Below are 144179 nucleotides of genomic sequence, written 5' to 3' on the forward strand. Positions count from 1 at the left end.
AGGGTTAACTTCTCAGAAATCTCAATAAGTCATGTCGAAATTATACAGAATATACAATAATATATTTTGGGTCGAAATGAACTCTTTTCCGCTTTGTATTATATAATATATCTGGTTTCATTTCTTAAGCCACTGTCAGCATATTAGTCAACATATTTGTAACATGATGACGGAACACAATTGCATTATTGAAATTACGTTATTAAATTCATGTAATCCTTTTTATCTGTTTTAAAAAACAGGTATCTAGTTTTCTAAAACAAAATGGTAAAAGTTGTGTAAGGCTATATCGCAACTGAATAGCTAAATCGTGAATAGCACCACAGTGAATTGAAAAGTAAAACAGAAATATAAAAGTAACAAATAGTGACAGTAAAAGATTACTTTTTCAATATCGTAGAAAATATTGTTCGATATAAATTGTTAAAGTTTTTTGCTTGTTTAGACATTGAATTAATTTTTATTTAATGTTAACGGAAATATTTCAAACAAAAACCTTATATTTTAAAACTTTATCGTTAATAGAAGTCAAAAAGAGCCGTTTCACGATGTTTCCAAGCTAAGCAGCTACCAAATTTAGTTTAAATTTTCACCCATCAAAACAATAATATAACTTAATAACAATATTTCACTCCAATGTTATTGACACGAATATATCTCACCCATTGATAGTGATAAATATAATAAAAGCGTCTTGTGATAAACTAATATTCTTTTAAGCGCTTATAAGTAGAAAAATGATAGTTAATTATTGCAAATAAATTATTGCATTAAAATTAAATTTCAAGGATGTCAAAACAGTGGTTGTTATTTAAATAACCTAGGGATAACTCTTTGGTCGAAACTGTTTACTGAGCGTGGCTTTAAACTTTTTATCCAGCAAACGGCCATTTTCTTAGCGTTCAGGTTGAAAGCAAAGTTAAAAGTTAAAACATAGTATTAAAAATGCACGTATCGATTGATGTCGCGCAATTTAAAACTAAGCTCTTCTTGATACTTACCAGTTTAAATTATAAGATTTTCTATTACTCACAGTAAAGGGTATGGGAGTACTCAGTTTGTTAAGAAACGGAATCGATTAATAATTATTTATCTACATCAAAGATATGAAAATTACGTTAAGGCTTTATGACTATGGGGTTATTTATTTATAATTAATTCGATTTTAATTCAATATTCTAAAAAATATTTTAACTTAAATATTTAAATTTTATGATATCGTCTATAGAACTTTGTTTTATTTTAATAAGCATAAGATGATGTCACGGAGCGTGCTTTGCAAACAAATAGCCAAAGTGACTTCTCATTTAAGATGGTTCCCATTCATCTCAGTCAGTCACAATGTGGGCCTTTATGTATGAGTTATTTTCCCTATCTGTCAAATTGATACGTAATAACATGTATTTTAACATGTCTACACATTATCTCTGAATATAATTTTATACAGAAGACGAGCACTGATATTTTGATTTCTTAATGTATTATTAAATGTGACATCCATCGAGGATATTTAAAGTATGGCAAATATTCCATTATAAACCTTAATAAATATATATTTAATTTAAATACACCGAACCGTTTATTTAAATGAAACTAGTATTTTTCGGATGAACTACGCGTGATTTATTTTTGTAAAAAACTACATACTCCCTACGTTTCGGTTGCTTTACAGCACGGGCACGGTTGCTGTAAAGTAACCAGAAAACAGCAATCTAAGTCAGTGTGAGTAATGTTTCTAAAATAATTTTTGCTTTTGTTAAAAGATAATAGAAGTACTTACTGTAAACTTGTTGATAAAAACAGTAATCTATTGGCAGTACATGAAGTTTTAGTTATTGAACAACTCAGGGTTATAAAAATATAGCAGAGAAAGGAACGTAAATGTGACCAGAGATTAAGTAATTTTGATTTATCAAAGTAAACGTAGCGTAAACACTTCTTTAATTTACTTAAATCATATTTGTACACATGCCCGGTTTTAAATGAGCAGGGAGATCTTAAATAAACAAATGGCGACAACGTCCACAATGTAGCTGTAGTTTGGAGTAAAAAGCGGATTAAAAGATTCAAAATAATGGCTTGGTTATATTGTCAGCTCAGTGGAACCACCAGAAATAGAATATAGTATATGCAATAACAATAAAAACTTTTGGAATTAGACAGCAGTAAATTAACAATGAAACACACGCTATATGAAAATGTAAACTGTCCTTGGCCAGCTCAGTATCATTTCTGGTTAGTTTTTATGCTTTTTGGTATAGGAACAATTAAAATGTTAAATATATGAAACAATTTTAGCCTCGGGTATTTTGTATAATTTCGTAATATGCCACATAACTTCTGTCCTTCAAAACATTACATTGACATCTTGATTGCATCCACTTTTTTTTTTACAAAGTTTTCACAGTCATTGTTAAATTTATAACCTTTAATAATCTGTTTTTATTGTAGATAATGTACAAATAACGAACGATGAAAGAATTTCTTGATGCTTTGTATCAGTTCGATATTTTAATATAATTGTACAAATAATCAAACTTAAATTATTTTATTAAATCTTCTTTACCTTTCTTACTTCAAATCAATCCATCATTTCAGTAAAAATGTTCAAAGAACGTGAAAATATATTTATTCGAGGCATACACGTGTGTGTTTATCTTGCCATTGATGTTTCTTTTGAGGTATTTGATTAATTCCGTAAGGGAGGAAACAAATTCAATACATCATAATATTCGCTCTGTCAACATATAAATTAGTGATTTATAATATTTGATTCAGGTGAAACAAAATATACTTTTTTGGTTTCTATACAATATTAAGGTTATACAATAGAATAGATACAAAAAGGAATATAGAAGTGAGGTTAGGAATAAGGGTTTTGTTGATTATTTTAGTTTTCTCAGTATTTAAAAAAAATAATGTAATATGCAAAAATAATTTCGACTTTATGCATAAAAGTAGTAAATTAAGGGGATTAATTTACTTGCTATCATCACTTACGAAATTTTGAACTAATATTGGAGAAAGTAAATTTTGTCGAATATTTTGTTGTTTATGTAAATATTACTAAAAGATAAAATTTTATCTCTATCGTTGAAATTGCATTTTCACGCACAGCTCTGACAGGAAATTAAAGTTCGAAACACAGACCGCATCTCGCCTAATAAAAGTTGAGAGGAATCCACTTTTATTTCGTTTAAGATATCAATATATGCATGTTCATTAGGTTTATATTTTTAAGTTTTAATAATCATATCACTCACCTCGTAGCCTAAATTTCATTTTAATCATATTTTATTTTTCTTAGATCTAAAAATATAAGGGCGGCTGTTTCATTTCTATGTTTATTTTAATCTCAGAAGTAAATAGCCTTATGCGGCGACGTCTTATGTATATACATTCAAAAGAGTCTAAAAATACATTGTGATATCCTTCGAGACAAGGCCCTTCTTTTGTCTGTAAGCGCAACCATTTTCTTGAAAAAGGTAGACAGGATTTGATGACGGTCTTTAAAGTGGTTTTCATTCAGCATCAAGAAACAGCGCAATAAATAGATTTGAACTTTCATATAATAAGAGTATATAAGTATCATGTTTAGTAATGTGATACAGTACTGGATGTAGAGAAATTTATTATGTCAAAAGTTTATTTAAAATTTACTTACCGAACAGCTAGCCAAGTTCTCATAAAGGAACGCCTGGCTTTGACATATTTAACGACGAGCGGTTTCTCGACACTAAAAAGATATTTTTAATTGTGTAAAATCTTGTGTATATTTCTCGTGAAACAGAACATTATTATCAAAAACGTTTGCACATAATGTGACTCTGCATTTAATAAATATGGGACATAAATTGACATCTCATATTACCTGTCTTATTTAATATATATTAAATTCTGCTTTGTATCTTTATGTTTTTTGCGTTAGTAATTCTACATATGTATTTGATACAAACAACAGTAACACGTCAGATCACGTACCTATTCCTTATGAAATATATTATAAATATCTAGATTATTAGAAATGAACTAGACAATATTACTTGTCATCCAATAAATTTAACGTCTAATTACTTGCAGAAATTTGAGTAGTGGTCCCTAATATTCCCTTGTTGTTTTGTTATCTCTCAGGTCTAATTACTTTATAATGGAGACAGAGAGTATATATAGTTATAGTTACTTGTTATTAATTGATGTCATGGTTTATGAGTAAAGATTGATTTCTCCTTAAAAAAAATTCATGATAAAGTTTTTTAATCTTTTTGATTTAAATTCATATAATAATAACAATACTTTACTTTCATATGTAAATTATTTCATTAATTCCATATAAGAACCAATATTATATAAACTTATATATTTTAATATAATGGCTGTTCATATATTACCCAAAATAAAACATAATATATATCTCTATAAATAGTTTAAATAAACATATTTATATAAAACCATCGGTTAATAACCGCTAATATTATATATTTCTCCAGACAACGAAATTAAGTTGTCAGTGGTAAACAAAAACAACAAGAAGAAAACATTTTTCATTTCTCATTGCTTAAGACTATCAAATTATCTAAGTGAAGTGTATTTCTTGGCACAACGTTAAAATTATATAATAAATATCTTTTAAAGCTATTTTCTATTCCACTGACACAACTATTGTTTAGCTTTAAGAGACTTGTTAACATAAATATAATAATATACGTATTGTCTAAAATCCCAGCATTTAATTATGTTCAAAATACAATATTATCATTTATTATTAAATTTAATTTATCGTAACGAAATCAACAGTAACAAGACATTTATATCACAATTCATAAGCTCGAATATCATTTATTCGTTTATTTAATTAAGGAAAAACTCATTTCATCATCCACAACTGATGTCAGTTTTGTATTATAGCCCTTATCAGAAAAGGAATAAGGTTTAATTCTAAAATATTCGTCCTAATTTGCTATTTAGTTCTTTGTAAAATTTTCTTCGCTAAAGACTGTATGAGATACTACTTATTGTAATTTTTTTATTGTTAACTACTATTGATTATATAAATATCGATTGTGTGAGTTATAAATACAAAATATATTATCATAATTAGTTCCCAACCTTAACTTTGTAAATACTTTTACTAAAGTACAAAATACCACAAAAAAAACGTTTTCAAAACATCGACATGACCGACTGTAGGACATTTTATATCAAAAGAAAATAATCAATACCAACATTTTACATGTCGAATATAAATGAATCCGACGCCGGAAATAAGAATTACGAATAAAAAAAGACCCTCGCACCAAATCTTAATATACTTAACGATTATTAATGCTATAAAAATGTTATTAAATATTATTTACGAGTATTCGTACCATTTTTTTAAATGAACTCATAATCTGTCATATTTATCTAATACGTACTTGTGATATCAGAAAATGTAGTTCTTAAAAGTTCGAACAAAGATTGTATTATTAACATTTATCATGAACTAATATGTACATTTATCATGAACTAATATGTACATTTATCATGAACTAATAAAATGATTATAATAAAAGTTGAAGGTACCACAACGTGTAAAGTTTCTAGATTTCGATTCAAGTTTTCTAGCGACACGAGTTTTGATATCTTGTCTTATCGCTCTAAAACTTCGCGTACATCGGACGATAGGACAGTCAATGTTGACATCTTGTAATATATTTAAGAAAATTTCAAACTTGCCTAGTGATAAAATTTAATATATTTCTATGAACGTTTATATGGATTCGTATTAATATATGCGACTAGCATAAAATTAGAGATTTACAAAAATATTATTTTGGATATTTTGTTTAGATTAATTTACTGATGATCATAATTTAAGTGTATTAATTTTAATAATTTAATTATTAAGCTAAAAATATATGAAACAAACATTATTTACCTTTCATATGCAAAGATCATGTAAATAAGACCAAATTAACGCCGTACATTTGTAGAACATAACTGCAATCTGCATGAGATTGAATCGTAACGGCAGATTGTGTTTACATTTGCGGTAACGCCGTCGGGAAATTGCAGACAGCGCATTACTAATGATATGATTTACGAATGTTCCCTTGCTCTAACCACTGCATCATGTTTATATCCGGTAGTAGACTATTTGCTCTTGACTTTCATTGTATTCTGAAATAAGGACGGTCATAGAAACAGATAAAATTGCAATTTGTGCATTATTTAAAAGAATATAACATCTCAAGTGTTAAACAACGGTTAAAAATCCAAACCTATAAATAGTTTCGAGGCATATATCCATCCTTTGAGACTTTCTTATTTCCTTAAATCACTTTACCGACACAATACTCGGGTAATTATAAGTATCTTTCACTGTACGAGCACTGATCACTTCTCCAAACGATTGGATGTGAATGTCGAATGCCAGTGCGACCACCTTTTTATCATCGCCTGGTGGCACCAACGCAAGGCCGGCTGACCGGGAATATTTTCAAAACTACCGCCTGCAATACGTCATCTTTAAATTCTCTCATTAGTAGTATCTCTAAGGTTACCCACATTATACCCATAATTCATAAAATAACGGTAACACAAGCTTATGTTCCAAAAATGAATTTAAAAATAAAACAATGAAAATATATACGTACAAGTATATTACCTTTGTAACTTACGATTACAAAAACATTGATTTTATATAACAAGCTTAAGGAATAATACCAACGTTTTTTGGTGAGTAAAATTTTTAAGTGTTCGAAAAATGTGAACCGCTTAACCCAAACGGCAGAAAAAGCTGAGGCAGACTCGGCTTAATGACAGGAAGAAGATCTTATTTTCTCTTTAAAACTGCTTATTCGCACCTAACGAGTGAAGTGGGTATCCGAGGTTAACATTAATAAAGTCTTAAATTTTTGTCAGGAATATTAATGGTTTTGAAGTCTTCTTATTCGTGAACATGTTTTTATATATATTTACTAATATATTTAATATTAAAACTTACTATACTTTTTACAAAAAAATACGCCGTACTTTAAATAGTATTCAACATTACTACACGTTTGTAACTTTACTTCGTTTGTGTTAAAATAGAATTTATTTGTTTTTAATTAAAATACTCTCTTCAATAATATACACACAGATATATATATGACTGCGCGCTCATTTTTAATTAGTTTAATAATAAACGTAATAAGTAATTCAGTCAATTTGTATCATAAAAATTATGAGCGTATTGTACTGAGTAGGGTAGCTATTGTAACTGAGAGTGAGGACGGCCATTATACTATGGACAGCCGTCAAACGAAGTGCACAAGTCTAACCAATTGGCTCATAACCCATTTTATCTAATTATTTGATTGTGATTTTAAATACAATTGTAAAGAAATGGAGTAAATAACATATACTACATTTTATACAAGTCATATGTCGTAAAGTTTCAGACATTCATTCAATTACAGTTTATTTTTAATTTTAATAAATTTGAAATACACTTCTATTTATGATTACATGAAAAAAAAAAATTACCCTTGTTCTAGTTGAAGATAAACACAACATATCATTAACACTGTAGCACTGAATCAGACACGTGCAAATCCTATCTTAGCTTTATTGCTGAGTAAAGAAGTAGCTGTCTATTGTTTTTCTTTTTCCAGTTTTATAATAATTAAATAAAAAGAATACTTAATTATGGTTGATGAGTCAAAAGGCGAAGTCGAATACTTTTTTGCCATTGTTTATTTGTTAAATAGACGCAGTCGTTTGACGGGATGTAAGCTTTTTAATTTTAAATAATTTCATTATTATCTTAAAAGTCTAATAATTTTTTTTTACATCCACTGTGACATAAACTAACGCTTTTCAAATATTTTCACATATAATGTATATAAATGTTATTCTAACCTTACAGTTTTTCTGCATCTTAAGTTTAACAGTATTTATAAAAAACACGATTTTATCAATCGAAAATTAATTTTAATTATCACAAAGAAACCAAATATTTAGGCATGTTAATACCAGTAAAGATTTTTTAGGAGCGCTGTAAAATTAAGATTTTTATGTTAATGTAACAAAATGCAAATAAGGGTAATTCTACAACAGCAATGTTTTCTTTTAGGAGGTACTTCAGGACCTAAAACATTAATGCCAGGTTTAGTTACACCACGAATATGTCAAAGATTGCACGTATTAAAAAATTTTTTTTTCGTTAATCTTAGAGTTTAATAACTTTGTTGGCACAGTTTGTTTGGATCTAAAAAATTCCAGGTTTTTAAAAGAACATTGTGGAAATAAAAAAAAAGCATATTATTCTTTAAATTTAATATTTATTTATGTAAAAATTATATTTAATGAATTCTGATTATATTGTGAAATCTCTACATAGCTCTTTTCTTACTTATTCTGAAAGGTTATATTTTGTAGCGTAGTTTTTTTTAACCCAGTCTTGTTAACCACGCTTAAATGTTACTCTTTTATGAAATTCTAACGACCGCTATCGTTATAGAGCTCTTGAGTAATGCGTATTCGCCAGACTTATTTTGTGAGATGTTAACTTAAGTGTGGAGTAAAAAAAAAAACGTTTTTACGTTTTAATTATATTTGCTTTAAAAACAAAATTGTCCATGAATGCATTTTTATCAATACCGGTGTAGTACAAACAGTGATGTAGCCTTGAATGACCTTGGCCGCTGGTTATAACGTACTTAAACAGTACGACAATTTCCATTACCCTTATTTCGACTATTATTTATGACCTATCATATATTTGAAGTAAAATTCAAATATATTGAACAATTTTAATACCGTAATTTAATTCAAATTCGTGATTTGAGCAGGTTCAAAACATGATTAGGGCAACTTCATGTCAGTGACGGTAGCTTCTTGATGTTTCTTTCAAAATGCAAAGATAAAAAAATATTAATAAGAATTTTGCAAAAAAACTTTATTAGATGAACCATCATTTCTAATATAACCGTCAAATTTATAAATTATCTCCAAGAATATTACGAAAAACTAACTTCTGTAAAGCATATTACAAATGTTCTGTCAAAAGTAGTGTATAAATCTGCAAAATACGTCATTATGCTCATTAAATTTCTTACTGTTTTTAATCCTCTTTGCAATTAATATATTAAGAAACATTTGCATTGTTAGTACCTATATATTAAAATAAACAAAGTGTTTCTTTATTAAAAATAATAATTTTCTATTTGAAACTAACAAACTAAAACTTCAGTTTTCTTTTCACAGTAGGCATATCCATACTTTTTTTAATCTACTATTAGTCTTTGTTGTCTTTTATTTAATTAGAAAATAATGTTATACATATGCATATGTATTTATATATTATATTTGACGTAAATTAATGATAAAGTTCCATAAATATTGGAAGATAAATAACCTCTGCATACTAATTAAAATTTACGATTGTAGTTAGTTTATTTGTTATGATAACAGATAAACTCTTAAAATATGATGTGGTGAGATATAATATAATGTTAGCCAAGCACTGATCCCATTGGATTGTGTTAAGCTTACTGTTTGTGAAGAATCCCTACATGAAATGACCCGCTATATACCCTTTTCATTTGTATTATAATAAAAGTGGACCTGAAATAGAATTAAAAATGTTTATTGCCTAGAATACTTCAGTATGTGATTTGTGTATAACTTTCGTGAAATAAAATCCTTTAGTTTTTAAATTTAACTTACTAACATTATTCAATATAATTTAACTTGATGCCATTACGTTTAGTTCTATAATATATATTTTTTTTTATAAAGAAACACTTTCTTCTTCCAGAATTAAGAGCATAGACAAAAGACAAAAGTAATGTTTCCATAAAGATAAATTAATTTGTTTTCGTCGCGATTCAATATTTATATTCTTACACGAATACGTAAAAGTATTACTATAATAAATATCTTTCGATGCACATAAATTTCCCCGCTCCGCTGGTTATGGCGTTCAGTATTACACGAGATATTTACATTAAACTCAATAACAATAGCGTTTTCCTCAGTTTGTAAAGACAACATTGTCATAAATATGAAGCCACATATTTTCTTACTTATTATATATATTTATATTTATATTATATATATATATATTATAACTTGTAAATCCATATAAGTCATCGTCACGACATAAACCTAATACATGTCATATCAGTTTGATATATTGTTTCATTACTGTGTCTCATATTAATGTATCATTTCACATAATAAGTTATTGCTAATTAAGATATCATAGCATCATTATATAAGGTCTATACCATAATGTCTATAAAATCATAAGTATAGGTGCTTCACATTTATTTAGGAATTTAGAACAAAGTGGTGTTCTAACTTAAACATTTTAAGATTTTAAATAATATCGGCAGCCAAAAGATAAGGTACATATGCTATAAGCATCTGTGTGTAAGTTTCAATTTATGTCCTATCTGGATACATATATCATGGGGTGGGGTAATGTTAAAATAATATGAGAACAGGCCACATAGTTTAGTACTTTGTATTTAAATTCCTTTAAATAATATAAATTACAAGTTGTGATATTCTTTTTCTTATAATTCGTAAGCTTATAACGTATAGATAAAATGTTTAAATTGCTATAGAAAATGGTTATAGACCATGTTAAACCAAACAACTTCCTAATTAGGCATTTTATCGGTATATTAAGAACTCAGACGAATAAATTTCATTAATATCACAGATAAAGAATAACGTTATAAAGAATTCTGTTAACACTCATTTCAATTAAACGCACTAATACCATCAGATTAAACCACATTTGCATATATTCATATATTTATACGATTAAGCTGATTAAATGATGAAGCTTACCGAATAGAGAATAATTAACGTATATTACAATCATAATTACAATAATATCACAGAGTTATTAAAATTAAATGAGTCAAGTAACATTTTAATGAAATATTTAACGTAATTACTCCGCCGTGTACATTTATACGTACATATATATTCTAATTTTCTTTTAAATATTAAATTAAATTATGCTTAGTTTCTCGTAGTAAAATAGATTTAAAGATAAAAACAAAAAGTTTAGTTTTACGATATAATGGAAATTTCAGGCTCTTCCTTTTTTGCTATTTACTTTAGTTTTAATACTCCATATACATGTATGATGTACATTTTAATTTTAAAATCGCAGCGAAAGTAATGAAAATTTTATTTCAATAGTAAAAGCTCTCAACGTTCTTGTATTAATTAAATTAAGAGTAAAACGAAGTCTGAGACAAATAATCACTTCCAGCGACACCATTATCCACTGCATTATTTTAATGCTCGTTTAAAAAAAATACTTTCTTACTTTTAATCGTCAGGCTGTATTCTTAATACGAAATGAATACTTTTATAACCTGCTTCTATAATGGTTGCTTACTTCATACTTGTGCAGTTGTTTTATAAGGCTTTTTAAAATCTTAATATGTTAGTTACAAACAAAAATGAGCATATAATAACATTGGATTATAATATTTTGGATTTTGATATATTAATATATTGGTAAGGAGACGAGCTGCTGAACACCATAAACATCATATTATGTAACTTATAAGTGTCTCATAATGAAGAGCAATAGTTAAGATGAATTATTGTTTATGATCTGCATCATACATTTGTTAGTAATTTCAAGAGAGTTGCAAAATAAAATACACACTAACACATATGGTATGGTATTTTACTATGCTATCAATCCCGCCGTAAGTCGTAAGCTTACCGTCCAGAGGCTCTAAGTTCAACTATTTATATATTCTCATATTGTGGGTAGTAATGTTCCTGCATTCTTTGTACTGGAACGGCCGCTACGCGGCTGTTTAGTCTGGACTTTCAGTGCATTTTATTAAATCACAGATGGTGAAAAAAAAAGTAGTGGGTACAAACAAGGCTTAAAAGTTTAGAAAAACATAACTTACATTAAAAGTGATAAGGGTATCTGTACATATCCAGAACAACTAAAAGACAGACTATTGTAAAACATGCCATTATTTGTAAGCCATGAATGATCTAAGATTAACTGGTAGTAGTAGTGATATCTGCATACCATTTAGGCAAAGAGAGATATTTTGAAGAAACTTTGACTTAAAATGGCTATGATATTGACACCGCTATTTCGTTTGAGCTAACTATTTGATATACCCTTGCAACAGGCAAGGGCCTTTAAAACTGTGAAGTAGTATGACTTGATTTTTAATTTAATTGTTTCTTATATTAAATAAAATTGGTTTGGAATTGAATAAAACAAAACTAATCTGTAAACAAGTAAAAAGGTATACAGTATATCATAAAGTACATAGTATTTGTCAACGCCGTTATAGCTACATGTTTGGGCTTTGTTACAAACGTCGAAATATTTATTTGACAAACGTAACGTAAATAAAGGATTTATATGCATCAAAAACCTACTCGGAATTTACTACTAACGTGGTTTTGGAAAATGTTTCTAATTACATATAAAATATAAAATTACACCAAAATCTAACAAAATAATAATGTCATTTTTGCTTTTCAATATTAATTTAACAATTGAGAACAAATTTTAAATCGCTATGGACATATTTTCGTATAAAAAAAAAAGAATGCATTGCATTTATGTCGCTTTTCCACTTTTGTATGATCTGTTGAGAAAAGAATATTGTACTTTAATTTTGCCTTTTGAAATTTCGTTGTGTGTAAAAATACATAAAGGACAGAATATAAATATAAATATGTGTAAGTTATGTAAAAGTAATCAGATAAAATGTAGAATTACGAGGATCTAATTATTGATTACATATATTTTTTAAGGTGTTTTAAATACCTAAATAAATATTTTAAAAAAATATTTTCTATTTTCATTTTAAAAAGTTCGTAATAATTCTTCTTACTTTTATATTTTTGTGAACGAAGTTTTTTTTTAGTTTCTATTGAATTATTTTATAATATAAACATACTTTAGGTTCTTAAATAGTAAGCTTTTAAACTTAACAGGCCGTCTATCACGAGGGTTTTTTTATTGAAAATCCTCATACACTTTTTTCCTGGGATTTGGTTTGGATCGTATTTTCAATTTATTACTAGAGAGGCTGTTTGATCGTCAATGCTATAAAAAATCAGATAATTTTATGGTCACAACCATATCTCATACATTACTTTCTAAAAATTTTTTTTAGATTGTCTATTTCAATGGGCTAATAGATAATAAAAAAACAGTAAGAAATATATTTTTTATATTACACATAACAGACACAAAATTATTGATATTTAAAAAGTAATAGTAAAAAATTCAGATGAACTGACGTTCGAAAAAATAATAGCTCTCAATATCCTTTCTTTACGTCTTAGGAAAATTACTTACGGAAGTATTTTGTCGGAATTCGTGAAGTTTGCTCAGATAATTCATATTGCAAACTAGGTTTATTTCGACCCTTGTCACTTGATCCTTCATATGAAGACAATGTCACATGAGTGAACGTCCCACATCAAAATTATTAGAATATTGTTGCGAATTTTCTTAAGTTTTTTCTAGCAATTTTTCTTGATCTATTATCTTTTTATATAAGCGGTGAAAATATTCAAAAGGTTATACTTGAGTCTAAGTAAAAAACGTTGTAGTTTATATTTATATCACGGGGTAAACTTGAACATCTACGAATATTTTTAAAATATATTAAAAATACAAAAAATAACGTGAAATCTGCCATGAAGTCTGCACTGAACACTTAAAATCTAATTTGTTATTTTTTTAATAAATATATTATATTTATAACAAATGGCCTTTATTTAGTCATAAATATGAATTCAAAAGATATCTCAAATTTTTATCCAAATGGTGACAGCACAGAATGTAGTTTTAACAGGTTTTTTTTTAGAAAATAGTGGTAATATATTTTACAGGTAAATTTAAAAAATACATTTTGCAATAAATTGTGTATACACACAAGTAATTTACAGTAAAAACCTCAAAATTTATCCGCTTCCATAAAAATAATTTTATATTTTTATTGCTAATGTAATTATAAAAAGTAGATTTAAGGTATTTTCCTTTACTAAAATAAAGTTAAAAATTAATAACATATTTTAACTAAATAGTCTCTAAATAATTTAAACTTAGTTTTCAAAGTATGTAATTATTTGAAATTACATGGCATTGATTAACATTTCAGCTTGTGTTTTATTTCAAACAATGTACTAGAAGCTCAACGTCTCAATTTTTAACTTACTTTATTGGCTATGATATTTATAATCTGCAGTGATGTTATTGAGGAACTATAAATTATTATTAAAATCTACAAAGCATAAATGTTTAAGTGCGTGCGAAGATAAATACAGCCTTGTGAACTAGTGAAATAAACATTGTAAAATTTAAAATGCATGTAATTTTTAAATGATATAATATTTATTTTTGTATAAATTACTACATACATGTACGTGTTTTCGTAAAAAATATTTTTGAAGTATATTTACTAGAAAAATTTTATGTATACCAAAAATTTATTCATTTAATAGAATTATTAATTTTAAAGAAATGACCTATTAATCATAAAATGCTTAAGTGGATAAAATATTTTAAATTTCAGCCTCAATGTCCATAAATTTCATTGAGTTAATATTTTATATATAAAATCTTCTAAAAAAACTCTCTCAAGTCAATTGCGTTAGAAGTGTTTATCATAAATTATTTTTTGTGAACAACAACAACCACATATAAAAATCTTTAAAAACATTTATTTAACATCAAACACATTTAATTTCATGTAAATTAAAATTTAACGTTCTAGAATTTTTATCAACGTTAAACATTTTCATATCATATTTTAAAACATTTACGAATTTTATAAATCAAAATCCTGAAAGCCGAGTGGATGTTGACTGGTACGCACTAGCCTTGCGGGAAGTTGTGTTCGCGGCATAATAGAAGCCCGGCGATTTCCTGCCGGAGCCGCGTCATCAGCACGAGCACCCGGCATTATGGAAAATCGTCTGTACACAAAGACATACAATGTAGTTACGCTTTGAATAAGGTAAAAAGAGCCATTTATATCGTTTGTTACCAATAGAAGAACAAAGTTAGAAAGTTATAATGTCCTACATTTTTTTTTTTTCACAAATAAAAAAAATTACTAAAATTCAAAAAAAATATTAGGTATTTCTAATGTAGCTTAAAATTGTCTAAAATTAAAACATCCCTCGGAATTCTATACACACACATTTTTATGACTCTCTCTGTATATATATATATATATATATATATATATATAAAGATTGTGCATTCAGCTGTGCTTGCAATAAATTTCAATCAGTCCAAACATAAATAAAGTTATAACATCCCTTCACTCGCATTGAATCTTGGGCCTTTGTGTTAATTAATGCGATATCATTGTTTATTAAAATGAGTAATTTTTTGATTCAATTTTCGATTTGGTCTTTCATAAGAGTAGTTGAGTAAATTTTTTTAAAATCCGAAATGTTTGGCACCAATAAACAATTTTTTCCGCGTTACTTCTTAATAATTCATATTAAATCTATGAGAGGAGAGATATGTATTTATATAAGACACTAATAGGATTAAAATACCTCGATGCAGGTATGGCAGACATTCTTCGGAATAAATGTTGAGCTGCCTGTCGCATGTCTTCGTCTTGCATTAAGTTGACCACAGCTTTTTCACGCTTTTCCAATATTGAATCATTTGAACCAATTTCACCCTCAAGAGATACATCTACACACTTAAGAAAAATCGTTTGAATAAAATGTTTAAAATTATTACAGCAGGCGATACTTTTTATATTATTAAAAGCTAATTTAGTTTTGCACATGCTACTCTTGTGTTTTAAAGCATTTATAATAATGTTTTTAACGTAATAATAAATAAAGTTGTTGTAAATTATAATCAGATATCTTGTTTTTTTTTTAAATGGCATTTAAATGGTTGAAGTAAGAACAATAACAGTATTTTGTTACATGTTACGTACGCGCAACATATTAAAAAATAAATTACCATCGACGGGGCAACATCGTTGTATGGGTAAAATATTATATTACGAGTGACGCCGCTGACTCCGCGGAACGAACATCAAGCCGTGTGAACCAGAAGATTCCTGATACTACACAACAATGGAATGGGATTGCTATCCTAACATCGAGGCAAGCATGTAGTCTTAGGTATAGGTTATAAGTTTTAAAATGTAATTTTAGTTTTCCTGGAACCTCTGGTTGCTACCCTATATAATTTACATCTTCATAACGAACAGTTCACATACAAAACGATAACATTGTTTAATAGTTGTAAAATATATTAAATTTTTTAATTGTTACTTATAACAAATAAATCATATTAAGAGAATTGAAAGCCAAAAAATACCGTATCGAAGAAGGAGGCAACATCTGGATATCCAAAAGCTTTTGCAAGTCCTGCCCCTTCTAATAATGTGGCACGACTCTCAGGGCGATTGTTCTGTAAGATATGACAACGTGCCAATAGGAATGTAGCATTGAGCAGCCACAGTCGTTGGTTTGCAGATCTGGATTCTGTTTAAAGTAAATTTAATACATTTTGTATGTTTAGATACCATTGTTTTGATTTTCTATGTACATAATATTTTATTCAAATATTTTTACCTGATTGGCACTTAGAAGCATAAAATCGGGCTTTATGCGCTTGTTTAATGTCAATTTGAAGACGAGCTAACTCATGCAGGACGTAACATCTTTCAGAAGCATGACTACTTAGAGTCAAACAGCGTTCTAGAGTGCGTAGTCTTCGTCTAGTTTAGATGATTTTGATATAGAATTTTTTATAGCATAAATTTAGCACATAGAATAAGCAAGAACCTTTTGTTGTAACAAAAGTATTAATGTATAAAATACAATTATACAATCAAAAAAATTACCAAAGACTGAATTTACATTCTACGTTAAAGTTAGGTAAATGTTTTTCGCTTACTTAGCATCCCGACAAGGTGCTGGTGGACGAGTACGTAGGATTGAATCTCTACTCGGTTCTCTAGATATCGGTATTCCTAAGAGTATAAAAGCTCTTTTCTCACGATCTCCTTCACTCATTTCTTTCTTAATACGTTTCTGTGACAACAGAACAACAATAAACGTCTTCATATCATGACAATTTGTGTTAAAAAGAAAACATTTTTTTGTTTTATTGAGTTAAATCATAAACAACCTGGTCCAGAAAAGCTTCCGCAACGATTTCATGTAATTCCTGTAAAAGCTTCTCTTTCCCGGGTAGTAACCTTGCTGGTATTCTTGCTATCTGTTCCATTCCAAATTCAGCAGCTTCCAGACATTTTAAAGTATCATGTTTTTCGTACATTTCTTGTGTTGTATTTATTAAACGGCGAGCATCTGTTATATGCTGGCGTTGAGCATTAAAGATTCTCTGTTTTCGAGCTTTCGATAATCTTGCCCGAGCCTCTGATTCTGGAGCTCGTGCTGCATATAGTGGTCTACGTTCCCTAAGGACTTCCTGTATTAAAAAAATATTGCTTACATAACATGTATGTAAATGGTAAACTAGTGCGGTAACAATTTTTATTTTGGTTTACTTGTCGTTTTTCAATGTCAGCAAGCGCACTTCTAGCTAGTTCTCTCAATTCTTTAGATCCTTTCTTGTTGGCGGAAATAATTCTTTCATCCTTATATAGCGCTGTTAAGAAATATTTGTCGTGAGCCATTTGTTCCAAATATTTGGATGCCATTAGACGACTGATGTTTTCATTTCTTTTCCTCTCCACTCGAGATATTTCTTGAACCTTTGAAAAGAAAAATCATTAACAAATCGAAAATTATTATTATATAATATAATTTTAGTACTAATAATAATAACTCGTAATAAGAATCTACGCCTAACTGTATTTACTTTAAACGTTAGACAAAGAAAATAACCGATCCGCAAGGGATTCAGCTTAATTTAATTTTATCACACCACTCAACTTATTTAACGACATTTTATGGATAATTCTTGAGTAGAAACTAGATTCTAATAATGTTAAAAGGAAAATAACAGGTTTTATTGATATTATGATAATATTTAATATACTAACTACACGATTAAACAGTTCACTATATAAATGTAATTGAGAATTAATTATATTTTATACTTCCTGTATTTTATGCATGTATTTTTATTATTATTTTTAATTATGAGAAGATATAACCGAATCATTAGCTTTACCTGTGGAGTCGACTTTGATTGCATCCGACTTTTTCGGATTGTAGTTCTTGTTATACCATTTTGTGAATCTTGGAGCAAATTGATTGGCGGAGATAATTTTGCAGCAGCTAACATAATTTTAGAAGAACTCAGACCGGTGCATTCTCGTATCTGTGATACGTAACTTACATAATAATAAGATAATGTTACATACGTCTAGGACATAAATATTAATTTATACTTCAATTTTAAATTACAAAGATAAACAGAAAAATAGTTATTTTATGATGAAATATAACTAATGATAATACATTTGACAGGAATATTATTAGTTAAGGAGACAATACTTTTAAAGGTTTGATAATGAAAATGTTTGGATACTTTTCATGTAACAAAATAGATGCAATATAAGTAGATACATACAATTAAGATTTACATATATTATATACATTAATTGTGTCTTATTTTGAGCATTAAATAATTTTGCTTGTATATTTCAGAATTATTTATTAGTGCGTTCACTTCATTTTTTGCCATATAAATATTAATATGATAAATATCTATTAAAAAAATAACTGAAATTTATTTATATTTTTTTTTTCATTCACGCTTCAAGTAATTAAGAAATAACATTTATTTATTTATTTATTTATATTTTTGTTATCGATATGAAATATCAGTAGAAATGGATGTTGAGTGTTTTTTTTAAATATATTTCGTTATTTTAATTATTATGGTATAAAACAAATGATTTAGTTGAAAAAGAAAAAAATCTAATGTCCCACAACTGTTTAATAATTCGTAGATATTACACCGTTTCCTGTATTATGATCTACAAAACCCTTATTTGGTGAATAAATACCTTTATATACGTATAAATATGTCATATACAAAATAATGAATTTAGTAGTTTATTTTAAATTTTAACACATTTAAGTTCAGATAAATAGATCGGACAGATATATTTTATACCGTTTCTTCTGCACATCTAGCGCAGTCCTCAAAATTTGGTGGCAGTTTACGGAGTCGTTGTCCTCCATATGAAAGCAGAAGCGATCGTTCAAAAGCACACTTTTCATATTCCGTTTGAGCTTTTATCTGTAAAGCCGTAAGATTTTCTGGCTCCAATTCTGTAAATCGTTCTCTGAATTGAAGGAAAATAGATAAAATAGTAACAGCGATGAAAATGGGGAATCTATCTTCATAAAATTATAATGTTTAAGTTACTCCTCCTCGCAGCCTGATTTATGTATTTTGATCAAGACATAGTTCAATGTGAATTTTAGTGATTCTTATGTAATAATCAAAGTTACCAGCTGCTCGAGCGGCATCTCTTAAAGCACCAGTGTAATAAGTTGCTTTAGCGCGAGCCAAACTCCTACCCAGCAGAGAACGCACGTCTGTTTTCTGTTGATTATTTAAAAATAATAATAATTTTAATAAATTCTCATATATTTGTGTTTTCTTTAATTATATATTTTATGTTTTTGACACATACATTCCATCGCAGTGCTTCGTTGTAGGCCAAAATTGCTTTCTCGAATTGCTCTAAGCGTTGCAAGTAATTTCTGTGAAATGTAAATGTTAGTCCTCCGGAATTTATCTTTTAATTATGTTTTTTAATATAATGAGTTTTAGATCGATAAGATCTTAGTAGCAAAAATAAATAATATTTTTTGCTTTTAATAATTTGTTTAATTAATAACTATTACGTATTTACCCTCTTTCTCTATATACTGAAACAACATTGCAAATAGGTTTCTCTTCAAGTTCTAACTTCTTTCTCATAGCTCAAAACGCTTTTTGCATGAATTATTACATAAAATACAATTATAATAAAATGATTAAAGTGATCTAGATGGCTATGACAACAATTTTAATACTCAAAGAAATTAAGTTTTTATGGCAACAAAAGAAAAGGGTTTTTATACTTTAGTATAGGGTATATTTATTCGTTTAAATTGTTATAAAACATTGAAAATACTTATATTAAGTAACAATAAAAATAAATATTTTTATATACCAGATCTAGGTTAAAAAAAATCCACAATTGAATGAAATTTTTAAGTGTCGTCTTCATTGTTCTTTTTCTTAAATTTCGTTACATCCTATTATTTAACATTAAAAAGATATTACGGATATAATGCGTTTAATGTTTTTGAAAAGATTTGTTCATTTGTTATAGTAAAATTTAGTTTATCGTGCTTCTATGAGTTTCTTAAGTGTGTATTGTATCGTCAAACAGAAGATATCAAAATGTCAAGTTGTATATTCATATTTCAATCACGCTGTGCTCTGTAACAGATCACATAAAGCCCGTTTATAGTGAATGAAATGGAGATCAAATACACCGACATGTTCAATAGCGATCTTTTTTAAAACATTTATGAAGTATTTATCTTTAAAATTTCTTGTCACTGTATATGTTTACCGATTGTTATGTTTTTATTTATATATAAAAAAAATAATATAATTCGAAATTATCTTAATATAGAATGTGTGACTTTGATCTTGATTTTAAATATAGTATAAGTTATTTTCATACTATGTCTACGAACGTAGGAGAACCCCTCTACTATTGTATCGTCTGAACATTGAACTTCAAAGAGGTTTTAATGGATTTCAAGCATTTGTGGTCCTTATTGAGATATGTAAATTTGTCGTTGACCAATAAAGACAAATAATATTGGATTTTGAACTCCGAATAGAAAATTAACGTCGTATAAGTTGTTATTCAAAATATATTCTGTGCAGTGAAATATTTTCGTAATACCAGTTTTATTTGGTATTTGATATTAAATAGAAATTTCGATTATATTATTATTTGAAATATAATTCTCACAAAATTATTAAAACTGTATAAAACTGAGATACATCGACGATAGGCCGGAATAAAACATTTAATTTCACGATCTGCTGCTCCCTATTATGTTAAGTGACGCTCTCCCCAAATACTTTTTCTCCTTTTACGTAGGGAGAGCATTTATAATATACACAAATAATATTACTATCATTATTATCGTCATGGAATCCAAAATTTGAAGTTATTCTCGTAATCTCTCGTTGTGTATTAATGTATTAGTAGAAATTTTATAGTATGTCTTATAATAAACATCCATATAATAATTAAATATTATTGTCTATCCAAATGAAGTTATAAAAGTAGAGGTAAAATAATTTTTATATTTTGTAATTAATCAAAGCATTTTGTTATTTATACGTGATAAATTTCAAATTTATGGTACCTATTTGTCTTCCCAACATACAAGTACATTGGTCTCAGGGTTTATATATAGAAAATTTATCTTAGAAATGGTTTAATGTCATGTAGCAATGTTCTGTAGTCGGTAACAATAACAGCCAGAAATATTGTTTTATTTTTATTTCTCTCAATTAGAAAATAGATGCCCTAAAATAGATTTGCGAGATATGTTTCGTACGTTTGAGTAAATTGAATGTCTAATAACATTTTACATAAACAAAAATATATATAATATTTTCAAGTAATCCATCAATACCGAATGCCTCTTCTCTATTTTGTTAAAGTGATATAACCGTTTACCTCTCCATATCAATCTAGATCGTTTTAGTTTTAATGCTGCCTACTTAAATATAGTATTTTGAATAAAAATTTGATCATTTATCATCAGATAAGAATGTCTTTAAGCACTATTCTAGTTCTAAACTAGGTATACAGGTTGGCACCTCCGAATATTGATATTATAACCAACCTATCATATTCTATTGCACTAATATTATCTTATTAATATAAAATGCTTAATAGATTTTCAACTGGAATCTTATAGAGAATATTGATTTTTGGTATATAAATAACGTAAAATGGGAAAGCGTATCAGATAAATACAAATATTTACAAAAATATTATCAGCAATAAAAAAAAAGTTATGTTTTTAAATGTCGTTTAAAAGATGAGAGTCATATTAAAATACAATAATAAAAGATTATATTTAACAATCTACCAAAAACATAATAATAACGTTGATGTTGCAGTAAGCAGTTGAAGGCTTTTGTAACATATACTAAGCAGATGTTATTGTAAGCACATATAGCTATCGCCCCAACAGATATAAATAAGCGTAGAATAACTGTTTAAATTTCATAATGCTTACTTTAAAACAAAGGTTTTAAATGACAGATTACTTTGGCTGTAACTAATGAAATAGACGTTAGGTTATAAGTATACAAGTAAAGGCGCAGAAAAACGGAAGTTATATATTTTATGATAACATAGACATTACAATCTTTTATGTTGAACTGCAAACTGTGATTACATTCTCTTTATTTATTTTACGAATGAATTTAATATGTATTTTTTTTATTTTTCTATTTTTTAGTATAGTTCCTTTTCTATTTCGGAGCCAACGGTAACCGGCGCACATGTCAACTGATTCTATTTAACCCATATTTTTTAATTTATTTATTAATATCTAAAGTACTATTTCATCAACTATGTAATTTTTCACTGTTTTTATATTAAATCGCTGCAAAATAGTTAGAATTCTCAGAGTTAACAATTTAGAGTTCCAAATTATTAACTCTGGGAATTTTAAAGGCAGTTGTTACGCTAAAAAATAGAGCAAAAGATCTGTTATTTAAGAAAACAATCAGTATAGGCCTTTTTTAAAAAGTCCATTATCATCATCAGTATAGAATACTCTAAATTACTCTATAGAATCATTTCTGTTGAGCGTTGTTCGTTAACTAACATCAGAAAATTTATTACCGTAAGGATCTTTTTTTTAATTACTGCCGTTACATTAGTAAAACATATTTATAAATGTAGAAACTATTACATATCGCCTCTTTTTTATATAACATATACATTGTTTTCATTTTCTCTAGTGAGCATTAACATTCTTTTTTTGTGTATTTATTTTATTTTTTTGTAACTAGATAACAATAAAAAAGTTTTTTATTACTTAAAGGTAAATAAATTTTTGGGCATAAAAAGAACCGAACAAGAAAAAAATTCCACCGTTGATTTATCCCTTTGGACCCCTATCACAATACAGATAGCTTTTGACACAATTGCGCGGCCTCTCGATTCCGTTTATTGTATCCCATTTTGCTTTGAGATTAAATCAAATATTTTTTGTAAACAAAGTAATGGAATATTATTTTCCGCTTTCATTTAAAATTCATATCTACGATACATATTTCATAATTACAGAATATAAATTAAATCTTACATATGTTACGTGGAAAGTGTGCGCAAAAAGTGTTTTTTTTTTTTTGTTTTATTATAGAAATTATTATATTTATTATTATTTTATTAATACTGATATCATTTGAACGTACAAAATATAATTTAAAAATTATTTCTTACTATGTTTTACTGATCTTCCTCCTATATTTGTAGCATCGTCTTTGTCAATAAATTCCTCGTCAATTAATAAATCGAAATTGCCGAGAGACTCAGAATTTGGAACCTTGTTCCATCTCACATCAGGTATTCCATCTGGGGGCAAAACAACTGATAACATATTGTCTATTAATTTATATTTCATAATACGGTCATTAACAGTTGTAGACGTTAGTGAGGGCGAAGCATTGACTTCAACTAACCAGGGCTTCAACTGGTTGTCTATTATGATGTCGTAGCCATAGCATTCATAGCAATGTCTATCATTTGCCATTACCGATGACACAGCTTTCAGTGAATGTACTATAAGCCATTGTATAGAGGCAAATAAAGTTTCTGTAACAGCCCTGCCTCTAGTGCCTTCCAAGAATAGTCGAAGATTCTGAACACTCATTTTCCCGCCATGTATGCTATTATAATCACCACCATGTTTTTGTACACTAACGTTTGTCAAGTGAACATACATATTATCTAATTCGGTTACACTGGTATCGTATTTAACTGTGCAAAATCTACAAAATCCAAGTTGAAAAAGATAAGCTTTTAATGGTCTAAAGGATGTCACCAAAACATATAATCTTAAATCGAATTTTTTTCCACCTATTAATAAAGGGTTATCAATGTAGCGGGAAATTACATAACTTTCTTTACTTAATTGTGGATGGAATGGCGCCTTAGCCTCTCGAGACCATTTTTTCAATTTAGATAATTTGTTTATTAGAAATATACCCGTCCCTTGTGATTTTCCACACGGTTTCATAATCCATGTACTCTGTGGCGACTTTCGATATTCCTCGACAAACATGTTGTAATCCGCTGGGAGAACGAATGTTACTGGGATGAAATCGAGATGAACGTATCGAGTTACAACTTGTCCTCCATGTAAAACAACTTCAGCCTTTTCCGCTAAGGGACTCCCTTCACGTTCCAAATCTTTTCTGTATCTTTTGATGTTTTTTACGAGTAAGTCTTTTCTTGACAACTCGTAATGATTAGGAAAATGATTAATCATCTGATTATCGTTCATTCGATAACCGCTTTCTACGCTAAATAAATTTCTACAAGTTTGTGTCGACGCCCAATAAAAATTCCACTCGTCATCTTGACTGACCTGATGCCACCCACGACGTTCAAAATTACTCATTAATACCGACTTTTCCATATCGGTACAAAAATTAACTCTACATTTTTCTTGCGGAATATTTACACGTCCGTAAAGTGTCACTGCGGTTTTCTTTGAATCTTGGTTCATTATTAGTTAAAACTCACAGCAATACAGTATTTGACTTCTGTGCTCTCTATTATCGTCTGAGCTGTGTCATTTCCAATGAAGTATCGATCAAACAACAAAGAACGAAGTAGGGGCTGTACAACCGATTACGTGCCCACCCACATCTGTTGATATTTTATATGAAAACTAAGTTTTTATAAATTGCAATATGCAGCTCAGGAAAATAATTAATAAGTTTTACTTGTAATTATTCCCCTATTTAAAAAAAACGGTTGTTACTACAACCTCACGATTATTATATATAAACATACATATATATCTTTAAAAACATGGATAAAAAAAATCCATACATCTATATTTATTGAACCGATGTTTTGCCATAAACAATCTTAACCTGAAACTGTTCCGTTAAACTCGTCAGATCCTCAAAAGCTATTGAGTAGACATGTTTGAGTATTAAAGAAAGTAAAAATAATTTGAAATGTTTTGAGATGTCAAACACAAGTTTTATGAAGATTATTGTAATAAAATTTCTCATCACTTTTTGTATACAATGTTATAACTAGTCAGTTTAGTAGTTTTTAAACATGAAGTAGAAATAGTCTGTAACGAAAGACACCGGTCATATGATTTGAGGTCACTGCGGCATTAATACCTATCTTTGTTATGTTGGTAGCATTGCTTCGTCTTTATATAATAGTTTAATAGTAGGTACAAACATCTTGATACATAATATGAAAAATTAAATGTACAAATAAGAATTACAATGTTGCGTATTAATAAAATGTATTATTTAGGGAAAAAAAATGCTTTTTGTCCGAAATGGAAACAAAAGTAAATATTTTAAAATTAAAATAACTTTTATATTTCGTTATTATCAATGTTCGAAATAAGCTCAAGAAGATCAAATATTAAGGATATTCAAAAATATTAAGTATCGAAATGCTTATACGTGGTATAAGAAAATATTATTATTAATTGTCTGAATCGGATTGCCATATTTATAAACAATATCATTACTTAGCATTTATGGTTTTCACTCCGTACAGACTCTACAACTATCAATATTATTTTGCATTAAAACTTTTTTCAACTAAACTAAAATTTGACATATACTCTTTTTGACACTGAAACTACCAACATTTTTATTTTATTTTTCTTTATATTTTGTAGTTTTATTTTTAGTTATTTTCTTTTGGGATATCTATAAATAAAATGGATAAAGGCCGTGTTACATATTGTACGGATTTAGAAAAATCTGTAATAATAACAAACTTTGAACGTAGAGGTTGGATTCAAGTGGGATCGGAGGAGGAGTGGAATTTTTACTGGTCATTCACACAAAACTGTCGCAATATTTTCAGTATTGAAAGTGGGTATAGAATGAACGATAACCAAATTATAAATCACTTTCCCAATCACTACGAGCTATCTCGTAAGGACTTACTGGTAAAAAACATAAAAAGGTACCGTAAGGAACTCGAACGAGAAGGTAATCCGTTAGCGGAGAAAAAGGAAGTGACGTTAGCGAATGGGCAAACTGTAACACGCTATATACACTTGGATTTTATCCCCGTCACTTACGTGCTGCCGGCCGATTACAATATGTTTGTTGAAGAATATCGCAAATCCCCGCAAAGCACTTGGATCATGAAACCATGCGGAAAATCTCAAGGAGCTGGGATTTTCCTAATAAATAAACTTTCCAAGTTAAAGAAATGGTCTCGAGAAGCGAAAACACCCTTACACCCTCAACTGGGTAGTAAAGAAAGTTATGTAATATCACGCTATATTGACAACCCTTTGTTGATCGGTGGGAAGAAGTTTGATCTCAGATTATATGTCTTAATAACTTCGTTTAGACCTTTAAAAGCATATTTATTCCAACATGGATTTTGCAGATTCTGTACGGTGAAGTATGACACTAGTGTAACGGAGTTGGACAATATGTACGTTCACTTGACAAATGTAAGTGTCCAAAAACACGGAGGTGACTACAATAGTTTGCATGGTGGTAAAATGAGTATTCAAAATTTCCGTCTTTATTTAGAAGGCACTCGAGGACGTTCAGTCACCGATAAACTGTTCGCTGATATGCAGTGGCTAATAGTCCATTCACTGAAAGCGGTTGCACCAGTAATGGCGAATGATCGTCATTGCTTTGAGTGTTACGGTTATGACATTATCATAGATAATGCACTCAAGCCCTGGCTAGTAGAGGTAAATGCATCACCCTCCCTACAATCAACAACTCATAGCGATAGAATATTGAAATACAAATTGATAGATAACATTGTATCCGTCGTGGTACCCCCGGGAGGAATTCCCGACGCCAGGTGGAATAAAATTCCAACCCCAGAAGCTTTAGGTGATTTCGATGTTTTGATTGATGAGGAGCTCATGGAAAAAGAGGATTCTGCTCCTCGAAATAGTAAAAGTAACCGATCCAAGCCTTAATATAAAAAGACTTAAAATGTGGCCAAAAGATTATTACAAGTTTTACAATAAGGATGTCTCTTGTCTCCCTGAAGTTATCATTGTTTTTAGATTTTTTCCTTTTTTAAATTTTAACTTCTATTTCTTTATATTCTCAAAAACCTGAAAAAAAAACAGTTTGTTTTATTTTATAAAATCATTCATGTTTCATATGACACTAATTGTAAAAACATTTTTATTTTTATTTTTAATGAAGCTTTTATAGAAATTGGTAGTAAATTTAACTTTTTATCTTTCAAAACAGCAAATTTTTATATCTTAGGAATGGCGTATTTTGATGTTATAGGTAAAAAATTTAGTTAATAGCTAACTGATTATTGCAATGACTTAAATAAATTACCTTTCAAGATGTAGTTCTAGAAATGTGGCTACCACAAAAACTAACAATATAAAAGAAATAAAAGAAAACAATAATTGGCCAAAAATTTATTTGTCGAATACAATGACGCCACATAAATATTGTGGTCTAGCCATCCCAAATACAAATTATCTATTAAATTTGTTGACTACAGATATGCCAAAATGAGATAAGGATTCCTTTTGCTACTATAATTTACACAACTCCGTGTAACCGTAGAGGCTGCACAAAATTACTTTACAGAATATTTTATGTGCTAAGGAACTATTGTATCATAAAATAGCATTCATTCCTATTTGTGTTTTTGTGAATACAGATTAATAAACGAGAAAGATCTGTAGATAAGGTTTTTTTCAAGATGATCCGATGCACTGCAAATTCTATTTTAAATCTAATGGAAATATTGTTTACTTTCTGTTTGGATTTTAACTATTGTATGTTATAATATAACCTTTTATAAACAGCACGTAGCATATAAATCATATATACTTCAAATTTTACATTATTATGAATAGTTGTTCAACCCAACTTAAATATCAAGTTTAAGTGAAAGTCGTTTTAGACATTAAATTTAGTACCACCATGATTTATGAACCGTTTCTTAGTAAAACTTAATGTAATAGTAGGTTTAAACTTAAATCACACTTTGCTACAAATGTTTCGAACATAAACGAAGAGGTTTCTAATTTCTGCTTATTATGAAAAGCGGATAAATATTTTTAGGACCTCATTTAATTTCTATTCTCTAAAATATTGAGTACTTACTTTGCTTGGAAATTTTATCTTATTGGACATATGACTCCGAGCCAATTAAGAGTCATGGCGTAACAACAAAGTCAATAAAGCATTTGTAAACTTTTAGTTGCAAATTATTATTTTTTTTCAAACCCTTTCAGAATTTTCTCAAAAATTACTCTTACTATTATAGTATATTATCTAAATGTATTTTTTTAAGTTTATTTATATTACGTTTATCAGTTTTTAAAAATTAAACTGAAATCGTCAATCAATCAATCTTTGAATTCTATGAAATGTAAATGATACGGGTCAATAATCTATGACACCTATAACGTAGATTAAAACTTTATAAAATTTTATTCACTAATAACTTAATTTGAAATACATAGAAAAAAATAAAAAAAGAGTTTGCTCTTCCGTAAATAATAGTTTCTCAGGATTTAGCTTATACTTCCATATTGTATCGCTTTTATAATACTTAAACGAAAATGTTTTATCGCCACTTCGAAGTTAAAGCGGAAATTCAGAAGTTGAAAAATCCAGTGTTATATCGTCTTATTTTAAGTAGAATCAAGTAAAACGCTCTGAGAATGAAACATAAAATATTTTCTCGATAATATCGTAAATATTCGACTTAACAGAAAATATGGTTTTTCATGTAGTAAGGAATAAGAAATTTTTTAATATTTCCTGTTGATTAAACTATTTTTTTTTTTTTCGTATTTTTCATTATTGAAGTCCTAGATAAATTGGTGAAATATCATAAATATTTATGAATATATACAAAGATATATAAAAGATAAGACAATAGTTATTTAGTATAGTTGCACGGTTAAAAACGTCAACGAAATTATATAAGGAACCAATCCTTAAAATAATTTTCACACAAATATCTTAAGTCAAGATATATAAGCTTTTATGTATATTCTATTTAATACTTTTACCCGAGAGCAAATTTTAACTAAGTATACGGATTTTTGGAACTGGTAAAATAAAAATTGTTAATGATTGTTTTCTATTATTAATTTTAACAGCAATTATGAAAATTGCACTTTGTAGACACAGATTGACATACTGATGCGATTCCAGACCAAACTTTCACTCCATTCCGTCAGAGGCTCGGTGCTAATTAACTGAAGTATCCTTGCAGTCACTGAATTTCCATGCGAAATACGTGTATTATTAGAATTAATACCATGACCTACCTACAAAACATTTCTGGAAACTTGTTAATAATCTTCAACTACCTTCATGATGTCATTCCTGACTTTATTTAATCAAAAATCGTACAAACATAATGCATATTTTAATGGAAATTCTTAAATTTATTTATAGTATGTTAATATAACTGTCATTCTGCTTACTTCAAAAATAATTCGTTCCATTAACATAGGAGAAATGACACAATACAATTTTCCATTTTAAACTCTATAAAAAGAAAATAGCTATGAAAATGACTTTAATCATTATAAATGTTTTAACTGCTAATAAAATTTTGTTTATCACAATAAATACATTAATGCTTAATCCTTTGAACTTGTACATATCACGAAATTGACACAAATCACAACTAATAAACAGGTTAAGTGTTTAGCATCCACCACCTTATTTTAAAATATAGCCTTTGACTGTTTTTATTTCAAAGTCCACTGCCACTAAATTATACATACAATATTCTTATTACATTTCAGATAAACTCATATAACAGATGGCTGCTTGGTAAAAGGATTTTTCTGTAACATAATCAAGGAATATTTTAAACCCTTTCGAATATAGTTTTATTTTTATTTCTCATTAAGATATTATTATTTTTTTGTTTAAAGTCAAGCTTACATTTTTTCAGCTAATTCTTCTATAGTTAATAAGCTCTTGATATGTTCTTGTAAATGATGTTTATATTTATAACAGTAAACACAAGAACAATTTTTATATGAATTTGAGATATTAAACATTTAACATGTATAATAATTTCAAATTGAAGTCTCTAGTATAGACTGATTTTATATTTTTGTGAACATCGTATTTTGTACAGCTTTCAAGACATTGTAATACCTTATATAAAAGATTGTTGAATTTGCATTTCCAATATTGAAATAGTATAAGGTTTTAGAAACAATATCGTATCATTTTGAAATATGTAAGATGATATTGTGAAACATTACATTTTATGTTAGTTTTGTTGACGGAGCAGTGATAAAATACATAAAATACCTTCTTGCTATAGAAATTTTATAAAAATTTGAAAGGAATAAATTTTTATAATACATGTCCAGCGAGATTACATGAGAAGAAATTTAGTGCTTCAATCTGCCAATAGTTTATGACTAACTGAATTTAGAATATGTTCTATTAAATCTTTAAAAAAGTTTAGGCAAGAGCGGCAATAAATTAATATTATTCCGAACTATTCATTAAGGACATTACACATACGTATGTACATATGTGTGTGGCCACAAAAGATTTGAAATTATGTATCGAAATTTTATTCACTTAAATTATTGTTGAATTAAATATTTCTTAATATTTAAGTTTATTTCTTATATTAAATCTTAAATTAAACAAATAAACAGTTTATTTAGTAGGTGTTTCTTATTCATATGCAAATTAGAGAGATACTTTTTTCTACATTCCATAGCTTTTATTTTATTTTAAAATAAATATCCCTAACGTCCTTAATCTAACAACGGCATCGGGGTCATCACACCCGGGTGAGTGGCTAGGCTCATGGAAGTTGAGAGCTGGCGACAGTGGCCAGCACTAAGGAAAAGATGATTGACGACATTATTACCGGGGCAGCAGTGCTATTCCTCGGCTGCAAGTCATTGCCGCAAAGCCACAGAGGAGATCAGTGAAACTGACTATTTCGCTTATCAACCTTGTCAAAGGAAACCGCAAAGACAAAGGTGGAACAATACCCGCGGCCTTCCTACCTACCTAAGATTATTCTACCTATCTAAGGGTGCTCAAGCCATTTGAAGCACCTTTACGGGGATTGGAAAATTCTAGCGTTGCTATTGAAAGGTTTTTGAATACTAATAATTAACATTTCATTTCAATAGTCTATCAGTGAGAATAAACAAAAATCTAGAACAATTTCCCAATTATATTTAGTCCAACTTTGCAATCCTCTGTCGATTAAGCAAATTGTGTATTGTACCTACCCTATTATCCTTCAATCGCACTCGATCGAAACAAGCTTTGATAAAAAACAATTTTCTTTTATTGAGCCATGAAAACGATTACTTTGTCCACAATGGAATTTCGTTTTATAAAATAGATATAAATTATTAAAAAAGACTTATCGCCTTAAAAGAAAAATTACGAGTTCTTTATTTACAATTCAACGACAATTAGACTTTAAAAGTAGAGCTGGTTTGAACTACACTTTATTATTTTTTACTTAAACATGCTTTCACTAAGTTTATTAATAATTTCGTTTATTTTTATTCCAATCTTTAAAATATATGCAATAGTGTGGATCACTGAGTGAATTGAAACTGCTTCTTCTTAAGGGACATTATCCTGAAGCAGTAATAGATAATTGAAAAAATCTTATAAAGATAATAAGTATATCAAAATAATTATACAGCCAACGTGACTTAAAATGCAAATAAAACACCTTAACAGTAATATTAGCACGTCTATAGAAGAAACTGCTTAAAATAAAAATCCCTTGCCTTTTCTCTGAATAAAAATCTGTTATTTTTAATAATATGTTTCATTAAGGTTTAATAAAATTGTTCATCAGCCTCGCTTGTGATTATATCATCAGCAATTTGTGCAAAAAAGACGTAACAAAGACTAAAAAAGAAAGTTGCGACTAAACTTGATTGGTTTGGTTTTGTTATTTTGATTGGAAAATTTATTTAACTTATACTTTACTATATATTATAAACTTAACTACTTAATAATTTAATACTTTTACTTAATAATTATTTAATTTTATTCTTGACTTTATTATATTCAATCAAACTACGTATTATTTCTGTTAACCGTAACATTAGATCGACTTTTTTTAGCGAAACATTGAAAGTTATAATGCTAAGTCCAACTGATAAATATTAATCTATCTACATTGAAATAAATCAATGAAACAATCTCTCGTCCATTTGCACGTTATAAAGTGTTGAATATTGCAAAACTAAAATAAAATATATAAAATAGTATGCATTTTAAAATGGTCGTAATATGTATGTAAATTGCATTTAAATCTTCTCATTCCCTACAGTCTTAAGCCAATATTATAATAGAAAAGATATCTAAATTTTCATTTTCAATATCGAATTGTTATTCTGATTCAAATTTGAAGCAATATTGGATCATTTTGAAATTGGAACTTTGAAATTCTATTAGAAATATTAAGCAATGCGTCATCGAGTGGTTGTAAAACAGATATGAAACCGTTTCTTCCAATATAATTCTACTTTTATTTCCTTTAATTTCGAGAAACATATTTGTATGTACTATAGTCTATATGAATTAATTTTATATTCATTATTAAATCATGTCAAATTTCGTTCAGTAATATTTACAAAGGTTTTGGCACTTTCATGAACGACTATTTAAAATCCAATAGCCTATTTACATTTTAAATACATCGGGGAAAATATTAAAATTATCAATTGTACTTATTACAGAAAATATTATACAAAATATTAAAATTCAATAAACAAAACTTTATCATGATATCTCTTTTTCCACATTTTTTATTCTTTTTTTAGTATATACCTATAATTACTAACAGTTGTTAGTATACCAGTTTAGCAAATCGTTTTACTATCGATAATTTTTACTACAATTACTTCAGTAACCGAACATTTTGGAAGACTGTTAAGTAAAATCTGTTAAGATTGTAGCTTGAGGCAACTTTCATGGTACATCTATCATTTTGGTTGGTCAGAGAACAAAGCTTCAAACAAGATTCCTAGCACGTTACAGTTCCACTTGCAATGCTTTGTTTAACTTTCTCAAACAGATCACTAATTCCCACCTGGTGTTTGTTTTCAACTAGATTTCAAACTAAAACTTCTCTCTCTGATTGAATACAAAGGCAATGTTATTCGGAACTATTGTTTTAAATAGGTTCTAAAGAAGCAAAGTTTTAAGTAACAGAATCAAAAAAAACTGTTTTTGATTGTGTTTTATGAATATTTTTTCTAGCTTCTTTGGAAATAGCAAAATTTCTTTGTTAATTGGAAATATTGGAACAATATTCGAGAACTATTATGGTTGAATATTTTTATGTGTCATGTAAAAGCTCGTTAAAGCAATAACCTATTTCTTTAAATAATTGAAATATGATAAAATATAATCCATTTTTTTAACATATAATATTAAATATCCAATTATTTAAAATTACAACTTTGTCCAATTGTTTAAAGATCAAAAATTCTGAAAAACCATGTAATAAATGAAAATAAAAAAGATCCTTTTATATCCGAGTGTTTTCTTTGAGAAAGTTCTTTATTTAAGATTCAAAGACGCACTGTGCTAACTTTGATAAGTTTTGATAAAACTCTCGAAATGAAATTCAGTTTCTTTGCATATAGTTTTGTCTATAGTTATGCCATACTGTATCATGTCAAAGTAGAAAAGTTTAAGTTTGTTTTTACCATTGAGCATGGACAAGAATTTTCTTTTGAATTCAAGTCTTTTATACCCAGTATATGAAATATCCTACTTCATCATCTTGAAAAAAGTATATTACGATTTATATAAAACAAACAGAAGTAAATAATTAAAAAGGATTCATAAAGCCGAACCAATTAACGAAATTTCGAATCTTTCGTTTGGTTTCATTCCACTATTGAAAAGGGTTAATGCTAAATTCTTAATTACGTAAAGTAACTCGTTTCAAATGAATGAAGTTGGTAGAATTGTATTTAAGTTAAAATAAACTTTTCGTTTATTTAAATAATTGTGAATCACGAGATTTATATATTCAAGTAACAATAACAAATACATACTTCTCTTAAATGATACCTAAAATAATTTATTCATTATATACTAATAATAATAATAACGATTATTTAATGACTTAATTTGTGTTTGTTTGTAATGTTATGGTATTATTTTAAGTAGAAAGGGCTTGTCCTAGAATCCCTTTCAGGCCTGAATAATTTTTTTGTGTCGAATGAATCTAAAAATGTAGCTAGAGGAAGGTTAAGGAAAACATTATGAAAAAAATCCTGGCTATCGGGTTTTTAAGAAAAATTGTCTTTCTTTTTGTGTAAAAATGTGCACATCCTCCGTGACCTCAGGAATATAACACATCAATTGATCTTTTTGCAGGGCGTATATTTAGCTATTTCCTACTTTTAAGAAATAAAAATGATGAATTTACCTACATACTCCTCCAACTTCGGTAAGCCACTCATCGAACCATCCCGGAAAAGTCACAAAGGATGCTAAGAGGTGGCTTTAATAGTATACATTTTTGAAGTTTATAATGTGGACATGTGAACACTAGCGTTCTCAATTGCACTTGTAGCGAAATAAATACCAAAACATTTTTATATATTTTATACGTATTTTTGTGTACTCCAGATCTGAAAGGTATACATATTACCAAGAAACAGTAAATATAATCTAATCTATATCGATTATAAATATACAATTCGTTCTCACTGTTAGTTTATTTCTATGAACACTAATCTAATTTACGAAAATACATCTAAACAATATATGTTTGAGATATATACGGTCTTATAACATAGTTAGTAACTAATTTTTCTTTTCATTGTCACGAAAATTATAATTAATGGTGTTAAATAAACAAAATTGATTTTTCTACATTGCTGTCGCCAATGCTCATCTGGTTTGTAAATGAGTGTCTTGCGTTAACAACTTTATCTCTAAAATTATGTGCTTTATGTTCTTCGATTACAAAGTAATTGTCAATTATACTGAAGGGGTGACAGTTTGTCAGCGCGACGAATATTACTAAGTCGGACATCTTGTCGAAATTGATATCATTTTACTAAAAATATCAACAGTAAATAATTTTTAATTACTTAATATTAAATAAGTTTTTCAGATTTCTACATTTAAATAAATAGCAAAAGACACATCTAACAGAGATCAAATTGTCTGAGAATAGATACCTTTTATTAAAAATATAGATATCACAACGACCGCCCAAAGTAGCTATTTTTAACATGTTCGCTAATATTTAAGGGTTCATGCAAACAACATGTAACCGTGACAAACTTCATCGAAGGCGAAGTTGTATCAGAGAATAGAATGAGACACATACTCCTATATAATAATTTTATATTCTCACTTGACAGTTGACCATATACGGCGTCTGCTAGAATCTAAATGACGAGAAGTCCTTGTATACGCTGTCGCTGTGGAGAGCCTCTTACGTTTATAAATTACATTAGACTATTTTATTGCTATTTATATATCGCTCCTTACATTATCTTATATAACTTCTGTAGTTATAACTTTTATATTTCTTATAATATAATTTATACAAATTTATTGGGAACCATATCAATAAATGGCATTGATTCGTACAACTACATGATACAATATGTTTCAGGCCTGATTTTTTCTACAATATATCTTGAATTGTCTTTTTCAGAGTACACGCAGATCCAGCTGACGAGCTGACAACCTATCCTTAAAAATTATATTGTCAAAGCAAAAACACACTTCTTTGAATATTACAGAATTAAAATAAATTAATTTTAGTTAGGTATTCTATCTTCATCTATGATGAGACTGTCAGTTATTTTGCTCGGGCCTTTAACCAAATTTATTAAATTTCAAGTTTTAACGCCATCGAAAAAACAAATAGTTGTATTGAAATCGGATTAAATAAATCTCTTTCCGAATTTAAATAATAGAACTATTAAGTAAAGTATAGTTTTTCTTGCGTTTATTATATTCTTAACATTAATAAATGAAATATTGGTGAAATTCTCGATTCGTATCTTAATTATTACAAGATGCTGTTTCACCGCATTTCGAAACTTTACTCTTCGAATATCGGTCTAATACTCTCTCGTAATATACGAGTGCATGATCACCGTTCTATAATAACCACTTTATTATATAGAACGCAAAGCTTCTTTGTACAAAATCTGTATGCATAATGTATCTGGATAACGTGTTCAGGGATGCATGGATTTTTTTACTAAGTACCTAGTTAAGTATATAATATACTGACATACATTTTTGCTTTAGTTATAAGTATAACTGTATCTATACTGAATATACCGACATTCGTTGTTTTGTATTTATTATATAGTAGAAAACACGGCAATGACGTTATTTCTTTTAAAGCCCAATCTTAGTGTAAACGTAAGCGTTCAAATCGCAATACAAATTGCTTTGCTTTGTTCAGTAGGGTTTAACTCATTCTGTTAAGAAAAAAACTGTTTAGAGGATAAGGTTTCTAAATAAATTTACACTTTTATCAACGCTATTCACCGAATTATTGATGTATGTGTTTAAATATAAAATAGTTACACATTCTTAATGCTAATGCAATTAAAAAGAATACTGACAATAAAAATAAATAAATGCAAAGCAGACGTCGTTGTTCAATTCTTGACGGCGAATCGTTGTACCCAATGGACACTATCTCGTTGTTAGCTTATGAAGGTATTTTTAAACGGTGAATTTATTGTAAATTATAGTCATTATTATTCTGAACTATAAATCGCATACCTAATACATGAAATCAAAAAAACATAGTCACCATTTTATACGGTACTCCTTTGAACAAGGCAGTAAGAATACCTACAGGTTTTCTATTCTGCCGTTTCAATCAAGAAAATGAATATCGCTTACAACTCTGTGGTTGATAGATGGAACCATTTCATTTATTTGATCCAATTTGACCTTTATGTTTGAAATCTCTCGGGAAAACCGATGCGTGAAATAAAATACTCGCTTCCCCATGATACCAAAAAACAAGATAACTCAAAAGAGAATTATGTCTGTACCAAAAAGGTTTTAATTAAATAAGTAACCTATAAATATGTTTATGTTTAATAAAAAGAAATTGAACTCCTTTGTCAGACGTTATTTAAATTGAATTCAATTGTAAATGTATTGAAAAAAGACTACAATTTTTAAAATGCCTTATTTTAAAATAAACAGTAGCAATAGCTTACAAAAGTTTTATTTAAGTTAACCCAAAATCTATGATTAATATTTTAAGGTGGCCACATTTACTTTTGTAAGTTACTTTCGTAATTTATCTTCTATCAATATTTTTCCTAGAAGTTATGAATAGATTTACCTGTAGTATAACGTATGAGTTACACTATGCTTCGCCTTAAGGACCTATACTTATCGAACCTACTGTTATTAATAAGTTGAAGTAATAAAAACTCTATAAATAAGCATCAATAAGAAATATTTGAAATTTCTTAAAATAAATTTGGTTAGTTAACGTCGCAAAGAATTTTGAGTACAAAAAAACTCTTCCTAAAATTATTGCGACAATAATGTAGGTACTTTAAATTATACTAAAAAATTATTTAATCCTTAATCGAAATATAACTATAAACGTTGAACCTATAACAAATAAAAAAAAGACAAAAAAAACACACTTTTTATAAATTTTTACACATAATCTATCAATGACTTATTGTTGTAGAAGTAAAAAAAAACCTTTCTACTAACACATATTATGATAAATATTAAGTACAATCTGTATTACTCTGTTATTTTGAGAAAACAACAAGAAAGTAATTATTAAATAAAAAAAATATTACATTATTTTAAAACAAAATAAATAACTAATGAACCAACCAATTATTTGATACTTCTGTGCAGTAAATCATCAAAGCCGCCATGCCATGCCACCAAGCAACTACTAACGCCATTGTTAAGTTTTACACATTGCAACAACAAAAAGAAGACAATAGACGACACAATATTGATGATAAAAGTTAAAAAAAATTACATTTAAAAATAAATAATAATTAAAATAAAATAATAATACAAAATAAAATAAAAGTAGTGAGTTAGAATAGTCATAACGGTGAATGACTTCAAATATGGAATTGGAGACTTAGCTTATCCAAAATTATGGTTGAAAAATGAAAATTGTGTGGATAAATTAAAAAATAAATTTAATTCAGTAAAACTAAACAATTTTATCTTACGTAATATATTTTATCATCATCATCAGCCTATCAGAGCCCACTGCTGAGCACAGGCCTCTTCTCGCATGGAGAAGGTTAGAGCATTAATCACCACGCTTGCTCAAGACGGGTTGGTGACTTCAATCTTATAATTTGAAATTATTTATACATTTTATGTTACTTGAGAATCATATTGTTCCAACACTAACGATTTTAATTCCTTGAAATTGGATTATTCATGCATAATTTAGTCTAAAACAAGTAGAAGGTTTACATCCTTACGCGTGGTTAAAATAATGCAATGAACAAATATAATTACAGAAATTAGATATTAACCAATTATTAAAATCCGTTAAGTGGCTAGTAAGAAAGTACTTGTGATTAAAAACTTATAATATTAAAAGCAGACTATGTTTGAATGGCTGATTATTGGCATATATTTAAAAAGCGATAAAATTTAAAGAAAAAAAAACGCTGTGAATGGCATTGGAATGTTTGTTTAGTTTTATTTAAGTTTTAAAAACATAAGGATCCATAAATTTATAAAAAGAAAGGTTGTATGTAACAAAGATTTGTAGCTTGTTCTCTTTGGTAAACAGACGTGATGTATACATGTCTATGAAGCACTACATTTGTGATGTTTACGTTATATTTAATTTTATTGTGCTTATTAGGAAATATTTAATTTTAATTAAATATTAAAAGTAGTACTCTCGAAATTCAGTCACGGACAAATTATAAGTTAAACATTACAAATCGGATCTTTTAAATAGGAAAGTAATTATTGTGTGTATAAACTAGTACAAATTTAATTCATTTGAATGTTTTTTTTTTATTTCTGACGTGGAGTATCCTAGCAGTGATCAATGAATTATAGCTTGTATATGTACCTTTTTACAGAAGATCAGCGTAAGTAGGCATAATCTGCGTTTCAAGCGATGAGTGCCAGTGCTTGACTAACCCTTCTCTGCTAAATGCTAAACTCATTTAATATTTTATATTCCTAAAGACAACAGTTCTAAAATACATTGTTTGAAACACTTTAGATTGTCCTTTTGAGACTGTATTACCTACGACTAATATCCAATAGACAGCCGGTATAAAGAAAACAAAATTTTATAACATGAAAGTGAAAACCCACCCGAAGTAACATGATTAAAAAGTAGCGATGATTGTGGTATTTCTTTAATAAAAAAGTAAAACAATAAGCTATTATTAATAATAATAACACTGATGCTTGTTACAAACATATATGTATATACATATGTGGATATGAAAGTACTGTTAGGCGCATTGCTGTCCCTTGCCTTACAGCTTTAATATAAATTAATTTGCTAGATGAATATGAATTAGTTGAGTTGCAGCTCACATTAAGATAAATAAGGTAGACATTTTTTTTTCACAGTAATACTCTCAATCTTTTTTCGGCTTCATTCAATTGTGATGATACATTTACCGAACTCCTCAATTTAACTTCATTAAATTTTCTTATTTTCTAAAATCTCAATTGTAATTCGAACACGGGATATATGTACATATACTGTTTTCCATTGGTCAAAATAGCTAGCTATAATAATGCCACCATATAATAGACCTGCTCGTTAAATAAAATAAATGCTTTCATTTTATCTAACTACCACCTTTTTGAATGAACGGTGAGAGTTAATTTGTAAGAGGACAAAAATATAAAACATTTTAGCTTGGGATGCAGTACGTGACATATTACAGAAAAAAGAAAAAACTGGGTCTCCAATATTGACGACGATATTACAAGGACGCGTTGTAATCGATTTTCTTCCTATGATCAAAAGCTTTTCATAGATAAAACGCTATATAGCCTACGTGCTTTAACTTAAAAATTGCTTTCAAATGTGTTTTTAGTGACAATTTTATCAAAAAATCATTTTTTTTTTCACGGTTTAGGGATAATAATAACATTACTTTAACAACAGTTATTCTTTCGGTAGTTTGAGGAAGTAATGTCTCAATTGTGATAACACGTAGAGCGTTGTTACTTTTTGTTAGCTCTTCTTTGTTGTTTGTTTTCATATAATATCACCAAAAAGTACCTACGTTTAATATAAAATTTATATCCAAAACACATAATTCCAAGAATAATCAAATTTATTGAAAAAATATTTGAATCCATACGAATACAAAGATCAATTATTTGTTTTGCTGAATTTATTAGAAGCAAACCAATATTTAATATTTTACACGATTTTATTTATTTAACACATACAAAGTCATAATCATATGTGTTAAATAAACAAAAACATACATACAAACTAACTAAATAAAATAGTACTCCATCCCTTATTTTTGTCTTGGAAGTTTTGAGATAAAAAGTTCTTTGAAACCGACTAATTGCAAAACTAAACATGTGGTTAAGATGATGCAACAATATATAGATCAAAAACTACAAAGTTACAAATAAAAAGCTACTTTATTATTTATATTCGCATTTCAACGACCTCTCTATAATTAATGCAAATTATTGTTGACCGTAATTTATTTATTTTTAAACATAATTGAGAAAACAATGTTAGAAGTTCATTATTTTTATTATAAATTAAAATTCTCTCTGAAACCCCAATAATCGCAATTATGCGAATCCTCGAAATTCGTTCCCAAATCCTAAATTTCGTTAAGCTTCTAAAACTCATTTAGATTCGTTTTGGAAAGTCCTTTATAATACAGGTATAAAAAAATTTGTGGCGACACGCTCTGCAGCTGTTATACAATTCCATTATATTGCTTTATTATAACTTAAAATTTTATTATAAAACTTGTAATTGTTATTGGATCTTATGTAACAGTTACAAAGTAGTCTTTATGAGCTTAATAAAGAGCACTTTTAATGAACATCATCAGTAAGAAGCGCTTAACGTACATAACTAGTGATAATTGTATGACTATTTGTAACGCAAATAATTGTAGTTAATTGTTACAAGTCGGAATCTAAGCTCGGTTTATGTAAACAATAGTGAATACTCAGGTCATTTTGAAATATAGCTATAACATAATTCATATTCAACATATAAGTGTACAGATTTTATTTAATATAAGTAAATTTTATTAAATAATAGTGACACGCGTGAAGCACCTAATTGAAGAATCGTACGTCGATAATGCTTTTTTATAAATTTTCGTAAAGTTGATACTCTCGTAGTTTTGGACCTAAATAAACCAAAAATACCCAACAACCGTCTTTAGAAAACTGGAAATTTTCATTTACAGATATAATACGAAAACACGAATTAAAGCGATATTCTATTGCTCATTATTTTGGCAAGGTTATACAGGCCGTGGCACAGGTTGGAGTCAGTTACAGTTAGCTACCATTATATTTGTAATCATGCCAGTGAGCCTCAAAATTAGAATTGTTATTTCATTTTACTCTTAATATCTAAAGCAATAAACTGTTTATATTAATATTAAATATTTTTTAAGGGCATTAAGAGTATAGCAATAAATAGACAGTTAAAAACTTAAACACATCTACTTATAAATGACATGATTTATAAAAAACTTAATATGTTAGTGATTAGTCTTTTTTAAAAACAATAATAACAATAATAATAAAATAAACGCATTTATTCAACTCGACAAACTTCTTCGTGTTTTCTTCTCACAATACCCGAGATAATAATTCGTCCAACAAATAAAAACTTTGACATTGGCAAGATATCACACAATTCCAGTGCGAATGAAGACAGCTTAATAAAAATAAGTGAGTGCTAAATTGATAAAATGAAACAAAATGTTATTAATATATTATGTTTAATGAGATCGAAGACTTTCTCGAGTTTTATTCATTTAAACGAAACTAATATATTTTCGGATATACTACGCGGATTTTATTATTTTAAAACTACATAAACCCGACTTTGACGTGATAACGGGCAGACGAGATGTGAATGTCTGTCGATCGGTACCTTGTTATTTACCATCTACCGCCATCGATTTCTGAATTTTCTGGCGTTCCGCTCTGGATGCCGGCAGAATGCGCTTACGGTGTCACGGACATGGGATTTTATATTTTTAAGGAGGGGGTCCCAGGTGTTGGATAGATTTCAGACATCTTCTCTATTGAAATTGGGATAGTTTTTAATTTCAATAGCCTCGCGAATTAACCTCGGTATATACTTGTCTTCCCGAGCGAGAATTTGTAGTTTATCAAACCGAATGTAGTGGCCTGGTTTGTCCATTGTGTGTTCACACACTGACTTCGACGCGCGCCTATTTTTGATATCTGAGATATGTTCTTTAACTCTTGTACCGATGCTCCTCTTTGTTTGTCCAATGTATGACAAGCCACAGTCACAATCGAGTTTGTATACACCCGCTTGTTCTAAAGGAATAGAACTCTTGATAGGTCTCAAAAATTGGCTCACTTTCTTATTTGCTTTGTAAATAGTCTTGATCGAAACCTTCTTCAAGATGTTGCCTATTCTGTCAGTAACTCCCTTCACATATGGTAATATTGCAGGTTGTCTTATATATTATGTCTATATAAATAAAAATTTGTTTCGTTTAATTAAATTCAAAAACATTATTAAGTTTGCGAATGGTTTAACCATTTTAAAATCAGATTAGTTTTTAAGCTAGTTAGGTAGGGCTGAATGTTGATTAAGAATTAATTGGGTTTTTAATTTAAGCGTATTTCTGTCTTGGCTAAATTATAATTATTATTTATTATTTGAGACGAAACCTCTCAGCATTCTATGGATTCACCGTGCGGGTGCTGGGTCCATCGCATTTATTTATCATTATTTATCACTTACTATTAATATAATAAAACTTCATTTATAGGGTTGCAACATGTAAAACCAATGTTGCCACTTAAATATATAAGGATGTATCCTTAAATAAAAAAGTTCCAAGATAATTTTAAAAAATATCAAAAATAAATAAACCAATAATTATAATAAAATGAATAAACAAGCTTTATATTATTCCAGATATTTTCAAAATTTGGAAGTTTAAAAAGACTGCAAAAATATCGTCTAATATCGATTATGAGATACATCATCGATATTAAACGATGTGTCATAAAATCGATTCAGAAATTTGTTATATAAATAAAACATAATCTTCCATAATAAATTCATTTATTTAGCTTATGTAACAAACATTATTATTCTTACATTTTAATCTATGTAAATAAAAAAAATATATATCTAAAACCAAAGTCCATCTTCTGCTTCTTCTTCGCTGTCCGTTACTCTTAGGTCATCCTGAATTACAGGGTCCGGCTGGAAATTTAATATTATTAAATATAAATTTTTTTAACATATATCTAAATAAAATACAATACAGTAATTTTCTTATAATACCTTTTCAATATAAAACCATATAAAGGTAAATAGTCCTTAAGATTTGATAGTTAAATTCAACCAACCTGCCAGTTCTCAAGCGGCTCTTCTTTAAACTGTGTGTGTTCAGGGAGCGCGTCCATCATTGGCGGATCCATGTTCATGTCCGGCTCGATTGGTTCCTCCTAATACAAAATAATATGAATTAAGTCTTATGCTCAAATATAGAAACATCCGAGAACTGATGCTATTCACTTCTTTTATGCGAGTGGTGAGAATGGTTGACAAGACGCACACGAGATAATTGAGGACAAATAAATCATTTTAAAATCTGTTCACTTGAAAGAATTCGTTGATTAATTTTGTATAAATTTAAAACAAAGCGTAGATTTAACTAGCAATATTAATAAGTGTATTAACGTCCATTTTTTTATCATAAATGTACCAAAACTCGTGTTTTCTTTTTACCCAAGAAAAACGGTGAAATAACATTTTTCTATTATCTTTTTATTGGCGGGCCCATCACAGGATATAATAACTCTGCGTGTGTTTGTGTGTGCTTTAGGAAGAAACTAGCGTTAAAAAATATTATGTAATCTTCTCGATACTTGATGGAAGTATGGATTAGATTTACATTTGTTCCCCCTCCCCCGTTTTACCATTTACATAATAAGAGGTGCCTTGCATTAGTTTGAGGATTATAGGTAGTGGAATATCCGCAAATATTTAATATATATGGTCATTGTTACTAATGTATTATTTAGTTTTAAGGTCTACAGACGTTTTACCTTATTTATTTAAACATCGGATCAAGTGCCTGTACTGTTTCTTATTACCATGGCATCGACTACGCCAGGGCAAAATTGTACTAATATTATAAATACGAAGGTTTTTTAATGAGGGAGGTGACAAACGAGCAGACGGCCTACTTTATGGGCAGTAGTCACTGTCGCCCATAGACATCCACAACAAGTCTTATATTGTGGATGCGTTGCCAACCTTGGTTATTGAGGGAGAGGGAGGGGTGGGAATAAGGAAGTGGCAGGAAAGGTTGGAACAGGGAAAGGGCAACCGGCTTTCACTCATCGCACGAAACGCAGTCATTAAAGGCTACTTCACCCCGATCTTCTTTGAGATGGTGGTACTTCCCCGGTCGAGCCAGTCCACGTTTGGTTGGTCCATATATGGTTATTAATTTCTCTTTAGCTCAAAAACTGCTAAACGGATTTTATAAATACTTTACAGTGCAAAAACGTAGATAGCAGAAGAATACAAATTATATAAGGATACAAATTATCCTGGAATTCCGTGACCACACGATCGAGGAATAACTTTGCTTTGTGGGAGTGAAGTCAGGCATCGCGACCTAAAGATGTCGCTACCGGTTCGTTGCGTTTCTTTTGTTTCAACACACTGTATACATTTCTATACGACATTAATTCCGAAGTCCACGCGAACGAAGTCACAGGCAACAAGTGTATGTAATGTATTCAATACTGTGGTAGTGTATATTATAATTACCTTTACAACGGCGGGGTAAGTATAGTCAGTGCTGTGACTGTCCAGGTCGACCAGCTCGTGCGGCTCGTCTGGAACCTCGCGCTTGATGAGGAACTCAGAAGTATCGAAGCTCGAATCAGGAATGTCGTCATCTGTCGAATTTTAATCACAGAACTGTATTTATATGACTTGCTATCACAATTAATTTGTTGGATACATAAAAAATAAGTTGTTTAGTAAATTCATTAGGTTTTAGCTTACAGAAATGATAATAAAAAAATATTTTATTATAAACTGACCAGGTCGAACTGATAATTGTACCATAGCTTCAGCTGCATCTTTTTGTTCGACTTCCTCTAGACCTGAACTTCCACTGTCAGAATATTGTAAATCTGTAATAAAAATATACATACATTTGTATTAGTCAAAAACTAGATGGAAGTTTTGCTATATCCATATATTGGTACATGCCATGTGTTGTCTAGTTAAGATTAAGATATGTTCTTTTATGAGCAAAGAAAATTATTACTATAATTTCTACGTTATCATATACATATAACATAATTATATACAAAAAAAAAAAAAATTACCATCAACCAGACTATTTTGGTCCTTCTTGACACGACTACGTTTCCTCTGTGTGGCATCTATAAGAAATTACAAATCACGTCAAAAACATAATTAGTTTACGATAACCAACCACCAAAATACAATAAAAAGACGAATTTCGACATAAGTAAAACTAAATTACAATTTCGATAGACTTATTTTGATAGTAAAGTTAATTTTGTTACATGTAACGTTATACATATAACATATTAAGTCATTTGCTTGGAACTGAGAAGTATTTTTTTTTGCATGTATTATATGGAATGTCTCATACCATCTGCCATCGATGTTGATGTGCTTGGTTTGTGTTTCTTCGGTCTTCCGCGGCCTCTTTTCTCGTCGCTGGGCGGCGGCGGGTCATCTTCTAACTCAGACTGCTCAGCATCCTCTAACATCTTTTGCTGAACGCGTGCTATATTCGCCTCCAGCTGACTCACGTGCTCATCGAACTGGAAAAGACAAATAGTATAAGTTAAGATGTTTGTAAATAAGTCATTGCAAACTAAGTTTTAAAAACCTTAACATAATTAACATCTCAATATACGCGAGATAAATCATAATAATAGAAAAAGTAGCGATAACAAAAACAAAACTACTAATAATGTCTCCATTTTTGAATATCTAGGAAGATTTCCTAATGATATCAAAAACACTTTGTACAGAAAGAAAATAATTATAAGATTACCTATAAAATGATACATAGTTATCTGAATCTAATTCATTATAATTTAATAAAGATAACCTATATATTCGCGAATTTCAAAGCGCGTATGATGATAGAGCTTACGGTTTCTTGGGACACCAACATCCCCAAAGACCATGCCATCAACAAATATTACGAGCACACAAACGAACTCACTCGAAATAGGTTCGTCGTGAATTTATACGCGGTAGAAGTGGGAGCGAGAGGTACAACGGCTAAATCTCTCTACAAGCTATTAAAAGACTTGGAACTGTTTAGAACTCACTACTATTCATTCTTTGAACGTACTTCAAAGGCAGTCCTAGTAGGTTCTTTTCAAATTTTGTTAGGTAGGGAGAGGAGCTTGGACAGTGGAGGTGAGCGTTTAACGCGCGTTAGTTAGGGGCCCCTTAAACCTACATTTGGGCGCAAGTCCCAGGCACTGTTGAAGATCCTCTCCCTGCAACGCAATGGACCCGGCACTAGCACGGTGAATCCATTGAATGCTAAGAGGTTTTCTTCTCTGTCTGTAATATAAAAGTGTTACCTGTTCTAGGGCTTCTTGGGTTACTTTGAGTACGGCCTCGGCCTGTCTCGTGAACTGTGAGTTAAGTCCGTTGTAAGCACGACAGTTATCCACCAACAACTGTATATCCCGAAGAAATTCCTCCCGACTGTGGTACTTATGAGCTAAAAAAAGGGTAATTGTTAGTTTAAAAACCACTCTAGCACAATAGCATTAAAGTCGAATTTAAGAAACCATGTGAGGCTATCAAACCAACCTTGTATTTTCTTTCCTATCGTCTCCATGTCGATTGGTTTTTTAATAACATTATAGTAATCTTTGACCTGTTTCTTGTTAACTGGTTTCAGGAATGGCCAAGCTTCCGGCATAACTTTAAGTTTCGTTGTTAAGAGATTCTCAAAAATAAACGATAAAGCCACCTGAGGAACAAAATTTTTTAATGGTTTTTAAATGATTAGTTGACTTTTGACATGCCCGGGGTGGGACAGAAAAATATTTATTGTATTTCGAAATAACATACTAATAGTATTTAAATTTAGATTTCTTTTAACTATTATAAGTGCAACTGATATTGTAAAAAAATATATTTTTAAGTCTATTATAGTCTTTTTTTCAGACCTGGTCGTTATCATCTAGCAGCGGGTTGATTTGTTTCTCCAGTTTCATAAACTGTTCCTCTTTCTCTGCCAGTTTTTCGAAACAGCGTTGCATCATACGCTGCGCTGCTACCGTCAAGCTGCTCGTAGGACCTGTATTAGCATAAAAAAATATATAATGAAAATGTAATATAATTATAAATATTATAAGCGATAATTTTAATATTTCAACTCACCATTGTAAAGAGTAGAATTTTCTACGATCTGGTTGACATCAGCCAAGAATTCTTCGCGGCTTTGATAGTGTTTTTGCCTCAAATTGTCCCTTATAGTCTGTAGATCCATCGGCCGCGATACGATACGATAGTAATCCGCTACCAGCTAGTGAAAAGAAAATCGAACGAAGTCAAGTAATTCTATCCTCTTGTGCTGTGCACTAGTGCCTTAATTTCAATATATTATATAAAAACACAAAGGCTAATTAAATTTCTAAATGTGAAACATAAAAACTATACTTAAAGATCCGATTTTGTGTAAGGAGATTAGTTACGTTGTAAATTAAAGTTGGATTATTTCTTTGCGCACAAAATATATCACACTATCTACAAAAACTTATTGATATCCAAGTCATATCTATAGCAACGTACCTTCAGATTGACTGGGAACAGGAAGGGTTGTACATCGGGGAGGTGTCTCATAGTGTTCAATACGTCTTCTAATAGGGACGAGAGGGTCACTAGTGGATCAGTTCTGCGTCTTTCCGCTGGTCTTTTGACGAGATAATCACAAGAATCACTGGCAGTGCCGCGTCTCTTGGTTCGCCCAGCAGCTCGGACCTCGCGACGACTGCCGCTACGACGACGAAGCTCCTCCGAAGATTGCTGTTGATTGTGAAATTTATTTAAATGAAAATAGTCTTTAAAATAACATACTTTTAAAATCAATTTTGTAATATATGTTTGCGGTACATAAATTACCGATCTTTATTCATTATATTTGATTGAACCCAGAAATATTAGGAAAAATTTTAAGTTGGATTTAGAATTCTTATAAGTGTTTATCGGTAGGTGTTTGTGCTTATAGCATAGCTAGTTTTGTAAGTACTTATAATGTAACCACCAAAAATGTAGAAATTGTAATTAGAATTTTTTTCCAAAATCTACAAATAAAAGATTGGAACTAGAAACTTAAAATTGCCTGAAATCGATAATTTTTAACTTTTATATAACCATTTATGATTTAGAAAACTATAAATGACTCAATAAGTTTTAAGGATATCAGGTTTCGTTCAGGCGTACATTTAATTACATACACATTATCGACTAGTATATTTATTACCTTAACAAATTTAGAAGGTAGTGTGAGCTTGGTTCCATCCACATATCCAAGGTCAAGGTCGTCAGGTTCGGGGGCTGGTTCATCATGTTCGGGGGTCACCGCCCCGCCCCCTGTGTATAACGGACACGCCTTGTTTGTACGCATGTGACCAACTTGACCGCACGCTCCGCACTAGGAATAATATAGAACCAGTTAAGAAATAGCCTATTTAGTATATACCATTAGAAGGCTTAGACTAGTACTGACTAGATTAGACTAGACTAGATTATTGAAATTATTCAACCTAAGTGTCATCTAGTAAATAACTGATTGGTTTTTTATCAAGTTAATTAGACTCGAATTCAGCCTGCGCGCTTGCTCGTGACCATTTCATGTCTAGTCTTTGCTGAATTGTAAGTTATGTATTTGACACAAATATTTTACAAGAAATTGTGTCATGTTAGGAGAAGGAGTAATAAGAAGGTGTGACAAACATCACCAACTACATAAATAAATTTAGTTCACAGGTCGTATAAATTAATATAGAAGTAGATTTATTGTGAAAATAAAATCTCTACAACAATACATATTTTCATAATTGTTTTCTATAGAAAATTTAATCAAAAACCATATCTTTTGTCGTCCTAATTTTTATATACCAATATGAATAGAAAAATTATGATACTATCTTTCTACCTTTAATTTCAAATCGGGCTTCAATTTGGCCCGTCGTCTAGATGGTGTGTGAAGATCCGGTTCCTGTTTGATCTGACCCAATGGGATCAGGCCAGGTGATTTGGACCCTAGGTCAGACATGGTCGACATGTTCATACCTGAAGATAGAAAGCAATTGTTGGCATTTGAAAACATAAATAATGGTATAAAATTCAAATTTAGAACGATAGATGAACTTACTATCACTGATAGATGAACCAGGTACTGATACATTTCCAGCCAGTCTCTCCCTTTCTTGGTTCCTCTTGATACGTCTCAATTGTTCCTGAATAATAAAAATACATTGATGACTATATGAATTTTGAGATAAAAAGTTCTTTGAAACCGACTAAATGCAAAACTAAACATGTGGTTAAGATGATGCAACAATATATAGATCAAAAACTACAAAGTTACAAATAAAAAGCTACTTTATTATTTATATTCGCATTTCAACGACCTCTCTATAATTAATGCAAATTATTGTTGACCGTAATTTATTTGTTTTTAAACATAATTGAGAAAACAATGTTAGAAGTTCATTATTTTTATTATAAACTAGCAAACCCGGCGAACTCCGTTTCGCCACCAGATGGCTTCGTTTTATGTAACGTTTCGTTTGGTGATTAAAAGATGAAGAAAAAAATTTTTTTTTTGTTTTATATTTGAAATGAAAATTTTTATTTCATTTCACAACAGTAATGAATTCATTTCGATTAAAAAAATTAAGTGTTATTTAGTTGAACTTCTCTAAGTAAATGAAAGTGAATCCAAAGTAAATACTGAATCGAAGCGTTATACGTGTCCGCAAATTAACCGTTTCATTGAAGTGCTCTTTGGTAAACCACATTTTTTGTTTTTTGGTCTGACGTTAATACAAACAAAGCGGATGGTTTCCCAACGCGTGAACACGCAACGTATAACTGCCCATGTGAAAAACAATGATTTTCTAAATTTATCCCGCAAACACTAAGCGATTGGCCTTGCGACTTGTTAATTGTCATTGCGAACGCAAGGCGAACTGGAAATTGCAATCGTTTGAAGTCAAACGGAAGATCAGTCGGAATCATTGGTATTCGAGGAATACATACATTTTCACCTGCGTACTTTCCGTTAATAATGGTTGCCTCAATCAAATTCGGCATAAGTCTTTTTACCGCAAGTCGAGTACCGTTGCAAAGTCGCGGTGGATTCAAATTACGCAATATCATAATAACTGTACCAACTTTGAGTTGCAAGTTATGTGGTGGAAATCCTGGTAACTCCAGAGAGTTCAAAAACTCCGTTGGATAATGTACTACATCATCGGGATTTGTTATGGAATCAACGGATTTGTATGTCACCAAATCGCCATCGATTTTTGATTGAATGGTGAAATTCAGTGCGTGTACATCATTATTCTTTGCGGCAAGAATTGCTCGTTGACTTAACCAAGCATAATTCTGATAATTCTCACTAATGTTTGGAAAAACATTTTCAATAAGAGCTAGTTGAGAGTCTACAAATCGGCAAAAGTCGTTGGTAAGAGTAATTAATCCAGATGTCGCATCAACTGGGACTTTTCCATTTCCAACAGCTAACAATTGTTTTGAAAATTGTGCAGCACTTTGATCATTTTGAAGTTGAACTCTCATATTAGTGGTTAGCGATAATGTTTTTACGTTATTCCATAAAGGTGATGCCTTCAGGCAAGCATTCAATTCATCTGCAGGCGTTCCACGGGGAATTACTGGCAACGTCTGCCTGAAATCGCCTGCCAACAATATCATCAAGCCGCCAAAAATGTTGTTATTTCGCCGAAGATCCTTCAGTGTGAAGTTGAGTGCTTCAAGTGATTTCTTATGTGCCATTGTGCACTCATCCCAAACAATGAGCTTGCATTGCGTCAACAATTTTCCCATTGCACTGGATCGGGAAATATTGCATGTTGGAGTCTCAATTGTGTTTAAATTGAGTGGCAACTTAAGCGCAGAATGTGCAGTACGACCGCCATCTAGAAGAGTCGCCGCAATTCCAGATGATGCTAACGCCAAAGCTATGTCACCTGTTGATCGAATAGTGGCCAAAATCAATGAAATGACAAATGTTTTCCCTGTTCCTCCAGATGCGTCCAGGAAGAATAGACCACCAGTATTATTGTCCACCGCTTGCATTAATGTTTCGTATACTGGTTTTTGCTGTTCATTCAGCAACGGCACATTATTTTGAACGAATTCCTGCAATGTATCAACATTGTATTGCAGCTCTCGATTTAATTCTTGGTTGAATGCATCGTGTATTGATCGATTTGGTGCAATCATTCCTACTTCAATCAGTAGCTTGTTTGCAATAGTCAAGCATTGATCCTCAATCAGAATCAATCCTTCATTGTAGATTTCATCGGTTATTTGCATGTCAGGATTATTCGTTTGAATGCGCAAGCGATGCAAGATATCTTCACATATGTCGTCTTTGTATTTGTTCCATAACTGAATTGGTTGTGAAGGAGAACATGTGGTGATGATAATTGCGAACAGCGTTCGTATTTGGTACGCATTTGATGAAACAACTGAATCCGCAAGTGTTAAATCCCAATGAGAATCGTTCTCTAGCAAACCCAATAGTTGACATGCTTCTCGATATGTTTGGCATTGGTGGCCATTCACAGTTTTCAAATGCGCAAATGATTTTGGTCCACGTACATTTACCAACAGCAGTCGCAAATAAAAACATTCATCATTTCTAGGATGAACAGTATACATGCGACCTAGTGCATCAGTGGAAAACACCTGTGGCCAATCTGGAACTGGGGTTCCTTGTTTGCGACGTTGGAATTTCTTTGTTGATTGATTCCAAGTGTAATACTTAGGCATTTCAACGTACATCAGCGTCGCTGCGAATGGATCTGCTTCACACATTGCAAAGAAGCTAGTCAATGTTGTCGATGGTGGTCTCTCAGCTCGTTGTGCTGCATTAGCTTCAGTGAAGTAAACTCTTTGGCCATTTTCCAAATGCACTGCTAAATGTACAACTGTGGGATATCTTTCATGAATTAGAAATGAAAATAATCGCCACAGTGCTTCATTAGTACTGACGTATCTGCCCATTTGGAAGTTGCTGATTTCGTCATTCGCATTTTCCGACGCAATACCAAACACAGCCATGTCGCTGCCTTTTGTGACGTACTTGCACAAATATTTGATTGATTTGGCCGAATGACAACTCTCAACGTTTACATGTGTTTCAAAAATTCGTGATAGTAGCGGGCAATATGGTACAATGAATTCATTTCCGATCTCAATCTCTTGATTTTGAACTTTAACTTTGATAGTTCGACCATTATCTTCTTTTGAACGCCGACGATATACTGGATATCCGTCGTTCCCTGTAACTGTTTCAGCAACTAACGGTCGCGGATATCGTTTTGTGCACTTTCCATCAGTCATGCAAAGCGATAATGGATTTAATGCACCGCACGGTCCATGCACCATCTGTGTCGTCACAATGTCGTGTAGATGGGGATCAGTGACTGGATCAGGAATTTCAGCTGATATGATGTCATCCACTTCATTTGAATGTAATTTGTTCAGCAACCAAGTTAGGATATGAGCATGCGGTAGTCCACGCTTCTGCCATTCCACCGAGTACATATAACAACGTGTGTCACCAAAAACTCGATACTTAGTAAGCACATCCATCATGACCTTGAGTTTTTGCTGAAATACTCTGGCTATTATGTCATGGCGATCTTGCGGTTTTTGGCCCGGTTCCAACTCACGTTCAATTTCCGTCCACTTCGGATTGCAAGTGAACGTAATAAATAAATCGGGAGTTCCATAATTTCGCACGTACGTCATAGCGTCTTGAGCGTATTCGTGCATGTGGCGTGGGCTTCCGATATAAGATGATGGGAGAATCGTCAGACGTCCAATACTCTGAACATCACCATCTGAATGAATAGCATCACGCAAGTGTATATAGTCCTCAGATCGTAGCTTTGCCTGATTGAATCGGATGAACGCTAAACGTTCTGTCTCGACTTTGACATACATGTCGACAGCGAATTGCTGGAATAGCCGACGGCACTTCAGAATGACATTCTCCTCATGTGTACGAATCATCATACGATACGCATAGTAATTCATTGCGCTTAGATTTTTATTCGTTGATACGCCTGAAAATGCAAAATTAAATGAATTGTTAATGGAAACCAATAATAGCAATAATTAGTGTGTGAATATTTTACTTGTAATTGGATCGACCATCTTCAACGTGATGTCGTATCCGTCTTGCCCTTGCCAATAAATGATTGGATATTGTAACGCATCGTACAAACGATGTGTCTCGTTTACACGATGCATGATATTGCTTCTTCGCTGAACGACAATGTCTCGCGATTTAGTTGGATCGCCAACAATAATTGCAGCAACATCATTAACGGTGGGTGCATTGAATCTTCGCACATGTTCACCTGTTGGGGTACAATCCGCTCTTATGACAAATTTGTGCGTATCCGATGGCATTCGTTCCAATGCTGTTTTGAACATATTAACCACAGCGTTATTAGCGTGAAAAAATGCTTGCAACTGTTCAATAATCCGTCTCTTTAACTGTTGTGTTCCCTGAATATTACACCGCACATTCAGCTGATCCACCATCGACGAAATGAAATATATTTGCAGAAATTGATGCGGTTCATCTGGTGTTGGCACCATTGAACCATGCAAATGATATATTTGTCCTTGTATCTGTAATTGCAAACAATCATTTGTTAAAGAATTTGTTAAAGAATATGGTGTAACTTTTGATCGTGTGTGTTGTATCTTTTACCTTGCAAGTCGGCATGAAGCCGCCTTCTCGAATGATATTAGCTCCAAAGGAAGTCATGCGAAAGCAGTTATTGTATTCAAGGATGTGTTGAAGAAAATGGCTGGAATCGGGATCACTTCCATCGAACAATGGTTTCAGTGGCTGTGGTGGTGTAAGTAATGGATCCAGTTTGACTTTTCCACTTGCGCAGCACAATCCAGCCGTTTCTCTTTTGAACTTTAACGCATTGCAATATCGGCATACAGTCGTCATTGGTCCAATATTTAAATTTTCAACGTCACTGTAGTTCGCAGTGGGATCATTTTGGAATGCCAAGCGATTGTATGATGCCAATGATCTTCGTGTACTCACGCGTTGTCTCAATCGGGCATTTTCTCTTATTATATTTTGTCTTTCTTCGCTTAAGTTCTGTGAATACACTTGTTGCTGACTTGCATGTCTTGTGCGGCGGCCGATGTTCGCACGTCGTCCTCTAGGCATTTTTAACTATGGGCAGAATGGTGAATTTAACCTCAAATGCACGATCCACATAATTTACACAGTTCAACTTACCACCTTAAAGACAAATACCTGCTGTTGAAATTGAATAAAAATGTACACAATACACGTGATTGATTTGATGGTTTCCAATTAAAATTTTAAGAAACGAATAACTTATTTTTTTTCACAATTTCACACCGGTTTGTCACATGAAATTAACTGAGAAGAAAACAATAAGTAGCTGTCAAACAATGTGTCACGCACCGGCGCCATCTACTTAAAATATTGGTTTGTAGTACATGCTATGTATCAGAGATGGCGCTGTATTAAAAAATTATTTCCCTATTTTCCCGCTTTTCTATTGAAATTTTTCCTGAATTTTCTTTACTATAAACCTCACGGAGCCCGAGACCTTTTCAACAAATGCAAAACTGTGGAAATCTGTTTGTGCGTTCTGGAGTTATAGCGTCAGGAAGGAAAACTCGACTTATTTTTATATTATAGATTAAAATTCTCTCTGAAACCCCAATAATCGCAATTATGCGAATCCTCGAAATTCGTTCCCAAATCCTAAATTTCGTTAAGCTTCTAAAACTCATTTAGATTCGTTTTGGAAAGTCCTTTATAATACAGGTATAAAAAATTTTGTGGCGACACGCTCTGCAGCTGTTATACAATTCCATTATATTGCTTTATTACAACTTAAAATTTTATTATAAAACTTGTAATTGTTATTGGATATTATGTAACAGTTACAAAGTAGTCTTTATGAGCTTAATAAAGAGCACTTTTAATGAACATCATCAGTAAGAAGCGCTTAACGTACATAACTAGTGATAATTGTATGACTATTTGTAACGCAAATAATTGTAGTTAATTGTTACAAGTCAGAATCTAAGCTCGGTTTATGTAAACAATAGAGAATACTTAGGTCATTTTGAATTATAACCATAACATAATTCATATTCAACATATAAGTGTACAGATTTTATATAATATAAGTAAATTTTATTAAATAATAGTGACACGCGTGAAGCACCTAATTGAAGAATCGTACGTCGATAATGCTTTTTTATAAATTTTCGTAAAGTTGATACTCTCGTAGTTTTGGACCTAAATAAACCAAAACTACCCAACAACCGTCTTCAGAAAACTGGAAATTTTCATTTACAGATATAATACGAAAACACGAATTAAAGCGATATTCTATTGCTCATTATTTTGGCAAGGTTATACAGGCCGTGGCACGGGTTGGAGTCAGTTACAGTTAGCTACCATTATATTTGTAATCATGCCAGTGAGCCTCAAAATTAGAATTGTTATTTCATTTTACTCTTAATATCTAAAGCAATAAACTGTTTATATTAATATTAAATATTTTTAGGGCATTAAGAGTATAGCAATAAATAGACAGTTAAAAACTTAAACACATGTACTTATAAATGACATGATTTATAAATAACTTTAATATGTCAGTGATTAGTCTTTTTTAAAAACAATAATAATAATAAATAAATAAACGCATTTATTCAACTCGACAAACTTCTTCGTGTTTTCTTCTCACAATACCCGAGATAATAATTCGTCCAACAAATAAAAACTTTGACATTGGCAAGATATTACACAATTCCAGTGCGAATGAAGACAGCTTAAAAAAATAAGTTAGTGCTACATTGATATAATGAAATAAAATTTTATTAATATATTATGTTTAATGAGATCTAAGACTTTCTGGAGTTTTATTCATTTAAATAAAACCAATATATTTTCGGATATACTACCCGGATTTTATTATTTTAAAACTACATAATCCCGACGTTTCGGTTACTTTTCAGCAACCGTGATCAGGGGCAGACGAGATGTGAATGTCTGTCTGTCGGTACCTTGTATTGTATTTGTATTTATCATCTACCGCCATCGATTTCTTAATTTTCTGGCGTACCGCTTTGGATGCCGGCAGAATGCGCTTACGGTAACACGAGGTCCTGCGGTGTGATCACGAACATAGGATTTTATATTTTTAAGGAGGGGGTCTCAGGTGTTGGATAGATTCCAGCCATCTTCTCTATTGAAATTTGGATGTTTTTTAATTTCAATAGCCTCGCGGATTATCCTCGGTATGTACCTGTCTTGACGAGCGAGGATTTGTAGTTTATCAAACCGAATGTAGTGGCCTGGTTTGTCCATTGTGTGTTCACACACTACTGACTTCGACGCGCGCCTATTTTTGATATCTGAGATGTGTTCTTTAACCCTTGTACCGATGCTCATCTTTGTTTGTCCAATGTATGACAAGCCACAGTCACAATCGAGTTTGTATACACCCGCTTGTTGCAAAGGAATGGTACTCTTGATAGGTCTCAAAAATTGGCTCACTTTCTTATGTGGTTTGTAAATAGTCTTGATCGAAACCTTCTTCAAGATGTTGCCTATTCTGTCAGTAACTCCCTTCACATATGGCAAAATTGCAGATTGTCTTATATATTATGTCTATATAAATAAAAATTTGTTTCGTATAATTAAATTCAAAAACATTACTAAGTTTGCGAATGGTTTAACCATTTTAAAATCAGATTAGTTTTTAAGCTAGTTAGGTAGGGCTGAACGTTGATTAAGAATTAATTGGGTTTTTAATTTAAGCGTATTTTTGTCTTGGCTAAATTATAATAATTATTTATTACTTGAGACGAAACCTCTCAGCATTCTATGGATTCACCGTGCGGGTGCTGGGTCCATCGCATTTATTTATCATTATTTATCACTTAATATTAATATAATAAAACTTCATTCATAGGGCTGCCACATGTAAAACCAATGTTGCCACTTAAATATGTACATGCAAATCTAGGTGTGTACAATTACGTCTGTTTAGTTTTTTTGTACTTATACTTCATAAAAAAATACACACTAACATTAACATATTTTTGAATTAAATAAAAAAGTGCCGAGATAGTTTTAAAAAATATCATAAATAAATAAACCAATAATAATAATAAAATGAATAAACAAGCTTTATATTATCCCAGATATTCTCAAATTTTGGAAGTTTAAAAAGACTGCAAAAATATTGTCTAATATCGATTATGAGATACACATAATCGATATTAAACGATGTGTCATAAAATCGATTCAGAAATTTGTTATATAAATAAAACATAATCTTCCATAATAAATTCATTTATTTAGCTTATGTAACAAACATTATTATTCTTACATTTTAATCTATGTAAATAAAAAAATATAAATCTAAAACCAAAGTCCATCTTCTGCTTCTTCTTCGCTGTCCGTTACTCTTAGGTCATCCTGAATTACAGGGTCCGGCTGAAAATTTAATATTATTAAATATACAATTTTTTAACATATATCTAAATAAAATACAATACAGTAATTTTCTTATAATACCTTTTAAATTTAAAAACATATAAAGGTAAATAGTCCTTAAGATTTGATAGTTAAATTCAACCAACCTGCCAGTTCTCAAGCGGCTCTTCTTTAAACTGCGTGTGTTCAGGGAGCGCGTCCATCATTGGCGGATCCATGTTCATGTCCGGCTCGATTGGTTCCTCCTAATACAAAATAATAAGAATTAAGTCTTATGCTCAAATATAGAATCATCCGAGAACTGATGCTATTCACTTCTTTTATGCGAGCGGTGAGAATGGTTGACAAGATGCACACGAGATAATTGAGGACAAATAAATCACCGGATAATAATTTTAAAATCTGTTCATTTAAAAGAATTCGTTGATTAATTTTGTATAAATTTAAAACAAAGCGTAGATTTAACTAGCAATATTAATAAGTGTATTAACGTCCATTTTTTTATCATAAATGTACCAAAACTCGTGTTTTCTTTTTACCCAAGAAAAACGGTGAAATAACATTTTTCTATTATCTTTTTATTGGCGGGCCCATCACAGGATATAATAACTCTGCGTGTGTTTGTGTGTGCTTTAAGAAGAAACTAGCGTAAAAAAATATTATGTAATCTTCTCGATAATTGATGGCAGAATGGATTAGATTTACATTTGTTCCCCCTCCTCCGTTTTACCATTTACATAATAAGAGGTGCCTTGTATTAGTGTGAGGATTATAGGTAGTGGAATATCCGCAAATATTTAATATATATGGTCATTGTTACTAATGTATTATTTAGTTTTAAGGTCTACAGACGTTTTACATTATTTATTTAAACATCGGATCAAGTGCCTGTACTGTTTCTTATTACCATGGCATCGACTACGCCAGGGCAAAATACTAATATTATAAATACGAAGGTTTTTTAATGAGGGAGGTGGCAAACGAGCAGAGGGCCTACTTTATGGGCAGTAGTCACTGTCGCCCATAGACATCCACAACAAGTCTTATATTGTGGATGCGTTGCCAACCTTGGTTATTGAGGAAGAGGGAGGGGTGGGAATAAGGAAGTGGCAGGAAAGGTTGGGACCAGGGAAAGGGCAACCGGATTTCACTCATCGCACGAAACGCAGTCATTAAAGGCTACTTCACCCTGATCTTCTGTGAGATGTTGGTACTTCCTCGGTCGAGCCAGTCCACGTTTAATAGGATATATGGTACTCAAAAACTGCTAAACGGATTTTATAAATACTTTACAGTGCAAAAACGTAGATAACAGAAGAATACAAATTATATAAAGATAAAAATGATCCTGGAATACTGTGACCACACGATCGAGGAATAACTTTGCTTTGTGGGAGTGAAGTCAGGCATCGCGACCTAAAGATGTCGGTACCGATTCGTTGCGTTTCTTTTGTTTCAACACACTGTATACATTTCTATACGACATTAATTCTCAAGTCCACGCGGACGAAGTCACAGGCAACAAGTGTATGTAATGTATTCAATACTGTGGTAGTGTATATTATAATTACCTTTACAACGGCAGGGTAAGTATAGTCAGTGCTGTGACTGTCCAGGTCGACCAGCTCGTGCGGCTCGTCTGGAACCTCGCGCTTGATGAGGAACTCAGAAGTATCGAAGCTCGAATCAGGAATGTCGTCATCTGTCGAATTTTAATCACAGAACTTTATGTGACTTGCTATCACAATTAATTTATTTGAGACATAAAAAACGTGTTGTTTAGTAAATTCATTAGGTTTTAGGTTACAGCAATAATAATAATAAAATATTTTATTATAAACTGACCAGGTCGAACAGATAATTGTACCATAGCTTCAGCTGCATCTTTTTGTTCGACTTCCTCTAGACCTGAACTTCCACTGTCAGAATATTGTAAATCTGTAATAAAAATATACATACATTTGTATTAGTCAAAAACTAGATGGAAGTTTTGCTATATCCATATTTTGGTACATGCCATGTGTTGTCTAGTTAAGATTAAGATATGTTCTTTTATGAGCAAAGAAAATTATTACTATAATTTCTGCGTTATCATATACATATAACATAATTATATACAAACAAATAATTTACCATCAACCAGACTATTTTGGTCCTTCTTGACACGACTACGTTTCCTCTGTGTGGCATCTATAAGAAATTACAAATCACGTCAAAAACATAATTAGTTTACGATAACCAACCACCAAAATACAATAAAAAGACGAATTTCGACATAAGTAAAACTAAATTACAATTTCGATAGACTTATTTTGATAGTAAAGTTAATTTTGTTACATGTAACGTTATACATATAACATATTAAGTCATTTGCTTGGAACTGAGAAGTATTTTTTTTTGCATGTATTATATGGAATGTCTCATACCATCTGCCATCGATGTTGATGTGCTTGGTTTGTGTTTCTTCGGTCTTCCGCGGCCTCTTTTCTCGTCGCTGGGCGGCGGCGGGTCATCTTCTAACTCAGACTGCTCAGCATCCTCTAACATCTTTTGCTGAACGCGTGCTATATTCGCCTCCAGCTGACTCACGTGCTCATCGAACTGGAAAAGACAAATAGTATAAGTTAAGATGTTTGTAAATAAGTCATTGCAAACTAAGTTTTAAAAACCTTAACATAATTAACATCTCAATATACGCGAGATAAATCATAATAATAGAAAAAGTAGCGATAACAAAAACAAAACTACTAATAATGTCTCCATTTTTGAATATCTAGGAAGATTTCCTAATGATATCAAAAACACTTTGTACAGAAAGAAAATAATTATAAGATTACCTATAAAATGATACATAGTTATCTGAATCTAATTCATTATAATTTAATAAAGATAACCTATATATTCGCGAATTTCAAAGCGCGTATGATGATAGAGCTTACGGTTTCTTGGGACACCAACATCCCCAAAGACCATGCCATCAACAAATATTACGAGCACACAAACGAACTCACTCGAAATAGGTTCGTCGTGAATTTATACGCGGTAGAAGTGGGAGCGAGAGGTACAACGGCTAAATCTCTCTACAAGCTATTAAAAGACTTGGAACTGTTTAGAACTCACTACTATTCATTCTTTGAACGTACTTCAAAGGCAGTCCTAGTAGGTTCTTTTCAAATTTTGTTAGGTAGGGAGAGGAGCTTGGACAGTGGAGGTGAGCGTTTAACGCGCGTTAGTTAGGGGCCCCTTAAACCTACATTTGGGCGCAAGTCCCAGGCACTGTTGAAGATCCTCTCCCTGCAACGCAATGGACCCGGCACTAGCACGGTGAATCCATTGAATGCTAAGAGGTTTTCTTCTCTGTCTGTAATATAAAAGTGTTACCTGTTCTAGGGCTTCTTGGGTTACTTTGAGTACGGCCTCGGCCTGTCTCGTGAACTGTGAGTTAAGTCCGTTGTAAGCACGACAGTTATCCACCAACAACTGTATATCCCGAAGAAATTCCTCCCGACTGTGGTACTTATGAGCTAAAAAAAGGGTAATTGTTAGTTTAAAAACCACTCTAGCACAATAGCATTAAAGTCGAATTTAAGAAACCATGTGAGGCTATCAAACCAACCTTGTATTTTCTTTCCTATCGTCTCCATGTCGATTGGTTTTTTAATAACATTATAGTAATCTTTGACCTGTTTCTTGTTAACTGGTTTCAGGAATGGCCAAGCTTCCGGCATAACTTTAAGTTTCGTTGTTAAGAGATTCTCAAAAATAAACGATAAAGCCACCTGAGGAACAAAATTTTTTAATGGTTTTTAAATGATTAGTTGACTTTTGACATGCCCGGGGTGGGACAGAAAAATATTTATTGTATTTCGAAATAACATACTAATAGTATTTAAATTTAGATTTCTTTTAACTATTATAAGTGCAACTGATATTGTAAAAAAATATATTTTTAAGTCTATTATAGTCTTTTTTTCAGACCTGGTCGTTATCATCTAGCAGCGGGTTGATTTGTTTCTCCAGTTTCATAAACTGTTCCTCTTTCTCTGCCAGTTTTTCGAAACAGCGTTGCATCATACGCTGCGCTGCTACCGTCAAGCTGCTCGTAGGACCTGTATTAGCATAAAAAAATATATAATGAAAATGTAATATAATTATAAATATTATAAGCGATAATTTTAATATTTCAACTCACCATTGTAAAGAGTAGAATTTTCTACGATCTGGTTGACATCAGCCAAGAATTCTTCGCGGCTTTGATAGTGTTTTTGCCTCAAATTGTCCCTTATAGTCTGTAGATCCATCGGCCGCGATACGATACGATAGTAATCCGCTACCAGCTAGTGAAAAGAAAATCGAACGAAGTCAAGTAATTCTATCCTCTTGTGCTGTGCACTAGTGCCTTAATTTCAATATATTATATAAAAACACAAAGGCTAATTAAATTTCTAAATGTGAAACATAAAAACTATACTTAAAGATCCGATTTTGTGTAAGGAGATTAGTTACGTTGTAAATTAAAGTTGGATTATTTCTTTGCGCACAAAATATATCACACTATCTACAAAAACTTATTGATATCCAAGTCATATCTATAGCAACGTACCTTCGGATTGACTGGGAACAGGAAGGGTTGTACATCGGGGAGGTGTCTCATAGTGTTCAATACGTCTTCTAATAGGGACGAGAGAGTCACTAGTGGATCAGTTCTGCGTCTTTCCGCTGGTCTTTTGACGAGATAATCACAAGAATCACTGGCAGTGCCGCGTCTCTTGGTTCGCCCAGCAGCTCGGACCTCGCGACGACTGCCGCTACGACGACGAAGCTCCTCCGAAGATTGCTGTTGATTGTGAAATTTATTTAAATGAAAATAGTCTTTAAAATAACATACTTTTAAAAACAATTTTGTAATATATGTTTGCGGTACATAAATTACCGATCTTTATTCATTATATTTGATTGAACCCAGAAATATTAGGAAAAATTTTAAGTTGGATTTAGAATTCTTATAAGTGTTTATCGGTAGGTGTTTGTGCTTATAGCATAGCTAGTTTTGTAAGTACTTATAATGTAACCACCAAAAATGTAGAAATTGTAATTAGAATTTTTTTCCAAAATCTACAAATAAAAGATTGGAACTAGAAACTTAAAATTGCCTGAAATCGATAATTTTTAACTTTTATATAACCATTTATGATTTAGAAAACTATAAATGACTCAATAAGTTTTAAGGATATCAGGTTTCGTTCAGGCGTACATTTAATTACATACACATTATCGACTAGTATATTTATTACCTTAACAAATTTAGAAGGTAGTGTGAGCTTGGTTCCATCCACATATCCAAGGTCAAGGTCGTCAGGTTCGGGGGCTGGTTCATCATGTTCGGGGGTCACCGCCCCGCCCCCTGTGTATAACGGACACGCCTTGTTTGTACGCATGTGACCAACTTGACCGCACGCTCCGCACTAGGAATAATATAGAACCAGTTAAGAAATAGCCTATTTAGTATATACCATTAGAAGGCTTAGACTAGTACTGACTAGATTAGACTAGACTAGATTATTGAAATTATTCAACCTAAGTGTCATCTAGTAAATAACTGATTGGTTTTTTATCAAGTTAATTAGACTCGAATTCAGCCTGCGCGCTTGCTCGTGACCAATTCATGTCTAGTCTTTGCTGAATTGTAAGTTATGTATTTGACACAAATATTTTACAAGAAATTGTGTCATGTTAGGAGAAGGAGTAATAAGAAGGTGTGACAAACATCACCAACTACATAAATAAATTTAGTTCACAGGTCGTATAAATTAATATAGAAGTAGATTTATTGTGAAAATAAAATCTCTACAACAATACATATTTTCATAATTGTTTTCTATAGAAAATTTAATCAAAAACCATATCTTTTGTCGTCCTAATTTTTATATACCAATATGAATAGAAAAATTATGATACTATCTTTCTACCTTTAATTTCAAATCGGGCTTCAATTTGGCCCGTCGTCTAGATGGTGTGTGAAGATCCGGTTCCTGTTTGATCTGACCCAATGGGATCAGGCCAGGTGATTTGGACCCTAGGTCAGACATGGTCGACATGTTCATACCTGAAGATAGAAAGCAATTGTTGGCATTTGAAAACATAAATAATGGTATAAAATTCAAATTTAGAACGATAGATGAACTTACTATCACTGATAGATGAACCAGGTACTGATACATTTCCAGCCAGTCTCTCCCTTTCTTGGTTCCTCTTGATACGTCTCAATTGTTCCTGAATAATAAAAATACATTGATGACTATATGAATTTTGAGATAAAAAGTTCTTTGAAACCGACTAAATGCAAAACTAAACATGTGGTTAAGATGATGCAACAATATATAGATCAAAAACTACAAAGTTACAAATAAAAAGCTACTTTATTATTTATATTCGCATTTCAACGACCTCTCTATAATTAATGCAAATTATTGTTGACCGTAATTTATTTGTTTTTAAACATAATTGAGAAAACAATGTTAGAAGTTCATTATTTTTATTATAAACTAGCAAACCCGGCGAACTCCGTTTCGCCACCAGATGGCTTCGTTTTATGTAACGTTTCGTTTGGTGATTAAAAGATGAAGAAAAAAATTTTTTTTTGTTTTATATTTGAAATGAAAATTTTTATTTCATTTCACAACAGTAATGAATTCATTTCGATTAAAAAAATTAAGTGTTATTTAGTTGAACTTCTCTAAGTAAATGAAAGTGAATCCAAAGTAAATACTGAATCGAAGCGTTATACGTGTCCGCAAATTAACCGTTTCATTGAAGTGCTCTTTGGTAAACCACATTTTTTGTTTTTTGGTCTGACGTTAATACAAACAAAGCGGATGGTTTCCCAACGCGTGAACACGCAACGTATAACTGCCCATGTGAAACACAATGATTTTCTAAATTTATCCCGCAAACACTAAGCGATTGGCCTTGCGACTTGTTAATTGTCATTGCGAACGCAAGGCGAACTGGAAATTGCAATCGTTTGAAGTCAAACGGAAGATCAGTCGGAATCATTGGTATTCGAGGAATACATACATTTTCACCTGCGTACTTTCCGTTAATAATGGTTGCCTCAATCAAATTCGGCATAAGTCTTTTTACCGCAAGTCGAGTACCGTTGCAAAGTCGCGGTGGATTCAAATTACGCAATATCATAATAACTGTACCAACTTTGAGTTGCAAGTTATGTGGTGGAAATCCTGGTAACTCCAGAGAGTTCAAAAACTCCGTTGGATAATGTACTACATCATCGGGATTTGTTATGGAATCAACGGATTTGTATGTCACCAAATCGCCATCGATTTTTGATTGAATGGTGAAATTCAGTGCGTGTACATCATTATTCTTTGCGGCAAGAATTGCTCGTTGACTTAACCAAGCATAATTCTGATAATTCTCACTAATGTTTGGAAAAACATTTTCAATAAGAGCTAGTTGAGAGTCTACAAATCGGCAAAAGTCGTTGGTAAGAGTAATTAATCCAGATGTCGCATCAACTGGGACTTTTCCATTTCCAACAGCTAACAATTGTTTTGAAAATTGTGCAGCACTTTGATCATTTTGAAGTTGAACTCTCATATTAGTGGTTAGCGATAATGTTTTTACGTTATTCCATAAAGGTGATGCCTTCAGGCAAGCATTCAATTCATCTGCAGGCGTTCCACGGGGAATTACTGGCAACGTCTGCCTGAAATCGCCTGCCAACAATATCATCAAGCCGCCAAAAATGTTGTTATTTCGCCGAAGATCCTTCAGTGTGAAGTTGAGTGCTTCAAGTGATTTCTTATGTGCCATTGTGCACTCATCCCAAACAATGAGCTTGCATTGCGTCAACAATTTTCCCATTGCACTGGATCGGGAAATATTGCATGTTGGAGTCTCAATTGTGTTTAAATTGAGTGGCAACTTAAGCGCAGAATGTGCAGTACGACCGCCATCTAGAAGAGTCGCCGCAATTCCAGATGATGCTAACGCCAAAGCTATGTCACCTGTTGATCGAATAGTGGCCAAAATCAATGAAATAACAAATGTTTTCCCTGTTCCTCCAGATGCGTCCAGGAAGAATAGACCACCAGTATTATTGTCCACCGCTTGCATTAATGTTTCGTATACTGGTTTTTGCTGTTCATTCAGCAACGGCACATTATTTTGAACGAATTCCTGCAATGTATCAACATTGTATTGCAGCTCTCGATTTAATTCTTGGTTGAATGCATCGTGTATTGATCGATTTGGTGCAATCATTCCTACTTCAATCAGTAGCTTGTTTGCAATAGTCAAGCATTGATCCTCAATCAGAATCAATCCTTCATTGTAGATTTCATCGGTTATTTGCATGTCAGGATTATTCGTTTGAATGCGCAAGCGATGCAAGATATCTTCACATATGTCGTCTTTGTATTTGTTCCATAACTGAATTGGTTGTGAAGGAGAACATTGCGAACAGCGTTCGTATTTGGTACGCATTTGATGAAACAACTGAATCCGCAAGTGTTAAATCCCAATGAGAATCGTTCTCTAGCAAACCCAATAGTTGACATGCTTCTCGATATGTTTGGCATTGGTGGCCATTCACAGTTTTCAAATGCGCAAATGATTTTGGTCCACGTACATTTACCAACAGCAGTCGCAAATAAAAACATTCATCATTTCTAGGATGAACAGTATACATGCGACCTAGTGCATCAGTGGAAAACACCTGTGGCCAATCTGGAACTGGGGTTCCTTGTTTGCGACGTTGGAATTTCTTTGTTGATTGATTCCAAGTGTAATACTTAGGCATTTCAACGTACATCAGCGTCGCTGCGAATGGATCTGCTTCACACATTGCAAAGAAGCTAGTCAATGTTGTCGATGGTGGTCTCTCAGCTCGTTGTGCTGCATTAGCTTCAGTGAAGTAAACTCTTTGGCCATTTTCCAAATGCACTGCTAAATGTACAACTGTGGGATATCTTTCATGAATTAGAAATGAAAATAATCGCCACAGTGCTTCATTAGTACTGACGTATCTGCCCATTTGGAAGTTGCTGATTTCGTCATTCGCATTTTCCGACGCAATACCAAACACAGCCATGTCGCTGCCTTTTGTGACGTACTTGCACAAATATTTGATTGATTTGGCCGAATGACAACTCTCAACGTTTACATGTGTTTCAAAAATTCGTGATAGTAGCGGGCAATATGGTACAATGAATTCATTTCCGATCTCAATCTCTTGATTTTGAACTTTAACTTTGATAGTTCGACCATTATCTTCTTTTGAACGCCGACGATATACTGGATATCCGTCGTTCCCTGTAACTGTTTCAGCAACTAACGGTCGCGGATATCGTTTTGTGCACTTTCCATCAGTCATGCAAAGCGATAATGGATTTAATGCACCGCACGGTCCATGCACCATCTGTGTCGTCACAATGTCGTGTAGATGGGGATCAGTGACTGGATCAGGAATTTCAGCTGATATGATGTCATCCACTTCATTTGAATGTAATTTGTTCAGCAACCAAGTTAGGATATGAGCATGCGGTAGTCCACGCTTCTGCCATTCCACCGAGTACATATAACAACGTGTGTCACCAAAAACTCGATACTTAGTAAGCACATCCATCATGACCTTGAGTTTTTGCTGAAATACTCTGGCTATTATGTCATGGCGATCTTGCGGTTTTTGGCCCGGTTCCAACTCACGTTCAATTTCCGTCCACTTCGGATTGCAAGTGAACGTAATAAATAAATCGGGAGTTCCATAATTTCGCACGTACGTCATAGCGTCTTGAGCGTATTCGTGCATGTGGCGTGGGCTTCCGATATAAGATGATGGGAGAATCGTCAGACGTCCAATACTCTGAACATCACCATCTGAATGAATAGCATCACGCAAGTGTATATAGTCCTCAGATCGTAGCTTTGCCTGATTGAATCGGATGAACGCTAAACGTTCTGTCTCGACTTTGACATACATGTCGACAGCGAATTGCTGGAATAGCCGACGGCACTTCAGAATGACATTCTCCTCATGTGTACGAATCATCATACGATACGCATAGTAATTCATTGCGCTTAGATTTTTATTCGTTGATACGCCTGAAAATGCAAAATTAAATGAATTGTTAATGGAAACCAATAATAGCAATAATTAGTGTGTGAATATTTTACTTGTAATTGGATCGACCATCTTCAACGTGATGTCGTATCCGTCTTGCCCTTGCCAATAAATGATTGGATATTGTAACGCATCGTACAAACGATGTGTCTCGTTTACACGATGCATGATATTGCTTCTTCGCTGAACGACAATGTCTCGCGATTTAGTTGGATCGCCAACAATAATTGCAGCAACATCATTAACGGTGGGTGCATTGAATCTTCGCACATGTTCACCTGTTGGGGTACAATCCGCTCTTATGACAAATTTGTGCGTATCCGATGGCATTCGTTCCAATGCTGTTTTGAACATATTAACCACAGCGTTATTAGCGTGAAAAAATGCTTGCAACTGTTCAATAATCCGTCTCTTTAACTGTTGTGTTCCCTGAATATTACACCGCACATTCAGCTGATCCACCATCGACGAAATGAAATATATTTGCAGAAATTGATGCGGTTCATCTGGTGTTGGCACCATTGAACCATGCAAATGATATATTTGTCCTTGTATCTGTAATTGCAAACAATCATTTGTTAAAGAATTTGTTAAAGAATATGGTGTAACTTTTGATCGTGTGTGTTGTATCTTTTACCTTGCAAGTCGGCATGAAGCCGCCTTCTCGAATGATATTAGCTCCAAAGGAAGTCATGCGAAAGCAGTTATTGTATTCAAGGATGTGTTGAAGAAAATGGCTGGAATCGGGATCACTTCCATCGAACAATGGTTTCAGTGGCTGTGGTGGTGTAAGTAATGGATCCAGTTTGACTTTTCCACTTGCGCAGCACAATCCAGCCGTTTCTCTTTTGAACTTTAACGCATTGCAATATCGGCATACAGTCGTCATTGGTCCAATATTTAAATTTTCAACGTCACTGTAGTTCGCAGTGGGATCATTTTGGAATGCCAAGCGATTGTATGATGCCAATGATCTTCGTGTACTCACGCGTTGTCTCAATCGGGCATTTTCTCTTATTATATTTTGTCTTTCTTCGCTTAAGTTCTGTGAATACACTTGTTGCTGACTTGCATGTCTTGTGCGGCGGCCGATGTTCGCACGTCGTCCTCTAGGCATTTTTAACTATGGGCAGAATGGTGAATTTAACCTCAAATGCACGATCCACATAATTTACACAGTTCAACTTACCACCTTAAAGACAAATACCTGCTGTTGAAATTGAATAAAAATGTACACAATACACGTGATTGATTTGATGGTTTCCAATTAAAATTTTAAGAAACGAATAACTTATTTTTTTTCACAATTTCACACCGGTTTGTCACATGAAATTAACTGAGAAGAAAACAATAAGTAGCTGTCAAACAATGTGTCACGCACCGGCGCCATCTACTTAAAATATTGGTTTGTAGTACATGCTATGTATCAGAGATGGCGCTGTATTAAAAAATTATTTCCCTATTTTCCCGCTTTTCTATTGAAATTTTTCCTGAATTTTCTTTACTATAAACCTCACGGAGCCCGAGACCTTTTCAACAAATGCAAAACTGTGGAAATCTGTTTGTGCGTTCTGGAGTTATAGCGTCAGGAAGGAAAACTCGACTTATTTTTATATTATAGATTAAAATTCTCTCTGAAACCCCAATAATCGCAATTATGCGAATCCTCGAAATTCGTTCCCAAATCCTAAATTTCGTTAAGCTTCTAAAACTCATTTAGATTCGTTTTGGAAAGTCCTTTATAATACAGGTATAAAAAATTTTGTGGCGACACGCTCTGCAGCTGTTATACAATTCCATTATATTGCTTTATTACAACTTAAAATTTTATTATAAAACTTGTAATTGTTATTGGATCTTATGTAACAGTTACAAAGTAGTCTTTATGAGCTTAATAAAGAGCACTTTTAATGAACATCATCAGTAAGAAGCGCTTAACGTACATAACTAGTGATAATTGTATGACTATTTGTAACGCAAATAATTGTAGTTAATTGTTACAAGTCAGAATCTAAGCTCGGTTTATGTAAACAATAGAGAATACTTAGGTCATTTTGAATTATAACCATAACATAATTCATATTCAACATATAAGTGTACAGATTTTATATAAGTAAATTTTATTAAATAATAGTGACACGCGTGAAGCACCTAATTTAATAATCGTAATTCGATAATGCTTTTTTATAAATTTTCGTAAAGTTGATACTCTCGTAGTTTTGGACCTAAATAAACCAAAAATACCCAACAACCGTCTTCAGAAAACTGGAAATTTTCATTTACAGATATAATACGAAAACACGAATTAAAGCGATATTCTATTGCTCATTATTTTGGCAAGGTTATACAGGCCGTGGCACAGGTTGGAGTCAGTTACAGTTAGCTACCATTATATTTGTAATCATGCTAGCGAGCCTCAAAATTAGAATTGTTATTTCATTTTACTCTTAATATCTAAAGCAATAAACTGTCTATATTAATAATATATATTTTTTAAGGGCATTAAGAGTATAGCAATAATTAGACAGTTAAAAACTTAAACACATCTACTTATAAATGACATGATTTATAAAAAACTTAATATGTTAGTGATTAGTCTTTTTTAAAAACAATAATAATAATAATAATAAAATAAACGCATTTATTCAACTCGGCAAACTTCTTCGTGTTTTCTTCACACAATACCCGAGATAATAATTCGTCCAACAAATAAAAACTTTGACATTGGCAAGATATTACACAATTCCAGTGCGAATGAAGACAGCTTAATAAAAATAAGTTAGTGCTACATTGATATAATGAAATAAAATGTTATTAATATATTATGTTTAATGAGATCTAAGACTTTCTCGAGTTTTATTCATTTAAATGAAACTAATATATTTTCGGATATACTACGCGGATTTTATTATTTTAAAACTACATAATCCCGACGTTTCGGTTACTTTTCAGCAACCGTGATCAGGGGCAGACGAGATGTGAATGTCTGTCTGTCGGTACCTTGTATTGTATTTTTATTTATCATCTACCGCCATCGATTTCTTAATTTTCTGGCGTACCGCTCTGGATGCCGGCAGAATGCGCTTACGGTATCACGAGGTCCTGCGGTGTGATCACGGACATAGGATTTTATATTTTTAAGGAGGGGGTCCCAGGTGTTGAATAGATTCCAGCCATCTTCTCTATTGAAATTTGGATGTTTTTTAATTTCAATAGCCTCGCGGATTATCCTCGGTATGTATGTACCTGTCTTGACGAGCGAGGATTTGTAGTTTATCAAACCGAATGTAGTGGCCTGGTTTGTCCATTGTGTGTTCACACACTACTGACTTCGACGCGCGGCTATTTTTGATATCTGAGATGTGTTCTTTAACCCTTGTACCGATGCTCCTCTTTATATGTCCAATGTATGACAAGCCACAGTCACAATCGAGTTTGTATACACCCGCTTGTTGCAAAGGAATGGTACTCTTGATAGGTCTCAAGAATTGGCTCACTTTCTTATGTGGTTTGTAAATAGTTTTGATCGAAACATTCTTCAAGATGTTGCCTATTCTGTCAGTAACTCCCTTCACATATGGTAATATTGCAGGTTGTCTTATATATTATGTCTATGTAAATAAAAATTTGTGTCGTCTAATTAAATTCAAAAACATTATTAAGTTTGCGAATGGTTTAACCATTTTAAAATCAGATTAGTTATTAAGCTAGTTAGGAAGAGCTGAATGTTGATTAAGAATTAATTGGGTTTTAATTTAAGCGTATTTTTGTCTTGGCTAAATTATAATTATTATTTATTACTTGAGAGAAAACCTCTCAGCATTCTATGGATTCACCGTGCGGGTGCTGGGTCCATCGCATTTATTTATCATTATTTATCACTTAATGTCAATATAATAAAACTTCATTTATAGGGTTGCCACATGTAAAACCAATGTTGCCACTTAAATATGTACATGCAAATCTAGGTGTGTACAATTACGTCTGTTTAGTTTTTTGTACTTATACTTCATAAAAAAATACACACTAACATTAACATATTTTTGAATTAAATAAAAAAGTGCCGAGATAATTTTAAAAAATATCATAAATAAATAAACCAATAATAATAATAAAATGAATAAACAAGCTTTATATTATCCCAGATATTCTCAAATTTTGGAAGTTTAAAAAGACTGCAAAAATATCGTCTAATATCGATTATGAGATACACATAATATATATTAAACGATGTGTCATAAAATCGATTCAGAAATTTGTTATATAAATAAAACATAATCTTCCATAATAAATTTATTTATTTAGCTTATGTAACAAACATTATTATTCTTACATTTTAATCTATGTAAATAAAAAAAATATATATCTAAAACCAAAGTCCATCTTCTGCTTCTTCTTCGCTGTCCGTTACTCTTAGGTCATCCTGAATTACAGGGTCCGGCTGGAAATTTAATATTATTAAATATACAATTTTTTAACATATATTTAAATAAAATACAATACAGTAATATTCTTATAATACCTTTTAAATTTAAAACCATATAAAGGTAAATACTCCTTAAGATTTGATAGTTAAATTCAACCAACCTGCCAGTTCTCAAGCGGCTCTTCTTTAAACTGCGTGTGTTCAGGGAGCGCGTCCATCATTGGCGGATCCATGTTCATGTCCGGCTCGATTGGTTCCTCCTAATACAAAATAATATGAATTAAGTCTTATGCTCAAACATAGAAACATCCGAGAACTGATGCTATTCACTTCTTTTATGCGAGCGGTGAGAATGGTTGACAAGACGCACACGAGATAATTGAGGACAAATAAATCATTTTAAAATCTGTTCACTTGAAAGAATTCGTTGATTAATTTTGTATAAATTTAAAACAAAGCGTAGATTTAACTAGCAATATTAATAAGTGTATTAACGTCCATTTTTTTATCATAAATGTACCAAAACTCGTGTTTTTTTTTTACCCAAGAAAAACGGTGAAATAACATTTTTCTATTATCTTTTTATTGGCGGGCCCATCACAGGATATAATAACTCTGCGTGTGTTTGTGTGTGCTTTAGGAAGAAACTAGCGTAAAAAAAATATTATGTAATCTACTCGATACTTGATGGAAGAATGGATTAGATTTACATTTGTTCCCCCGCCCCCGTCTTGTCATTTAGATTTAGTGTGAGGATTATAGTTAGAGGAATATCCGCAAATATTTAATATATATGGTCATTGTTACTAATGTATTATTTAGTTTTAAGGTCTACAGACGTTTTACATTATTTATTTAAACATCGGATCAAGTGCTTGTACTGTTTCTTATTACCATGGCATCGACTACGCCAGGGCAAAATACTAATATTATAAATACGAAGGTTTTTTAATGAGGGAGGTGGCAAACGAGCAGAGGGCCTACTTTATGGGCAGTAGTCACTGTCGCCCATAGACATCCACAACAAGTCTTATATTGTGGATGCGTTGCCAACCTTGGTTATTGAGGAAGAGGGAGGGGTGGGAATAAGGAAGTGGCAGGAAAGGTTGGGACCAGGGAAAGGGCAACCGGATTTCACTCATCGCACGAAACGCAGTCATTAAAGGCTACTTCACCCCGATCTTCTTTGAGATGGTGGTACTTCCCCGGTCGAGCCAGTCCACGTTTGATAGGATATATGGTACTCAAAAACTGCTAAACGGATTTTATAAATACTTTACAGTGCAAAAACGTAGATAACAGAAGAATACAAATTATATAAAGATAAAAATGATCCTGGAATACTGTGACCACACGATCGAGGAATAACTTTGCTTTGTGGGAGTGAAGTCAGGCATCGCGACCTAAAGATGTCGGTACCGGTTCGTTGCGTTTCTTTTGTTTCAACACACTGTATACATTTCTATACGACATTAATTCTCAAGTCCACGCGGACGAAGTCACAGGCAACAAGTGTATGTAATGTATTCAAGACTGTGGTAGTGTATATAATAATTACCTTTACAACGGCAGGGTAAGTATAGTCAGTGCTGTGACTGTCCAGGTCGACCAGCTCGTGCGGCTCGTCTGGAACCTCGCGCTTGATGAGGAACTCAGAAGTATCGAAGCTCGAATCAGGAATGTCGTCATCTGTCGAATTTTAATCACAGAACTTTATGGGACTTGCTATCACAATAATTTATTTGAGACATAAAAAATGTGTTGTTTAGTAAATTCATTAGGTTTTAGGTTACAGCAATAATAATAATTAAATATTTTGTTATAAACTGACCAGGTCGAACTGATAATTGTACCATAGCTTCAGCTGCATCTTTTTGTTCGACTTCCTCTAGACCTGAACTTCCACTGTCAGAATATTGTAAATCTGTAATAAAAATATACATACATTTGTATTAGTCAAAAACTAGATGGAAGTTTTGCTATATCCATATATTGGTACATGCCATGTGTTGTCTAGTTAAGATTAAGATATGTCCTTTTATGAGCAAAAAAAATTATTACTATAATTTCTGCGTTATCATATACATATAACATAATTATATACAAACAAATAATTTACCATCAACCAGACTATTTTGGTCCTTCTTGACACGACTACGTTTCCTCTGTGTGGCATCTATAAGAAATTACAAATCACGTCAAAAACATAATTAGTTTACGATAACCAACCACCAAAATACAATAAAAAGACGAATTTCGACATAAGTAAAACTAAATTACAATTTCGATAGACTTATTTTGATAGTAAAGTTAATTTTGTTACATGTAACGTTATACATATAACATATTAAGTCATTTGCTTGGAACTGAGAAGTATTTTTTTTTGCATGTATTATATGGAATGTCTCATACCATCTGCCATCGATGTTGATGTGCTTGGTTTGTGTTTCTTCGGTCTTCCGCGGCCTCTTTTCTCGTCGCTGGGCGGCGGCGGGTCATCTTCTAACTCAGACTGCTCAGCATCCTCTAACATCTTTTGCTGAACGCGTGCTATATTCGCCTCCAGCTGACTCACGTGCTCATCGAACTGGAAAAGACAAATAGTATAAGTTAAGATGTTTGTAAATAAGTCATTGCAAACTAAGTTTTAAAAACCTTAACATAATTAACATCTCAATATACGCGAGATAAATCATAATAATAGAAAAAGTAGCGATAACAAAAACAAAACTACTAATAATGTCTCCATTTTTGAATATCTAGGAAGATTTCCTAATGATATCAAAAACACTTTGTACAGAAAGAAAATAATTATAAGATTACCTATAAAATGATACATAGTTATCTGAATCTAATTCATTATAATTTAATAAAGATAACCTATATATTCGCGAATTTCAAAGCGCGTATGATGATAGAGCTTACGGTTTCTTGGGACACCAACATCCCCAAAGACCATGCCATCAACAAATATTACGAGCACACAAACGAACTCACTCGAAATAGGTTCGTCGTGAATTTATACGCGGTAGAAGTGGGAGCGAGAGGTACAACGGCTAAATCTCTCTACAAGCTATTAAAAGACTTGGAACTGTTTAGAACTCACTACTATTCATTCTTTGAACGTACTTCAAAGGCAGTCCTAGTAGGTTCTTTTCAAATTTTGTTAGGTAGGGAGAGGAGCTTGGACAGTGGAGGTGAGCGTTTAACGCGCGTTAGTTAGGGGCCCCTTAAACCTACATTTGGGCGCAAGTCCCAGGCACTGTTGAAGATCCTCTCCCTGCAACGCAATGGACCCGGCACTAGCACGGTGAATCCATTGAATGCTAAGAGGTTTTCTTCTCTGTCTGTAATATAAAAGTGTTACCTGTTCTAGGGCTTCTTGGGTTACTTTGAGTACGGCCTCGGCCTGTCTCGTGAACTGTGAGTTAAGTCCGTTGTAAGCACGACAGTTATCCACCAACAACTGTATATCCCGAAGAAATTCCTCCCGACTGTGGTACTTATGAGCTAAAAAAAGGGTAATTGTTAGTTTAAAAACCACTCTAGCACAATAGCATTAAAGTCGAATTTAAGAAACCATGTGAGGCTATCAAACCAACCTTGTATTTTCTTTCCTATCGTCTCCATGTCGATTGGTTTTTTAATAACATTATAGTAATCTTTGACCTGTTTCTTGTTAACTGGTTTCAGGAATGGCCAAGCTTCCGGCATAACTTTAAGTTTCGTTGTTAAGAGATTCTCAAAAATAAACGATAAAGCCACCTGAGGAACAAAATTTTTTAATGGTTTTTAAATGATTAGTTGACTTTTGACATGCCCGGGGTGGGACAGAAAAATATTTATTGTATTTCGAAATAACATACTAATAGTATTTAAATTTAGATTTCTTTTAACTATTATAAGTGCAACTGATATTGTAAAAAAATATATTTTTAAGTCTATTATAGTCTTTTTTTCAGACCTGGTCGTTATCATCTAGCAGCGGGTTGATTTGTTTCTCCAGTTTCATAAACTGTTCCTCTTTCTCTGCCAGTTTTTCGAAACAGCGTTGCATCATACGCTGCGCTGCTACCGTCAAGCTGCTCGTAGGACCTGTATTAGCATAAAAAAATATATAATGAAAATGTAATATAATTATAAATATTATAAGCGATAATTTTAATATTTCAACTCACCATTGTAAAGAGTAGAATTTTCTACGATCTGGTTGACATCAGCCAAGAATTCTTCGCGGCTTTGATAGTGTTTTTGCCTCAAATTGTCCCTTATAGTCTGTAGATCCATCGGCCGCGATACGATACGATAGTAATCCGCTACCAGCTAGTGAAAAGAAAATCGAACGAAGTCAAGTAATTCTATCCTCTTGTGCTGTGCACTAGTGCCTTAATTTCAATATATTATATAAAAACACAAAGGCTAATTAAATTTCTAAATATAAAACATAAAAAACAAGATCCGATTTTGTGTAAGTTACTTTGGAAATTAAAGTTGGATTATTTCTTTGCGCACAAAATATATCACACTATCTACAAAAACTTATTGATATCCAAGTCATATCTATAGCAACGTACCTTCGGATTGACTGGGAACAGGAAGGGTTGTACATCGGGGAGGTGTCTCATAGTGTTCAATACGTCTTCTAATAGGGACGAGAGAGTCACTAGTGGATCAGTTCTGCGTCTTTCCGCTGGTCTTTTGACGAGATAATCACAAGAATCACTGGCAGTGCCGCGTCTCTTGGTTCGCCCAGCAGCTCGGACCTCGCGACGACTGCCGCTACGACGACGAAGCTCCTCCGAAGATTGCTGTTGATTGTGAAATTTATTTAAATGAAAATAGTCTTTAAAATAACATACTTTTAAAAACAATTTTGTAATATATGTTTGCGGTACATAAATTACCGATCTTTATTCATTATATTTGATTGAACCCAGAAATATTAGGAAAAATTTTAAGTTGGATTTAGAATTCTTATAAGTGTTTATCGGTAGGTGTTTGTGCTTATAGCATAGCTAGTTTTGTAAGTACTTATAATGTAACCACCAAAAATGTAGAAATTGTAATTAGAATTTTTTTCCAAAATCTACAAATAAAAGATTGGAACTAGAAACTTAAAATTGCCTGAAATCGATAATTTTTAACTTTTATATAACCATTTATGATTTAGAAAACTATAAATGACTCAATAAGTTTTAAGGATATCAGGTTTCGTTCAGGCGTACATTTAATTACATACACATTATCGACTAGTATATTTATTACCTTAACAAATTTAGAAGGTAGTGTGAGCTTGGTTCCATCCACATATCCAAGGTCAAGGTCGTCAGGTTCGGGGGCTGGTTCATCATGTTCGGGGGTCACCGCCCCGCCCCCTGTGTATAACGGACACGCCTTGTTTGTACGCATGTGACCAACTTGACCGCACGCTCCGCACTAGGAATAATATAGAACCAGTTAAGAAATAGCCTATTTAGTATATACCATTAGAAGGCTTAGACTAGTACTGACTAGATTAGACTAGACTAGATTATTGAAATTATTCAACCTAAGTGTCATCTAGTAAATAACTGATTGGTTTTTTATCAAGTTAATTAGACTCGAATTCAGCCTGCGCGCTTGCTCGTGACCATTTCATGTCTAGTCTTTGCTGAATTGTAAGTTATGTATTTGACACAAATATTTTACAAGAAATTGTGTCATGTTAGGAGAAGGAGTAATAAGAAGGTGTGACAAACATCACCAACTACATAAATAAATTTAGTTCACAGGTCGTATAAATTAATATAGAAGTAGATTTATTGTGAAAATAAAATCTCTACAACAATACATATTTTCATAATTGTTTTCTATAGAAAATTTAATCAAAAACCATATCTTTTGTCGTCCTAATTTTTATATACCAATATGAATAGAAAAATTATGATACTATCTTTCTACCTTTAATTTCAAATCGGGCTTCAATTTGGCCCGTCGTCTAGATGGTGTGTGAAGATCCGGTTCCTGTTTGATCTGACCCAATGGGATCAGGCCAGGTGATTTGGACCCTAGGTCAGACATGGTCGACATGTTCATACCTGAAGATAGAAAGCAATTGTTGGCATTTGAAAACATAAATAATGGTATAAAATTCAAATTTAGAACGATAGATGAACTTACTATCACTGATAGATGAACCAGGTACTGATACATTTCCAGCCAGTCTCTCCCTTTCTTGGTTCCTCTTGATACGTCTCAATTGTTCCTGAATAATAAAAATACATTGATGACTATATGAATTTTGAGATAAAAAGTTCTTTGAAACCGACTAAATGCAAAACTAAACATGTGGTTAAGATGATGCAACAATATATAGATCAAAAACTACAACGTTACAAATAAAAAGCTACTTTATTATTTATATTCGCATTTCAACGACCTCTCTATAATTAATGCAAATTATTGTTGACCGTAATTTATTTGTTTTTAAACATAATTGAGAAAACAATGTTAGAAGTTCATTATTTTTATTATAAACTAGCAAACCCGGCGAACTCCGTTTCGCCACCAGATGGCTTCGTTTTATGTAACGTTTCGTTTGGTGATTAAAAGATGAAGAAAAAATTTTTTTTTTGTTTTATATTTGAAATGAAAATTTTTATTTCATTTCACAACAGTAATGAATTCATTTCGATTAAAAAAATTAAGTGTTATTTAGTTGAACTTCTCTAAGTAAATGAAAGTGAATCCAAAGTAAATACTGAATCGAAGCGTTATACGTGTCCGCAAATTAACCGTTTCATTGAAGTGCTCTTTGGTAAACCACATTTTTTGTTTTTTGGTCTGACGTTAATACAAACAAAGCGGATGGTTTCCCAACGCGTGAACACGCAACGTATAACTGCCCATGTGAAAAACAATGATTTTCTAAATTTATCCCGCAAACACTAAGCGATTGGCCTTGCGACTTGTTAATTGTCATTGCGAACGCAAGGCGAACTGGAAATTGCAATCGTTTGAAGTCAAACGGAAGATCAGTCGGAATCATTGGTATTCGAGGAATACATACATTTTCACCTGCGTACTTTCCGTTAATAATGGTTGCCTCAATCAAATTCGGCATAAGTCTTTTTACCGCAAGTCGAGTACCGTTGCAAAGTCGCGGTGGATTCAAATTACGCAATATCATAATAACTGTACCAACTTTGAGTTGCAAGTTATGTGGTGGAAATCCTGGTAACTCCAGAGAGTTCAAAAACTCCGTTGGATAATGTACTACATCATCGGGATTTGTTATGGAATCAACGGATTTGTATGTCACCAAATCGCCATCGATTTTTGATTGAATGGTGAAATTCAGTGCGTGTACATCATTATTCTTTGCGGCAAGAATTGCTCGTTGACTTAACCAAGCATAATTCTGATAATTCTCACTAATGTTTGGAAAAACATTTTCAATAAGAGCTAGTTGAGAGTCTACAAATCGGCAAAAGTCGTTGGTAAGAGTAATTAATCCAGATGTCGCATCAACTGGGACTTTTCCATTTCCAACAGCTAACAATTGTTTTGAAAATTGTGCAGCACTTTGATCATTTTGAAGTTGAACTCTCATATTAGTGGTTAGCGATAATGTTTTTACGTTATTCCATAAAGGTGATGCCTTCAGGCAAGCATTCAATTCATCTGCAGGCGTTCCACGGGGAATTACTGGCAACGTCTGCCTGAAATCGCCTGCCAACAATATCATCAAGCCGCCAAAAATGTTGTTATTTCGCCGAAGATCCTTCAGTGTGAAGTTGAGTGCTTCAAGTGATTTCTTATGTGCCATTGTGCACTCATCCCAAACAATGAGCTTGCATTGCGTCAACAATTTTCCCATTGCACTGGATCGGGAAATATTGCATGTTGGAGTCTCAATTGTGTTTAAATTGAGTGGCAACTTAAGCGCAGAATGTGCAGTACGACCGCCATCTAGAAGAGTCGCCGCAATTCCAGATGATGCTAACGCCAAAGCTATGTCACCTGTTGATCGAATAGTGGCCAAAATCAATGAAATGACAAATGTTTTCCCTGTTCCTCCAGATGCGTCCAGGAAGAATAGACCACCAGTATTATTGTCCACCGCTTGCATTAATGTTTCGTATACTGGTTTTTGCTGTTCATTCAGCAACGGCACATTATTTTGAACGAATTCCTGCAATGTATCAACATTGTATTGCAGCTCTCGATTTAATTCTTGGTTGAATGCATCGTGTATTGATCGATTTGGTGCAATCATTCCTACTTCAATCAGTAGCTTGTTTGCAATAGTCAAGCATTGATCCTCAATCAGAATCAATCCTTCATTGTAGATTTCATCGGTTATTTGCATGTCAGGATTATTCGTTTGAATGCGCAAGCGATGCAAGATATCTTCACATATGTCGTCTTTGTATTTGTTCCATAACTGAATTGGTTGTGAAGGAGAACATGTGGTGATGATAATTGCGAACAGCGTTCGTATTTGGTACGCATTTGATGAAACAACTGAATCCGCAAGTGTTAAATCCCAATGAGAATCGTTCTCTAGCAAACCCAATAGTTGACATGCTTCTCGATATGTTTGGCATTGGTGGCCATTCACAGTTTTCAAATGCGCAAATGATTTTGGTCCACGTACATTTACCAACAGCAGTCGCAAATAAAAACATTCATCATTTCTAGGATGAACAGTATACATGCGACCTAGTGCATCAGTGGAAAACACCTGTGGCCAATCTGGAACTGGGGTTCCTTGTTTGCGACGTTGGAATTTCTTTGTTGATTGATTCCAAGTGTAATACTTAGGCATTTCAACGTACATCAGCGTCGCTGCGAATGGATCTGCTTCACACATTGCAAAGAAGCTAGTCAATGTTGTCGATGGTGGTCTCTCAGCTCGTTGTGCTGCATTAGCTTCAGTGAAGTAAACTCTTTGGCCATTTTCCAAATGCACTGCTAAATGTACAACTGTGGGATATCTTTCATGAATTAGAAATGAAAATAATCGCCACAGTGCTTCATTAGTACTGACGTATCTGCCCATTTGGAAGTTGCTGATTTCGTCATTCGCATTTTCCGACGCAATACCAAACACAGCCATGTCGCTGCCTTTTGTGACGTACTTGCACAAATATTTGATTGATTTGGCCGAATGACAACTCTCAACGTTTACATGTGTTTCAAAAATTCGTGATAGTAGCGGGCAATATGGTACAATGAATTCATTTCCGATCTCAATCTCTTGATTTTGAACTTTAACTTTGATAGTTCGACCATTATCTTCTTTTGAACGCCGACGATATACTGGATATCCGTCGTTCCCTGTAACTGTTTCAGCAACTAACGGTCGCGGATATCGTTTTGTGCACTTTCCATCAGTCATGCAAAGCGATAATGGATTTAATGCACCGCACGGTCCATGCACCATCTGTGTCGTCACAATGTCGTGTAGATGGGGATCAGTGACTGGATCAGGAATTTCAGCTGATATGATGTCATCCACTTCATTTGAATGTAATTTGTTCAGCAACCAAGTTAGGATATGAGCATGCGGTAGTCCACGCTTCTGCCATTCCACCGAGTACATATAACAACGTGTGTCACCAAAAACTCGATACTTAGTAAGCACATCCATCATGACCTTGAGTTTTTGCTGAAATACTCTGGCTATTATGTCATGGCGATCTTGCGGTTTTTGGCCCGGTTCCAACTCACGTTCAATTTCCGTCCACTTCGGATTGCAAGTGAACGTAATAAATAAATCGGGAGTTCCATAATTTCGCACGTACGTCATAGCGTCTTGAGCGTATTCGTGCATGTGGCGTGGGCTTCCGATATAAGATGATGGGAGAATCGTCAGACGTCCAATACTCTGAACATCACCATCTGAATGAATAGCATCACGCAAGTGTATATAGTCCTCAGATCGTAGCTTTGCCTGATTGAATCGGATGAACGCTAAACGTTCTGTCTCGACTTTGACATACATGTCGACAGCGAATTGCTGGAATAGCCGACGGCACTTCAGAATGACATTCTCCTCATGTGTACGAATCATCATACGATACGCATAGTAATTCATTGCGCTTAGATTTTTATTCGTTGATACGCCTGAAAATGCAAAATTAAATGAATTGTTAATGGAAACCAATAATAGCAATAATTAGTGTGTGAATATTTTACTTGTAATTGGATCGACCATCTTCAACGTGATGTCGTATCCGTCTTGCCCTTGCCAATAAATGATTGGATATTGTAACGCATCGTACAAACGATGTGTCTCGTTTACACGATGCATGATATTGCTTCTTCGCTGAACGACAATGTCTCGCGATTTAGTTGGATCGCCAACAATAATTGCAGCAACATCATTAACGGTGGGTGCATTGAATCTTCGCACATGTTCACCTGTTGGGGTACAATCCGCTCTTATGACAAATTTGTGCGTATCCGATGGCATTCGTTCCAATGCTGTTTTGAACATATTAACCACAGCGTTATTAGCGTGAAAAAATGCTTGCAACTGTTCAATAATCCGTCTCTTTAACTGTTGTGTTCCCTGAATATTACACCGCACATTCAGCTGATCCACCATCGACGAAATGAAATATATTTGCAGAAATTGATGCGGTTCATCTGGTGTTGGCACCATTGAACCATGCAAATGATATATTTGTCCTTGTATCTGTAATTGCAAACAATCATTTGTTAAAGAATTTGTTAAAGAATATGGTGTAACTTTTGATCGTGTGTGTTGTATCTTTTACCTTGCAAGTCGGCATGAAGCCGCCTTCTCGAATGATATTAGCTCCAAAGGAAGTCATGCGAAAGCAGTTATTGTATTCAAGGATGTGTTGAAGAAAATGGCTGGAATCGGGATCACTTCCATCGAACAATGGTTTCAGTGGCTGTGGTGGTGTAAGTAATGGATCCAGTTTGACTTTTCCACTTGCGCAGCACAATCCAGCCGTTTCTCTTTTGAACTTTAACGCATTGCAATATCGGCATACAGTCGTCATTGGTCCAATATTTAAATTTTCAACGTCACTGTAGTTCGCAGTGGGATCATTTTGGAATGCCAAGCGATTGTATGATGCCAATGATCTTCGTGTACTCACGCGTTGTCTCAATCGGGCATTTTCTCTTATTATATTTTGTCTTTCTTCGCTTAAGTTCTGTGAATACACTTGTTGCTGACTTGCATGTCTTGTGCGGCGGCCGATGTTCGCACGTCGTCCTCTAGGCATTTTTAACTATGGGCAGAATGGTGAATTTAACCTCAAATGCACGATCCACATAATTTACACAGTTCAACTTACCACCTTAAAGACAAATACCTGCTGTTGAAATTGAATAAAAATGTACACAATACACGTGATTGATTTGATGGTTTCCAATTAAAATTTTAAGAAACGAATAACTTATTTTTTTTCACAATTTCACACCGGTTTGTCACATGAAATTAACTGAGAAGAAAACAATAAGTAGCTGTCAAACAATGTGTCACGCACCGGCGCCATCTACTTAAAATATTGGTTTGTAGTACATGCTATGTATCAGAGATGGCGCTGTATTAAAAAATTATTTCCCTATTTTCCCGCTTTTCTATTGAAATTTTTCCTGAATTTTCTTTACTATAAACCTCACGGAGCCCGAGACCTTTTCAACAAATGCAAAACTGTGGAAATCTGTTTGTGCGTTCTGGAGTTATAGCGTCAGGAAGGAAAACTCGACTTATTTTTATATTATAGATTAAAATTCTCTCTGAAACCCCAATAATCGCAATTATGCGAATCCTCGAAATTCGTTCCCAAATCCTAAATTTCGTTAAGCTTCTAAAACTCATTTAGATTCGTTTTGGAAAGTCCTTTATAATACAGGTATAAAAAATTTTGTGGCGACACGCTCTGCAGCTGTTATACAATTCCATTATATTGCTTTATTACAACTTAAAATTTTATTATAAAACTTGTAATTGTTATTGGATCTTATGTAACAGTTACAAAGTAGTCTTTATGAGCTTAATAAAGAGCACTTTTAATGAACATCATCAATAAGAAGCGCTTAACGTACATAACTAGAGTGATAATTGTATGACTATTTGTAACGCAAATAATTGTAGTTAATTGTTACAAGTCGGAATCTAAGCTCGGTTTATGTAAACAATAGTGAATACTCAGGTCATTTTGAAATATAGCTATAACATAATTCATATTCAACATATAAGTGTACAGATTTTATTTAATATAAGTAAACTTTATTAAATAATAATGACACGCGTGAAGCACCTAATTGAAGAATCGTACGTCGATAATGCTTTTTTATAAATTTTCGTAAAGTTGATACTCTCGTAGTTTTGGACCTAAATAAACCAAAACTACCCAACAACCGTCTTCAGAAAACTGGAAATTTTCATTTACCGATATAATACGAAAACACGAATTAAAGCGATATTCTATTGCTCATTATTTTGGCAAGGTTATACAGGCCGTGGCACAGGTTGGAGTCAGTTACAGTTAGCTACCATTATATTTGTAATCATGCCAGTGAGCCTCAAAATTAGAATTGTTATTTCATTTTACTCTTAATGTCTAAAGCAATAAACTGTTTATAATATTAAATATTTTTAGGGCATTAAGAGTATAGCAATAAATAGACAGTTAAAAACTTAAACACATGTACTTATAAATGGCATGATTTATAAATAACTTTAGTATGTTAGTGATTAGTCTTTTTTAAAAACAATAATAATAATAATTAAATAAACGCATTTATTCAACTCGACAAACTTCTTCGTGTTTTCTTCTCACAATACCCGAGATAATAATTCGTCCAACAAATAAAAACTTTGACATTGGCAAGATATTACACAATTCCAGTGCGAATGAAGACAGCTTAATAAAAATAAGTGAGTGCTAAATTGATAAAATGAAACAAAATGTTATTAATATATAATGTTTAATGAGATCTAAGACTTTCTCGAGTTTTATTCATTTAAATGAAACTAATATATTCTCGGATATATTACGCGGATTTTATTATTTTAAAACTACATAATCCCGACGTTTCGGTTACTTTCAGCAACCGTGATGACGGGCAGACGAGATGTGAATGTCTGTCGGTCGGTACCTTGTTATTTACCATCTACCGCCATCGATTTCTCAATTTTCTGGCGTTCCGCTCTGGATGCCGGCAGAATGCGCTTACAGTGTCACGGACATGGGATTTTATATTTTTAAGGAGGGGGTCCCAGGTGTTGGATAGATTCCAGACATCTTCTCTATTGAAATTGGGATGGTTTTTAATTTCAATAGCCTCGCGAATTAACCTCGGTATATACTTGTCTTCCCGAGCGAGAATTTGTAGTTTATCAAACCGAATGTAGTGGCCTGGTTTGTCCATTGTGTGTTCACACACTGACTTCGACGCGCGTCTATTTTTGATATCTGAGATATGTTCTTTAACCCTTGTACCGATGCTCCTCTTTGTTTGTCCAATGTATGACAAGCCACAGTCACAATCGAGTTTGTATACACCCGCTTGTTCCAAAGGAATGGTACTCTTGATAGGTCTCAAAAATTGGCTCACTTTCCTATGTGCTTTGTAAATAGTCTTGATCGAAACCTTCTTCAAGATGTTGCCTATTCTGTCAGTAACTCCATTCACATATGGTAATATTGCAGGTTGTCTTATATATTATGTCTATATAAATAAAAATTTGTTTCGTATAATTAAATTCAAAAACATTATTAAGTTTGCGAATGGTTTAACCATTTTAAAATCAGATTAGTTTTTAAGCTAGTTAGGTAGGGCTGAATGTTGATTAAGAATTAATTGGGTTTTTAATTTAAGCGTATTTTTGTCTTGGCTAAATTATAATTATTATTTATTACTTGAGACGAAACCTCTCAGCATTCTATGAATTCACCGTGCGGGTGCTGGGTCCATCGCATTTATTTATCATTATTTATCACTTACTATTAATATAATAAAACTTCATTTATAGGGTTGCCACATGTAAAACCAATGTTGCCACTTAAATATGTACATGCAAATCTAGGTGTGTACAATTACGTCTGTTTAGTTTTTTTGTACTTATACTTCATAAAAAAATACACACTAACATTAACATATTTTTGAATTAAATAAAAAAGTGCCGAGATAGTTTTAAAAAATATCATAAATAAATAAACCAATAATAATAATAAAATGAATAAACAAGCTTTATATTATCCCAGATATTCTTAAATTTTGGAAGTTTAAAAAGACTGCAAAAATATTGTCTAATATCGATTATGAGATACACATAATCGATATTAAACGATGTGTCATAAAATCGATTCAGAAATTTGTTATATAAATAAAACATAATCTTAAATAATAAATTCATTTATTTTGCTTATGTAACAAACATTATTATTCTTACATTTTAATCTATGTAAATAAAAAAATATAAATCTAAAACCAAAGTCCATCTTCTGCTTCTTCTTCGCTGTCCGTTACTCTTAGGTCATCCTGAATTACAGGGTCCGGCTGAAAATTTAATATTATTAAATATACAATTTTTTAACATATATCTAAATAAAATACAATACAGTAATTTTCTTATAATACCTTTTAAATTTAAAACCATATAAAGGTAAATAGTCCTTAAGATTTGATAGTTAAATTTAACCAACCTGCCAGTTCTCAAGCGGCTCTTCTTTAAACTGCGTGTGTTCAGGGAGCGCGTCCATCATTGGCGGATCCATGTTCATGTCCGGCTCGATTGGTTCCTCCTAATACAAAATAATAAGAATTAAGTCTTATGCTCAAATATAGAATCATCCGAGAACTGATGCTATTCACTTCTTTTATGCGAGCGGTGAGAATGGTTGACAAGATGCACACGAGATAATTGAGGACAAATAAATCATTTTAAAATCTGTTCATTTAAAAGAATTCGTTGATTAATTTTGTATAAATTTAAAACAAAGCGTAGATTTAACTAGCAATATTAATAAGTGTATTAACGTCCATTTTTTTATCATAAATGTACCAAAACTCGTGTTTTCTTTTTACCCAAGAAAAACGGTGAAATAACATTTTTCTATTATCTTTTTATTGGCGGGCCCATCACAGGATATAATAACTCTGCGTGTGTTTGTGTGTGCTTTAAGAAGAAACTAGCGTAAAAAAATATTATGTAATCTTCTCGATAATTGATGGCAGAATGGATTAGATTTACATTTGTTCCCCCTCCTCCGTTTTACCATTTACATAATAAGAGGTGCCTTGTATTAGTGTGAGGATTATAGGTAGTGGAATATCCGCAAATATTTAATATATATGGTCATTGTTACTAATGTATTATTTAGTTTTAAGGTCTACAGACGTTTTACATTATTTATTTAAACATCGGATCAAGTGCTTGTACTGTTTCTTATTACCATGGCATCGACTACGCCAGGGCAAAATACTAATATTATAAATACGAAGGTTTTTTAATGAGGGAGGTGGCAAACGAGCAGAGGGCCTACTTTATGGGCAGTAGTCACTGTCGCCCATAGACATCCACAACAAGTCTTATATTGTGGATGCGTTGCCAACCTTGGTTATTGAGGAAGAGGGAGGGGTGGGAATAAGGAAGTGGCAGGAAAGGTTGGGACCAGGGAAAGGGCAACCGGATTTCACTCATCGCACGAAACGCAGTCATTAAAGGCTACTTCACCCTGATCTTCTGTGAGATGTTGGTACTTCCTCGGTCGAGCCAGTCCACGTTTAATAGGATATATGGTACTCAAAAACTGCTAAACGGATTTTATAAATACTTTACAGTGCAAAAACGTAGATAACAGAAGAATACAAATTATATAAAGATAAAAATGATCCTGGAATACTGTGACCACACGATCGAGGAATAACTTTGCTTTGTGGGAGTGAAGTCAGGCATCGCGACCTAAAGATGTCGGTACCGATTCGTTGCGTTTCTTTTGTTTCAACACACTGTATACATTTCTATACGACATTAATTCTCAAGTCCACGCGGACGAAGTCACAGGCAACAAGTGTATGTAATGTATTCAAGACTGTGGTAGTGTATATAATAATTACCTTAACAACGGCGGGGTAAGTATAGTCAGTGCTGTGACTGTCCAGGTCGACCAGCTCGTGCGGCTCGTCTGGAACCTCGCGCTTGATGAGGAACTCAGAAGTATCGAAGCTCGAATCAGGAATGTCGTCATCTGTCGAATTTTAATCACAGAACTTTATGTGACTTGCTATCACAATTAATTTATTTGAGACATAAAAAACGTGTTGTTTAGTAAATTCATTAGGTTTTAGGTTACAGCAATAATAATAATAAAATATTTTATTATAAACTGACCAGGTCGAACAGATAATTGTACCATAGCTTCAGCTGCATCTTTTTGTTCGACTTCCTCTAGACCTGAACTTCCACTGTCAGAATATTGTAAATCTGTAATAAAAATATACATACATTTGTATTAGTCAAAAACTAGATGGAAGTTTTGCTATATCCATATTTTGGTACATGCCATGTGTTGTCTAGTTAAGATTAAGATATGTTCTTTTATGAGCAAAGAAAATTATTACTATAATTTCTGCGTTATCATATACATATAACATAATTATATACAAACAAATAATTTACCATCAACCAGACTATTTTGGTCCTTCTTGACACGACTACGTTTCCTCTGTGTGGCATCTATAAGAAATTACAAATCACGTCAAAAACATAATTAGTTTACGATAACCAACCACCAAAATACAATAAAAAGACGAATTTCGACATAAGTAAAACTAAATTACAATTTCGATAGACTTATTTTGATAGTAAAGTTAATTTTGTTACATGTAACGTTATACATATAACATATTAAGTCATTTGCTTGGAACTGAGAAGTATTTTTTTTTGCATGTATTATATGGAATGTCTCATACCATCTGCCATCGATGTTGATGTGCTTGGTTTGTGTTTCTTCGGTCTTCCGCGGCCTCTTTTCTCGTCGCTGGGCGGCGGCGGGTCATCTTCTAACTCAGACTGCTCAGCATCCTCTAACATCTTTTGCTGAACGCGTGCTATATTCGCCTCCAGCTGACTCACGTGCTCATCGAACTGGAAAAGACAAATAGTATAAGTTAAGATGTTTGTAAATAAGTCATTGCAAACTAAGTTTTAAAAACCTTAACATAATTAACATCTCAATATACGCGAGATAAATCATAATAATAGAAAAAGTAGCGATAACAAAAACAAAACTACTAATAATGTCTCCATTTTTGAATATCTAGGAAGATTTCCTAATGATATCAAAAACACTTTGTACAGAAAGAAAATAATTATAAGATTACCTATAAAATGATACATAGTTATCTGAATCTAATTCATTATAATTTAATAAAGATAACCTATATATTCGCGAATTTCAAAGCGCGTATGATGATAGAGCTTACGGTTTCTTGGGACACCAACATCCCCAAAGACCATGCCATCAACAAATATTACGAGCACACAAACGAACTCACTCGAAATAGGTTCGTCGTGAATTTATACGCGGTAGAAGTGGGAGCGAGAGGTACAACGGCTAAATCTCTCTACAAGCTATTAAAAGACTTGGAACTGTTTAGAACTCACTACTATTCATTCTTTGAACGTACTTCAAAGGCAGTCCTAGTAGGTTCTTTTCAAATTTTGTTAGGTAGGGAGAGGAGCTTGGACAGTGGAGGTGAGCGTTTAACGCGCGTTAGTTAGGGGCCCCTTAAACCTACATTTGGGCGCAAGTCCCAGGCACTGTTGAAGATCCTCTCCCTGCAACGCAATGGACCCGGCACTAGCACGGTGAATCCATTGAATGCTAAGAGGTTTTCTTCTCTGTCTGTAATATAAAAGTGTTACCTGTTCTAGGGCTTCTTGGGTTACTTTGAGTACGGCCTCGGCCTGTCTCGTGAACTGTGAGTTAAGTCCGTTGTAAGCACGACAGTTATCCACCAACAACTGTATATCCCGAAGAAATTCCTCCCGACTGTGGTACTTATGAGCTAAAAAAAGGGTAATTGTTAGTTTAAAAACCACTCTAGCACAATAGCATTAAAGTCGAATTTAAGAAACCATGTGAGGCTATCAAACCAACCTTGTATTTTCTTTCCTATCGTCTCCATGTCGATTGGTTTTTTAATAACATTATAGTAATCTTTGACCTGTTTCTTGTTAACTGGTTTCAGGAATGGCCAAGCTTCCGGCATAACTTTAAGTTTCGTTGTTAAGAGATTCTCAAAAATAAACGATAAAGCCACCTGAGGAACAAAATTTTTTAATGGTTTTTAAATGATTAGTTGACTTTTGACATGCCCGGGGTGGGACAGAAAAATATTTATTGTATTTCGAAATAACATACTAATAGTATTTAAATTTAGATTTCTTTTAACTATTATAAGTGCAACTGATATTGTAAAAAAATATATTTTTAAGTCTATTATAGTCTTTTTTTCAGACCTGGTCGTTATCATCTAGCAGCGGGTTGATTTGTTTCTCCAGTTTCATAAACTGTTCCTCTTTCTCTGCCAGTTTTTCGAAACAGCGTTGCATCATACGCTGCGCTGCTACCGTCAAGCTGCTCGTAGGACCTGTATTAGCATAAAAAAATATATAATGAAAATGTAATATAATTATAAATATTATAAGCGATAATTTTAATATTTCAACTCACCATTGTAAAGAGTAGAATTTTCTACGATCTGGTTGACATCAGCCAAGAATTCTTCGCGGCTTTGATAGTGTTTTTGCCTCAAATTGTCCCTTATAGTCTGTAGATCCATCGGCCGCGATACGATACGATAGTAATCCGCTACCAGCTAGTGAAAAGAAAATCGAACGAAGTCAAGTAATTCTATCCTCTTGTGCTGTGCACTAGTGCCTTAATTTCAATATATTATATAAAAACACAAAGGCTAATTAAATTTCTAAATATAAAACATAAAAAACAAGATCCGATTTTGTGTAAGTTACTTTGGAAATTAAAGTTGGATTATTTCTTTGCGCACAAAATATATCACACTATCTACAAAAACTTATTGATATCCAAGTCATATCTATAGCAACGTACCTTCGGATTGACTGGGAACAGGAAGGGTTGTACATCGGGGAGGTGTCTCATAGTGTTCAATACGTCTTCTAATAGGGACGAGAGAGTCACTAGTGGATCAGTTCTGCGTCTTTCCGCTGGTCTTTTGACGAGATAATCACAAGAATCACTGGCAGTGCCGCGTCTCTTGGTTCGCCCAGCAGCTCGGACCTCGCGACGACTGCCGCTACGACGACGAAGCTCCTCCGAAGATTGCTGTTGATTGTGAAATTTATTTAAATGAAAATAGTCTTTAAAATAACATACTTTTAAAAACAATTTTGTAATATATGTTTGCGGTACATAAATTACCGATCTTTATTCATTATATTTGATTGAACCCAGAAATATTAGGAAAAATTTTAAGTTGGATTTAGAATTCTTATAAGTGTTTATCGGTAGGTGTTTGTGCTTATAGCATAGCTAGTTTTGTAAGTACTTATAATGTAACCACCAAAAATGTAGAAATTGTAATTAGAATTTTTTTCCAAAATCTACAAATAAAAGATTGGAACTAGAAACTTAAAATTGCCTGAAATCGATAATTTTTAACTTTTATATAACCATTTATGATTTAGAAAACTATAAATGACTCAATAAGTTTTAAGGATATCAGGTTTCGTTCAGGCGTACATTTAATTACATACACATTATCGACTAGTATATTTATTACCTTAACAAATTTAGAAGGTAGTGTGAGCTTGGTTCCATCCACATATCCAAGGTCAAGGTCGTCAGGTTCGGGGGCTGGTTCATCATGTTCGGGGGTCACCGCCCCGCCCCCTGTGTATAACGGACACGCCTTGTTTGTACGCATGTGACCAACTTGACCGCACGCTCCGCACTAGGAATAATATAGAACCAGTTAAGAAATAGCCTATTTAGTATATACCATTAGAAGGCTTAGACTAGTACTGACTAGATTAGACTAGACTAGATTATTGAAATTATTCAACCTAAGTGTCATCTAGTAAATAACTGATTGGTTTTTTATCAAGTTAATTAGACTCGAATTCAGCCTGCGCGCTTGCTCGTGACCATTTCATGTCTAGTCTTTGCTGAATTGTAAGTTATGTATTTGACACAAATATTTTACAAGAAATTGTGTCATGTTAGGAGAAGGAGTAATAAGAAGGTGTGACAAACATCACCAACTACATAAATAAATTTAGTTCACAGGTCGTATAAATTAATATAGAAGTAGATTTATTGTGAAAATAAAATCTCTACAACAATACATATTTTCATAATTGTTTTCTATAGAAAATTTAATCAAAAACCATATCTTTTGTCGTCCTAATTTTTATATACCAATATGAATAGAAAAATTATGATACTATCTTTCTACCTTTAATTTCAAATCGGGCTTCAATTTGGCCCGTCGTCTAGATGGTGTGTGAAGATCCGGTTCCTGTTTGATCTGACCCAATGGGATCAGGCCAGGTGATTTGGACCCTAGGTCAGACATGGTCGACATGTTCATACCTGAAGATAGAAAGCAATTGTTGGCATTTGAAAACATAAATAATGGTATAAAATTCAAATTTAGAACGATAGATGAACTTACTATCACTGATAGATGAACCAGGTACTGATACATTTCCAGCCAGTCTCTCCCTTTCTTGGTTCCTCTTGATACGTCTCAATTGTTCCTGAATAATAAAAATACATTGATGACTATATGAATTTAAATAAATTTAAGATTAAAAGGTACTAATTACGGGTTAAACACATGGGACTATTTGATACAGAACCATGAGCTATCTTTAATATTCCTCTATAATTCATATATAAATCTAAATCTGTTTTAAGTCTCACCTGAATCCTTCTCTTTTCTCTCTTCATTTCTTCCTTCTGTGATTCATCCATTGTGGCGAATTGTCGTATGAAAGCGTCGTCTTTCGTGGACCTTATTTTGGTGTAGGCCTCTATGACTGCTGCCTTTCTTACTAACTCGACACGCGTGTATCTTTGACCGGAGGCGTTTCGGAACGTCCTTACGATGCGAAGGACGCGACCTTGATGATTTATATTCCATTTATATGTACTCACTTTTTTATTTAAATAATGTTATAAGAAATATAAGCATAAATACAAAAATGTCTATGTGCGTTAATTGGACTGTATGCACTACAAACATTGTATAGCTGAAGGTAAATCGATTTCGAGAACATTCAAAAAACAACTTAACTATATTTAGTTAGGTAGAAGAATTCTGTATGGATAAAGATCAGCTTAGTATTTTTTTTTTTAGTATTGAGATTTTTGTTAAACATTTTTGTTTTATGGACATTGTTCAGCTGATCGTGCAAAGAACAAATTAAAATAATTAAGAATATTATATCTCTATGTCAATTAGTAATTAATTAGCCACATTTCTCCATACTTCACCTTGGTTTGAAGATTGCTGTTGGTCCTGTTGATTTATCTGAGGTTTCTTTTCAGATTGTCCTAATATCATTTTTCGCAGTTCAGCTCTCTCAGCCTCCTCTCTTTCCATGCTCAACTACCAAAAAAATAATATATTATTATAATTAATTGAATTTAGATTCTTGTATTGACGTCTGAATGGTCCTAAGAGTGATAGGATTTTTGAACGGCAATAAATTATGATCATATACTTTCACTTCGAAATATGAACTGTTGGAAATATTGCAAAATAATTCTTTACTTGTTCGGTAGTCTTCTTATTGGCCAGCATATTTTCTAAATTCTTTCCCATTTCTTCGAGGTCTGATTCTTCACTGACGGAGCTTTCCGCCTCGTCTGTACTAAGCACTTCTGTGCTTGTCAGTACACGGTTTTGTAATTCGAATATACGTTGACATTCCTCTTTATATCTGCAAATAGAAACAAATATATATTTCTTATGGAACTATTTTTATTTATTTTATATATATTTGCGAACCTCTCCTGGTGTTCGGCTATTGAAAATCTATTTCCTCTAGAGAATTTAGTCATTCCTTCTTCACCGGCCTTGGCTTTCTCCGTTGACAAAGTTCTCACCACGTCGATGACTTCCCAGCGAGACAGTTTTTTTATCTTTTAACAAAAAATATTTAAAAAATTACAAATTCTTTTAAATCATAAAGAAGTATGAGCCAGTGACACCTACTAAGATAAAAATAATTTATAAGAGATCATATATGATGAAATAAAAACGATTTACTTTTACATGTTAGTCAAAACCTTTTTAATTTTTATTTAAATTACTTATTTATAAAATATAAAACAGTTGACATGTATGAGAATTAAAAGATAATTTGTTCGTAACAAATTTCGTTAACAACTCACTTCTTCCTCAGGCACACCAAATTTCCTCAACAAGGCCTTAGCGTTATTCAAACTAAGCCTTCTCAGATCAGCGTCAGTACCGGTCACAGTTCTCTTAGGTTGCTGTTCCTCGTTCGGTTGCTGGGTTGGTTTGTTGGGAACCCGGACGTATGAAAACCCTTCACCGCAACCAGTGGGATCTGCAACGCCCGTCAGCTGTAGGAGACATTTTCCTCGCATAGCCTGGATGTAGGCGCGAGTTGTGTTCCAAGGAGCTACTTTCACCTGTTGATGTTATATTTTATGCATAAATAGTTTGAAAAAGATTGTGTAGCACACTGATTCTATTGAAATGTTGTAATCAATTGTAATCTTACATTTAATATTTATGACATTATCAATCAAATTTACTTACCAGAATTCAATGATAAAGTTAAAGACATTATATAAATATAAATTCGAAATGATATTTAATAATCAGTTAGGACTGTTCCAATTCAAAAACCACTTATTTTGACTGCTATTTACACCAATAATATAAAAAAAAACATATTGGTACTGTTTTCGTAATTAGGTTACATCTGAACTTAGTTTGCCCTATGTACAATAAGTTTAATAGTTATCAATAGTTGTAATTAGACGGTTATCAATAGTTGTTATTTAAGTTACTTCGTCATCCATTTTGAGCTGTAGTTCCTCATCATCGTCCTCCTGGGGCGTGAATATGAACTTCTCCCCATAGCCGGCGTCCTTGAGACGTTGTTCCGCCGCCGCCATACTAAAGTACGCACAACACTGCTCCGGGGAAACCATAGCTCGAATCTCCTCTTCGGAGGGTAGACGGAAATCTGGCTTTATCACCCACCTGAAGGATTCAGATATTAAATGACAGTAGAAGAAAAATCTATCATCATGTATATCTAGGTTATATGAACTATCACGTATATAGAATAACAGATAGAGAATGAATAGACATCGCTGTTATAAGAAGAAAATACTTCTGCTTCTTACCAGTTAGAATCTGTTCCGGTTCTTTTGAAGTCAGCGCATAGTTTGAGACGTTTACGTATTGAGCTTTCTGAATGAGACGGAAAAGCTCTTTTAATATCATCCATCTTTATACGGCGAGGATTATCCCGAGATTTCCAGAATAATCTGTATATGAAAACCTAAACATTTTTTTCCATTAAATATTGTAAATTATGTTGAAACTATATTCGTGGACTTAATTTTTTATAGAAGAAAATTACCTGCAAAAAGTCTCTAACAAAATTGTTGGCTCTCTTGGAATTTGGTCCAGGCACCTCATACAGTGGACATTCTTGACCAGCAACAAATAATGCATCAACTTCTCGGATATAGTATGCTTGTCTGCAACATGTAATAACATAAAAATCATTCACAAATAGCAGATATCATGAACAAAAAAATTATAAAATCATGTACAAGTAGCAGCTAGTGTCATTTACAAGCTAGCTATAAATTTTATTACATGCCGCAAACGAAACATGTGTACAAAAATATAAAAAGTGTAATACTTTAACACTAACTGAATTACTTATAACATTTAATATTCCTTGATTCACATGAAAAATATATTGAATTTTCAAAATTCCTGCAGTGAGACAAATGCAGAAAGAGCACTTGACACGCACACTATAATAATTGCAATCTCGATTTACAACCGTATTCCAAATGGTTTAAGGTTGCATTTGATCAACGCTTGTATTTCATCTCACCTCGTTCTTATTATGAGGAAATCTGTGGAGGAAAGTGTGTGTTCGTATATCGGTGCTCGGTACATATTGTTCTCAACGACCGGTTGCGTCGCGCCCGGCGGCAATATACCCAAGAACGGTGATGTATGAGCGTAGGCTATTTCACCGTATTTCATTGGCTTAGGACCGTTATCCTTAAAAAAATATGCTAATTAATATTCCGTTATAGATAGTTAGCCTTATTTAGTATTAAATCTCATTAGCCTTGGGGCTTCATTACTTTGTTTTTGGAATCCTTTTTGAAAAATTAAGTATCGTTTAAATTACCAGCATTTAATTGACAAAATTTAATTTCCGAACTGCCCTATATGGGCAAAATGATTTCTTAAACATAGTTTAAATCAAAATGACACAATTATTACTAACATGAACAGTATAATGTTAGACAAAAAAGAAAAATATAATAATTTTGTACATCCAATGGGCGCAATCTAGCCTTACTAATAGGAATAAAAATAAATCTCACTAATACTAACTTTAGTAGCTGTACGCTTGTAATAGTTCTTGATTTTAGTACACATGCCCACTTGACTTATGAGTGGGGGATGTTCTTCACAGAATTCAACCAGTACTAAATCACCATCTCTGCCGCTTAGGTCTTCAGGAGTTCTCATGAAGAAGACATCCCCACCACCTGATGCTAGACGTTCGGCTTCGCGTTGCTGTTATTTATATATTTGACTCATTAATTTTATCTATATTCAATATAATAACTATGAATGGGAGTGTGCATTTAAAACAAATAGGCAATTTTCGTAAGATTTTAAATGCAGTATGGAGGTCTAGTATGTGTGATTATTATTTATTATTATATATTAAAGACGTTACTGTAATATATTTTGTATCAAAATTATGATTAGACTCATTCAAGGTCGGCAACGCATCTACAACACCTCTCATGTTGCAGATATCCTAAATACTTATCATCAGGTAGGTCGTCTGCGCCTTTGCCTCTTTGGGAAATAAAAAAAACAAAAAGTTATAAGTATTGTGTTATAAGACATATGTGTACTTTGGCCTTTTTCTTAATGTGCTTCAGTAGCGGTTGCACGGGATGTGGTCCTGGGGCGGCTAGAGGTCCATAGGACAATTTTCTCATGGCTGGTCGATGGAAGGCGCGGAGTCTCGCGGGGCCCATGTGGGTCTGGATGAACGGTGCCCTGAGCTCAACCACCGGAGTACTGTGCTGTATTAACTGACCTCCGCCAACTTTAAGACGAGGGTTCTGAGATTTCGGCTGGTAATATCTGGGAGTTTTATTGCAATCATTATTTTTAATCAACCAAATAACATTTATAAGATTCTGTATATAATATATGTACCAATATTTCTGTCTTCGCAAAAATCACAAAAAGTATTTAAATCAATATTTAATTCTGGTTTTCAACATTTAAAATATTTGTTATTATTATATTTTCTTTAAGTTATTTTGTTATATTAATAACAACATAAATTAAAAAAAATAACTTAACTTAAAATTATAATTCTTTATGTGAAGTTAAATATAAAATTTTGCTGACAATGTTTGTTTATTATTATATGTCCGTACTTCCCATATGTATTGTATACATACGACAAATATAATCATTACTGTTACTCAGAGCTTCAAAGTACTTTCGTTAATTTCACTCAAAGAATACATTCAACTATTTCATCTATCAATAAAAGCTCACTTACACGTCATTGGATATATTAAAGGGGTCTCTGTCTGGTGACTTTGGCGGTGGAGGGGGAGCGTCTTCTTGCAACACGTTTATGACGCCCGCCTTACCGAGCAATATCTTAGACTTCTTAACATGTGGATGAGGTATTTTCACTTTTGGAGCCGGTCCTCGTTCTGAAACACAATAGAAAATAACATATTTCTAATTATTCTTGAGTTAAAAGATTTAAATATTATATACAGTTCATGTAAAGGCCACTGATGGGACTTTTTGTATTTTAGATTAATAAACAAAAAATAAAGATTGATTTTTCCTTGAGAAAAGCTGTTTTCATGGGATAAATTTGTGTTCTAGAATCTAGCTAACCATATGCTATCGTAGCAAGATTATATCTAAGTATATATATATATATAAATTACCTCTCGTAATCTTAGATGGATCCACGTCATCGGGTATACCCAATATAATATTCTCGTCATTGGGGTCCAGAGTAAGTATCTTTGGTTTGGGTATCTTGGGCATGTTCTCAGCGTCCCATATAACTTCATCTTCCCACGTGCCATAGACCAATTCTTCATTTTCCACGGGGAAAATACTGTACCATGTATTGTCCTCACCCTCGCCATTCGTTCCAGGATTAATCGGTGTAGATGACGAGCTTCTAGAGACAAAAAAGTTATACATGGTTGCAATGTATGAGAGAGAATGCATATGTGAGAGAAAGATAATTTTTAATGAAATGCTTTAGAAATGTGAATTTTTTTTTGTTAAGTTAGCTATAAAACATATTTACAATGGTAACTAAAATGCCGTTAATTATAGCAAGGAAGGGATTTAATTCGTACAGAAAAGGGTCTATACATTATCTTAGATATGTATGTACATATGTACATATATTGTGTATACTAACGAGGATGGCTTAGCTGTTAGCGGCGCGGGAGGCGGTCGTCCATGAGAAAACTGTTGAGCGGTTCGACTTCCAGAAGTAGGGACCCAGCCAGCAGCGTTACTCTTACTGTTTAATCGAGCCAGCACCTTAAATATAAGAACAAAACCTGATTATGTCTATACAGCATATAATAATCACGGTGACTGTTATGACATCTCATGTACTGGAAACATTTTTTAAACCTAGTTATGAAGGTATGTAGTGATATTAATAATATTATTCATATATATATTGAAATAAAAGTAACAAAAATGACATCACACATATAGTAAAAATATTTATTGCACCTTAATAATTACAGTATATGAAACTTATTGAACATATAGATATTAGTATGTTTTACATTGATCGGTGAGTGAAAAATACTGATGTGTCTAGAAAAAGCTATGTTTTTACTATCTATATACTATTTTTCCAAATAAACCCTACCTTATGTTTTATCTCACTGCCATCCCAGACGACATCGTCCTCCCATTGTAATTGGGAGACCATAAGGAAAGCGTCATCAGGGAACCCACTATCAGGACTGTCAGCTTTCTCACACTCCTCATCAATAACTTCTTCACCTGTTTTATCTCGTTCTGGAGATTGCGCCTGTAATGAAATTAAAACATTAATATATAATGAAATTAAATTATCACGTTTAAGTAAAAAAAAACTAAAAAAATAAATGGCTCTTGATACCTCTTTTACAAAATATATTTTTTTTAATAATGACTAAAATTACAATGCAGGATCAAAACCTTTAGATGTCAAAGGTCATAAGAATCAAGTTAACCGATTTAACGTCTTTTAAGGAAAGAATAAATAAAATTATTTTGTTATATTAAAACATTTTACACACCTTTAATTTAAATCCATAATCGAAACCTTCCCCCGTCTCTGGTACATTGAGCATATCATACCAAGCCTGAGCTGGACCAAAACGCCAGTGAGCGGGTGTTGGTTTTTGAGATTTATCGCCAGAGGACTGTGAGTTCGTCTCTTGTGTGGATACTTGAGGCGTTTCTTCCATAGGCCTGAAATATTTGAAATTGTAGCTATTATCAAAGTAATAAAAGAATAATATACAGGAACAATTGTTATTAATTCCAAATTTAGTAATGCATATGTTTTTATATAAATATTTTAATTGATCATTAATATATTTAAACTAAAAAAGTCTATGGTCAATGAATATTATGTATATATATAGTTCATACTTGAGAAATTTCTCTTCATCGTCACTAGCATACTGAATTTCCTGTAATTCTATCTGTGGTGGTGTGTCACTACTGGTGCTGCCACTACGTTTTCTTCGCCTACGTTTCTTCACGCCTCGCCATATCTGAGGCAGACTGGAAAGTTTCCCCGGACCAAACAACCGCGAAAACAATAGCACCTTTAAAATAAGAAAAGTTGCTTTAAAAACCATTATAAAATATTTACAATTATTATTTTTTAAATCAATTAAAAATTAAACAGGACTATGACATTCAAATATATGTCTTAAATATACATGTATTAAGATTTTATTTCATTACCGAAATAAAATTTATAATGGATTTTTCTGTTAGCCCTAAAACCAATATAAGACCTGAAATCGCAGCTTTGTTATGATCTCAAATTTGGATAAGTTAAAAGCAATGTGCATATTGTGGACTAGGTATATAAATATGTATATATAATTTTCTAAGCCGTTTTAAACTCCATATTTTAGGACATATTTTTAAAAAATCTTTATAAATATAGCTCATAATAATCATAACTTACTTTGTCTGGTCTAAAGTCAGGGAATAACTCTGTTACATCAACACCAGCATACTTTGATGGTAACATTGCAGCTAGAGGTGTCTCCAATTTCTTAGGCTTTTCAGTTTTCTGTCTCCTGAAACGTTAAGTTAATGTGTACATACATACTTTTAAGATAACAAAACTTTTTATTACTTGACTATAAGAAATAAAATGTATTTAGTTACTTGAGTTTAATACATACATTAAATTAATATAGAGTAACAATCTCAATAAAAATGTTGGTATCCCTATGGCTATAGCGTGCATCAAGGTAAAGTGATATTACCATAATATATTTGCACTTACGGCACAGTTGACGGGGGAGGCATAAGTTCACCATCACCTTCCATATCACCCTCATAACCTTCATCATTGTTACTCTCATTTTTCTCAACTTTTGGCTCATTCCAGTTTTCAATAGTATCTTTTTCATTCTGCGAAGAATCACTTTTAATACCCTCGGACTGATTTTCACATTCATTTTTGACGGATACATCATCATTAGTGACTACTTTTGTTTCTATGTCCTATTAATTACATAAATAAATAATTAGATATCGCATATAAATAATAGTATATGTGCAAATATATATAAATAGATAATAAGCCAAAAGCTACTGTTGAATTTATGCATTTCCACTATATGTTTTATATATATATTTATATTACGAATAAATAAGAGATACAACATACACAAATATTATTTTAATTTAAAATAAACTAACAGAATTTAGTAACACATTTATTCTTTAATGTTATCAATAAACAGTTTGATTTATTTTAGTCACAATGTAATTTTTAACAAAACAAATAAGTCAACCTAAATATAAGTTTTACAACAATAATTTCACATCAACAAAATGGTTCTAGTCATTTTAAATTATATTTGTTATAGTTAACACATCAATATACATTTAATATAGGGAAATAAATGTTTGTTTAATAAAGTAATTTGTTTTTAATAATCTATATATGTTGGACATAAAGTATATATTCCATGGTATACTGTGTTTCTACCTTTTCTTCATCAACAGCATCATCAATATCAAAGAAATCAACAGCTGATGGACTTTTTTCTGAATAATCTGAAAATTATAAGAAACAATTTAATATGGCGTCCTAGATATACAGTTGTAAGAAAAACAAGTAAACAACAGTATTAGACTTTCCACAAACATGTAATTAATAAGTATTAATTATGATATAAGTAATATATAAAACAGTGTTCTAGGTTACGATTACCCAAAAACATAAACGGATACCTTTTTCTTCCTCTTCCTTTACAATATCATTTTCATCCAACACCTCTGATATTATAGAACCAAGTCCCAATCTGTTAAGAGACGACAGCATGCGTTTGGATTCATCATCTAGTATCCCATTATCTTCAAGCTGTCCAGTCTCGTCTATATTACCAAACAAAAAGCCAGTCAGGTCCATTCCAGACCGGCCGTTTTCATTTGGGTCATCACTATCACACATTTTGATTTAACAATCTGAACTTTTATATGTGGAAAGTAGGACTCTAAAAATTATTAGGCATCATAATAACAAAATATTTATTATACAGTTAGTTGCGAAGTTCAAAGTAATATATTATTAGTATTAAGTTAGTAAATGTCAAGCGTAGGTGCTACTTGTACTAAAATAAAAAATAAAAATATAAGTTGTCATGTGTCATTTTGTTGTCTATACCATACACAACAAAATATTTTAAGAGGTCAGACTTCCACAGCTTAGTAAATTAAAAAAAATGAGTTTTATGGAAAAAAAACATACATGCATAGTTATTGAAATGTAACATGATGTAAAATATAAAAACAAATATAATAAAGCGGCCACTTCAGTTTAATAAAGATTTGTTACAATAAGACAGAATTATGTTCCCTACCAAATAAGTTTTAATTTAAAAGAAACTAATATTTTTCGGATATACTACGCGTACTCATTAAATGAGTTTAAGGTTTCAAATTTTACAGATTGACGATTTTGATCTATTTTGTCATAAGTCTATGAAATAAAAAAAATGGGTCACGTATTATTACACTTAAACACCAAATTATATGTAAAGCTAACTGTTCTCAGAAAATTATGTCAAAAATATGATTTTCTGTTTTGGCCCTCTATTTAGTTGACAGTTGACAGCACTGTGTTTATATTTTTAACTGACTTTGGTCATTATTGTTTACTTATTAGTTATTACTTATTACTTGACACGCCACTAAGAAGAAGAAGTTATTACTACTTTATGCTTACTACGGTATCCATTTCATTAGAGTAAAGTTCGTGTTATTTACGCAAACCGTAAGTAAACTCTAATATGGTTACTGTTAATATTTAACATACTAGATAAAAGCATTGTTTTAACTGTGCTGTATTATGTCGATGCAACGATCCAAAATATTTGCCTTTTGAGATATCTGTTAATGTTTGCTATTATTGGAACTTTGGATTGCTACATGATGCTTTTTTACAAATAAAGCTTTTTTTCAGTATAGTATACTTTAGATCTCGCCAGAAGTTACAAATGCAGTAAGCAATAATAATAGTTGTTTCTGTATAGTTGCTGCAGTAGCTAATAATTTTTCTTAAATTATAAATTTGTCAACAGTAACTCATAGGATTACATTGTATTACCATATGATATGCCTACACTCAATGTCAATATTGTTTATCTAAATGTAAGTGTACAGACTCCACTTTTCTTTTTAAATTGTGTGAAAATAAATATAGACTTACTTTTCATCTCTACTATCTGTTCCATTTAAATAATAATTTTAACTTGATTACTTATTTTATGTTGAATGATTTAATTTTGTAACTTCCATACAAATGGAGTATAGAATACATAAAATAATAATAAAACATAGTTTTGATAATTATCTGGATGTCCTGTATTGACTTCTTCAAAGTGGCAATATTTGAAATTAATTACAATATAAATACAACAAAAAGATAATTAATCACATTCTGATATTAAAGTTACAGCATACATGTACTGCACTTAGATATACTGAAAGAAAGATAAATTACTGTAAACAGTTTACTGCTAGTGGATTCCTTCTATAACATTGATACATAACCCTTAATATCAGATATTAAAATATTCATAAAGGCATTGATATCAACCCCATAATAAAAAAATGAAATATGTTTAAATGAAACCAATACTTTGCAGATTATTAATCATTTTTTATTATTTTAAAATACATACTGCCCACATTTCGGTTACTTTGCAGCAACCTTGATCACGGGCAGATCAGATGTGATTGTCTGTCAGTTGGTCTTGTTATTTATCATCTACTGCCAATGATTTCTTAATTTTCTGGCGTACCATTCTGGACTCAGAATGTGCTTCCTTGTTACAGGGTCCTGCAGTGTCCTTACTGTATCACGGACATGGGATTTCATATTTTTAAGCAGGGCTTCCAAGTGTTGGATAGATTCCAGCCATCTTCTCTATTAAAATTGGGATGTTTTTTAATTTCAATAGCTTTGTGGATTAACTTCAGTATTTACCTGTCTTCACAAGCAAGGATTTGTGTTTTATCAAACCGAATGTAGTGGCCTATTTGTCCATTGTGTGTTCATACACTGCCGACAACAAGCTGACTGTTTGACGGGCGCCCATTTGTAATTTCTGAGATATCTTCCTTCAGCCTTGTACCGATACTCCTCTTTGTCTGTCCAATGTTTGCTTGTTTTAAAGGAATGGTACACTTGATAGGTCTCAAAAATTGGCTAAATTTCTTGTGTGGTTAGTATATAGTCTTGATCAAAACCTTCTCCAAGATGTTGCCTATTCTGTCAGTAACTCCCTTCACATATATGGTAATATTGCAGGTTGTCACTTAACTGTGGGTGGCTTCAAGTGCTTCTTGCGATGCTGGCGCGGTACAGGCAAGTTGTTGGTGTTGAGAGCATAATTTACATGCTGCAGCTCGGCCTCTAGATGGTCAGCATCACAAAGGTGTTGGGTTCTCTGTAACTAAGATTTGCCAACGGTAGCTAGCTGGATAGGTGGTGGTGTGAGTTACCATTGGGCATTGATACATCTTTTCATATGTGTGGGTTTCCTTTACACAGTATGTCCCAAAGTATTGTCAGGATTCCTAATGACATGTATATCAAGGAAAGCTAAAAAAATATTTGCCTCTAATTCTAGAGTAAACTGAATGTTGCTATTGCTAGAATTAAAGTGGTTCAGAAAAGTAGATGTTTTTTTTTTTAATATTGTGAAGGTGTCATCTACATACCGTTTATATATGAAAGGTTTTATTGGAGGATAGCAAAGGGCTCGCGCCTCAAAGTCCTCCATGAATATGTCAGTGACAAAGGGGGAAACTCGTGAACCCATTGCAACTCCATCTACTTGTATTTAGAATTCATCCTCCCACATAAGGTAGCCAGATGTTAGGCAATGCTATAGGCATATTGTCATCCTTTAACTTAACTCTTACAATCTCGATGCAGTCAAGAATAGTTAAACTAGTGAATAATGATTGTACATCGAAACTGACCATACTGTCATTGTCTAGCAATTTTAGAAGTTTTATATCATTAACAAACTAGTAGGAATCCTTAACAAATGACCTTGTGTGGCTCTGGAGTCGTGATGATACCTTTGAAAGAAATTTGGCAAGTTTATAAGTTGGTGAGTCAATGGCTTACAATTTTCGATAATCCATACAATTTCGGTGACGCCTGGCACGTGGAGTGAGCCCTCGGGGGGAGGTGGCCGTTCGCGGCCTGCCGCCAGATCGTCGCGGATGCATGCCTTGAGCGATTCCCGCGTCGATCCACCAGGCGGTTAGGAGAGTGACCGCTGGTGTTTTAGTGGGTACCATGGGCCCTTCTGGCCCGTGAATCCCACATAAGATCCTCCGTCTCCCCTAGACGGAGGGGTAGGTATAAAACCTTTCACCGCGTTAACAAAAAAAAAAGGAGGGGAAAGACTGGAAATAATATGTTTTAACTCGAAGCGTAGGGCAAGGTTAGGGTTAGGCAGATAGATAGAGAGGAAAGAAATATTTAAAGCTATGACAGTAACTGCAAAAATGTCTTCACTATGGGCAGAAAGAGAAATTTGAATAAAAATTACCTTTCTAGAAATCAAAATGGCAAAACCAGCATAACCATCTGGCCTATCGTCACGAAGACATAAATAACCTGGGATCTTAAAGCTGGAGCCAGGCTTGAGCCATGTCTCCTGAATAGCAAAAACAAAAGGGTTTTTATTATTAATGAGTGAAATAATATCATTTTCTAATGGTTAATGCTGTGACAATTCCATTAAAGGATGTTTGGCATTTTGTATTGTATTAAATATCTGACTAAGTATACATATGACATTGTTCGGTAATTGAGAGTCGTCGAAGTGGGATATTATGTTTAACCCTTAGCCAACTACCTACGAATTTTGTTACACAGTCACCTACCTCCCGTCTGGAAGACACCTGTACTCTAAATCAAAGATTTTTGTAAATTAGGAGTTCAGTTAGAATGAAATATTTTTTTTATGTATTTGAATGTTTTATTAACCCTTAACTACTCGCACGAATAAAATCGCTTAATTGCTCGCACGAGGTCCGTGGTGACCCTAATTTGTATTGACGAAATTTGATGATTCCTTTTTTTTAATGAAACAAGCGAATAGTAATTATGAAAGTACTTTATTTAATCTATAAGACATAAAAACCACAACTTAAAATAAAGTCTTCTAAGGTATAAAAATAACTAAAATATAAACTTCTACAATAAGGAACATTTTTGGCACAACATGAGATCATGCATTAAAATTTAATGAATATTTAGGACCTATGGCAATCATCGTTATTGCAGTTTTGGCAGTAAACAATGAAGTGCTCATTACACAAAAACTTTTTGCATTTATTGCATTATGTGGATACTTTTCGGTCACTCTTTCTAGGGAAATTATAGCACCGCCCACGTTTAGTGGTAGATAGAGTAGATGGGGTTTCCAAACCATGTACTTCCTTTTTACTAATTTTGGAGTTGCCTTGACGTTGGTTTGACGTTTTTGATGGCTTTCAACAAGTTCCGTTGCAAGTTGTCGCAAGAATAGACGCCTCACGTGAGCACGTACATTTTTTGTGTTGGCTTTGTGAACAACCAATGCATTTATACATGTAACATTCAAAAAATGAAAAAATAATGCTAATGGCCAACGTTTGATTCTCCTTCCAACATTATATGTCCCACACAATTGGTAATTAGTATCTACTCCAGTGTTTCCCAAACTTGTTGGGACCGCGACTTATCTACAAGAAAGTTTAAAACTCGCGGCCCACCTTTTGTCATGAAGACAAAAAAGCAGCTTGCTACCGCAGCATTTACATGTTTATTCTTATCTTAGTTCACCACCATACCATCATCATCAGCCTATTGACGTTCACTGCTGGACTTGGGCCTTTTCTTAAGCTCGTCAACACACCCATTTCAATTAAGAAAGAAGAAAAACTTCTATTTGTAATATATTTTTTTATTAATAAAATTATTTGACATGCCATTTCAATGAGAATGAGAGGGATGCATTTGTTTTTTATATTTTTCCATTTCCAAAGCTTTAGCGTCGACGTCGAGTTTAGTCACTTTTAATCGTAATGAGTTCGATACGTCCAATCTATTTCGGTATTTAGTTTTTATGTTAACCAAGGCTGAAAAACCCATTTCACATAAATATGAGGTAGTGAAAGGGAAGAGTACTCTCATTGCTTCGTCAAACAGGCAAGGATGGCTGTCAGCAACTGAGAGCCAGAATTTCGTCAATTGCTTGCGATTAAAAGTATTTTTCAGTGAGGTATCTTCTGATAAATCGATAACTCTTCACTTGCTTTTGTTGACATTTCAGTTGGTATGTTGTCTTGAAATGGCTTACAAATCCAGTTATTCGTGTCGAACTTCCTCATCTCTTCCCGGAAGTAGGCGTCAAAATTATTTTTCAACTGTGTTAAATGACTTTAAATCGCAGATACTACATTGACACCTGGCTGTACTTCGTTTTCTATAATAAAAGTTTCAAATGTATCGAAACAATCGTACTTGCCTTCCTCGATACATCTTTACCACAACATAAGTTTTTTCATGAACGCTCGAATTTTATCGTGCACTGCAACAATATCGGATTCGTCTGATCCCTGCAGATAAAAATTGGGTTCGTTTAATTTTGAGAAAATGTCCGCCAAGTATGTGAGTTTGAGGATGAATTCTTCGTTCAGGATAATCAAGATATTCTTTTTTTTCTTGCAGGTAAACTGTGATTTCATTGCGTAATTCCGCTAATCTTGTTAATGCTTTTCCTCTGTATGCAGAAGAAGAGATTTATGAAGACTACCCATTTCTTCATACAGCTGTTGAAATAAACGTGATTGTAAGGGTCTCGCTTTGATATAATTTAAAATTTTTGACAGCGTTATTTAATACTGTTTTGAAATCATCAGGCAATGCTTTTGACCCGTGCTTCTCTATGAAGGCAACAAATGTGTCCATGAAGCACTGGGACTTCATTCAAGAATCCTCGTGACCACACTGCTATTTTTGCCGCACATAGCTCGAGCTCCATCAGTTTATATACCGACACAGTTATTCCATTCCAAACCTTTTTCTTTTGTATAAGAATCAATTTCTTTGAAAATTTCTTCGGCTGTTCCACGAAAAATTGGTTTGTAGAACAAGATATTCTCATGCGTGTTGTTTTGCCATATATAACGTACGAAAACAAGTAGCTGAGATGGCTCTGTACATCGAGAGACTCGTTCAGTTGCAATGAAAAATATTTACTACCAACTACCCTACGGATTAACTCATCCTCTGCCCATTCGGACATCGCGTCAATTCTTCGAGCAAAAGTATTATTTGAAAGTGGTATACGTTCGATTTCTTTTTCTCCAAACATCGCACCAACAGCATCTTTAAATGATGGCAACACTAAATTTTCTCCAATCGTATGCGGTTTACCAGATTTGGCGATTCTCAAGCTAATGAGATACGAGGCATAAGTAGCATTTTCATTAATATTTATGAAATGCGAAACAATAATTTTCGAAGATTTTATTTCCAATAATTTTCGTTGAAAAAAATCCAATGGCTTATTTTTTAAATGAGAATGTTTCGTTTCCATGTGACGTGTCAACTTATTAGGACGCATACTTTCATTGGCTAATAGTTCGTAGCAAATTACGCATTGAGGACGTGGATCCATTGTGTCTTGGTTCCACGTGAATACTAGTTTTAGATATTCGATATCATACTTTCGCACAACTTTTCTACGTTTCGTTTCATGCGAACTCGTTGAGGGAGCTAGTAGGTCAGGCTCAGTATCACTTTTGTCGTCCGCAATAACGGCTTCTATTTTTTCATCACTTTGAACATAATCCGCCTGCGGCGGTTTACTTTTTGATATTCGTTTCAACCACTTGTCCATTATTTAATGTTAAAAAGCTTGGAAATGCACGCACGACACAACACTCGAAGGCAAACAGTGCGGGACGAAAGACGATAAGACAATTGATCGCGCGACTCGTGAATACGCAACTGACGCGTGACAAAGAACGAACGAGTAAAATGACAATTGAACGAGTATAGAGATCTTGCATCCTACGAGCGCGCGTGGCCTTTGTTTACAAATACGTCATAATGCATTGAAGACAGTAATATCACAGATTTATTTGGCTTTGGTACATAGGGTACCATGCTCATTGTTTATTGATATCCAAAGAGGGAACTGGTTAGAATTTTGGTCCTGTTAGGCAAAAATATCAAAGGTATGTCCGGTTTATTTTTTTACAGTGTTCCAACAAGAGTCAGTTTATAGGACGGGTCTAACAATTCAGTGGCAAGTTGGTCACTTGTATACCAATTATCTGTGGTAATATTTCCGCCTCTACCTTTTATTGGTTGTACAAGACGTTTTACTTTGTCGCTTGGGCTGTTAGAAACCTGGTAAGGGCCTACTCCGAGATTCGTCAAGCACATTGTAGGATGAAAGAGGTACCATACATGCTTATAAAGTAGTTTCTTCCTCGGGTTCAATTTTACAACACGATCCACTGCATTCTTCCAGTACGTGTTGTACTCCAATTTCAGTGTCAACATCGTTACACTCATCGTTCGGTATATTTTATTCATCCGATATGTTATCTTCTAACCAGAGCCTAATAATGGAATCGTTTAGAACCATATTCACCCTAAAAAAAGAAAAAAAAAATTGTCACACAAACACCTACCATCCGAGACACTTTCTGAGACACTCGGAGATAGATTTTTACTTACCAAGAAAAAGTGGCGCGCACCTCCGACCTCGCCAAGCGCTTGCGCAACACAGATCGGCACAGGGGAAAGGTACAGGAACGCACAGGTCTGTTAGACGGGAGGTAGGTGGTTAAGGGTTAAGATTGTAGAGAGGAAACGATTTAACAATTTATCATTAGTTGTCATACTTTCCGAGTGATAAGCATTACCATTGGGAAGACTAAAAACAAAAAAAAAAATCAATTTCTGAATTATTGGCCTGTGTCGTAGCCTTTTTTTTTTTTCTCGTGGGGAAATGCTTAATGCATACTCTCTTGCTTGGGGAGGAAGAAAGAGGAGTTATGTCGGACTCTCGTCCTGATAAGGACGCACTACCGACTAAAACCCCAAGGATTGTCCCACGCGCCGCTCTTCTGCTAAGCCACAGGGCCCGCAAGGCGATTCTGCTGTGGTCTAGCATCGGCTGCCCCACAAGAGGGGGTATTTTCTACTTCAGTTGGGCTCTTCATTTTAGTCAATGGTACACTGTGCATACTCGGGGCCTAAGACCGTAAGGTGGCAGACGTCCCCACGTCCACCACCCGGAAGCCCGTCAAGGCGGGAGACGGCGCTCATGCGCTGTCCGCCTTAGTCCCGGATGACATCGTCTTATCGGGTCAGAGGAAGGTGCCTTTTCCTGTTCTCTTTCGTCAGCCTCCTTCAGTGACATGACTTTCTCTCAGAAGGAAGCCATCGCCTCCCACGCTACCCTGTTAGGGACCATTATTTGCATAATGGTTGGCAGCGAGAGGTCTGTACCAACGACATTGCGGAGCTCTCTCCGCTGCTCTTCCCATGCTGGACATTCCGCTAGCGTGTGTTGCGCTGTGTCGTCTTCGGAGACGCAATGGTGACATCTTTTTGACGGTTCCCTCCCAATTGCAAACAGATAGTGACCAAAACATCCGTGTCCGGTCAATATCTGCACCATTCGAAAAGTCAAATTTCGATTTCGAGAACAAACCCAGTCGTCTAGGATTGGTCTTATGGCTTTAACCACTCTGTGTCCAGCTGTGGGATTCATTAGTCTTTATTCCCAGGTGCGCATCAAGATGATACGACCCTGGCGTCTCCACCGTTCCACCTGCTCTTTTATTGGGTTATCACCGCATCGCCTAATATCAGCGACCCTATGATATATTTCCGCCAGAACTCACGCCTTAACCCTTAGTAGCCTGATTTACGAAAGTGATTTTTTTTAATATTACTGTGTGTGCTTGAGGGTCTAGATGAAGGGAAAAATAGCTAAAAAAATCACAATATTAATTTTACATATTTATTTAGAAAAAAAAAAAACAGGTATCAATTTTGATACTTCAGGCATTAAGGCCATAAAGAAATCAGATATACCTATGCATGAAATAATGCGAAACATTGATTGTTTTTATTATCGCATAACGACACTTTACACTTTTTACAGAACCAGGAGGTAAGTTTCCTACAATTATTAAAATTACACTTATTTCCAGAATCCATAAATATTTTTTCATGACCAATACAATCGCAACGCACATCAGTAGAGGGTAGTACTTATACACCTGTGCGGGGTCTTTTAGAAGGTACTGTAGTGTCTTGTCCACTGTTGGTGCTGGCTCTTCCCCTTTTATTTTTCGAGTGACTTTGATATCTACATAAAGTATCGGCAAGCTCAGTTCTAAAATCTGCTAACGTCATAATATTCTTCTGAAGTTTTCCTTTCACTGTGTTTACCTTTTTGTATAGTACCCAAGCATTGATGACAGTCATGTCTAACAAGTGGTAGAAGAGCCTCGTTGTCCACTGTCTCGACTTTATGCGGATCCGATATCGACCAATGAAGCTATCCATCAAGTCAACGCCACCCATGTGTGCATTATATTCTTTTATGACCTGAGGACATGATATTTGAACATTAGCCTTCAGTTTTTTTTCGTAGCGGGTTATAGTATCCGCTGGTTCAGCGCCAACATACGTGGAAAGTAATAGCACTTGTTTATTGTCTTTCCAACTTGTAGCAGAAAATTCTTGGCCTTCGTAAGAGGCCACATTTTCATGATATGTTCCTCTGGGTACGTTACATTTCATAATTTTCTGTTTCTCCGGCAACTTGCATGACTTTCCAAGCCTGTTTCTTTGTACCGTTCCAAGACAATAAATACCTTCGTTGGCCAAATAATGTAGCAGAGGAATATTTGTATAAAAATTGTCAAAATAGGTTATATGATTCACGTGCCTTCGTAGTGGTCGTAACAATCGAATAACTGTATTCGATACAGCTCCGAGGTCTGGTTCGCCAGGTAAACGATCAATGTCCTTAGCTCCTGAGTAAATCTCAAAACTGTAGGCATACCCAGACAGAGAGCATAAAACATATAATTTGAATCCCCACTTATGGGGCTTGTTGGGTAAGTACTGTTTCATAAAATGTTTAATTTTAGTGGAACACAGTTGCTCGTCTAGTGATAGACGATGCTCAAATGGTACAGTAATAAATTTCTTGTTCAAATAGTCTATCACTGGTCTTACTTTATGCAGTCGGTCGTGCTGGGGATGATCAATGGGCAAATGTTTAGAGTCGTCATTCATGTGAAAAATTTGTCGAATTTTATCAAATCTGTTGCGACTCATTGTTTGTGCTAGGGGTTCAAACTTTGTAATGTTTGACCAGTGTGACCTTTAATTGAGAGTTTAATTGAGACCAGAATTGAGATTTAAGACTGGGCATGAAAGGGAGATTGAGTTGAAGTTTGAGGGATTTGAAATACAATTGAAGAGGGAGAAAACTGGGAGCGGGAAACGATTGCAAAGGATTTCCTAACCTGAGGAAATCTAACAGATGCTTCAGAATAGGACGTGTTCTCTGGAGACAAAACTAATTTGATTGCCCTTTGTCTAGCATGTTCAGGACATTTGAAGTCAGTAGCTTTATGATTGCCGGAGCATAATAAACAGGTTTGAGGAGAGCATGGGTTGGTACAATTAATAAGTGCATGGGGATGGGCACAGATGAAACAGTACTCTGTAGAACGACATTGTGAAGCAATGTGTCCAAATCTAGAGCGTTCGTTGCACTGTGTGGTAGGTAAAATATACATATGTTCGTACTGGAAGCGAAGTAAAATAACAAATAGCCCTATCAAGGAGCTGTTGGCCATTAAACGTTAATACTACTTTAGGGATAGGAGTCCAAACAGTAGTACTGTTTGGTACAAACAACAACAACAATCTTGTTGTCCGTAGTTTTTCTGTTTAAGTGACGAGCTCTAACAACGGCACTAAAGCCCTCGGTGACTACTAATTATGTGGCTACTTCCTCTAGTGACCAATCGACGGGGACATTTTTTACAATACACATTAAATGAAGGAATAATAGCATATTTGGATGCAGTAAGAGCTGGGTGATCTAGCCGCATTAGTTGAATTAAATTCCACAGGCACTCGATTACGACCAATACGCTTGACACCATCCTTAACTATATCCTTGATATGATTTTGATGTAAGAAAAGACCGAACTTTATGGAACAAAGGGAAGCACTCGGAAGAGGGCTCACAAGCATTAGTCACATGAACCAAAGGGGAGCTGCGTCCTAATCTAAGTAACGTTTTTGAAACTTCATATTTAGGTACATAATATACCGACTGGATCGAGTCGACCAATTGGGCAATGGTATTTTTTTCTGCAAATGAGTTGATTTGGAATCACCTACATTTTGTTTTTTCCTCGAAGAGGGGATCGGGACCGGGTCAATAAGGGGTGGAATGAAAAGGGAATCATGGTTGGAAAAATAAATACTCCCCCATGGAGCTCACCGCTGTACATATTTACACAAATTAAATACTTACTTCTACACAAAAAATACCAAATAGATTATAATCCACAGGAATTCAACAAAAAGAATAACAACGAGAAAATAAAATAAGAAAGCAAAGGACATCTTCGCGATTTCATACATTTTTGGTCCAAATATGAAAATGCCGGCCAATAAAAAAATATGCTGTATTCCGTTAAAACTTGTCCCCCTGAGTATTTATTATTTTGACACCAAAGCTGTCGGGCCATTGTCCTTGGTTTTATTGGAGTTCAAAAATTCAACATCTTCATACATTTTCAGTGAGTTTAATAAACAAAAACAAATGATTTGTTCTACCATATTCTTATTTTGAACGTCGTTTAATAAGATATATTGGTTCTTGATCTGTTTTGGCCATGTTGATCTTGTTTTGTGTTTTTGAGGATTATAAATAAAATATATATGCAGGGGTTATTTTGTTTAATTAAATACTATAAAATCATCATCGTCTGGTACAACAATAATGTTCTCCAATCCATAAGCTGGAGAGGTTATTGCTGGCAAATGTCGTGCATGTCTCATGTACCGTATAATGCACATAATATGGGAGCAGCATCCAATTGTTCGCTTTCCTATGATGCACGAATAATAATAGTGAGCGATTGCTTGTCAGCCTGATAACGACCTATGGATTATAACGTAAACATAATACTGTCATGCACATGTCGCGATTGCAGTCGGCCTCTTATCATCCATAAACCATTGCCCTGCAATTCCGCCAAGTCTTCATTTAATAACTCATTGCTGAGCTCAATTTTGAATGCTCCATAGTCAAGGACGTGCTCACCGTAACAGCTTTTGGCCTGTTTTAATTGATAAACGCCCAGAGCGAATAAAAATAATTCGTTCTCATCCATTCTTGGAAAATCTACAAATTCTGGCATATCTGCAGTCATTAAAGTAAACTGAGCACGTCTGCGATGTAGTTTTGGTGTATTACAAGATCTGCCAATCTATTTGGCATATTAATTCTTTGGTGGATAATCTCTAAAATCACAGCAGTATTTGGATTATCTTCAATCAAAACATGAAAACTATATATGATCGCCGCTGCTATCTTGAAATAGTCGAATATGCTGCGAAGGGCTCTGTTATTATATACATTACGCAACAGGCAAAAATGTCTTTTGAACCTGTCGTTGACCATTTCAACCACCCAACGACAGATTGTTATCAGTCTGGACTTATTGACCTGATCCGTGGTTAGCTCATTTGGATTACTTAGTTTCAGCCATATGTTGTACGTATCCGCAAGATTCCAGATTTCTTGCCGAGTCTAGGCCTACAGTTCGGATATCTTTCGCGTACAGTCTAGCCAGTCTAGTCAGTCTAGTACAAATTGGATGAAACATACATTAATGCGCTTATTAACACCAACAATATTTTTATTTGTTATTTTTCCATAACAGCACGTTTTTTTATTGTTTGACATAAGTACAACCATTCAAAAAATCTTAATTTAATTTTTTTTTACGGTTTAACAATAAATATGAGATAAAAGATAATTGTCTTGTCTAACCGACAGTCTCAAGTTTTTTACCAATCTCCTTAACATTAACCAATAACCGCAGTGTTCCCAACAACAGGTACAAAAATAATATTTTCATTTGTGTCACACATTAAAATGAAAGTAAATATTCGGAATGTCATATTTTTAATTTTATTATTTTGCAACACTACCTTTCAATACATTAAAATATCATCAAAAGACAATATAAAAGTATATTTTCGTTTTCCGTCATTACGTATGTATCATATACATATTATAAAACAAAATCGTTTATTGGTAAACTATGATCATTAGGTCATAGTTTACCAATAAACGATTTTGTGACCATTAGGTCATAGTTTTCCAATAAACGCTTACGGTATTAAGTCTTATCAAAATAAAGTACTTCGTTTTCAAGCCTACATCAGTATCTGTAAATTACTCTTTAAATAATTTAAATCGGGCATACTAATTCTAAGTTACCACTTATCATAATATAAGTTTAATAATTCTCAAAATTAAATAAGCTATTTTATATTTTCAGTAGAGAGCCCGTGCGAAGCCGGGGCTGATACCTAGTAGGTTATAATAGGCTTAGCTAAGTTTGGATATAATTTTTAATAAATTTCCTAATCACACTATTCTAACTTAAAAAAAGTATCGTACCAGTTCGACCATTTTAATGGTAAATTGAAGATTAAGAAAACAGATTACGTTATTTAATATTAACAAACCTAACTTAAAACATATAACGTCAATATTCTAAGAAAACTGAATTAAGATCAGTAATAAAACTGTCACTCAATTGATTCCAACTGGTTAATAAAAGAAACACTCAACGATACACAAAATAGAAACATTTGCTATGTAAATAAAGCTACTTAATTACTAGAACATTAGGTCTTATATCTAATAACTTTGACCTCGTGATATGTGGTTTTTAATAATTAGTTTAATTGTCCGTCAAAAAATAAATTAAATGGAATTACACCAATCACGTATGAGGGTCGCGTATCTGGCCTCGTTGAAAGGTATAATCCAATCAATTATTTCGTGATCCAGTTCTGCCTTTTAATGCAAAAAAAAAGGTTTAATTCTGGATAAAGTTAGTTTATTTTAATTTTGTTAAACGATTTTATGTTTTATTACTCTTAAAATGCTATTTCATATATAGGTACTTACTTATTGAATTAATAATTACATATATGAGATATCGAAAAGCCACTGTTTACGTCTTCAATCTTGTTTTGCATATTTTTTTTTATTATTATTATCTAATAAAACTGAATTCAGTATTTCTATTTCTGAATACTTTTTAAATATGCAATAACATATAAATAACCTTAAATATAGTCATACTTGTATAAGCACAAATGACATCTTCATTAATATTATTGACAATATTAATATCCTTATTCCCAATCCAGTATTTGTTCCATATATATTTATTTAGATATTTTCACTTGTATGCGTCATATCAAGAGGATATATATAGTAGTTATCTTTAAGATAACAAACTTTAAACAACACTAGATATAAACATATACAAATAAAATATACACTTCAAACTTGTCAGAACAGTTATGAAAGGATGTCGTTACTGCTTTACTTCCTAATAACTTAAGAAGACTTATTTTAAATGGAAATAAATTATTTTTAAGTAATAAGAAAAACGAGTTCATGAAACAAAAAAGGAACACAGGAATTAAAAAGCAAAAAAAGTTTTTTACACTCAAATAAGTACTATTTTCTAGCCTTACCTATCTAATAATAAATTTTAAGTATATGCACAAAAGTCGACTAAACACCTAATGTAGAAAAAGGGACACAATTTTTATTTACTTTCCAATAATCTAATTTGATACCTAAGTAAATAACCTACACAATTTCTTAATATCTAATCATCTTTTGAAGTCAGTGTCATCTTTGAGTTATGTATCTACTAAATTAATGCTTGGTGATTACTTATGGTGTTCTTAACCACCTGGGGATACAATCTTTCAGATAAAAAATAATTTCTTACTTCGGTCCAGGAGTATTTGAGAAATCGTGGAACAAACAACAAAAAGCGGATTGCGACGAATTGACAATCTCCTTTTCTCTTGAAGTCGGTTAATAAAAAGATTATGAAATCTGTCTTCCAACAATGAAGGTCACACTTAATACACATTGAGACTAAATATCATTATTTAAGGTGTATGATTTAAAGATTTTCCTCAAATCTTTCAGGATTCCATAATCACGTCTTATTGCTATCATCATGGGACATTTGTGAAGTCTACCCTTTTAAATAAAAGAATCGAACTAAATTGGCATTGAAGTTACTCGTTGGGCTAATTTTAGGCCTTTATGTTTTTTTCACTGTCAGAATTTAACCAAATTGAAATAAGACCAAACGGGAAGCTCCAGTTTTCAAATATTAAAAAAATCATCAACATCGCTTCGCTCGGTCAAAAGTTATAAGGAAGCAAACATAACAAAAATATGAACGAATTAATAACCTTCTCCTTTCTTAAAGTTGGTTGAAAGAAGTTGTCATTGTTTCATATATATTGTGTCATATATCTTACAGGAAACAAAGGTCATAACAAGAGAAATTGCTTTATATTTCTATCGTAGAAACATAATTTTCTCATAATATTTATAAAATCAAATAGTTTCATGATGTACTTTGTAGTGTAAAAGCCCTGTCAAACAGAAGAGTCAGTATTTAATGAAAACCCTTTGAAATTTCAGTTTCTAATACTTTTAACGTAATAAAATACTTGCTAGTTTACCATCGTAGCATATTTTACGGAAAGCCGGATATAAACATTTAATTAATGAACAGACAATAATATACCAGAATTTATCTTCAACATTATTGAAAATAATGAGTATCCGTATCCTGAAACGCGAATGGTTAATGGGAATTCGTTTATTTATTCGAAACTAAATTATTTACTGTTGAAACAAACAGTTTAAATATAACACTGGCATAATTTTGGTCACTTGATTTTAAAAAAAAGTATTGCTTTAATACCTTAAAAGATATCAAATACACTGAAATTTTGGTACTTTAACATGTAGTTGTCTTCTCGGAGGCATATTGTACGTAAATATTATATTAAAAGATCCAATAAATATTTGAAATTCAATACGGCTTTAGCTGTCGAAGGCAAGTCAGCAAGCACCTGCAGCGGTGACTATAAATAAATCAAATAGAATATATATCTTACATTCCTATGCGACCTTACTCATATATCAAAAATTATCATAAAAAATCAGGGTCCATATATTTCATAGAAGTATAAAAGTCTGTATTATTAATAAATCTTAATAGCAATGAAATATACACCTACCCTTTATAGGTAGTATAATATTTTATACTATATTTTATAAACATGTATATGAATATAGGTACGTGATATCTTAAATAGTTTGTTTCCCTGGCGTACACTTAAACTATGAAATTTTACTCAGTAGACTCAGTGAATCGAGGACATTGAGTATTTACGTATAAACATAGGGGTTTTGGATTTATGAAAAATATTGCGACACTACAATAAGTGTCCCTTCAGCTGCTAGTGAACACATACTGTCCAGGTGTTATTTAGAAATTAGAAGTTTTCAAACAGTATACGTAGTCCAGTCTTGCACAGTCACACTACCCACGATGTTTCGCATTTCTCATTCAATAGCCTACGTTAAGACGTGCGCGAGTTTGTGAATGAAAAACTGTTTAACGATCCTTGTCTCGCGTGATGATGTAACCTTACTAAGACTAAGCGTACTGGTTTCTAACATATACTCCACCGCCTTTGAGCGTACAAAATGTATTTTATGCGTAGGAAGGAAACTACAACGAAACTTATCAGCTCCATAGATCTACCATACTTTTGAAATATTTTATCTCTTTAAAAAATACAACATTAAGTTATCCATCATTATAGTTATAGGTAAAAAAATAAATTCATATATTTTATTCGATAGAAGTTTTTGATGTTAGACATTTCTCATTGTTGTCTTTTTTAAAATACTAATATACGCAAATAGTTCTATTGCTACTTTTTAAAACCTGTTTAGCATAAGAGGCCCTTCTGTGCTGACTGAGCATCACTAATTAATTAGTTTGCAGATGAAGGGGACGGAAAAAATTTTCGTACAATTACAAATACACATTACTCAAACATAAATTCCCTTAAAAGTGTAAGTGTAAAGTACAGAGTTTAATGTCTGACATTTATGTCAGAATTTGTCGAGGTCTAAATGTAACATCATATCCTAATAGTTGGATAGGTTGGTAATAAGTAGATACTTATAATATTATTTACCTTCCGTTATTTTTAAAAGTATACGATGAAAACACATAAAAAAATTAGGAATGCAACCTAATTTTTAATTTTCCAAATCATGGTTTCAATATACATAAATAATAATTGCTTGGTACCTTTAGAGATGAATGACTCACAAGTCCTCAGATTTAGAGATATTTATTATTCATAAAGAGTCAACACATAGAACATTAAGTTTAATTAAAAAAATTAACGGACTGTGAGAAATAAAGAACGTGTTGTGTAATTTATAATATTTGAATATACGTGCAATGAGTATTCAGTAATCTTTGCAGAATTATATGTTTATTTTAATTAGGGTCTCGGAAAATGTTTTGAAAGGACCAAAAAGTATTGTGCCAACTGGGTAATAAGCTTGGGGCGGGATCAGTCTAGCGGCGTACATTATTAGCGGGTTTATTACCAAGTTAATTACATGCTTTTATGTTAATTTGTAAGTCGGCTAATAAGAAAATGTTTTACTAAGAGCCAAAAGGTTCCATTAATATTATTGTATGTACGGAATTTGGAGAAAATATTGATTTCAACTAAGTAAAATGAGTAACATATGTTGGTGGCTACATATTACAAGTTCTTTCCATGAAAGGAATTGATCGAAGTTGTATGTTATTGGATACAATTATTTAATTTCCTATAAATATTGAAATTAAGGGAAATATCTTTGCCTACGTTTTGCAAATTTTCAATATATATAAGACGAGTGCAAAAGCTCAATCCTAGGCTTAGAACGATAATTTAAAAATATTTTTTTTCTATTCAATATTATTGGTTGTAATATTACCCTATCAAATCAAATCAAATACCCTAGGTTTTATCAGGGGCGTGCACAGAGATTTGGGGTAGGGGAAGCAAAATATGTTTGTAAAAAAAAAAATACATATTTTCATCATAATTTCCTCTTCTAAAACATTGATAATAATGAGATCTAAGACTTTTGCGAATAATCCTTTAAATTAACCTAATATTTTCGGATTACTATGGGGTTTTCCAATAGGGACGCTTGAACTTTGACAGCTGATTGCGGCCATGTTGTTTGAGTGACAGCTGTCAAATGCAGTGTGTTATATTCATTCCGTCCTCCCAAACCACCATGGCAGGTTACAGTGTCGAGCAGCACGTGCAAATCATAAAATTGTTTTATGAAAATGGGTCTTCAGTTCGAGCAACGTTCCGCGCACTTCGCCCGTTTTACGGTCGCGATGATCGTCCTGCCGAGTCGACTATCCGTCGATTGGTGGACAAATTCGAGTCAACCGGGTCAGTTAACAATCAGCCGGTTCCCGTGCGTCAACGTAACGCGAGATCTGCCGAGAATATCGCCGCTGTGCGCGACAGTGTCCTCGAAAACCCGCGGCAGTCAATTCCGCGTCGCGCACAGGAACTCGGCCTTTCGCAGACGACAACTTGGCGAATTTTGCGTTGTGACTTGAGCCTGCACCCGTACAAGATCCAGCTGACCCAAGAGCTCAAGGTTAATGACCATAGACAGCGCCGTGTGTTCGCTGACTGGGCATTAGAGCAGTTGGAAGTTGACGCCGATTTTGGCAAAAAAATCATCTTCAGCGACGAGGCGCATTTTTGGATGAATGGCTATGTCAACAAGCAAAATTGCCGTATTTGGGACGAGACCAATCCACACGAGGTTCACCAAGTGGCAATGCACCCGCAGAAAGTGACTGTTTGGTGCGGATTTTGGGCCGGAGGCGTGATTGGTCCGTATTTTTTCGAAAACGATAATGGTGTGGCCGTCACCGTCAATGGTGAGCGATACCGGTCGATGATAACCAACTTCTTTTGGCCTGAAATCGAGAATATGGATCTGGACAACATGTGGTTTCAACAGGACGGCGCTACGTGCCACACAGCACACGCTACGATGGAAGTTCTGCACGAGCAATTTCTGGACATGGTCATCTCGCGCGGAGGCGACGTGAACTGGCCACCGAGATCGTGCGATTTGACCCCGCTGGACTTTTTCTTGTGGGGTTTTCTTAAGTCGCAGGTCTATGCCAACAAGCCGCAAACCACCGATGCCCTCAAAGTCAACATACGCCACGCCATCGATCAAATACAGCCCGATTTGTGCGCCAGAGTCATCGAAAATTGGACCTTTCGTGTGCGCGCCACCAACCGAAGCCGTGGCGGTCATTTGAATGATGTCATATTCCATACATAATGGGGTCGATAGACCTTCCAAATAAAAAAAAAATTTCGCAAATATCTTTCCTACATGTATTTTTTTTTGCATTTCAAAGATCAAGCGCCCTTAATGGAAAACCCTAAGTAGCCGAAACGTCGGGAGTATGTAGTTTTTAAAAATAATAAAATCCGAAAATATTAGTATCATTTAAACATTGATTCGCGCATAAAGTTACAGCAGTCCGAACAGAACTAATATCTACTTATTTTATAAATCTATCAACTACCTTTGAGCCACGAAAGTACCATAAATCGAATACGATCTGTCAATCACCGCTTTATGAAAGCTATTAAAATCGGAATATCCAGTGGAGATCGAAACATTCTTATTATTATTATTTGAAAAAAAAACAAACAAGGAAAACAAAATAACTTATTTGTCTGTACACAACCTGCTAGCTAATTAAAACTATCATAATAATACCTTTTATTAAAACAAGTAACATTACTTTTTTTTGTTAAATCTAAACTGGTTACACACCTTCCCATTGTATTATTTTAATTTTATCATCAAACAATAGCAAACGACAACGCCAAATTAAAAATTCAAACGACAATGGAAAATGTACTCGTAATTAATTTCGATAAACACATCACCAGCATAGAGCTAACAATTATAATTCTCCATAATTCGTTAATAAGTTCAATCATTAGTTCATTAAATTTATTTTAGTTATTCAGAAAGACAATAATAACAAAATGGTGAAAAAATTTTTCGAACACAATATCAACAAATTGAATAGTCCCTTTTCATTTGACAGTTTATATGATTTTTTAAACGAGTAGGGTTAAGATAGCAGTGCTTCTGAAACGCTACACTTGCATCGTTTTTGCACACACACACAAATGTTTCCTGCATATAAAACGAGATTTGTAGATCGCCTTGAGATTATTTGTATGGAATATATGCACCGAGTAGTTGAGCATAGGGCCGCCCTGTCTGGGAATCGGTGCTAGCCGCTAGCAGTTTCCGATCACACTTTTAACAATTTTACCAAATCGTGAATAAAATTACATTTTAATGGTTGTAAACATTCGTATTTCGTAATGCATCATTAAAAGTATGTAAGTAAGAATTAAACAATGAAGTTTTAGTTGTTGTATGGGTAGGGTAAGCAGTGCTTATTCTCATCTTTGGCGTGAATGTCGCTGGGTTTTATGTTATCTAGAAGAGAACTTACTTATTATTACGGTGTGTGGACCGACTATGGGGTCCGTAATGGTAGCAATTGTTGGCCCGCGAGTATGATGGACTCATTGATAATATTAAATGGTAGCAAAGGTAAAGCAATGGCAGTTTATAATTGGCAATGAAAAAATATGATCTATTAAAATTATAGTCCTATTACTAATTGTAAGTATTTAGTTCTAGTAGCCTATATTTCAAATCAGAAAACGTTATAGTTCTGTTCAGAAATCAATTAATTCATTGATATTTCAATTTTATTGCGAGCTTCCTACGACTTTTAATATTCATATAAAATCTTCCACTCGATATAAATTTAAGAGGATTTTTAGGTTCCGCCATAAAATGCTTATGTACTCACGGTAGCTTTGGATTAATATTTTATTAATTTGTAAAAAATGTTTATTCAATAAATATTCGTAGAGGACGGTGCTCAGTTATTCTAACGATTTCTAATTAGACAAAAATAGGACCAAATTACAATTTTAGCAATTTGGCGATGTTGAAATAAAGCATATATAATATAATGAGATTTAATACTTTCGCGAGTATTCATTTAAATGAAACTAATATTTTTCGGATTATCCTACGCGTATTTTATTCTTTATATAACACCTGGTACCCCTCCTTAAAAATATAAAATCCCATGTCCGTGACCAAACGGCAGGACCTCGTGACACCGTAAGCGCATTCTGCCGGCATCCAGAATGGTACGCTTGAAAATTAAAAAATCGTTGGCGGTAGATGATAAATAACAAGACTAACTGACAGAAATTCACATCTCGTCTGCCCAAGATCACGGTTGCTGCAAAGTAACTGAAACGTCGGGAGTATGTAGTGTTTTAAAATAATAAAATACGCGTAATATAATCCGAAAAATATAAGTTTTACTTTTAAGTATAGTCCTCAAATTATTTATATGGGTATTCCTATTATAGTATACATACATACTGACTAATCACACAGCATAAGAAATGTAATAAGACCGGAAATGTTCTGTTTATTTTATTACTTGTTCAAATCTGTAATAATAGGATCAGGAGAGAGATTTAGTAGAAAAGCTGATGTCTATACAACTATGATCTGGTGGAAACCTGATCAACGGAATGGATTAAAAGGCTGAAAACCAGTCCAATGTTTAATTAACTCATTAATTACAATGTCTATCCAATAAATTTCTTTTCATTTGGATTACACGACAAATTGTATTTAATTAAAATCGTGTGTGACTGTGTTTACCACATTTTTGCATTGTTTTATAAAGTTATTTCATAAACGGCTTTGCAGGATGGTTTTAGCTTATCTACAAATAATGAACCTGCTTCATTATCAGTTATAATCTTTGAGACATCGAGTTAATTGAATTATTGTCGAAAGCAAAACCCGTTTATCTGAAGATCAAGATAGGCTCAGGTCGTCCAATTCCATTAATTATAACACAACCAGAACAGCTTCTTGAGATGAGAATCAGTAAACGTTTACCTTCGATTCACATCGCAATTACTATTTAGGTTCTTGATTAGAAATTATGGAGAATGCTTTTTTAGGTATAGTGTTAAATATTGTTATATAACATAACAAAAGAGAAACTAACAAAGACAGGTTTAAATTCAAGTACTGTAGTATATTCTTCTTATACTATAGTATAATAATATAGAAATGGCTCATTTGTGACCCTTTAATTGCATTGTACATAATAAAGAAAGTAGAAAAATTATAATGTCATTCTTACTAATTCAAGCGGTTTGTTCCTAACACGCGCAATATAACATACTGCGATAAAGCCACCAATATTATAATACGTGAAAATTGTGAAATTGGGACCAAAAGTTTTGATTATGATACACCTCATATCATAGGTGAGATTATAATATGGCCAATGGACTAGATTCTGTAGATTATACGGAATTTGAAGACACTTTTAAAAATGAAGAAGTTATGGATTTTTCAAAATTTTTGAAACGAATTTACCATGAACATCATTCATATTACTTAAGTTTTCGATTTGAGCATATCATAAGATTTTGCAGAGAAAAAATGAATGTAGAGATTGACAGATAGTAAATAGACTCCATAAGTGCTCATTTAATCATCATTGGGAAACAATCATATTAAGACAAATTTAACAAAATAAATATTTTTCTAATTGATAATAATGAAGACAAAAATGAAAATATTATTTGTTTTATTTTTAATTTAACATCAAAATGTGCAAAATAAAAGGTAGAGTTAATTGAATTAAATTTATTAATCGGCGGTAGTCACGTGCAAAATGTTATTGTATTACTAGAAGCGTTTCATCTCTGATAATGATTTATTTATATAAAAAAGTAAATTGTAATACTTTAAATGATAATCTGTTGTTCTGAAATGAAGGTTAATGATATTAAAATAAATGTTTTATTACTTTAATACATTGTAAAACATTTTCTTACGTATTCGAGAATGTTTTTTGAAGCTTATGCTTATCTTTGACTTTAAGTTGAAAGGACATTTTTATTTAAGTTTTGATACTGTACTCCTTTTTCGAAGCTTTTTATAGAGTTGAAGTAAAATTCACATCATAATATCAGAAACTGAATTCGAGTTTCTAACGGAACCCATTAGAACGTAAAAATAATAGAACCTCATTGAATAAAATAGCACTGAAATAGGTTAATAATATTTATTTTTTTTGCATTAAATAAAACAAAAACTACAAATAAAATATCTAGAAATCAATTTTGACGGCTGTGGTTTTATGAATTCGATGAGTTGCTCATACGATTATTTTAGAATACTCAATACTATAAGATATCAACTAAATTAAAATAAGGTAAGGACAGATTCAAGTAATGTAACCATTAGAAATATAATGTGATCTAAGACTTTCGCTAGTATTCATTTAAATAAAACTAATATTTTTGAATTACTACGGTTTATTGTATTATTTTAAAACTACATACTCCTGACTTTGCGGTTATTTTGCAGCAACCGTGATGACGGGCAGATGAGATGACATGAGATGACATGACATTTTTTAAAGCAATGCTCAGTACTCCGAAAATACTAGTTTCATTAGTAATTATCTATAACCATATTTAGCAGTTCATAAAAGTTAATATATATATACTCTACTTATAGCTGACATTTTTTTTTGTTTTTAAATGTTTCTCTTATATAATATTCCTAAAATGTTTAAACGTATACATAGTAAATTCTATCAAATTGAATAAAAACTTTAATTGAATAATGTTCAACTCAAAGAGGGTTCATTCACAATTACTGAATAAGACATTAATTGTTTGAATGACTCAATTACAAAGGAGTTAAACTCGTTCGATGTTGTTTTTTAAATTTACCTTATGTTTTAAAATCGTTTTATTCAGTACATACATTCACGTAATTGGTTAGCTTATATTCGGTACCTCACATTTTATTATTGAGATCGTAAAGACTGGCTTGTTTCCAAAATAACATTATATCCATTATTGCTAATACCTGCTAACTTTTTAATCTAGTATTATTTTTACATAATATAAAATTTTGTTAGTCCTTACTAAATTCATATACATTTTTTAAAGGACTGAATATCTTGACAACTGTTTCTCTATAAATGTTCGGATATAATTTATGCACCTGCTCGTTTTGAATATTTTTTCAATATGTTTTTGTAGCAGACGAGAAAACACAATTATTTTTAAAACACCTTAAAGAGCGACACAGCACATCCATAAAACCTGACATGATATAGCAAAATAAACGAAGTCATATTCTTTAGGATCATAACAGATTTGACTATGGTTTTGATAGAAAATGCTGTTGATTTCCTAGCGAATATTTATTCTTAGATTAAAATGTTTATTTATTGTGATACTTATTTTAGGATAATGATAGTGATAGTATAATGATAGTGAAAATTAAATAATAATGATCCCATATACTATATCATAACTATACCTACTGGATAAATATTTATTTTGCAATTTTCACTACGAAACTGAAATAGTGTTAATTGTATTTATAATAAGTGTATTCATTGCTTTGTACTTGTCGTGGCTTTGTTATCCAGCTTTTTGACGAGAATGATTTAATATTTATATGATAAATCTCCGACTGTCGTGAGATCCCTGAATAAACAAATGAGTCATTCAATATGCGAAAGGTAGGCATTAATTTATTATACGATAGTTTGGTAGCCGAAAGATTTAGTTTGATTCATACATTGTTTATTTAGACACTCATAATAAAATACTCGATACCCGAAAATGTTACACTATCATATCTTAAAACAGAAGTACGTTAAATCGCAAGTATCTTTGTAAAGAGTTGAATTTCTACTAGCCATGAACTGAGCTTCAGGGAGTGTAGTTAATGAATGTAAATAGTTTGTAATATATTTACCAACAGTTAAAAATGAAAGAGAACATTCAATTATGTATACAGGCAGTTCATTATAATTTTTTTTATTAATTTCTGAGCAAATTAGTTTACATATATTTTAATATTTGAATATCGGACGTAAGACGGCAATCCTTTCATAACTACTTCGAAGCATTCACTCATTCATTCATTTTGATGGTAATTTTATTATCTTTTATAAACGTTGGTTAAAAGTTAAAACATGTAAAATTTAATTTTTTAAGTATGAATGGCTTCTACTTCTAGTATTGCCTAAAAGAGATGAAGATTACATTCTTTGATTTTATTTATTTGGTTGCTGTTGAAATTACTCAAATAATTTTAGGTCACTGGAAATGGCGGTAAAGCGTAATTAGCAAAGATTTTTATTATTTTTGATGGTGGAAAAATTCTATTTTATGGATCAAAATCATGATTCGTTAGTGTTTTAAAGGCTGATCCAATTTCTGTCCTCGCAGTGGCTTGATTAATTAGCAAGTTAAAACCTTTTTCTAATAGAATGCTTTTTCTGCGGGTTACTTTACACCGAGAACATTGTTCTTAAACCGGAAGTATGTCGGTCGTATTTGCTATTTTTTTTTTGTGTTTCTCTGGAAACAGGGTAATGTTGATAAAAAAATTTTAGCTTTTAGAATATTTTCTGGATATTTCTTATATATTTGTAACATTTTCTTCCAAAAAAAAACTTTTTTGAATTTTATCTATCACATATGTACTTTAATAAAAGACAATCTTATGGACTATTAATTATTATTAATATAATAAAAAGGCTTTTTTTTTGTTGATTTTTCTTGGCCCTTATTTTTTCAATTTATTGTCTTAAACGTACACATTTATGAAATTATAAATACTGTAGCCACACTGTTTCGCAAAGTATAATTTGTTAGCGTACTCGTTCTATATTAGGTAAATCTAAAATACATATATAAATTGGAAAGGTAACATATCATGGGAAATAAAATTTAATCATGTAACTGTTTTAATTTACTTTTGAATAACAATTTAGCAATCTAATTAAAAACTCACGTCTTAGATAATGAAGTTTTCTAAGAACCGTTAGGAATGTTTAATCATACCTACTTATGCCAGTTTTACTCTGTGAAACGGCACAAACAAAAAAAATAAAAATAAAGTATTCTGATTTTCAATTTAGACACATGCAACCTAAAAAATCGTTTGTTTATCGTCTCTAATTGTTAGATTTAGTTAATTAATAAATTTTAAAATTATGTTTATATTGTGGTTTTGGTTTTACTTATACTTCATTATTAATACTTAATAATTGAGATTTTTTTTTAACACACGGACCAGGTAAAGTAAATAAATGAATGTCTTAAAATATTATATAGCATGCAATCTTAGTCTTTTGCAAAAAAAAAGTTAATATTTTATACTTTGTTGGAAAGAGTAATTTATATAAGAAAGAACAAAAATACTTTTTAAAATCTGCTCTCTCTAGTTGAGCATATTGTTTCTTAAGGTTACGTTCCATAACAATATCAGAAACAGACAGCGTCTTAAAACCGACATCATAAAGCTGACCAACCTAAAGTAAACTTACTCAAAGATCCCAATGCTCGTTGCTTACAGAAAGCTGCTCATAGTATCCTATAATTATCATTATTTCTTTGTTGTCAGAATTGAAATCTTAAACTGTATTTGTAGCAAAAATATCTCGATAAAAAATTATTTTATAGCATCTCTATGTTCATATTTGTTTTTATTGTTACTTTTAAACGTCATCTATTAAATTAAAACAAGATATATATGCAAAAATGTAAATAAAAGATTATTACGATAATATATACTTAACTCTAAATTTAGAATTTAATTGACAACAATTTGTGATATAATAATATTAAATATTTTTGTTATTTCTAAACGCGTATCGAACAATAGCTATATGTATTTTCAAAAAGACATAACTTAAATATAACCAATCACTACGTTCCCAACTTTAGAATAACAGACATATCGCTCTATAAGATAGTATATTTGTTCTATCCGAATAAGAGTACGATTAGTACATATAAAGAATAATAGTCAAAAAAATTAACAATGACATTATTGTAGAAAAGCCCAAACGTAAAGAACGGTGCGTTGTTTGTCTATGTATTCAATTATCAGTTTTTATTCAAAGGAATAATAGCTCCTAATACATTGAATGAATTATTCAATCGTGTTATAATAGTCATTGATAAGGCTAATAGCCATTATGCCAAATTAATTGTAACATGAAACTATATATTAATAGATTAATTGATGCACACAGATTGTAAACCACCAATTAACGAACAAATTAGGAATTATAAAAGTATATTATAAATATACTTAGACAATTATTTAGCTTTAATGTGTCCTTATTTAATAATAGCGACTTCTTTATTTAATAATACATATATATATATACGTATTATACCTGTGGCTATGTGGGTATGTGTGTTTTGTACTAATGGGTTCGGGTGCACCGAAGCTGCATATAGTACCGGAAAACCAAGCGTAAATCAAAGATTGTATAGGTACTACATATCTGTGTATGAACTGGTTTTTTACACTGTTTATAACTTTGCGCATTTTAATATAATATACACCCATATTATATGACAGATATATGTTCCAAATAATTACAGACAGCTTAAAGTGTCGTCAAAGTTTGATGTGCAAGAACTACACGAGACTTTTTATAGAGGTTGATGAAATGTATTATATTTATCAAAACTAAGTATAAACAAGACACGTTGTGTAATGGTCGTTAACGAAATCAATTATCTAATTTATAGGAAATTAAGTTTAGTTTTCGCTGTTTTTCATTTTATTATATATGATTTTATACTTCTGTATGTCACCATTTACAACGTTGAATAATTTCAAAATAATGAACCCAGCTCTCTCAAGAGACAAAGTTGGTTTGTATTGTAGATTGAAACCTGCTTTTTGTTGTCGTCATTTTCTTTCCCTTTTTCTCAGATCCTATGATTATTGTCGGCGTTTTAAATCAGAAGAGTCCTTCGAATAAAAGAACACACGACATCCACCAAGCATTTAAGGACAATGTGAATCAGAAACCCTATTAAAATCTTAAGCCTCGCCAACATATTGTGACTAATACTTTTCATATAAAATACAACTGCTATTCATATGCATAATACAAATAAAAACATAACAAGTATGATTTGTTATAATTTTTAAAAGTATTTCTTATACTTGCTTTTTTATATTATTGAAATATTAAGTTAAGTCATTAATTCACTACACCTTGATAATAACAAGTGACATTTCTTTATTTTATGAAAAGAATTTCTAAATAAATAAGAAGTTATTGTTCGTATTGTTCTAGGTGCTGGTAAAAATATACCTGAAGCCCTTAAAAAGACCCTTTTTTCCATAGGACAAACACCTTTTTGTTTTCGCCAAACAGTTTTTTTTTAAATAAATTGTAATTCTGTCAATGTCAATGAAAACATCGACATTGGCAAAACATTTAATATCTTTAGTGTTAGTTTCTGGCTGTGACTTGAGTCCGTTGTGGAACGTGAAGTTTGAGTAGGAAAATTAAACTAAAACTAAATACTTTCTATTCTTCTCTAAGTTATATTTTTTGTCTTGTTTTGTTGTCCATGTGTTATTGAATTAAATAAATTATATAAGGTGGCAACCGGAGGTTCCAGGAAAACTACGAAACATACTTATATGTATATTATAATAAAAATTACATATTAAAACTTATAACCTATACTTAAGACTACATGACTACATGAATACCATTCCATAGTTTGTTTGGTATCAGAAATCTTCTGGTTCACACGGCTTGGTGTTCGTTCCGCGGAGTCAGCGACGTCACTCGTTAAATGATATTTTATCCATACAACGATGTTGCCCCGGCAAAGTTCATTTATTTTATTATATGTAGCGCGTACGTAACAAATTTAGTGTAATTTGTAATATTAGTGGTGCTGGTAAAAATATAACTAGAGTCTTCTAAAAAATATGTATATTATATTAATAATATTTAAATAAACGCTTTTATTCCACTCGACAAACTCCTTAATGTTTTCTCTACACAGTACTTAAAATTTTAATTCACCCTACAAATAATAACGTTGACATTGGCAAAATATTCCATTATTCCAGTGCGAATGAAGCCATAGCATAAAATTAAATAAAATACTTTGGTGTGAATAATACTGAAAATATAATAAAATAGAAAATAAAAATAGAATAATTATGAAAATTATAACAGGATAATGTTGTACTTATACTAATGAACGTAAATAACTGATTACACGATCATCAAGAAATATTTGTCGAACCCAATTAAAATATCAAAGTACAAATAAAAAGAAAAATTATTTAGGATTCTTATATCGTAATAACAATGAATTTTCCATAACCTTATTCTTAGACCACAACATTTTTAATATATAATTATTATTCTGTCTTGATAGCATTTATTAAATTATTATTAGTATGCCGTTATGAAATATGTTTCCTTTTTTTAAAATTCCAAGCGTTCACACATTATAGGCCTTCAATGACATTAAATTTTAGGAGCAAGACAGCCTCATCAGACTAGAAAACTTTATCAATCATAGCTTTTCGGGAAACCAAGCGCTATAATTAGAACACAGCTGATAATCTATTCTTGTACAGATTGTTTCAAATTTCTATTATCTGTGGTATGAAATTCAAATAAATATTATAATTCTCTAGTAAATACCTCATAAAAAATCAATCTGTTAATTTATGTCAATATATTACGTCATAAGGCTTACCAAATGTCACCTACAATAAAATTACTTCCAGGCAAAACAAAACTTATAGTATCCTGAATTAGCCGTTTTGTTCAAATATCTTGTATTGTATATTTTTGTCAAAACATATCTATTAAGCAGAATTGATATGTTTGGAATACCGACATTCTTACCAAATCAAATTTATGGAATCATGTGAGAATTTTAAATGATCCTTTAAAGTTTTGTTTTATGCTTAAAAAGATATATATTGTAAAAATTTTTAACCATCTCACAGCATTTTTTTTTAACAAAAATAGTTCTAATTAAGGATCACATAGGTCAACTATCATTGTCGATTTCAGTCACTGTTTTAAAATCAATATAATATATTTCGAAATATATTATAACTTATATTGAGTATTAAACTACTATATATAAAGACATAATTCCTGTTCAGTATTGCGCCAGTGAGAAATAAAAATAAATTTGTATAATTTCGACACAGGTACTCGCATAATTTTTAATAGACAAGGGATTACAGTGAAAATATAAGTTCGTATTACTACTGCGAATATGCCACTTTATGGTTTTAGCTTAGACTATACAAGGAAGAGTAATGAACTTAATGCACTGTTAAATACTATTGATACTATGAGGACATATTTGTAACATACTTTAAGGATAAATTATTAAATGATACTGGCATGTAAGATAATTTTACAACTTTATTAATTGTACAGTAGGTAATACTTACATGCTTCAAACTTTTTTGGAAGGTAATTGCGATGATCAACATTAGAACTATTAAAGTGTATGTAAATATCAATATGATATTTATATAAATAAAGGCCGATAATCCTTAAAATATTTTTTATACCTCATTGCTAACGAACAAGAATAAGGCTCATCTGAATATCAGCGGTTACATTAGCCTATGAATCTGCAACACCAGGTTTATCACTTGCCGTTTGCCGACGTGGGAAAAAATTCCTCTGAACCCACACAGTGCATCTTGGAGCTTTGGGAGCCATAGTGTCAGAACGGAATCTATTCCAATGAAGAGCGGTGCGATAATAAAAAGATGCAATAAATTATTCAAGTCTTTAAAACTCACGATTTGCTAGCAAAGTGGCCATCTTAAATACAAATTGAGGAAAAGTTATGTAAACGCGACTTGCTGGTTACATCTCGACGAGTTTTCAGCAAAACTACAAAAAATCAACGAATATTATAACGAAACTGAATGACTAAAACTAATAATCCATACTTATTGATTATTTAAAACTAATAATCTATACTTATTGATTTTGATCTATTCTAACTTAGGGTAGAATAGAAATAACAAAAAAAAACGTATTATGTTTTGGAAATCTTATGATTTCCTACAGCGGATGTTTTATTTAAACATATTTTGCCTACGTCACATCTTCATTTCCTACAATAGTACCACTGAACTACGAGTAAAACCATCTGAATTAAAATATAAGCATGTAAATTAATTAGACAAACACAGATTAAACACATCTTAAATCTTTTTACTTTTATTGTATAATATTATTTTAATATTATAATAATATTATCTTAATCCAAAAAGATTACACTAAAAGATTATCATAGTTTCACTTTGCTAATTAATTATCTACACTTTTACACACACAATAAATAAAAAGTAATGTCAAAATTCTCTTGTAAACTATCTTTGGAAGAAATGTTAACTAATAAAGTTTTTGTATTGTCGACTCCGTTGAGTAACAAAGTTTATATATCACTCGAAGTCTTTTTTATTGTGTTATCTTCGTTCTATGTATTTAGTAAGAATACATCATGAAAGTAGAGTAGAGTCTTTACGCTCATGTTAATTGATTAAATAATGTATTTATCAAATAATATGTTTATTAGATTACAATAGAGGATACATGTAAATCATTGTTTAAGAAGTTTGAAAAATGTCGTGTGTAATACTTTGTTGGAGCTTAGTCTCATTATAAAGAAATTTAAACACAATCTTTAACGTGGAGTGTTATTTTTATTGGCTATGCAATTGTAAAGGCTTAAGAGGTTGTTGCTACATATATTTCCTGTTATCTATGACTTCACAAATAATATCTTATAAGAGCCTTGCAAAAGAGGTTTGAAACGTACAAAAAACTATTAACGAATCTTAGTTCTTTTCAAACTTGATGTCATGTTTTTTGTTAAGTATAACGTTTAATACCACTGAAATGTTTTTGATTAAAATTTAATTTGTGACATTTTAAATCATTATTTATCTGTTATGTAGTCATACAAATTATCGTAATATAAATTATATTTAACGTGGGTAAAGTGCGTTTAGGACATTTTTATGTTTATTGTGTGTAATAGCATAAAAAATAATGTAAAAAGTTGGGTTGAAAGCTTTCTCTATTTCTTGAACTTATAGTGATCTTTTAAGTAGCCTCAAAAAACAATACTTAACGTATTGCTTCTTAAGTCAGTGGTTTTCGTAGAAAATAAATGTATTACTCACTTATTAAATTGATATTAGCTAAGAAAATATTACAAGAATATTTTTTCACAAACAGAAAAATTATTTGACTATTCGTAAATTTTATAACATAGATGAAAATATAATCGATTACAATTGTCTATTTCGGTTGGTCCCAGAGTGACGTTTCTTAAGACACAGAGCGGCTATATTTATTTCTAACCGGATTACAACTTTCCATTATTCTGACTCAGATGATCCTCTAAACAGGATTTAATAAACGCAAATGTTTTATATATCTCGACAGTTACTAAAATAATGTAACGTATTCAAATAATGCCTTTCGGATTTGGTTGTCACAAGATCGCATTAAGCAATGAGAGGTACCTAATATTCTTCACCTCATATGATGTGATCGATAATTACTATTAATTGTAAAATAGTCGCAACAATAGATACTTTTTTCTTTGATATCTCAAAGTATTCAAATTCTTTAAATCACCACAAATGTTATTAATCTTAAAATGTAACACATGTTTAACTATGGTACCAAAATTAATATTTCCTTTCAATATCTAGTTCTCAACTACTTTGTGTATAAATTGCAGAACAACAATTTGTTTATCGTCTTCATCAATTCATCATCAATGTTTTACTTTATGAATAATGTTAATTTAGTTCCTTGTTGTTAGTCTGTAAGAATAAAATAAATATTCTTTAAAAAAAATACTAAGACTATTTAGTATATTCTATTTAGACTAACAACAGTTTGTTTTTTTTTTTTTAAATAAGCTTTCGATTTTATAAGTATCCTTCAATTTATTACTATATTAATATATCTGGCTTTTTGAGGTTAACATGATTTGATAGATAATAATACTACTCAGAATGGTAATATTGTGTAAGGTTATGTTTATAAAATAATAAAATCCGAGGGAAAATTAATCTCAATAAATTCTAATTTAAAACAAAACTTATTTATAAGATCATCAAATATTGTAAATCATTAATTAATTTGATTTTGTGTATATTAGCCTCTGGCAACATTGTCGGAGGAAGGGATGACTAAAGTAGAAAAATGTGAAAAGAGAGATATAAAAGGATGAAGCAGTGATAGGGCGGGGGGCTAAAACTGTTTAAAAATATTTTGTGTATAGACGTGAAAGTATTGTAATAAATCGAAATTGTGAATCCCTACTGTGTTGGATTTCATTTACACGCTATACTGAGGACGTATTTCTACCATTGATCTAAAATCAAATTCTAAATTTAATTAATTTATTGGAGAAGTAACATTGTTTACATAAATAGATTAATTGATTTAGCTTTAAGTAATAAACAATATTGAAAGTTATTTGATAATTCTGTAATAAAATTGATTTATCTTTTTGTACACTCGTACCAAAATATTAAATTGTAACTTGATGAAAAACACTTGGATCTTTTTTTTGCCACAGTATTTGTTACTTATCATAAAGAAAAGTATTGAAAATAAAGTGCTTCCTAGGATAAGTAAATTTCCCTGAGAAGATTTGTATAAAAAATACATATATCGAAGCCAGCTTTTGTTCACCAGCAATTCACCTCCTTCTTACAAAGTGTTATGTATCTTCATATTTTTTTAAAATAATTTTAGTCCCTCTAGTAACAATACGAGGTATTATAGCTTTAAGTGTCGCTATATAATATATCATCTTATGCTTTTAAAATGACATAGATTTTTCATTAGTTTTTACTATGAAATAAAAAAAAACTGGATATAAAGTTATTATGTTTTCCTTTTTAAAAATTAAATCCTATATTATAGTAGTAAATCCAACTCTGTTTTATTTGGATTCAGAATGGCATATTAAATAGTGTACAGTTCCAAAACTAAGTTTTTGGGGAGTATTTTAATACAACCAGATACAGCAAAGGCAAAACAAATAAAGTTTATGCAGTGGAGACCAATTTACAATCTTGATATTGCGACTTGTTTTCCTTCTTAACATGAAGGTTGAAAAAAAAATCTTATCTTATTACAAATTATTTAATAAAAATAGGGTGTCACAAAAATTATATACATATGTATACAATATTAATTACGCTTATCGCAAAGTTATTTTTATAAGGAAAACTGACTATTCTCTTAAACATATCGAAGTTTAAATCAACATATATATACATATATTATTTTTAATTTAATTTTCCGCATCCTAAACATAGTGACAAGTTTTTGAAAATTAAAAGAACAAAAAAATGTGGTTTCATTTACTAGCGTTTTTCAGCTAAGTTTACCTTCAGAAGCCGTGGTTGTGTCTGCTTTTTTAAATTGGATAAACATTACCATGCACATTTTTGTTCTAGTAAACAACGTGTTCTGCTAAAATACAGTTTAGATCTTCTTGTGTGGAGTATTGACAATTCCGATAGAACTATGATGACAAATTTTTGTCCAGTAATACAATTTTAACAGACAATTATAGAAATGGTGGTATGAGTCTTGTATAATAATACCTACAATATTATTGATAAAATATTATTCTTAATTAAGACCGCACAATAGACGGCATAATAGTTATACCCAAAAAATGGTGTACCTACTAAAAAATTCAACTGCGAATAAAGTTTAAATCGCTTAGAGATATTCTTTTTACTCTTCTTAATACTTTTTGCTGGTGATATATCACAGATAGATATTTGCGTAATAGCGTCTGAGATATTATTAATTAAAACGTCTAATATAAAACATATCACTGTGATTTATGGAACTGTGTTAGAAAATTATAAGAAACGCTTTATGATATTTAACATAAAAAATATGCGAATGGTGTTCGTCTACAAAACATCTGTGACCATAGAATTAGATAAGCGCCGCACTGAATAGAGGGGCCTCGAGTGTTTGGTTACAAAGACGTTGTGATGGTTATCCACTTTCTGTGCTTAAATCTAACATAGATTTGGCCAAGAATTTTATATAGAGATATTGGCCAGTAGCTGCTCAGTAGGTTATGCGGTTTCCCAGACAGTGTATACTATCACGATAGTATTTTACCATTAATTAGGGAACACCCATCCAATCAATATGCACTTTAATTGAGGATTAGTATGTAACTATACATAATGTATGGCAGAAGTTTTAGAGGTCCTTCGCACTACGCTGGAACACTAAATAACCTTGCAAGTGTAGGTGTATATTAGATTTGTGGACAGGTGTTTTGTAGGTGCGTGATAGGCGATATTTGTATCCCACGGAAAATTACGGTCTGGGTTTGGTCTAGCGGCCATGTCATACTTTTGTATACCAATACTAGATTATACTTGTAGGAGAATAAAAAAAAGATTTTGTAAAACAATAGTCTAAACCACCATTTTACATTAATCATAATGCAAAAACATTATTCTAAAATGTTTATGTTTAAATATATTGCTCACATTCATTTTTATCATTTTAATATAATTTCACATCGCATTTTGTAAGGAGCCTGAGCTCTCATATCCAGAATTTAGTTTGCGGCTCACCGCTGTCAACTACCATGCCTTGTTGTTTTAGGCGTAGTAAATATTCCATACATACAATTTAACATAAAGGTAATAAAACATTGTTTTAGAAAAAATGCTTTTAAAACAGTTAACGCCTATTAATATTTTGATTTTGATTTACCATTATGTTGAGTTTTTTTTTTAAACTAATAGATATTTTTTATATAATACTGTTTTGAAACATTTTCAGAACGGCTCATAAAATAATAAAAATACTGTGGCTAATAGCTTTATTTATAAATGTTTTCGTTACATTTATTGCCCGGTTTGCAGAAAAATCACAAAAAGAAAATTAGAACGACATATTTCCGGAGACAAAACTATGTTCTCGGTGTAAAGTAAGCCGCGGAAAAATAATTTTACGAGAAATAGGATTTAAGTTGCTAATTAATCAAGTCATCGACAGCACAGAAATTTATTCAGTGACTTCTACCATTGAAACATATTTACAACATGAGAGTTTATAGTTTTCCACTTTTTAAATCAACACTACTGTACTGTCAATTTTAATAAGAAAAACAATAACTAAACACTATAAAAGATTTATATCTACTGTAAAATAAGGAAAAAAACAAATGAAAATAGAACAGAATGATAGAAAACTGAAGAAGTTGAAAATGTCCAGACGTTTTTTTCTTAATGAATCTATAAACGTTACATTTAATTTTGTATATCATTATGATGACATTTTTTTTCATCAAATTTAAAGAAATGACTGTTCACTTCGTCATTACAAGGTTTTTCTTCAAATCTATGGCCACCAATATTTTCAATACTTTTAAATAGCAGCATTCAAACAGAATATTTATTAAACGATACGCTAATAATATTAATTTACAAAGCAATCAGATTGGACCGATAATTTTTGTTCGTTGTGAAATATTTAATTATATAATTATTTCATATAGCAGTAGACCATATACCACTCAATACCATTGAGTTTAAGTAGGTACTTTAAAATGTTTAAGTAATGGAACTGACAGTAAAATAAAACCTTCAGATAAATCTGGATACCGTTGATGCAAGTCTTGGAATCGATTCAATCCATAAAATAAAAATCTTAATTAAGTTTGAAATTTCTTATTTCAAAAGGTATAAAGAAAATATTACATAAATAATTTTCTATTCTTATTTTTAACATCGCCAAAATTGCTATAAAAATCAATAATCTTTTCACGATATGAATTTTTCACCTTAAAATCACAATCAATGAAAAAAAAAAATGAAAAAAAATCACAAAGAAGAAAATTTCTTTTTGTATCAGTGAAGTTTATTCCTTAGGCCCAAACCCTCCAGACCAGAAGTCAGTAATTGCGAACTTTTTATATAAAATCGAAGCATGATATGATGATAATGAAGCGTTGAAAATCTCTTTTCAAGATTTAAAGTTAAATAATTTCTTCTTTTTATTCTGAAGACAAAGACCTTTGATAAAATGATAATATATTTGATTGTGACTTATTATCTTTTAACTACCAAAAACAAGTTATAAAAGTGTAGGTGCAAATCATTATATAGCAATAATAAGCACACATTTGTTAGTCTAATTCTGGTAAACGAGCTGGATATGGAGCAAATTCCCGGTTAGCTAGTTCGTGAAATAATACGCTGAAAGGATTTTATATTCAGTAAATCATTTAGCATAAAAAAATTATGAATTGTCATACAGTAAAACAAAAATACATATGGTTTCATATATTTGAAATTATATACATAATAACAATAAGTATTTAAAGATAGACGAATTTATTTTAAATTGTATGAAATGCCTAAAGGAGGATTACTGAAAATGAATTTTATGCGTAATTTGATTATGAAAGCATTTTCTAGGATCAATTGAAAAGGTGTGACTTAGACAAGTTAAGAGGAAAAAAATAATAAAAATATTTTTTCAGAAACACAAAATAATAAATGACAATAAAAAAAAAATGTCTTCAAAGTAATTAACATTATTGATGCAATTTATAAATAGTCTTCTATTCTTCGTGTGTCTTACTATTATAATTTCAATTTTGTTGAATATTATACTCAAATTAGCTGATTGATTTTAAATTACAATAATTGTCTTCAAAATACAACTCTGTCATGCGTTCTAGCATTGTCGGGTAACTATTGATACTAAACTCTTTGTACGGTATATTCACTTGCTTAGACACAGTTATTTCACAAATCGGATTACAACAATTACTTTCATTGTGTTCGCTTAAATGATCCGTCTAATAGGATTAGTTGATCCATTTGTATTGTATGTAATTTAAACCGGTACCAAATATATTATTTCTATCAGAATATTTTTATAACATACAATTTTTTTATTAAGGAGATTTACTGAACAGGATTATTCTTAATCTGCAATATAAATAATCAAAAAATTTAACAAGCATGGATGCCAGAGGTCAAAATTAATAAAATAAATAGGTCTCAAAACAATTCAAGTCCATAAAAATGATTCACTTTACTTTATTGCATTTAAAAAATATATAGCTTCTTGGATAACAATTTTCTATGATTTTATTTCATATTCACTTTTTTAAAGTATTTTTTTAAATCTATTTTATTTAATAACTATTTGCTTTTTTAATATCAATTAAACGATTTTGTATTATTAATATCAGCAGCTAACACATTACAATCGTCAGGATCATCACGTTTTTAAACTGCATTTATAATTCTGCAAATACTATATAAAAATCAACTAGCTATCTGCCGAAGCATAACTTGTTAGTTGGGTCATTTAAATGAATAACGAGTACAGTGGCTTCAGTCTGAATTATAGCCTTGAGTTACTTTCGTATTCATATGTAACCAACTAATATACAATTTGATTCGGACAGACAACATCACACATTTTTTCAATCTAAAACAAATTATGGTTGTAACTGATATAATTTTTACTACATTTTCGAATAACCAATGAATATTAGTTAAGTTTTTCTTTTGTTAAAAAGAAAGCGAGAGAAAATAAGCGAAAGCGAAAGCTTAATTTTTATTTTTTTATAAAAATAAATAAATTTCAGCAACTGTCTTCTAAAGTTCTTGTCCTGTTGGTATTGATATATTTTATTCTGTATATTAATTTCGGAACATTATCTGACGTTCAAAGTTCACTGGAAGGAGGTTAAAGCATATTTTCACATGTAATCATCCTAATAAAAAAAAATAATTTCGTTTGTAATTAATGTGTAAATATTAAATTGATTTCGTATTTTTTCCATTTATTTCTGTCTATTATAACATTTTAAACAATTTCCCTTTTGCAAAATTAATAGGAATAATTTAATGTCACAGTATAACTAACTAAAGGATTTTCATTATTATATTTAATAAGGCTATTTGATGAAATTAATTGAGAATTCTAGCAATGTTCAGAGCCTTAATTTAATTAATGAATTCATGAGTCACTTTGACTGAAACATGAGTTATTACCAAATAAACTAATGACTTTTTGTACATATTATCACTTAGTTGTATCACAAATACTAAGAAGACATATATTTTAAATAAGATGACTTTCTGGTTTAAATTATTTGGTAATAAATGACAGATAACAAATATTTTATAGTAATAATAATAAAGTCTTAATCTATAAAAAAAGCTTTTATTAAATTTTTTCCATCAGATTATCAAAAAAATAGTCCTCAATATAAACAAAATTTACTTGCTTAAAATGCTAAATAGTTAAAGCAAAAAAACAAAATTTTAAATTCATGGGACTAAAAAAAATCGTTAACGAAAATGTCTTTTAGTGATTAAGCTCAGGCTCGGTCATTATGTGACCTGGCTTGACCGACATAGTAGCATCATCTTTCTCTTCAACACCAAACACGTGATTATTGTTGAATTTTCATAATCATAATATTCTTTAGAATACCAGCCGCATGTACAGCTTTTCTTTAACTACTTGCTTTAAGATAATGAAGTATGGTTTTAGCACCTATCCCAATGGTTGTTTCTTTAAAACATTAAATTCATTTTATTATATCATATCAATTATTTTAACAACAACAACATCAAGAAAAACAAAGAGTCCGTGACTTACAAGTATCAAGTATATTTTCTCTTTATATTTTTTTATTTATATATATAATTATGAGATTTCCTAGTATACTCAACGTAATTTTATTTAAATTCAGAACAGCATATAACAGTATCAAGTTGCAAAACGAAGTCTTTGAAGAGTTCCAATGCATACCAGACACGGTAAAGTTAAAAACAAGAAAGTTTTGTGCAGTCGAGACCAATTTACAAACTTGATATTTCGACTTTTGTTTCTATTTTTACATTGCGGTTGATAATGTTAAAGTAAGTTTAATAATATCTGTGCACATTACTTTATAAAATTATTTTTATGATTGTTCTTTGTTTTAGCTATTAGTTTTTCTATTTATCATTTATTATAAGAAACCTTGCAACAAGAGATATAAAAAGATGAAGTGAAAATTCATTGTAGTTTGTTTTTTGCGAATTCATGTGTAAAGCTTAATATTTTTTTATAATAATACAACTAGCTGTAAATCCGACTGTTTTCATTTAGATTTTTTTTATTTTGGATTATGATTATTTTTTATTTTGGATCTATTTGGGTTAAAAGGAATTACTTTAAAATAATACTCTTCTAAAAATGACAATAGACATACGTCTATACATCTATTTGGCATCTAAGCATAAGGCTGCTACGATTACTAACACACAACGGAGCCACATAACCTAGATTAAGCCAAATATTTTCTCTTATATATCTTACATACATTTACGGACAGCGGTCCTTAATTTTTTTATTATATGCATAGATGAACTTATAAGACGTTTTAACCTAACATGAGAAAAAATTAACAGGATAAAGTTAAAATTTGTTTTAGGTTATAAATGGAAAATAGGTATGGATAGTCTTTTATCCTATTTTGTTTTGTAAATATTTCGGTAAGGTTTTGCAAATATAAATATACATATTATATAATTCAGAAATTTTCAGATAGTAAAAAAAACTTCATTTTTCAATTAAATAAGTCATATTTACTGGAAAACTTAAAAATACAACAAAATGATATTTATATTTGGGATAATGGATTTACAACCGTAGGTGGTCGGAGTAGGGTTTGTTTGTTTTGTTCACGCTATTTGAAATATTATAAATTCATGCTTATCATATGTAAAACCAGTTTTGACGGGTTGTATTTGAACCGGTAGGGGCTACTGAAAAGCAGCTGTAAATTGAGTTTGCTTCCTTTTTACTGCA

General features: G+C 32.0%; 7 protein-coding genes and 1 pseudogene across 10 annotated transcripts; 1 reads left to right on the forward strand and 7 right to left on the reverse strand.

Annotated features, from left to right (window-relative positions):
* Window positions 1-14289: 14289 nt before the first annotated feature.
* On the reverse strand, window positions 14290-20008 carry LOC116774538 (uncharacterized). The gene is made up of 12 exons (XM_032667284.2): window positions 19875-20008; window positions 19653-19722; window positions 19468-19561; window positions 19127-19284; window positions 18176-18325; window positions 17547-17753; window positions 17165-17467; window positions 16931-17067; window positions 16606-16751; window positions 16349-16515; window positions 15562-15713; window positions 14290-14967 (listed from the first exon to the last, which is right to left on the reverse strand). The coding sequence occupies exons 1-12, from the start codon at window positions 19940-19942 to the stop codon at window positions 14820-14822; spliced, it is 1800 nt and encodes a 599-aa protein (XP_032523175.2). The 5' UTR covers window positions 19943-20008; the 3' UTR covers window positions 14290-14819.
* A 3482-nt stretch (window positions 20009-23490) lies between these two features.
* Window positions 23491-24789, reverse strand: LOC116775618 (polyglutamylase complex subunit TTLL1-like). Its single transcript, XM_032668542.2, has one exon. The coding sequence runs from the start codon at window positions 24787-24789 to the stop codon at window positions 23491-23493; it is 1299 nt and encodes a 432-aa protein (XP_032524433.1).
* A 1097-nt stretch (window positions 24790-25886) lies between these two features.
* On the forward strand, window positions 25887-27475 carry LOC116774407 (polyglutamylase complex subunit TTLL1-like). Its single transcript, XM_032667137.2, has one exon. The coding sequence runs from the start codon at window positions 25984-25986 to the stop codon at window positions 27223-27225; it is 1242 nt and encodes a 413-aa protein (XP_032523028.2). The 5' UTR covers window positions 25887-25983; the 3' UTR covers window positions 27226-27475.
* Window positions 27476-43563: 16088 nt separating this feature from the next.
* Window positions 43564-55017, reverse strand: LOC133318860 (uncharacterized). Its single transcript, XM_061521242.1, has 17 exons — window positions 54538-55017; window positions 53954-54455; window positions 50955-53881; window positions 49930-50014; window positions 49711-49847; window positions 49036-49206; window positions 48345-48578; window positions 47934-48078; window positions 47720-47850; window positions 47358-47520; window positions 47123-47265; window positions 46168-46342; window positions 45875-45931; window positions 45584-45676; window positions 45306-45436; window positions 43871-43969; window positions 43564-43724 (listed from the first exon to the last, which is right to left on the reverse strand). Exons 1-17 carry the CDS (start codon window positions 55015-55017, stop codon window positions 43650-43652), a joined length of 5748 nt encoding a protein of 1915 aa, XP_061377226.1. The 3' UTR covers window positions 43564-43649.
* Window positions 55018-58178: 3161 nt separating this feature from the next.
* Window positions 58179-69599, reverse strand: LOC133318861 (uncharacterized). Its single transcript, XM_061521243.1, has 17 exons — window positions 69120-69599; window positions 68536-69037; window positions 67994-68463; window positions 64527-64611; window positions 64308-64444; window positions 63633-63803; window positions 62942-63175; window positions 62531-62675; window positions 62317-62447; window positions 61955-62117; window positions 61720-61862; window positions 60765-60939; window positions 60472-60528; window positions 60184-60276; window positions 59910-60040; window positions 58485-58583; window positions 58179-58338 (listed from the first exon to the last, which is right to left on the reverse strand). Exons 1-17 carry the CDS (start codon window positions 69597-69599, stop codon window positions 58264-58266), a joined length of 3291 nt encoding a protein of 1096 aa, XP_061377227.1. The 3' UTR covers window positions 58179-58263.
* Window positions 69600-72762: 3163 nt separating this feature from the next.
* LOC133318862 (uncharacterized) lies at window positions 72763-84154 on the reverse strand. Its single transcript, XM_061521244.1, has 17 exons — window positions 83675-84154; window positions 83091-83592; window positions 80092-83018; window positions 79068-79152; window positions 78849-78985; window positions 78174-78344; window positions 77483-77716; window positions 77087-77231; window positions 76873-77003; window positions 76511-76673; window positions 76276-76418; window positions 75321-75495; window positions 75028-75084; window positions 74740-74832; window positions 74467-74597; window positions 73070-73168; window positions 72763-72923 (listed from the first exon to the last, which is right to left on the reverse strand). The coding sequence occupies exons 1-17, from the start codon at window positions 84152-84154 to the stop codon at window positions 72849-72851; spliced, it is 5748 nt and encodes a 1915-aa protein (XP_061377228.1). The 3' UTR covers window positions 72763-72848.
* A 3130-nt stretch (window positions 84155-87284) lies between these two features.
* Window positions 87285-103123, reverse strand: LOC116771184 (transcription initiation factor TFIID subunit 1). 4 transcript variants are annotated; one of them, XM_032662967.2, is made up of 35 exons: window positions 102735-103123; window positions 102490-102557; window positions 101779-101999; window positions 101452-101566; window positions 100902-101080; window positions 100544-100718; window positions 100129-100293; window positions 99661-99785; window positions 99170-99411; window positions 98764-98923; window positions 98099-98333; window positions 97563-97748; window positions 97048-97220; window positions 96559-96679; window positions 96320-96477; window positions 95978-96173; window positions 95330-95593; window positions 94944-95077; window positions 94707-94875; window positions 94427-94541; window positions 93854-94053; window positions 93603-93687; window positions 93384-93520; window positions 92709-92879; window positions 92014-92251; window positions 91622-91759; window positions 91408-91538; window positions 91046-91208; window positions 90811-90953; window positions 89856-90030; window positions 89563-89619; window positions 89275-89367; window positions 89001-89131; window positions 87587-87685; window positions 87285-87440 (listed from the first exon to the last, which is right to left on the reverse strand). In XM_032662967.2, the coding sequence occupies exons 1-35, from the start codon at window positions 102952-102954 to the stop codon at window positions 87366-87368; spliced, it is 5457 nt and encodes a 1818-aa protein (XP_032518858.2). In that variant the 5' UTR covers window positions 102955-103123; the 3' UTR covers window positions 87285-87365. The 4 variants fall into 4 exon arrangements, with proteins under 4 accessions (XP_032518858.2, XP_032518867.2, XP_061377353.1 ...); XM_032662976.2 differs by having other exon boundaries at window positions 91622-91766; window positions 92018-92251; window positions 101779-101906; window positions 102735-103121; XM_061521369.1 differs by having other exon boundaries at window positions 91622-91766; window positions 92018-92251; window positions 99170-99408; window positions 102735-103121.
* Window positions 103124-115032: 11909 nt separating this feature from the next.
* Window positions 115033-116779, reverse strand: LOC133318900 (uncharacterized; annotated as a pseudogene).
* Between the last annotated feature and the right edge of the window lie 27400 nt (window positions 116780-144179).

Source organism: Danaus plexippus, chromosome 8 (genome assembly GCF_018135715.1).
Source record: "Danaus plexippus chromosome 8, MEX_DaPlex, whole genome shotgun sequence".
NCBI classification, from domain to species: domain Eukaryota; kingdom Metazoa; phylum Arthropoda; class Insecta; order Lepidoptera; family Nymphalidae; genus Danaus; species Danaus plexippus.

Bases quoted from the DNA above. Each gene is read 5' to 3' on its own strand.
- LOC116774538 (XM_032667284.2), bottom strand. From the start codon at position 19,942: ATGAGAAAGAAGTTAGAACTTGAAGAGAAACCTATTTGCAATGTTGTT. The intron at 19,723-19,874 runs GTAAATACGTAA...TACATTTCACAG, and splicing joins TCAGTATATAGAGAAAGAGG to AAATTACTTGCAACGCTTAG. The intron at 17,754-18,175 runs GTAAAGCTAATG...TTCTTTTCAAAG, and splicing joins AATCAAAGTCGACTCCACAG to GTTCAAGAAATATCTCGAGT.
- LOC116775618 (XM_032668542.2), bottom strand. From the start codon at position 24,789: ATGAACCAAGATTCAAAGAAAACCGCAGTGACACTTTACGGACGTGTA.
- LOC116774407 (XM_032667137.2), top strand. From the start codon at position 25,984: ATGGATAAAGGCCGTGTTACATATTGTACGGATTTAGAAAAATCTGTA.
- LOC133318860 (XM_061521242.1), bottom strand. From the start codon at position 55,017: ATGCCTAGAGGACGACGTGCGAACATCGGCCGCCGCACAAGACATGCA. The intron at 47,266-47,357 runs GTTGGTTTGATA...CCCTTTTTTTAG, and splicing joins GATAGGAAAGAAAATACAAG to CTCATAAGTACCACAGTCGG. The intron at 45,437-45,583 runs GTCAGTTTATAA...AAAATTCGACAG, and splicing joins ACAATTATCAGTTCGACCTG to ATGACGACATTCCTGATTCG.
- LOC133318861 (XM_061521243.1), bottom strand. From the start codon at position 69,599: ATGCCTAGAGGACGACGTGCGAACATCGGCCGCCGCACAAGACATGCA. The intron at 60,529-60,764 runs GTATGAGACATT...AATTTCTTATAG, and splicing joins ATCAACATCGATGGCAGATG to ATGCCACACAGAGGAAACGT. The intron at 58,339-58,484 runs GTTGGTTGAATT...TTAAATTTTCAG, and splicing joins AGCCGCTTGAGAACTGGCAG to CCGGACCCTGTAATTCAGGA.
- LOC133318862 (XM_061521244.1), bottom strand. From the start codon at position 84,154: ATGCCTAGAGGACGACGTGCGAACATCGGCCGCCGCACAAGACATGCA. The intron at 78,986-79,067 runs GTAAGTTCATCT...TTCTATCTTCAG, and splicing joins TGGTTCATCTATCAGTGATA to GTATGAACATGTCGACCATG. The intron at 74,598-74,739 runs GTCAGTTTATAA...AAAATTCGACAG, and splicing joins ACAATTATCAGTTCGACCTG to ATGACGACATTCCTGATTCG.
- LOC116771184 (XM_032662959.2), bottom strand. From the start codon at position 102,954: ATGTGTGATAGTGATGACCCAAATGAAAACGGCCGGTCTGGAATGGAC. The intron at 89,368-89,562 runs GTAAATTATTTG...TTTTTATTACAG, and splicing joins CCAAAATAGTCTGGTTGATG to ATTTACAATATTCTGACAGT. The intron at 87,441-87,586 runs GTTGGTTAAATT...TTAAATTTTCAG, and splicing joins AGCCGCTTGAGAACTGGCAG to CCGGACCCTGTAATTCAGGA.